This window comes from Ischnura elegans, chromosome 13 (assembly GCF_921293095.1).
Source record: "Ischnura elegans chromosome 13, ioIscEleg1.1, whole genome shotgun sequence".
Taxonomy (NCBI): domain Eukaryota; kingdom Metazoa; phylum Arthropoda; class Insecta; order Odonata; family Coenagrionidae; genus Ischnura; species Ischnura elegans.
The window spans coordinates 15,565,943-15,710,121 of record NC_060258.1 but is presented as its reverse complement, the minus strand read 5'-3'; the positions used below and the strand labels follow the sequence as shown (position 1 = coordinate 15,710,121).

Genomic DNA, 144,179 nt, shown 5'->3' with positions numbered 1-144,179 from the left:
CGCCCATGCGATTCCACTCCACGTGACGTCACAGGGACCTAGTTTCTATACGAGAGGATAGGAGTTATACATCGTCTGAGGTTACCAATGCATGCATGAAGCACAGAGCTCAGGGAAACATGTCTTAATAATCACCTATTAAAACTGGCTAAGGTCGGAAAGTTTTCTTCGTTTGATAAGGTATTAATAAACCTTTTTTAAGCCAAGCGCTACCAGCCAGCAAGGTACTCAGCTACCCGCTAGCGTCCTGCGTCGTATCAGCGCTCAGAGCCTCGACCCAAGGTCACCTCACAATGCGGCATCGGGAACCAGAATGATGTCAAACGGGCTTTTCCCATCATTCATACACAGCCGTCGCGTTTTCGCGCGCTTGAATATTTTCACTTTACATTTAATCGCGAAAAAAATAGATATCGTCATTAAAAAATCTAAAAGCGTGAAATACGTTATACAGGAGTAATAATAACTCGATTTAGGCAAAAAAATAAATAATAGAAAACCACCCTATTATATGCTAAGATATATTGTCTCGTATTACGGACTTCAGAAATCAGATCGAAGTGGAGGATACTGACCGAAGATGTGTGGTATCTTATTTAAAGATCTATTTATTTGACTTCTGTTTATTGTACTCCAAGGCCGTAGCCAGAAAATATTTTCGGGGGGGTTTACGGAATAGTAGACAAACATAAAATAATTTTTATAATATAAATAAAATAGCGTATACGGTTAAATATGCATATTTATTATAAACCCTTAAAAGGAAAATTATAAAAACATTATAATAAAATTGAATTTAGCCTTCTAGCTTTTTTTTTGCAGAGACAAAATGAATAAACTCCTCAGTGTCGATGTCAATTCTGCGGTCCCTCAGGAGGCTCATAAGTCACTCATCTCTCTACTAATTCACAGCACTATTATTTCACACACTGCACTACAACTACACACACTGCACCTACAAATTCGCTTAGATAACTATTGACTTAAGTCGCATTGGACTACTAGATGTCCATGCACCACTATATAATATCGTCGTGTGAGCACCAAGCGATCATAAAGTATCCATTTAATTTTTTTCATTTCGGGGGGAAGGGGGGATCAATCCCCCTTAGTCCCCCCTCCCCTGGCTACGGCCTTGTTGTACTCCTTCATCGTGTGGAGTTTCGCAGACATTCTAAATGGAAAAAAATATTCTCCTCGTGATTAGATATCGCATCGAACGTAAAACTATGTCATTCGGGGCACGCAGTTAAAGGCAGTTGAATCTGTGAAATATCTAGGGGTTAGACTCAATAATGATCTATCGTGGAATAAACATATTCGAGAAATAACCGGTCAAGCTAATCGTAAAATGGGGTTTGTTAAAAGAATATTAGGAAAGTGCGACGACAAAGTGAGAGAAATTAGCTACTTTTCCCTCGTTAGACCACATTTGGAATACGCTGCCAGTGTTTGGGACCCTCATGAAAAAGGCTTAATAACAGAGTTAGAACGCGTGCAAAGAAGAGCTGCCAGGTATGTGAAAGGTCGTTACGATAGTCTTGTTAGTGTTACTGACCTCTTAGATAAACTCGGATGGGAATCTCTGTCGGACCGTAGATTGAAAAATAGACTAAACCTTTTAGATAAATTCAAGAGCAGTGTCTTTTCTGACGAAGTTAACCATATCTTGCGGACGCCAACGTACTACGGAAGATCAGATCATATAAATAAAATAAGAGAGATAGATTGCAGAACAGACAGATTCCGAATGTCATTTTTTCCACGATCAATAAGAGATTATAACGGCAGCAATAGAACGCGTAAATAGATTGCATGACTTGTAGTGTAGCCTACTAACCTATGTAAAACTTACTGCATGTTTCTGAATTTCTATTCTATATTCTATTTCTAACAGCATATAGTAGTATAGTTTGTTATTATACGGGACGTTTCTTGGACGGTGTGGTGTGCATGTGGGAGTCCAAATGCATGCTGCATGCTGGTGATTGATCACCCCTGCCAAACACCCTAGAGGTGGCTCGCAGGGTAATTTGTAGATGTAGATGTAGATGTAAAACGCTGTTTGAACGCTATTAATCCATATGCCCCTCGTACGTATCAAATATCCGCCTCAACATAACTGCAAATGATGCCACTGTGTGTTAAAAGTCAGTTTTCTTCATAAATAAGAGAGAACTGGTTCCTTTCCTTGCATGACTTAGGAAAGCTCGTAATGAGACACTATATGAATCAGTGCGTATGTTGGCTTGGTGTTAAGTTGAGACAATTAAGTTAAGTTGGTGACAATTAATTAAGCGGGTAATTAGGGGGGTGGGAACTTATTTCTGTCACGTTTGTTCTAGTATTGGGTCCATAAGTTGCTAAAAAAGCAAAAAAAAACACTCAAAATGTCATTGAAATGGGCCGAATGGGCGTACAACTCGCTCATTCGCCCTCAACAATACTTAAGGTCGTCTTAGTAACCACGACGACTTAAACATTAGGAGAACGTTTTCAACTGAATATTTACGTAATGGAAAGAAATTAAAAGTTAACTGCAAATGATGCCACTGTGTATTACAAGTCAGTTTTCTCCATAAACAAGAGAGAACTGGTTCGTTCCCTTGCATGACTTAGGAAAGCTCGTAATGAGACACTATATGAATCAGTGAGTATGTTGGCTTGGCGGTTAAGTAGAGGATATAGCAATATGAAGTCGGATGATTTGAACCTCTCCGATGAATTTGTTTCTGAGACATAAGATGGCAGGAACATATTTTTCTTACCCTCTTTAACGAATATTGACCACTGCTGCCCACGGCCGCTTCATCAATTAGGCACAGTAGACACTGAGCCTAGGGCCTACGGACTTTTCAAGGTCCTACGAAAGCCAGAACATGAAGTGAAAATAAGTTCAGCATGCCTGTAAAATTTAATAATGTTTGTATTAAAGTAACTGTATATAACCGTGTGAGATGAGCACCTGAGCAAGTCAAGCTGCAGTGCTGTAGATCTGTAAATTACAGTATGTTAACTTTTCGGCTCTTTGTCTTAGCAAAGTCACATATGGCGTCCTCCGAGGTCATTTCCCTCATCAAATCCTTTTCAATTGAAGGTAATGCCAGGGAGGATAGTCGTGTTTGTCCCTTCGTTGACCGAAGATATGTTTTTATCAATTTGAGTTTAGAAAAGGAAACTTACTTTAAATTTTTTAAGAAGAAAGAAGCACACGTTTGATAATAAACAACGTATGCGAAGCGCATGATGTAACACCGGAATCACTACGTCATCACTGCATAGAGTCTGCATAGAATAATTAACAATGCGGAAACTTCATTTAGATTTCAAATCGCAAAGAAGCGTGGGTGTATTTTTGAAAAATATTAAAAATGAATTGGGGGAGGAAAAATATTAAAAAATATTAAAAATGAAAACAAAAAACTTTGAAAGTGCCTGAGATGACCTTAGAACGGCCCTGCTGCTCTCGTTATCAAATTTTTCATGACGAATATTCATTTTGTATCCCACGGATATCGTCATTCGAAACAAAATCTCATTTCAAGAAGAATTTGGGAAATATTCGAGACATTTATTCTTGTCCATCATGTTCTTTACCGTATAACCCGAGTGCTATATTGTTTTCAGTAATATGTAGACACCCACGAGACCCACTTAACTGATGGGGCCGGGTTGGTTAAAAAATTGGAAGGCTGGCTCATGAAGCAACCTGCATCCTTAGCCTTCACGGCACTTAGAGACTTGATAAAGTTCGTAATGAATCACTATTGAAATCAGTGAGTGAGTTGGCTTAGTGGCAATGCAGATTATTTTTCACGGCAGCAATTTGAAGTTGGAGATTCAAGTTTCTCCGAAAAAAAATTTTTCCGAAGCATATGATGGCACTATCGTTTTCAAACGTATGTAGGCACCCACCAATCCACTTAACTGATGTGGTAGGGTCGGTAAAAACTTGGAAGGTTGGCACATGAGGTAGCCTGCATCTCTCACCAGTACGCCGACAAGAGCCGACGAGGACGGACGCGGGGGCGTTTGGGATAGCGAGACAGGAGTCAAACTACAGGCGCGATAGCCCAAGCGGATGGAATACACTGAGGAAACTCACGTCCACGCACACGTTTTGGCCGTATGGACAGTTTCATTTGGGCTCCGTGGCGAGGTTGTTCCCCCTCTTTAGATTCAAATTTGGACTCACCGTGAACACGGAATGTGTATGCGGCTCCGTAGCTGAGTAGGATTACTTCACGCGCATTTGATGCCCTGAACTTATAGGGGGGAATCGAATTTGAGCTAATTGTATTTTTTTTTATTTTGTGAAAGGTCAAGTGATAACATCAACATAATAGATATAGTAATAAAAAAAATTAACACAGAATTTTTAGCGACTAATTTTTTAAAATTAATGACTCAATCTGGGTCAACACATTTATTTCCAAGCAAGTTTATTCAAAGAGTGGAAATAAGCAGGGGAAGAGGCACAGGTTGTAATTTGTCCTTGCTACTGTCAAATTTCTGTTGATAAAAATCTCTACTCATATTATGGACAATACTCAATAAATAGCCAGATACACTCGATGTTGATAATATAATGATAGCCCTAGATCATGATGTTTGCAACTCAATCGATAATAAATGATGGGAAAAGCCCGTGTGACGTCGTTCTGGTTACCGATGCCGCATTGTGAGGTGACCATGGGTCGAGGCTCTGAGCGCTGATACGACGCAGAATGCTAGCAGGTAGCAGAGTACCATGCTAGCTGGCAGCGCTTGGCTTAAATAAGGTTTATAAATACCTTATCAAACGGAGGAAACTTTCCGACCATAGGCAGTTTTAATAGGTGATTATTGAGAGATATGTTCCCCTGAGCTCTGTGCCTCATGCATGCATTGGTAATCTCAGACGATGTAAAACTCCTATCCTCTCGTATAGAAACTAGGTCCCTGTGACGTCAAGTGGAGTGGCATCGCATGGGTGCCAATCTGGCCTTTTTCAAATGAGGTTAAAATTGACCATTGCCATTCGTCTAAACTGGAATTTCTAAAACCAAATAACTTGTATATTATGAATACACTAATGGTGGCTGTCGAATCGCAATCAATGCCTTTCGTTTTCTTTGATGAAGGAAACTACCCTATGATTCCGTTGAGCTGAAGAAATTGTACTTTTCGAATGAGTTGCTATGAGACGGTCACTTCCCGAGATGAAAACTCGGTTCATTCTTTAAAATTAAGAGAGAAATTATCATTGATCGTTTAAGAAAGAGGAAGTGGATCAAGGTGGTTTGGTTCAAGGATGAATGGTGTGAAATGGACACGCAGAATTCGCTATGGCGTTTTGGAGCACTTCATCTCACAATTCACATTTTCCTTTCCCTTATATCGGTGCCACTATAACTATTATTATTTTCACGTGCGATGCATCACGGTTTAATCCTCCTCATCCATTTCAACGGCAAATTCCTCGAATTCAGGCGAAAATTAAAAGATAGAGCCTCGTAAACCCTCAGTTTTCGATTTTGAAATTTTGGGCGTCCGTACAATATTTGTATTTCATCCGAAAAATTGAGAAAGATATGAAATCTGAAAAAATGTACATTGAACTTTAATTGATTACTAACATTACGCACATTAAATTAATTTTTAAATATTTTATCAACACGAAGAAAGTTTCGTAATTTCGAAGCCTAAGAAGTATTTAAACCTAAGGCGTTTTCTGTTGTATATCTAAACCAGATTTTACAGATTGGAATGATTTGTTCAACTGAACGGGGATAGCGTGTCAATAATACGGATATAAAATTATGATGTTGGTTTGTTTACCAATGTATCACATCTACATACAGTAAAACCTCCTTACATCGTAATGGAGGGGACCACAATTTGGGCAATTTGATGTTTGGAGGTTCACTATAGAGAGGTTTCAGTGATAGGCACCATTTTTTTCATATCCCTCGGAAATGAAAGGCACTACTGGCTTCTTAACAATTATATTTATGTGTTTAAACAAACATGCATGTATTAGTGAACATATATTTATCATCTAAAAATTACAAAAAGCGAGCGCTATCACGTGATTTTTACCATGATTCGGGAGAAAACGATGTGATCTCTTTTAATTCAAATTCAATGTAAAAAGGTTCACTACATAGAGGTTTTACTGTATACTACATATGATTTTTCTCATTTAAAGTTAAATGACTTAGTTACTAGCCGAAATCTTGCAACTAAAAAATGAGTTATGGATTACAAATGCGAGGGTCGTTCGATAATTCCTTAGAATTTCCGAGAGATGGCACTCCTAATATCAGAAATTATTTTTTCCCCTGTAAGCATCGTTCTTGACTAGTCAGCTGTTACAGTTTCAGTATAATCCATGTCACAGTTCCATTGTTGTTGCGAAGTTATGAAAAATTAAAAAAGGTTCAGGGAATTTCTTCTCAAGGCCTGTTCACACAATAAATTTACATGCTCGAGTTAATGTTTGCATGCATGAATGTGTGAATTAACACGAAAATGCACCGTTTAACTTGTGCGAACGCATGTACTGAAAATAGTACCTGTTCTAATTTGGTTCGTGCATTAGTATTTATGTTCCGTTCCGGTCCACGAAAGTCATTCACGCAAACAGACATTTATGAACTCGTACCTGTTAATGTATGGTGTGAACAGACCTTTTGTCTGGACACCAACGCTGATTTTCACTTGGAGATTTCTCTTAAAATGGATAGGATTTTTTTGTTTACGCTATGCTTTATTAGATGTCAGAGTAACGTATTTTATTATTCTCCAGTGTAATAACAGAGTGGCAGAACGTCTTCCTATTTCATTCCGCCATTTAATAGATTCGTTAACTGCGTGCTATGAACCCAAGTTGACCTTGCTGGGCTGCCGGTTGTTTATTTGTTGGTTGCCATGGCACAATCGCGAGAATCAGTGGCGTAACTATGTATAGGAATTAGCTTTGGGAGGGGAGGAGTGGGGTTATTGGGGGATACACCCCCCCAGGAAATGGGTATTTCAGGAAAAGTTTTGAAAATTAACAGCTTGAAAATGCATTTTAAACCATTGTGGCACTTAAAATTTAACTTTAAGCAGATGCAGTTATTATGTATCGAATCCAGATAAGATTGTCATATAATTTTTTGATTTCTCAGAGGGTTTGGGGGGGGGGGGGGTATTACATCCCCTCATCTCCCCCTATAGTCCACTGATGAGAATCACCTGCCAATTACAAGAAATGGTATAACAGGAGGTCTTGGGCGACATGGAATTAATTGTGGTATGCTTGTGCCTGCCTCTCAATTGCTATAATTTTGTGTAGAAGGAACCACTGCATTGGAGAGAGAACTGGAATTAATTGTGGCTTGCCGCTGTATTGTCTCACTTTTTGTGGGAAGGCTGTTATCATGTTTTTTATGCCCGCAACTTTAGGAAAAGTCGAGTTACAGAGTAATGACCATATCTAAACTGTTATTCTTCATTCCGAGATTCTGCGTCGAACGGAAACTACGATATATATTTTAGGGAAGCATTTATTTATTTATTTCATCACCAAAAACGGCACAAAGGCCTCTACATTGGCTGTTCATTAAATAAATAATAACTAAAAGATAACAAAAAATAGCACAAAAAGTAAAAATTAACAGAAAACAAAATTTTTAAACATAAGAAGTGGCACTATTGATTAGACAATGGTGAATTACGCAGATGGCATTTTAAGGAGGATTTGTAACAAGTGGCAGAGGAAAATAGGTCCAGGGAAGGGATTTTTGAAGCTATGGAGTTAAAACAAGGAGGGGATTAGGTAGAACGGAGAGCGTTGAGAGATGGAAAGACGGAATCGCGGAATGTGAAGCAGAGAGTTGTTTCGTAAGGGGCGAGGAGGAACATGAAAACGGAAAAGAGGGAGAATTTCGTTTGTCCGCAGAGAACCGCTAAAGATTCTACGCAGAAACATGAGTTCAGATAAGACACGGCGGCTTTTTATGCTAGATATCCTGAGGGAGGAAAGGATAGCGTCACGGGCGTAATATCTGAGTGTGGGGATTCGATGGCGGGCAACAGCAAGAAAGAAGTTTACAGGGCGGTTGAGCATGCTTATAGTAGTGGGGCAGGCGGTAGACCAAACTGGTGAGCAGTATTCTAGTATGGGGAGAATACATCCGAAAAAAAACTGTTCTTAAAACGGTAGGGTCGTGAAGGTCTGTTAGTCGATATAGCATACCATAACAATGGCCATTGCCCTTTTCACGATCATCGAAATGTGATCCTTATATTTTAATTTGTCATCAAAGATCACACCTAGATCGCAGTGGGAGGTTACAAGAGGGATAGACTTACTTAAAAGGCTGTAAGTTAAGTAAGCTATTCATCGTGTCATGCTAATGCATCACAAATATCCTTTTTCTCAGAAAAATAAGCTTTAATAAAAAGAAATGTAAATAATTATATTCATCATTAGTCTCCTAAACTAATATTTTTATTTTTAGGTATATCAAACACAACTATTTTCACATTAATGAAACACCGTATATCTACAGGAATTTCCCTTCCTCCTAAAAATCTTAAAATAATATCATTTAAATACAAGTACTATTTGTAGGAAATTAACCTACATAGATGAATTCTAAATCCATAGCACTTTTCTGCCAAAATAGTAATAAAATTCAAAACATAAAAAATATTTTTCAATTACGGTCCTTTCGTATTAATAACTGATATTAAATTGGGGATAGAAACCGACCTGGCTTAAAACCGGTCAGAACTCAGATCATGTAAGAATTTAAAGGTCGAACAGACCTATTAATTAAGCTACTGCACCTAATTATTATCTTAATCCAACATCGAGGTCGCAACCCTTCCCGTAAATATGAACTCTGAGGGAAGATTACGCAGTTATCTGTAAGGCAACTTAGTCTAATGAATCGTCCCACGAATCGCATCTGAACGTGATGATAACTTCTTGTTTGCTTTCAATTCCACTTCTTCGACTCCAACCACGAATTCCTTTCTCCCAGCGGCGCGGCGCGCCGCTGTGATTTGGTGATAGTCCTTCGCCGTTAGGCCGCTATCCACAGTCTCGCTGCGAACGCCCCGAGGCGAACACTCGTCTTTGCCTCGGACTGTGGGTACCGGGGTCGCTCGCTACGAGGCGTTCGCGTCGCACAATTCGACGCGAGTCTAGCCGTGTGCTTGTCGGTTAAAAAGCAGTGCTAAAAAGGTGCCTCGCCCCGTGCTGTGCGTAAAGTGGACGGATACCCAGTGGCGGCTTGCCTGTATAAGGACTCACGGACGCCGCCCCTCCCAAAGATTTGAAAAAGGAAAAAAAATATATATACCCATTCAAGTATAATTATACATCTAATTAACCTAAGTGTTTTTTTCAATCGCATACATCGAAAAAGTAGGAAAAACACGAAAAAATATCGCGAGAAGTTTTAATTTGTTGCCGTGGGGCGCTGACCGGAACGTCCCAATCCATATTAACATGCAGTTATATATTATATAGTGGTAGTGGTGGGGGATGCTGATGCTATGACGAGTCTAAGCATGTGCCTTGTGGCCGTCTTAGAACGCCGTCGGAGCATGCGCAGAGCGACGTATCTAGTGAGATGACATCGCCGCGCCGGCCAGCGGCCGTATAATCTTGGTGTGTTGCAGAATACCTTGTTTTGGTGACCAGTTGATTTATTACCTATGTGTAAATTGTTTTTATGTGAATAGGCCTAGTTGTAGTTGATTTAATAGAGTTAGTGATTCATAGTGTTTTGGTGTTAGCGATTGTTGTGTGTATTAGTAGACTCTAGATTACCTGAAAAACTCGCTAAAATACACAAAATATTCAAAAATTTTAACCCCCCCGTCAGTGTGTGCCCCTCCCAGCATTTGTCTCAGGAGCGGTCACCGTGGATACCTGTGACGTCTGCCTCGCACCATGACAAAATACAATTCTGCACTGCAAACCAACGAACCTCCACAAAGAAACTGTCATCATGGATAATCATGACTTGATCAGACAATAGAGTAGTTTCCTTCATCAAAAGAAAACGATATAAAGGCATTGATTGCTATTCCTTACCCACCATTAGTGTATTCATAACATGGGTACCAATTATTTGGTTTTACAAATTCCAGGTTAGACGAATGGCAATGGTCAATTTTAACCGCATTTGAAAAAGGCCAGATTGGCGCCCGTGCGATGCCACTCCACGTGACGTCACAAGGACCTAGTTTCCATACGAGTAGATAGGAGTTTTACATCGTCTGAGATTACCAATGCATGCATGAGGCACAGAGCTCAGGGAAACATCTCTTAATAATCACCTATTAAAATTGCCTGAGGTCAGAAAGTTTCCTTCGTTTGATAGGGTATTAATAATCCTTATTTAACGCAAGCACTAACTGCTAGCATGGTTCTCTGCTACCTGCTAGCAGCCTGCGTCGTATCAGCGCTCAAAGCTTCACCCCAAGGTCACCTCACGCGGCGACAGCTGGAACCAGAAATACGTCACACGGACTTTTCTTATCATTCATACTTTGCCGTCGCGTTTTTGCGCGCTTGAAAATTTAACACTTTTCGTTTAATCGCGAAAAATATATATCGTCATTCGAAATTCTAAGAGCGTGAAATGCGTACTCCAGGAGTAATAATCTTTCGTTTTAGGCAATTAAAAAATAATAGGAAACCACCCTATTCACTTATCAGTCGTCTGTCCTTCTAGTCTACTTTCTTCATCTTCATAATTTCCTTCAGTTTCTTCAAAAATTACCCTATCGAAAGCCATTTCTAAGTCTATAAAACACAGGCTTATTCCTTTTCCTCTTTCCTTCTATCCAACCACCAACCATCAGTAGTCCTATGGCAAACCCCCTCCCGTTACCTGTCCGCCCGCTTTGCCTAACATTGCAGAACCACAATTGTAACATTTTTATATCATAGGATGTGTTTGTCTTGTATATGTGTACAATCAGTTAAAATAAAATAAATTCATGTGGCTTGATTACTGCTCAATACGATAAAAGTTAAGGAAGCTCAAAATTTCTTTTGCGCCCATTGACTTTCTTCTGTGTTCGCTACTCAAGTCGATAAGAGTGTAGAATTGCGATTGACTTCCGATTGTTGATAGGATTATAATATTTATTCTGCAATTTTCTTCCCAAACAACTCTTTACACGCCGTTTATTTACTGCCTTACTGTTTTGCAGACTATTTCATTTTTATTCAGTTCGTTTATTTACTGCAGAACCTTCCAATCGGCTTCCTTCATGCATCAGCCACCTTAATATAGATCAGTTAATCCTCTAGTGATGCTTATCAATTATATATTCTTTCGAGTGTCATATCCGTAAGCGACTGCTACAATCAGATCTCAGCGAGGGCCTTATATCCTATCGACTATTGAGGAAAAAAGTATCTAAAAAATCCGTGCCACCGCTATCGCCATGGTGGGAAATTGGTTTCCTTTCTGACGCTATTTCTTTCTAATAAAACGAGATGAAGGATGTTCAAATGCCACGTAAAGTCGAGACGGAATATGCCCTGTCTATGCCCCACTCCAAGCCTAATTCGTGGTATAGTCGGTAAAAAAAGAGGTGCTGTCGATGTACTTATTAGTATAATAGGCGTTCTATTCGACTTCCATTTCATCGCTTTCTCGCCCTGCTCATATATCTTTCGATGCGTCGCACTTTCACTTTTCTTTCGTGCCAATTCACTCCAAGTCCAAACCAACTCCTTCGATCTAACGACTCTGAAAGTTCTCGAAGACGAAAAGCAGTCTCTAGACAGATGATAGCGATATTGATGAGATCTTTTCAGCATAGAATAGAATATAGAATATATTATTTATGCTCCGGCCATCACCCTTGAAGTAAAGCTCAATTTACAATGATAGCCTCACCAAAAAGATCATTAGGTACATATACGAACAATCAAACACAAGTGTGGCGTGATAATTATATTTTTACATGGTTTTCTTTCATTATTTTATCGTTTTTATTTCATATTGGTCATTTTCCTTTGTTGCCATGCAAGTTATTACGTTTAAAATAAACAGACATTCGTTATTTAGCGACATAAGAGTGCACATCGCATTGAACTAAGTAGGCATTGTTATTTAAATATTTTATTTTAATTAAGCTCTGAGAACTCTCGTAAGAACCCATAGAAGTAATAACGATATAACAGTACGATAAATAAATTAAAATAAGATAACAAAGAAGCAAAGATTGTAGTTTAGCCGCACGTATGAGATCTGTAGGTTGTGTTTTGTTAAGCAGAGGTTAATGTTTTACCTCTGTATTGCTTAGAGGCTGGAGTAATTTATATTTCAATGCATGACTGAAGCCTTTCTGTTTTAAGCCCTCAGGGATAGAATCCCAAAATTTAGACGCCGTAACGAGAAATGATTTTTATTGGTATTTGAACGTAGAATTGGATAACGAAAGAATAGTCCTAATGAAAGATGTTATCAGAGTGATTTCTGATTCATTCTTCAACATTTCCCTTAGAGAATACAGAAGGATGAAGAATTATTCTGAATTCCTCAATAATTATCATGATATTATCATCATCAATGATCATTCATATGCTAGGTATCGTTGTGAACAAGATCCAAAGATTATTTTGCCTCTAATCTCCTCTGCGCTTACTTCACTAATAACAATTCAATTCACATTCAAGTATTTATTCTCTTTTTCTTTCTCTTAATTACTTGCCTTATGTAACTCATTCGGGGACTTCATTTTCACGTCGCGATAAGTTAAGAGAGATGTTTTGCCGAACGGATAGATATGCGAATTCGTTTTTCCCCCGAACCGTAAAGGACCTTAATAAATGCTAGTCGTAATTTCGCTAAAGCATTTCTTTTTTATGCGTAAATGGCTTGTGTCCTAACACCCCCTGCCACACGCCTTTCAGTTGACTTGCGGGGTAGTACGTATATGCAGATGTAGATGGTGTGGCAGATGAAATTATCCCGTCTTCTTCGTAAGGTTTTTAAAAGACTTCTTTTGTTTCCAACTTCTCTCAACACTTCCTCATTATCACTTCCTATGGCGACCTTATACGCTGCGTACTATTGTGGAAAACGAAGTATCTCTGCAAAATTTGTATCTCCGCTATCGCTCTGTGGAAAAATAGGTAGATATCCCATTTTGACGGTATTTCTTTCTAAGGAACGAGATGAAGGACATTCAAAGAAAGTTGTCTTTTGTCTACTCTAAGGTTTTGACGGAATATCCACGCGATCCAAGCCTAATTAGTATGTGTTTTTTATTATTGGACCAATCGCTGATATCCAGCATTCAAGACATCTCCACATGCACACCACACAGTCATAAAAATATTACGTAGGTATCAACACAAAATGAAACACCAATCACGCAGAGCGAAAACCTAATCGACGGCTATTTATTCACGTAGCATATCCATTCAAGGGTAAAAAAATGGATTAACATTTAATGAGCCGTCCTAACGATTTTCGCCATTCATTTTATTGATATCTCCTCGAACCATTAAAGTTAAAAAAAAATGGTATTCGTAATGTTGTTTGAGGATTTGCTTTTTATACGTAAACGGCTGTTGTCGTAACATCCCATGCCACGCATTTTATATGAGGATTTCGGGGTAGTACGTAGATGTAGATGAAATCGACAAATATGGCGGTTAGAGCGTTCTCCAAGTCTAATTTAAAAGTTTCTTTGATAGTCTTCGTATACATTTTACTCCGCAAGATGCATCAGGCTTATGGCAGGGGATGACAAGGCTTTTAATAGACATTAACCTAGAGGAGAGATTTAAGTGTGTGTTGTGGGTGTTACGACGCTTGTCTAGTTTATCTATCAACTAATTAATGGGGTGTTTGCATAAAAATGTTTTGCGCTTAAATATTTCTTCATCGTATAGAGGAAAGGAAGTAGATGAAGAAAACATAGGTTTCAATGCAGTAAAATGGAGAAATATATTATTAAATGAATAATAAAATCGCTAAAATGCCAAGGAAATCAGCGGGAGAAGATACGGTTGGTGACGTCACTTGCCCGTAGTTACCGGTATGAGGCCTCATTGCGACTGGGAAAATTGTCGAAAACATGGTATTAGAGGTAAATTTTGATAAAGGAAATACAAATAATCTACCAAAAGTAGATGTATTTATGGTGGCGGAGTATTTGAAGGGTAATGACTGCTTCAGCATTCCGGAAGTTAGAGGAACGAAGGCACTTCGGTAAGTTACCTGATGATTTCATCTCCATAGTACAATGAAAGGTATGGGAAGCTGTCTTTTTATAGTCACCCTATAAGGCAATAGATCAGTTCCTTCAATGTGTGTGCCAGGATTGGCACAGTTCTGTTAAAAATTTTACATGCATGGCCACATGATATGCAAAATTGATCCGCGAGCCTTTCAAAAGAATCATTTACCTTGATTTTCATGAGAGTAAATATAATGTCTCTCTGGCCAAGTTTAGTGTATTTCATTATCAAAGACATTGCATGAGGAAACCACTCATCTGGCACGCCAATATACATTTTGGATTTCCTATTTACACAAGAGAGAATTGCATCAGGGTCCTGAAATTCATGAGCAGACTCATCACTCTCAGATGAGCATGGCTCATCACAAGGATACCTCGTCATACAAAACGAACGAAATGATAATGGGACCGTATTAAAAATCTAGCACATTTTTAAGGGCCTGGGGGGGCACGTGCCCCCGTGCCCCCTACCCTCCCCCCTGGATCCGCCTATGATGTGGCAGCATATCATATATTAGTCAGTCTATGCCTGTAGAACACATTTATGTCTCTGTAACTGTTTCTATTTAGTGATTATCATTTATTTCATTAATTAATTAAAATATTAATTTATTTAAAGGGCAAATATAAACAATGCAGTGTACACTTAAAGTAGGTACCTATAAAGAGTTCCCATAGTAAGACTGTAATATTCATCAATTCACATTGAGGCTACAAATATCTTTAGAACCAGCCTAGGGAGGGCTGCATACGCATAACTTACACTCAGTGCGTCTTCTATTAATCTCTGCTGAGTCCTCTTCATGGGTAATTTTCGGGTGGTTGACGCAAATGCTCTCTGCCGATCTTCCTGGCAGCCAAATACGTGGGGAAAAGCACATTTTTTCAATAGCTTATGCCCTCCTACCATTTTGCACCTCATGAAATTTCTCATGTCGTCCTCCATCTAAGAACAAAAGCATTAGGTATATATTTTTAACTGTACATACCAAAATCATAGCTCAGACTGTTTACTTCTGATCTACTAGATGCTTCTTCCAAGGTTTTCTTCGTCAACAATTTACATCCTTTGAATTGCAGTTTTCTGGAAGCATCTATTTTCCATTACATTACGTTAGCTATTTTGTACGATTAATGGATTCATTCAGCAGATGTTAAAGGCTCTTCATCATGAATAATTTACGTGTCATATACATACATCAGCATCTATTCAATAAGCGTCAGTAATAAATATTAAAATACCTTAAAACGGTCCTCTCAGCAATAAAGGGTTGATTTCAGAGAGACATTGAAGTCCCTTCTTGCAGCTCTAAACCATTTCTTCCTCTGTTTCTCTTCCTTCGGAACCGCGAAAAACACTTTGCTAGGGTTCCTGCTGCTTATATTTGTACACTCTGGTACAAAACACCATTTATATGCTGACATTGCGCACAGTTTATCTCTGACTTTCGTTCAAGAGAGCGCATAACCATTAACTACAGCATACCCGTACGGCGAGTACTCGTAGTTACGGGCACGTGACGTCACAGGCAGCCATGTTCATTTTTCTTGTTTTCGCGGACGTTCAAACCGGGCAATTTTTAACGCTGCCAGAAATGGCCAAAATTACCCTAAATTTAAGTTTAAATAGCATTTCCGTATCTAAGATGAAGTGAAGTTTCCGCATATATCGCTAAAAAAATCCATGCAAACACCCCATTGTGCGCAGGAAATCAAATTGCTATACGTATCTCTTGGGCGACCTATCTCTCGCATTGTCTCGTTTCTGACCGATCTGAAATTATATTTCGGTTCTTGCATGATGCATTCTTTTCCATGCATTTTAAGTGTCTTTCCTCCATTTTTCAAGCTGTCAAGAAGTGATTTCCATTTTTTGATTATTCTATTTGCCCATGTATCACTTAATATTTAAGGTGTGTGCTAGTATTTAGTTTGTGGGTATTTCTTTTATTATTGATGTACTTATCATAGCTTGTGTATTGTGTTGACAGCGGAACCGATTCGCGATCTCACAAACCAATGAAATGGCGAAACTCTGTCACATTGTCATGGAATAAATTTCTTTTAACAATGAGGGCATGTCTTGTGTTTCATTAACTATATATTGCTTCTTCGTTAACACTTTCGCGGCTGATCGTCATGTTGAATAAAAACTTTTGGGCCTTTGTCGCCGCGTCAATTCTTTGGGTGGCCCAAACGTTTCCCGACCGACGCTGGTCGCTTTTTCAAGGGATTATGAAGAGATGAGAATTTAAAATCTTTTATATAGGTATCTGTGTCAGTTGGTGGGGGGAGGGGAGCGGGAGGTTGGGGGAGTGGGTTGTTTTTTTCTCACTACGGGTTGCCAAGTACGGCTAATTTTAATCCCTGTTAAAATTGTTCTTTTCTTCCTTAGATGTTTCAATGGCTTCTCTGACGAGTCTCCGTTTAAAACCTTTAACTTTGGCGAGGATTTTGACTTCCTTGAGGTCGATGGTGTGGCCAAGCGCTGCGTGTTCGGCTACCGCGGACTTTGTTGATTGCCCCGGTCGACTCGCACTCTCGGGTGCTCTTCTAGGCGTGTTTTGACCGACCTGCCTGTTTCGCCGATGTAATTCTTCCCGCACGACTGGCAAGGAATTTGGTAGACCCCTTCCACTTGTAGTGGAGTTCTATCCTTGACGGTGTTTAGGAGACGTTTTATCTGTGTGTGAGGCGAGAATATTGTCCTTATCTGGAATTTTCGTAGGATATTTCCTATGACGTCAGTCGTCCCCTTAATCTATGGCAGGAAGGCTTTCTTCTGGTCGCTGAGGTCGTTTATGGATGTGTTCGCGGCTTCTGCGTTGTTGTTTTTGATTTCGTTCTTTTTGACGACTTTATTAAAAGTGCGAGAGATAACTCTGTCGTCGAATCCATATCCCAGTAGAATGGCCTCTAGCTTCCGTCTCTCTTCGGCAAAGTTGTCCTGTTCACTTATCGTGTAGGAGCGTAGTGAATCAAAGTGTTTACCACTCCATTTATTTGAGCTGGGTGTTGGTGAGATAAAGCGTGCAGGTACCGATTTATTGCTGTTGGTTTTCGATACAATGTATGCCCAAATGTTCCATCCGTCTTCTTTTCCACGATAACGTCCAACAATGGAAGTTTTCCGTCTTCCTTCACCTCCATTGTAAACTCTATGTTGTCGTTAATCTCATTCAAATAGGTATAGAATTCTTGAAGCTTTTCCTTGCCGTGCGTCCAAATTATAAAAGTGTCGTCGATATATCTGACCCAAATCTTGGGCTTGTGGGCGGCGCTCTTAATTGCTGTTCCATGAATATGTTTGCAATTGCAGGGGAAAAAGGGGAACCCATCGCTGCTCCAGACGCCTGTTGATAAAAATTATTCCTCCAACGGAAGAAAGTGCTCTTAAGGCAAACCTCTGCCGGCTTGGCGATGTTTTCTCCGAATCTGTCTTTGATGACATTTACCGCCTCGTCACAAGGAATATATTTGTGAAGAGCGATGTCACGTCAAAGCTGAGTAAGAATGTCTTCTTTTTTGACCTTGATGCCACTAATAATCAAAAGAAAATGTTGAGAGTTTTTCACGTATGATTTCGCCTCTAATGCGACCCGTAAACTCCGTGCCAGGTATTTCGCTAATTCGTATGTTGGTGAGTCAATGGCGCTGACAGTGGGCCTAAGGGTAGGGTGTCCCAAAAAACCAAAAGTTTGAAAGTTGAGGGGGCATTTCCATTTTCCTATGCGAATGCATGAAAAAACGTCCCGTAAAAATTTTCAGCTCAATCGGACAATACTTGACCCTGCCGAAACGCATTCAAAGTTTGAATTTTTGAGTTTTCCAAATTTCATGCAATGTTGCCTACCCTGCAGGAGGCTCGAGTGTTAAAAAACAACCAATTTTAAGTTCAAGCCATCTCCCATAGCTCGTCGTTGACAGCAACACTTGAGTCAAAATGAGCATCATAGTCACAACTCGGTGTGTTTACAAGTCCCGCTCGCCGTTGCGGCCGCCAGGCGCCAGTCGAGTGCATATTGCTGATATGGCCCCGCCGTGTTGCGTTGAGATTCGAGTTATCGAGTTGTGTTAACTATAGTTCAACACCTTAAGGTTGTTAATGATACTGCAGAGAGAGGAGTTCAATTAATAAAATATTTTCTAGTCAAGAAAAAATTGACAAATGATGAGGCTCAGTGGCAACATCTGTTACTAGTTGTTAAACGGCATAGGAAAATGTATGAAAAAAGTGGCAAAAACTCTAGTTTTTCATATTGCTTGTTGTTCACAGTGCATTTGTATCCACATTGCGACAGAATAATAATAAGAGAGCATTTTCTTTCAGAGTTTTCTAATTTTAAATCCCCCAAGACCCTTAGAGCTAGGCAACATTGCATGAAATTTGGAAAAATCAAAAATTCAACCTTTGAATGCGTTTCGGCAGGGTCAAATATTGTCCGATTGAGCTGAAAATTTTTATGGGACGTTTTTTCATGCATTCGCATAGGAAAATGGAAATGCCATTGGTTATGGAGTTTTTTTTTATAATAAAAGAATCCGTTTCCCTCTTTTAGGCACACGAATCAAGTCCATTATCCGTATTAGTGTATGGAATGCACTCAAAGAAAGAAAACCTTTCAGTGCACCTCTTTCATTGCCCAGCGATTGCATAATAAGGTTTTGCGTCGATTTTGAGGTTTTGGCAGGCTTTTTTCGATTCTAGCCCACTGTGCGTCTGGGGTCCATTTAACATTTACATCACGCGGCGTATGTCTATCTTTAATCACCGTGAGCTAAGAAAGCTTTAATCAAGAAATTACCGGAGGTAATTTATAATAGTCGACGTGTAATTCATCTTCCCATTGCAAAAGAATTATGAATCCTTATTATCATTCCATTTTCAAAGCTTTGACGACACGTTATAATTGAAACATAAATAGTATACTGTCTTGTATGCTATATACTAATAAAGAATACAATTTTTTTCACTGTGGTTGTGGAAGATTTCTCAGGGAAAATCAAGGCTATTTCTATGGTTTGTGAAACAATAACATTACTGTGATTAATTTATTAAATTCTAGAAGATTTGTTGTAGAAGATTTTTCCGAAAAAGGTTTATTTGTGGAGTCAAGAGTGGGGACTCGAACTTAATCTGAGCAAATTCATGACGGTACATTTCTTGCAAAATTCGTCCAACGATAACCAAGTTTATGCTGTGGATGGTATTAACATGAAGGCAACAGACGAAGTGAAGTACCTGGGAGTTAAGATAACCTGGAACCTCTCGTGGGGAAGACATATCAGGAGCATTAGCGACATAGCCCTGAAGAGATTAGGATTCGTGAAGTGTATTGTGGGAAGATTTTCGGATGGGAAAGTAAAAGAAATGTGCTATTTCGCTCTCGTCCGACCGCACCTTGAATATGCAGCGAGCGTATGGGATTTCGGTGCAGAAAGACTTAATCCGCGAACTGAATAAAATACAAAGGAAGGCTGCACGTTTCGTCAATAAACTGCTACGGGCGTACAGACAGTGCTACCCAGATGTTAAGTAAATTAATTAATTTAAACGATGAACGATTATAAAATCTTCAAAAACCCTTCAAATGGTACGTGAAGGAGTGGTAATTAATATGGATAACAGCTTTTTTCAATAACACTATTAACGAAACCACTGCATGAGGATAAATTTAGCTATTTTTAAACTAAATTTACACTCACTTCAAAACAATCGATTTTGAGGTTTTGACCAGCTTTTTAAACGATTCTAGCGATTCACTGTGCGTCTAGGACATTTACCATTACAGCACGCGGCATACTAACTCTCTTTAAATACTTACGGTAATATCTTTTTTTTTACAAATCTTAGATTAACCCTTTATTGTATCCTAAGAAACCTTTCACGACAATTGTAAAAATTTCTGCTATTAATCTTTCAATACCGCATTTCATCAAAAGTTTTGTCGAAAATTTAATTTTAATCAGAAACAAATGAAATATTTATTCAAGGGGGCGTTGAAAACATCCTTCATTGTCCTAACTTTTTCCGTCGTTTGATGGATTACAGCAATCTATTAAGTTGATTAAAATTACGAGAACACATAAAAAAATATTGAAAACAAATTGATATGTGCATAACCAGCATGAAATGGCAATAAACATTTGGCATATAACTCAAATGTATTGATTAATATTGATATTCACCGATATGTTAAAAAATAAACTTCAAAATTACAATATCATTTTTATTTATTTCAGGATGAACCAAGACAGCCGTTTACCAGGAGTAAAAAGATCGGGCAGTTATCTGAAGCAATAAGAAAGCTGACACAATCAATATGATACCGGATGTTTCTATGACAACGGAAGGCGTGTTTGCGGCTGATGGATCTCCTATCAAGTAGAGGTTTTCAGTGATGAGCGGAAGATTGCTCATTGCTGAGTTTTTTTATTATAATTCAGTGATTTCTGATTCATGCTGTTGATATGTTGCTTCTTTCCCAACAGAATTCATCGGAAGAAAAGCTAATCAGCAATGTTATATATATCGCGGTATGATGGTAAAATGAGGTGTCTCTTTGATATTTGTAATAAGAGGGACGAACTAGTGTGATAGAGTATGAGTTGAATTCAGCTCATGGTAAAATCAGATCCGATGAGGTTATTATATGGTTATGGACTCATACAGTAAATGGGTCTTGCTATGAGAATTCTCGCGAACAGAAAGTTCGCAAAAATACATGGTGAAAAAATTCACATTTACAAAAGGCGTCAAAAATACCAAAAGGTAGCAAAGTGTAAAAAAACAAGGCCTAAATTATAAATATAATAGCATGGTATAATAAAAAATAGTTGGTATAAACCGCGGTATGATGGTAACATGAGGACTCTCTTTGATATTTGTTATAAGAGGGGCCAGCTGGTATTATGAAGTATGAGTTGAATTCAGCTCTTGGTTAAAATCGGATCCGATGAGGTTATTATATGGTTATGGACTCATAAAATAAATGGGTCTTGCTATGAGAATTCTCGTGGACGGAAAGTTCACAAAACCACATGGTGGAAAAATTGACATTTGCAAAAGGCGCCAAAAATACCAAAAGGTACCAAAGTGTAAAACAAACAAGGCCTAAAATACAAAACATATGTTGGCACGGATAAAGGTACCGTGTTGAGTAATTTTTAATGTGTGAATATGTTTTTTTTTTGATTTGGGATGCATGTTTGGGTGACATGTATACTTGTATTTCATTTCATGCGCACTAATCAGCTCTGTTACAGGATGGAAGAGAGAATACAACGATGAGATCTCGAAGAAAAAAGTGATACGACATGCGTGCGTACATTGCGTTTTATCCGAATGCGTTGCGCGATCGAGCGAAAATTGCGTTTTGATCGTACGAACGGCGAAAGTGTGTGATTCGTGTGACCTCCAAATTTAGGAGGAGAAGAAAGAAGACAACAAAAGAAGAGGACATCGCGAAGAGGAAAACGAAGGAATTAGATTGGATTTTGGGCCTTTAGGGCCGTGATCATTGCGTCGAGTAAGGCTAGGATTTTTAGCTTGCATTAATTTTAGTTTTTTTGTGTCGAACCAAGGTTTTGTATGTGCCGTAAACCATTGCATTACACGGGGAGGAAACTGTATCACTTGGATGGAAAAGTGGTAATTTCCTCCTTGCGTCTCGGTGACTTCCCGTGCATTGTAGTGGGGCGTATGCGATTCCTTGGGGGAAGGGTCATTTATTTTCCTTGTATGTATTCTCTCCCTCTCTCCCCAGGGTCTAGGTCATCAGAACTTCACGTGAAGAGGACCCCAGCTTCAAAACTAGGTTAGCTTTTGGGCCATTATGGCTATGAATCATTGCGTCGAGTAAGGCTAGGTTCATTAGCTTGCGTTAATTTTAGTTTTTTTGTGTCGAACCAAGGTTTTGTATGTGCCGTAAACCATTGCATTACACGGGGAGGAAACTGTCGCTTGGATGGAAAAGTGGTAATTTCCTCCTTGTGTCACGGTGACTTCCCGTGCATTGTAGTGGGGCGTATGCGATTCCTTGGGGGAAGGGTCATTTATTTTCCTTGTATGTACTTTCTCCCTCTCTCCATAGGGTCTAGGTCATCAGAACTTCACGTGAAGAGGACCCCAGCTTCAAAACTAGGTTAGCTTTTGGGCCATTATGGCTACGAATCATTGCGTCGAGTAAGGCTAGGATTTTTAGCTTGCGTTAATTTTAGTTTTTTTGTGTCGAACCAAGGTTTTGCATGCGCTGTAAACATTGCAGTGTACGGGGATGAAACTGTGTCATTTGATTGGAAAGTGGTAATTTCCTCCTTGTGTCACGGTGACTTCCCGTGCATTGTAGTGGGGCGTATGTGATTCCTTGGGGGAAGGGTCATTTATTTTCCTTGTATGTACTTTCTCCCTCTCTCCATAGGGTCTAGGTCATCAGAACTTCACGTGAAGAGGACCCCAGCTTCAAAACTAGGTTAGCTTTTGGGCCCTTAGGGCCGTGATCATTGCGTCGAGTAAGGCTAGGTTTTTTAGCTTGCGTTAATTTTGGTTTTTTTTGTGTCGAACCAAGGTTTTGCATGCGCTGTAAACCATTGCAGTGTACGGGGATGAAACTGTGTCGCTTGGATGGAAAAGTGGTAATTTCCTCCTTGTGTCACGGTGACTTCCCGTGCATTGTAGTGGGGCGTATGCGATTCCTTGGGGGAAGGCTTTTTTTATTTTCCTTGTATGTACTAACCCGCTCTCTTCATAGGCTGAAGATATTCCCCTGGCCGAATATATGAAGACTTCTGAAGGTTGAGACCATCAGTTAACTGAAAAATGATCTGAAGATAAATCAACCAGGAATTTCTTCTCCTGGAAATCGGTAAGGATAAATTTTAAATATATTTACCTATTTCTCTGTTAGATGGTGTTTTGGTTTTTATATTTTATCACATCGTCAGGTTAATGGTATAATGTTTTGTAGACGAGTAGTATTTATAATTTCTCCCATGAACTATTAAGATCCTCAATTTGTTAAGCAATTCACATGCGATCTATCTCTATTTTTTCAATTGTGTGCCAATTAAACATGATTGTCCCAAAAATCGACGCTAAAATTACAAAACGTTATGCAGGTCTATTCAATATGAGTTCTTGACAACCTATTTCAATTTATTTTTATGCTTTTTTTTAATGTAACCAATTGAGTTTATCTTTTGTTTAAATTCCTAATGCATATTATACCTTTTTGAATATCCTTTGCATCCCTAGATATATCTAAGTCTATGGCATGTGACATCTTATATTTTCTGAACTTAATAATTTATTTAAATGAATTCCTTATGTTAAACGATCTTTTTCCTTGGGTCACACGTATACGTTATGATCAGTTTTTTAAAATTTTCGAGGCCTTTTTTGAATGTTCAACCTCTGCATTAATCTCTGCAATCATTTATCCATATTCGTGATTTATTTCCATTTTTTATTTATGAAATCGACTCTTTCCTAAAAAAATCCCAAATGTTTATATGTTTCGGAATATAACTTTTTTATTTATGTACATATATATTTATATACCTTTGTATGCGTAGATAGCACTTATCGTTGGCTACTCAAACTAACTATTCATTGGAAATGACTTTAAATCACTTTTACGCATACCTTTTCAAATTTTACTCGGAGATTAATTCGATTCCCGTCTCCCTCTCTCTCATCAGCTACAAGTCATCGCGGATGTTTATGGAGTAAGCTGGTGGAAAAATGGCGCTAATCCGGAATGTGATACTGTGCTGACATCACGCCAAAAGGTAAAAAAAATCATTCGATTACGCCTTTTTCTGTGTGTCCGTTAAATATTTCAAAAGCGTGCTGGGTGAACATCTTTTAAAAAAGTGAAACAAGATAATTTTATTCTCGTTAAATGCTCTAATATTATTTTTCTTAGACTTGATCGTGGTGGTATATTACAATTGATCTGCTGCCTTTGGAACGAGACTTTAAGTGCTGCAGGCAATAACGGATTTTAATTCGGAGACCTAACCATTTCCTCAATTTTCGTCGTTTCTTTTAGAGTGTAGGGAAAGGAGAATTAATTAAGAAGTATTAATATTTAAAAAAACATTAAATCATTATTCCGATCTCTCCAACTCTTCTATAGTATCCCTTACGGTTACCGTTAATTTCAGTAGTTTTAATTCAGTCAGATCTGACATCAAATTTAACATAAGTTTGGTATTAATTCTGTCAGCGGAATCAATTCCCGCTGAAATTTAGCATTGAACGATGAAAAGTACGCAGTTTCATTAAAATTCTCTATTTTTTCTCAGGATTTTCCCATACTTTTTAAAAATAAGATCGGCAGCCTTTAAAAATAGCTCATCAAGTTCGCTGCATGCTCTTCTGTTTTCTTTAAATTTTCCCTTCGATGTTTCATAAATTAAAAGAAAAGAATAATTTTCACAAAACCACTGTCGCATGTGATTTTATAGCCGTTCCTCTTCCGTTTTCGGCAGAAAGTTATCAATTGTTGTCCAGTAGTACGAGTATTATTTCCAGCTTTGTGAAATTAGAATGACAAAAAATGTATACGTGGTTGTCATTTGATCTGGAGAATTGAATTCTTTGGAGAGCCTGACCGAAAAGTCTAGTTGTTATCGGAATAGATAATTTAAGGTGCTCATAGATAGAATTTTTGTTGTGGTTGAGAAGAAATTTCGTTGTAGCTTCAATTGGCCTAAAAACTCTTTAATGGTGCCATAAATGGACATAATTTAATGGATAAAAATGGGATGTCTCTATAAATTTTTGAAATCACACGACGGGAGCAGATACGATGTATCTCAAAATAACTTATACAATTTAATATTATTTTGTAAAATATTGGACAGGAAAATATTTAAAAACGCCTGTCACACCATCTAATTTTTGGCAAAATCTAAATGTTTACGTGCATTGACAATGGCATCCAGAGATTTTTAATTAAAAAAAATAATAATTACACTGAAGTTGGACGATAAAAATTAATATTTATTTCCATAAAAGCCGTATCTTTCATATCCGTTTCATCCAAGATGATGATTCATGCCTTGTGTTCTTAGGAAGAAATTATTTTTCGTGCACAAAATCTTATTTGCTTCAATTGACAATTGCGCAATCTACGTGACTAAAGGTGAATTTGGAAGTATCACGATGTTCTCATTCTTTTGTTTTGTACGTCTTTTAGTGTAATTTGATTTTTTTGTAATATTATCATAAGAATGTATTGATTATCATATTTTACCACTGTGTATCAGTGAATCTTTATTTTTCCAATTCGTACGCTACTTTTTTTGTGGTTTAGTACTTTGAATATTGCAAATTATTTATTTATTAAACATTTAAAAATGTCACTTAATCCTTGCATGCGTCAATTTTATTTTCTACTTCACTATATGGCGCATTCTTGAATATTATAGCTGCAATTTACCCTATCATGGTACAATACATTTCTATTTCATCCTGAGAATATTTTTTTACGCTTTCTAAAAGATATCCTGGAAGCCCCATAACATGAAAATTAGTTTTCTTCAAATGGTTTTCGTTAATTGTTTTACCCTTGACTCCGTCTTGCTTGTTTTTCCAAGAATGATAAAATTAATATTTTTAGATAAAATAAACTTTAAGCAGGAACCTAATATTCAGAACTACCCGGTATAAGTTTTTTTCAATTTTGACATCCAATTCCGTTATTTATAGAACTTAATCATGTGAGAAAAATTCTTCTTTTTTTCAATTATGTTCTTATTCTTTACCATTTGTTTATTTCAAGAATAATAACCTTTGCACCGTACAAGGTTACCTTTATTTCTCATGGATGAGTACATAAGATAATTTGTTTTATCAGCAGGGGGAGAAAGAGGCAGCTTGCAATGTTGGACATTGAAGAAGCAGCTTTATGGATGAAATAAACGTGGAATGCCTCTACATTGACCAATTGAAGTGACTCAGGAACTCAGCAATTATGAAGAAGGAAACGAATTGTGTAGATTGATAACTGAAGAACTGAAGAGTCAAGAGATGAAGACACCATGGGAACAGATGATCCAGTTGAAGATTCAAGAGATGAAGAATGGCGGCGATCCGAAGTCTGAAGATTTAGATTATATTTAATTTCGCATATTTGTGTCTATTTCGATTGCATATGTGCCATTTTGTATTTTTTGATGAATTTGATTTAAATTTGTGTTTTAATAATGAGTGAATGGGATTTAGTGTGTGTGTGTGAGAATGATATTTAGTACATATGTATGTGCATATGAGAGTAATTGAGTCAGTGGGCGATAGAGAACGTGCTTAATGGTGAATGAGTGTGTGTTATCAATTGTGTAATGGCGTTGTTACTTTGTGTGAAGCGCATTATTTCGTATGAATGAGGTATGCTATTTCTAGTGAATGAGGACTGTTATTTCGTGTGAATATGGAATATAATATGATGTGTATAAGGTATGTTATTTCGCGTGAATGAGGTATGTTTTTTTCGTGTGAATGAGCTATGTTTTTTGTGCGAATGCAGTATGTTTTTCGCGTGAATGTGGAATGTTATATGATGTGTGTTAGGTATACTATTTCGTGTGAATGACGTATGCTATTTCTTGTGAATGAGGTATGTTTTTTTCGTGTGAATGAGCTATGGCTTTTTGCGTGAATGAAGTATGTTTTTCGCGTGAATGTGGAATGTTATATGATGTGAATGAGGTATGCTATTTCGTGTGAATGAGGTATATTTTTTTCGAGTGTATAAGGGTATAAAATGTAGTCTGAGTGAGGTATTTTATTCGTGTGAATGAGATATTAATGTGAGTGTGATTTTAGTTCGTAACTTTATAGTGTGAGTGAGGTTGTGTTATTTCGCGTGAATGAGGTATGTTATTTCGTGTGATTGAAGTATGTTTTACGCGTGAATGTGGAATGCTATATGATGTGTATTAGGTATCCTATTTCGTGTGAATGACGGATCTTATTATGTGTGAATGAGGTATGTTTTTCGCGTGAATGTGAAATGTGATATGATGTGAATGGTGTATGCTATATCGTGTGAATGAGGGTATATTATTTAGTGTGATAGGTGTATGTTATTTAGTGTGAATGACGTATGCTATTTCGTGTGAATTCGAGGTATATTTTTTTTTCGAATGAATAAGGGTATATTATGTAGTCTGAATGAGGTATTTTATTCGTGTGAATGAGATATTAACGTGAGTGAGATTTTAGTTCGTAACTTTATAGCGTGAGTGAGGTTGTATTATTGAGTGTGAATGAGAAGTAATTGTTTATTATAATTAAGCGTTTATTATCGATATATGTGTGTGAATGATGGTACAATGTTTATATTGCGAATGACCTTGTGTTAAGTAATGTGTGAATGAAGGTTAAATATATTTGTTGTGAATGAAAGTGCCATTTAGTTTTCATTGGAGGAAGCCATTTAATGGGATGGCTGAAGTTGGTAGTGCTTGTTTTTTTATCGTAGAACTTGGGTAGCGTAGATAGTAGATGGTAGTGTAGTGCATGTCCCCCTCAAATCCAACTGCGTCCTCAACGTGGAGAGGGGGTGTAACAGCGGACAGTCATGTTTCAACGAGGCTGCCTTGGTGATTCAAAACTAACTTTCGAATTTTCCACGGCAGTTTTTCCTGCTCATTTTTCTTTCGCAGAACTTGCCGAATTCTTTTATTTCTTGCAAACTACATTCATTGATGGTTTCAAAATGTAAAACCGGTGAACTAGTTTCTATACGCATGACTTTCCGCTGGCTAATGCAGTTGGTGACTTTTGTATCGGAGTGTGTACGCATTCATTTCTATTGTTCGCAATTGTAATTGTTTCAGTTTTTTTAAATGTCAATTTAATTTCATTCGGTTAATAATTTATCTTTCCTCTTGTTAAAATTGGCCCGTCACTTAATGTACTTCAATTCAATGTCCAACCATTTTTTTAATGTAAACCTTGAAAATTCCAATAAAATTGTATGATTTACTATAATATTTCACTTTGAGAGTTTCTTTACTTAATTAGCCTCGGCGTAAAAAAATTTAAAAATACCCATTTATACTATGTAAGGCTTACAGAAGCATTGCATGTATATTTTTCTGTTTGATTTTACATCATATTATCTTCAATTAAACCTAATTAAACAGCCATTATTTATTGTAGTATTCATCCACTTTAATCATGGGTTTAATTGAGTAATAAATAATTAAAAATTGTCTCCTTTTAACTGATTATGATCGCCGACAAAATCCAATGTGCTTGGTATCATTCAATAGTCAATAGTCAGTGTTTTCCTTGTTTTTTTCAATATAACTGAATGATGCGCCAATATCTAGTTTCAAAATTTGTATTTATGCATGTACAACAAGGGAGATAATAATTTTAAAAAAATCCATTTTATAAATCTGCTCTGCGGAAAAATTGTATTTTTTATTTTCCTGTTAATGTTTAGGTCTTGCTTTTTCCCATAAAATATATGTATATAAAGTGTACTTCTATGCATAACTTTCAAAATCTGCCTATTTTATTTGTTTGAGTGAGAAATAAGAATTCTAAAGTAATTATTATTTATATTTTATAATTTACGGAAATGTTTTTTCATTGTTTAATTTGTAGACATGGTAAATTTCATTGTATTTTACTTGTTCTATCGAATAAAATCTTTTTGAGTTTCTCTTTGAAATAAATTTCAAAAGTTAGTGTTTTTATTTTCTTCGTTAGCCTCAACCAATGTAGATTTTTCTTAAAGGTTTGTTATGAATGTAAATAATGTAGTGTGAATGTGAATGTACGAAAGTTTGCAACAAGACATTGTAGTTGTTATTACGAATCAGAGCATGTAATTCATGGTGATGATAGTGTTGCTATGTATGAATTAGAATGTATGGTTAATTGTGAATCACTGCATTTAAATGATTGACGTGATATTTTATATTTTAGTGTATGTAATTTACGGCGATGTGTGTTATTAATTAGTGTGAATGAGATTAAATAAAGTGTGAATGAGTATACGTAGGTTAGTGAGATCACAGTATAAATATATATACTTTTAGCGTGAATGCAATTTGGAAGATGATATTATATATTTATTGGTTTGAATGAGTGTACTTAATTTAGTGTGATGTGAGCATGTTGTAAAGTATGGTTGAGGATATGTGGTATTTAAGTGATAGGAGTTATTTTTTTTTTGTCTGATAGTTTATAATTAAGTCTGAACGAGAGTATTTAATTTAGTGTCATGAGTGCTTTTTAGTACGAACGAAACGCCATAATTAAGTGTGAATGAGTTTGGATAAGATAGTGACTATTTTTGTGTGAATTATATGGCATGTGTAATTTAGTGTCAACGAGGGAGTTGTCCTTGCTATCAATAAATGTAAGTACTATGGTTTGGAGTGCCTCAACATGGAATGGACATAGTAATGGTCAGAATTATGGAGGTAAGGGAAAGAAACTAAGGTTATCACTCAAAATCTTGGAAATCGTCCTATGATGGCTGTGATCTGAAATTAGTCTACCATCATGAAATTTGCAAAACATTAATAGTCTTTACTCGACTTATGGTTTATTTTACCTGGTTCAGGTGAGGCAACAATCCGGACCCCTCTACCCCTGCTACACGGATATTTTACTGAGCATTAGTCTCTTGAATCAGCTATTAGCAGACATCAGCTTCAGTATTTAGCACGCAGTTTTCAATTTCAGTTCACTTTGTAGATGTCATAGTCGAGGCATGAGGACGGCCAATTGAATTACTCAATCCTCCGTCCAACAATAGGGTAGTTTCCTTCATAGAAAAAACGAAATAAAGGCATAGATTGCGATTCGTTTCCCATCACAAGTGCATTCATTATGTACTAATCATTTGGTTTTAAAAATCCCAGTTTAGACGAATGTTAATGGTCAATTTTAAACCTCATTTGAAAAAGGCCAGAATGGCGCCCATGCGATGCCACTCCACGTGACGTCACAGGGACCTGGTTTCTATACGAGTAGATGGGAGTTTTACATCGTCTGAGATTACTAATTCATGCATGAGGCACAGAGCTCAGGGAAACGTCTCTTGATAATCACCTATTAAAATTGCCCATGGTCTGAAAATTTCCTTCGTTTGATAAGGTATTAATAATTCTTATTTAAGCCATGCGCTACATTATAGCTGGGTACTCTGCTACCTGCAAGCATTCTGCATCGCATCAGCGCTCAAAGCCTCGCCCCAAGGTCACCTCAAACGCCGACAGCGGGAACCAGAATGACGTCTCACTGGCTTTTGCCAGCATTCGTACTTTGCCGTCGCGTTTTCGCGCGCTTGAAAATCTTCACTTTTCATTTAATCGCGAAAAATAGATATCGTCGTTTAAAAATCTAAAAACGTGAAATGCGTGTTCCAGGAGTGATAATCTTTCGATTTGGGCAGTAAAAAAATAATGGGAAACCACCCTATTGCATCAGTATCATGAGGCAACCACGATTGTTGTATATGTAATAGATTTTTGTATATCCAAAATATTATTATTAATGGAGTAAATAAAAACGCGTAAAATATGGCTCTAGTTGAAAATGGTTAATAGCAGCCGTATACAATGGCACTAAAACAAATGGGTAATAAAAAAATACTGGAGATATCAACATTTGCTAAGCGATTTTAGTGCAGTTTTTGAGGGGAAAAACTCAGATCACAGAAATTTTTAAGTTTAATCAATTTCACTTAATTTCATGAATATTATTTATTCAACTTTTAATGAAAGTCACAAAGAGGAATAATTATTTACCGAATAAAAAAACGATATAATTTGTAAACATAACCGAATTCTTCTCGACTATTAGGCTTCTGCGGCTCATGGGTGATTATACGAGAGAGACACTCGCCGCCGTTGAATGCCGCGTTATGTAACGGAAATAGGGTGGTTTCCTATCATATTTTTTATTGCCTGAATCGACAGATTATTACTCCTGGAGTACGTATTTCACGCTTTTAGATTTTTAAATGACGATATCTATTTTTCGCGATTAAATGAAAAGTGAAAATTTTCAAGCGTACGAAAACGCGATGGCTAAGTAGGAATGCAGGGAAATCTCCGTATGACGTCGTTCTGGTTCCCGCTGCCGCAAGTGAGGTGACCTTGAGTGCGAGGATATGATCGCCGCTACGATGTACTCTGCTAGCAGGTAGCATAGTACCCTGATAGCAGGTAGCGCTTGGTTTAAATGAGGATTATTATTCCCCTATCAAACGAAGAAAACTTTCCGACCATAAGCAGTTTTAATAGTTGATTACTATAGAGATGCTTCCCACCGTGGTTGGGATTTTTTCCGACCATGGTTGGCGGTAGTTCATGCGTGTGTGAACGCAAGTTGGTAAAAAGCTGGTTAGAAAAAGAAGAAGGCGAAGCAGCAACGCAGTGGGATAGGAGGAAAGAAAACAGAAAGTAAAGAATTCGAAGAGGAGACGGCCGTTATTGTTGAATTATATTCGTCAGAAATAATTCTAAGGAAAGTGTTATTGATTCGTTCCGTAATTTGTTGTGTATTATGAGATTTTATACCTGATTTAAGTTATGCGATATACTATATAGTTCGTAGTGAATTAGCTATTAGCTCGTATTTTATTGTTACGGACAGATTGAATAATCTATATAAATATTTTGCTTGAATTAAGTAAAATGTGCGAAACTACCATAGTAAAAATCCGAAGGTCACAATGATTTAAATGTTTTGGTAAGAGTCCTTTGTCCCAGTTTGAAAAAGATCACTTATGTTCATCCTTGAACAAAAGTTCTTCCCATATCAATATAAAATGTCAGGCTAACGGCTAGTCAGATATAACTATCGAAAATAAAATTTAGAAGCGTCGGGTGATACTACATATCGCAAAAAATACCACGTTTTCTCTCTTATACATTCAGGAATTTAGATTTTCATCAACAGAATAGAAAATATTACCTGAAGGGTACTGCTTCCATTTGGTTCTAAACTTGCTTGGTACTTTCTCATCTTTCAGAGCAGTTGGTAGTTTATTGTAAATCCTGCAACTCATAGTGACAGGGCCAGTATTAAATAATATTGATAGATTGTGATGCATCACCGTATCAAATTATCTCGGCTTCTCGTACCGTAATCATGAATGTCGAGATTTTTAATAAATGTCACCTTAGATTTGTTATCTCTTCTTGACATTGCGGCACAAAAGATATATATGCGATATATACGTTTCCTATTATTTTTTTATTGCCTAAATCGAAAGATTATTACTCTTGGAGTACGTATTTCACGCTTTAAATATTTTTATGTGACGATATCTATTTTTCGCGATTAAATGAAAAGTGAAAATTTTCAAGCGCGCGAAAACGCGACGGCAAAGTATGAATGCTGAGAAAAGCCCGTGAGAGGTCATTCTGGTTCCCGCTGCTGCAAGTGAGGTGACCTTGGGGCGAGGCTTTGAGCGCTGATACGATGCAGGATGCTAGCAGGTAGCAGAGTACCCAGATACCATGTAGCGCTTGGCTTAAAAAAGGTTTATTAATACCTTATCAAACGAAGGAAACTTTCCGACCTTAGCCAGTTTTAATAGGTGATTATTAAGACATGTTTCCCTGAGCTCTGTGCCTCATGCATGCATTGGTAACCTCAGACGATGTATAACTCGTATCTACTCCTATAGAAACTAGGTCCCTGTGACGTCGCGTGGAGTGGAATCGTATGGGCGCCAATCTGGCCTTTTTCAAATGAGGATAAAATTTGACCCTTGCCATTCGTCTAAACCGGTATTTCAAAATCCAAATAATTTGTGTATTATGAATACACTAATGGTGGGTAAGGAATCGCAATCAATGCCTATCGTTTTCTTTGATGAAGGAGACTACCCTATTGCTAATGTTTCATTTGTCCGCGCGCCCTCCCCTGTGTTAATGAGCCTTAACTCCAATTAGCATCAAATTTGGTGGGGTGTCATGACTGGGGCCCGGGGAGTAAGTAATACCCTGCGGGCGAGAGGGACGTTTTTGCAATGAAGAGTGCTAAGCTTTACAATAAATAAAACTCAAACTTCTCACACATATGGGACTTGCAGCCATGCGTTTTTTTGGATATTCAGTGGGTTCAAAAAGTATACGGACATCTCTTGTTTCCAGTTTAAAATTTCATCTTCTTTATGTTGCACTGGATTAACTGTGTGGGGGATGAGGGGGATAGATATCTGAGGCTTTGGGCCCCCCCCCCCCAAAGCCTCAGATAAACAAAAAAAAAGTATTTTAAGATATTGTCTAGTTTTGACTTATAATAATTACATCTACTTTAAGTTAAATTTTCGGATCACGTGACACTCCATTCTTTCCCTCGTCCGCTCTTTCCCAAAGTCTCCAGTTCCGCTGCAAAAACCGATTTCCCCGCATGTGTTTCTGGGCTGTCGATATCCCAATTAATTCATTAAGAGAAAAAAATATCAGATTACGATGTCTGAGCATACTTACAATCTCATTCGTCTGATTTTCCAATTAAACGTTGGCATAAGTGCCTTGAAGTAGTTCTCTCAGGACTGGAAGTAAGGGATTGAAGCGTTATTGGAGGGGGAAATTTGCGCGCGCACAGCACAAATATTCTTTCTTTTTTCCTCTCAAAGATCGCGAAATCCTTAGTAGTTCACATTGAATGTTGGTTTGGTAAGTGAGAGGGTTTTATGCTCTTTGAAGTGTTAATATGAAACGCGTTAACGAAAGCGGTGCGCAGAAAAGAAACGAGAATAAGAAGAAAAAACTCTTTTATGTTAATAATATATCGAAAAAATTTAGTGCTAGACTGAACAAGATGCAGTGGCGGATACATTTGGGGGGGGGGGGGAGGGTGCGTGCGCCCCTCCTTGCGGGGCCACCTGCATTGCCTAACATTGCACAACCACAATTGTTACTTCTTTAGATCATAAGATAGCATTATCTTGTATACGCGTAAAATAAGCTTAAATGAAACTTTCTCAAACTTTGCTTGCCACTTATTTTTCATTCCGATAAAAGTAAAGGTAGCTCAAGAAATATTTTGCGCCCCCCTCCCCTCTCGAGTTTTTTTTTGTGCCCGCTTACTGACAAGAAGTGGTTCCTGTATCGATTTACTACAGAACGAGAGTTAGATACGGATTAAGGTACGTTGGAATATTCGTATTTTCATTTTAATAGTTTAAATAAACCGTCTTGTGACGCGCTTCGAACCAACTTTCCGTGCGGTTCTTCCTTCTCTCCATAATTTCGTTTATTATTTATTTAGTTCTGTACATATATTTTAATTTTTTGTGTTCTTAGTTTCTATTTTCAATCAGGGTTGATAAAAATCATGATTTTTTTCAAAAAGATAATTTTTGTTGATTTTTTTTATTTAAATCAGATTTTATTGATTAAAATGAGATTTTTATGATTCTCCATTCATCAGAAATTCATTCATTTGCAAAACTAACTATTTGGGCAGCATATTGGAGAATGATCGTTTGCAGAAACAACAAGAGGCAACATACTCTAAACTCGATGCAACATTTAGTCAATCAGGGGAGAGAACTGTGGAAATGCCAGTGGTATCAAATTAAAAATTACACCAGCATAATATAAAATTGCCATTGGAAGTATCAAATGTACTATATTCTGCAGTTCTAAAGCATAATAAGTTTAGAAAAATTCTGTAACTGCAACTTTGTATGGTGCCTACGCTTAAAAGTTAAATCAGAAAACAATTTTATTTTCAACGGATACACTAGTATTCTAACCAAAGCCATTTTTTTTATTTTCATGTTACATGCATTCCTACAGTATCAGATAACTGTCGATTCATTGTATTAATTAAGAAATAAAAATCACAATGATACACTTACAGCTTCCTTTTCTTGACTCTTTAAAAATCAAACATATAGATAACATTATGATTTAAATCACCTGATTTTTTAAAATAAAAATCAAGTGATTTAAATTGTGATTTAAATCAAAGTGATTTAAATCAATCATCCCTGTTTTCGATATATTCCGCCAAACAAGGGCGTACCCAGGATCAAAACAAGAGGGGGGGGGGTAAGCCGCGGTTGTTCAAGTTGTTGCACAGAAATACTTAGGGAACCAAAATTTAAAGAATATTATAAAAGCGCCTTATTAATTTATAAAAAAATTATTTGCTCGAAAATAAAATATTTTAATTTCAATTACATGTTTTACGCTCATATCACTATTCTTTTATTTAAAGAAAATTTGTTCAAAACTTTCGTTTTGTACTGAATTTAATTCTGTACCCTTCTGCCCCCCGCTGAGCACGCCCGTGCCGCCAAACTCAAACAAAGAAAAGAAACGATTTTCTATTGCAAAACCTGCCGTGATACGCCTGAGGTGGATCTAAGTTTGGACCAAACGGGGTAACCGGGGGGTCTGGAGAATTCCCCCCTGCCGAAGGGAGATTCGGCGATAAAAGATATTTGTGATTTTCAAGACTCAAAAACGGCGGTTTTTGCTAATTCTTTGACAAAGAAATACACTACTGTGCACAATGCACATGTAGTAGGCCGTTTAGTTGGTAAACATTTTACGGAGGTCATCTTCATCTACATACTACCCCGAAAACTGCCTCAATAGGCGTGTAGCGGGGGATTCAGGACACCCGCCGTATTCATATATAAAGGAAATGTTGTAACGAAATTGCGTCTTGCATTTCTTAAAGTCCTTTGTCGTGCGGGGGAGATAACAAATTCCTGCGCCTATCCGTTCGCCTAAATATCTCTCCTATTTTATCGTTTTTGTCGTACCTGGAAATTTATTGGGTTTCTAGTATGATCTATCTCCGTGTCGTAATGCCCACTCGTAATGCGCAATGGCTATGAAGAAGTGCTGTTAATGAGAAGGGCTGTTCAATCGTCATTCTCATGCTCAATTTGATTGTATTGGCATTGCGTTGCAAATGCCTAGTACGTCTTCCTTTATTAAGAATAAGGTTTTAAGCTTTTGCAATTATGGCACATTTGATATCGATATCCTAGACCTAAGTTTATTAATTGGTGTGAGAAAGGTGTCAATGAGCTAAAGTTACCATTTAGATGTAAACATTACCTTTTCACTTCATATATGCTTTTAGTTATGCTAGTTGTTTTTATTAAAGGCTATTACATTTTTATTACGCATTAATTCCTTTACTCGATTGCTTCCAGTAGATAGGGAAAATTACTTAACAACTTTTTTTAAAAGGACTCGTGACTAACAATTTTGCTAATCTCGTTCGAATTTTTCGGGAACACGTAGTGGTCCGTAATGATATTCTTAAGTGTAATGACCAAAGGCAATTTGGTCATTAGGAAAGCATTGTCCGAATATTTTTGTGTCTGGCATTTCCTTCGTACCTACACTGCCCATAAGTATGAATGAAAGGATATTTGTGGCTACCTCATTCCATTAAAATTGGTCCAAGTGGATCGTTGGTTCAATGGCCTAGCAGGGTCGTATATAATATAAGTATTACCTCTGTATTCCCAAGATCGTTGAGGAACTCTTTGCCCCTATCTAGAATCTGAAACAGTATTTTTATCGTTGTAAACGACCCTCTATTTCATAGAAATCATGGTGAAAAATAATGAAAAACTCGTTCAATACTGCGGAAAGATTAATTAACATTCATGAATCGAACTAACGGAATATTAGTGCATTTCATTGAGGAGGTTGGTGGTGTGAAAGACGTCATATTATTCGAAGTCATAATTCTAAGTGTCAGTTGTGGCAAAAAAAAACATTTTTATGAATCACAATATCACCTACCATAACGACAAATACCACTCCATCCTCATCGAAGAGTAATTCATTGTGCTTGTCGACATTGGCAATGCTGTCATTTTAACAACACTACATGGATCCACTCACGATACTGTTTCATTCACGAGAAAAGAATATATACCTACGGTACGATTTTAAAATTTGCTATTGGATTGGCATCAGTCCTCCGTGGGAGTTATAGTAAATGTATAGTCGACGACGCGAACAAATCGTTTTAGAAAATTGTTTATTGATAGGTTACTATGCTAAAACTAAGGTATTTTTCACTTGAATAAGCACTTTTGCTACGTTTAACGAGAAACTTCCATTTCATTTGACCATATATTATAAGTTCGCTTTTGTTTACTATTTAAACACTTGAAAAAAATTATTATTAGTAATATTTCACCCAGTGAGATGTATTTCAAACATCAGATGTTTTATTTCCGAAGAAGTAACGTCAAAATGAAATACCTTCCAATTTTCTATCATGGCCATTTGTTTTCCGCCGGTTTTCGTCTGCTATTACCCATGATTCCTGAAGTTGCACCTTTCCCTCCACCTCCGAAGCTGGTGCAGATAAAAGTTGCACCTTTTGAACCTGCAACCGCGACGCGAACAGCGTTCGTCACTTGCAACTTCCGCGACGCGAACGCAAAAGTGGCAGATAGGCGCAGGAAAGTGCGGAAGTGGCAGCGACGCGAACAGAGCTATAATTTTTTGTGGGTTTAAAGAAAATTTGTTGAATAATTTCGTTTGAATGAAATACTGATTTGGCTTAGAGACTTTTGCGATTTTTGCCTCCCCCCTGCCCCTCGCTGGGTACGCCCATGACATGTATATTATCTCACCATGACGAAAAGAACTTTCCCTTTCGTGACTCCTCAACTCATAACTCTCATGACAAGATGCTGGGAGAAGCAAAGAACAACTATCTGAGACTTCCCCTCTAGTTGAACACGTCATGGTCTATCGCATTTCGCTAGAGCAACTAGAGCAGGGGTTCCCAAACTGGGGGGCGCGCCCCCCTGGGGGGGGGGGGGGCGTGGTGAACGTGCAGGGGGGGCGTGACACCCAAATGAAATAAATAAAAAAATTGTGTTTCAGAGAAATCTGTTCGGATGTACTTGCCTTTTTCAACAACATACATGTGCGAAAAAGCGTTTTCAACTCTTGTGGCGATCAAAACCAAGTACCGCAACAAACTTGATGTCGAAAGTGACCTACGCTGTGCTTTGTCTGAAACTCAACACAAGATCTGTCAACTTATCCAGAACATGCAAGCGCACCCATCTCACTAAATTACATTGTAATTTTTGTTTTTGTAAGTAGGTAGGCCTATTGTTTCACCGTCCTTAAATTGAAATTGTATCTGTGTTACAATGTTAAATTTTGTATCTGTAATTATATTCGTTTTCCATGTAATTATTATTATTAACAATTATTCAATTACCCCATTCAACAGTGAACAAAAAAATCTACCACTAAAATTTTTTTTAAATGAAAGGTAGAAAAATTTTATGAAAAAAATTGCTACCTCCAAGAATTGAACCGTAGACCCCCAAGTACGAGTCGGATACGGTAACCACTTATCTACCGCTTTCAGATAGGGACATGGCAATTCTTAGGCATTATACCAGCTGCGACCCTCGCTGGCGGCGGTGGGACTCAGGAAATCTACGGCAGCACGTCCATCCTCTTCACTGCCATGAATTGCTCTGTGTAAAGCCGTAGCTGTTTCTAGTGTACTACCGTGATAACATTTAAAATGCTCCCACACAGCACTCAACCGCTACTTCCACTCCCGCAATACTTCATCGACGCTCCGTTTCACGTGGGTTGTTTGTGAATGCAACTTCAACTGTTATTTACCCTTTCCGTCACACTTTATTAATTACAAATTAGCAATCCTTTAAGGGAGCCCTATGACCAAAATAGCGAAGCCGAAGTGTCGAGAGAAGTGTGTTCAGGAAGCGTCCGGGAAGTGTTTCAACCACGAAGTGGCGAGGAAGCGTTCGGCAAGCGAAGGGTCGACCGTCAGGTAGTGTTGAGGAAGTGTTCGGGAAGCGTCCACATACCATTAAACGCTTCCTGAACACTCCCGCAACACTTCCCGGACACTTCCCCGAACGCTTCCGTTTCGACTGGGGGGGGGGGGGGGCGTGGTACAAAAAAGTTTGGGAACCCCTGAACTAGAGGAAGTCGGACGCTGTTGAGTCTCAGTATTCGCCTCTCCTCTTTGATCGTCTGTTCCCGGGTCCCATTAGACTCTGATGTCTGAGAGTACCTTCCAACGTTATCTCCCCCTTCCGCTGTTGCACGCAGGTTGGGGACTGGCGGTGTGGTCGACGGGGTTGGAGATAAGAGTTGCCTCGTCTTGCCAGAGTGCGACGGAGGGTGCCTTCACAGCTATGCGTTGCGTCGACGCCAATGCCTCGTTCACATTACGATCGTCCGAGCCGTCGTCGGAACTATCGTGCATTCACATTACGATGGTTGAAACCTGTGCTGCTCTCTAGTGCTGACATCTAAAGTGAACGGGAAATTGATGATTAGCAAAGCTGTTGAGGTCTGCATTGACAAGATGTTACTGTTTTCAACGTGTATTTACCGAATAATTTTTCTTCCGCTCATATTCTTCCTTCCTAGGACAAATCCATGAAAATAATAGAGCTTAACGAGCTTTTCGTCCTTCTCTTGTCGCTTCCGTTTCCGGTCTCCCAGCGCCTAACTATCGTAAAGTGGCAACGTTCGGAACTACGTCAACTATAGTCAGAACTTGCATTCACACGGCTAGTTCGGTCAACTATCGTTAGGACGACGGCTCGGACGATCGTAATGTGAACGGGGCACAAGAGAGCTCCCGCCCCACCATCAAATTTTGCCCTTCACTTTGCTCTGCGTAGCGAAAACAAATGAAAGGCAGTAAGCGTCGGATGCTAAAGATAGGCCGCGAAGCATACCATCCGATATGATTTCGAGTCAAACGCACAATAAATATGTTCTTTCGTGCACTTTTACGCAATTTAAATTCTTAAAATATTCTTCTTAACTTAAAATAGCATTCGAAATTAATGTGGCGACCATAAAGTTGATGACCATGTATGTAGCGATGGCCCTTGCCAATGCCAGTGGCGGATACAGATGGGGGGCGCGCGCCCCTCCCTTGCGGGTCCGGCCGTATTGCCAAACATTGCAGAACCACAATTGTGACTTTTTTATATCATAAGATGGCATTGTTTTAAATATGTGTACAATAACTTTAATTAAAATTTTATTTTACTCTACCTGTGACATGATTATTTTTTATCATGATAAAAGTAAAGGCAACCCAATATATCTTTTGCGCCCCCCCCCTTCAGTGTTTTCTGTATCCGCCACTGGCCTATGCATTATGACCCTTAAATTGTATTTCCTTACTCGGAATTTACGAAAAATAACAAATGACATTCACAGACAGTAGCGGATGCAGAAAAAACTGGAGGTGGGGGCGCAAAAGATACATTTTATTATTGCCTTTACTTTTATCCTGATAAAAAATAGTACCCATCTAATACTAGTAAAAAATAGTAATAAAAGTCACATGCAGAGTTTAAGAAATTTTTAATTAAATTTATTACACGCACATGCAAGACAATGCCATCTTATGATATAAAAAAGTTATAAATATGGTTCTCCAATGTTTAATAGCAATTAATAATTTGCGGAATTTTTGGATAATTGGTTTAAAATGGTGATTTTTACGGCTTTATGAGGGATATTTTTTTATTAATGCTTACACAATTTTATTGGTAATATCAATCCAATTAAATAAAATGGATTCAAATTAAAAATTTCTCTGAGGTCTGTGGGGGGTTTAATCCCCCCAAACCACCCCCTTCACTTGCTGCGCCACCGCATTGGAGAGTCATAGAGGGGTCAGGGAGGCAGCAGGTGAGGGAGAGAAGAGATGACGTTAAGCGAACATTGCCGATGTTTTCGGAACACCTCCGATCGTCATCTCGGCGGTGCTCTTGCAGACGAGGCAACTCGAATCCTTCCCCCCTCCTCCCCTAACAAAGCCCATCCCATAGACCGCCCTTCGAGACGACCACGACCAGCGTGCGTCTGTGGAAGTGGAAGTTACAAAGGTGCTCTCAGACGTACCAGAGTCGAATGTTTGAATTCGACGCTCGAAAGAGCGAGGCGAATACTGCGACTCAACCGCGTCCGATTTCCTTAATACTTAGCGTGCCATGGACGTAATATTACGTCCTGATAATCCTTCTGAGGATTGCCATGGACGTAATATTACGTCTTTCCATTTAATTGGCTTTGTATGCGTGAAGCCGTAATATTTCGCCCGAGGTTATTTTCCAGTTTACTGCTTAGTGGTTATGTTTTTTTCAAAAATCAACTGCTCGATGGAAAAAGAGTTCATTTAATGTTTACTTGAGGACGAAAAGTCCTCTGTAGCTACCGGCATCCTTATCTTAGGCCACTTAGTGTGAAAATTCTTTGGAGGAAAAAGCCGTTCGTTGAGGGTGCAGTGACCCTTTTTGTCATCCAGGATTTATAAAACTTTGCTTGGAACAATGCTTTTTTATGATTTCCATGCTTTAAATAGTTCCAATTGAGCGTATTAAAAAATCGTTATGCATGTTATGGCGGTACATCATATGTTGCAACTTTTTTATTTTTCAAAAACAGTATGTTTTCATTGTTGAAATATGTATTTAAAAATTAGCAATAAATGTTGTTCAACTCATTCATAAAGAAGACCAATGTCCATTTTTATTGAAATGCACATCGATATAAATATATTTTCGATGCTAATGTTTTAAAATAATTTAGGAATATAGTAAAAATGGCTGGATTTTTCTGTAGGGCTTTAAATTTAACAGGCGGCACTCAAAGTGGTAAGCTGCTCTGATGGAATACATGGATGATCATGTCGTATAACACTAGACGGAAAGTCCCAGACACTAGTTCTTCTTTGCTTCTCCCAAGTTCGTGTCATGAGAGGTATGAGTGAGAGGGCTCAAGTAAATGCGAAAGGTAAGGTTATTTTCGGCGCGCTGAGCTCGGGTATTTGTGCATGCACCTTGATTGGGGTCTCTCGCTCGGACCCGTGCTAGTAATCATAAGCAAAGAGATTGGAAAGATGATCGGCAAAGATATGTGACGGCGAAGGAAGACCTCTCTTCATTCAGACATTCAGTGGCGTAGCTTAGGAATTTCGTTCACGGGTGGGGGGGGGGGCGTCCAAAACCAAATTTCTTAAACTTTTCCGAGGGAGGACCCCCGAATCAGTAGCTTAGTCAAGGGGGGGGGGAGTTTCCGGGTTACATCCCCCCCTAGAACCGCTAAAAGAGGCGCCAAAAAACGAGTAAGATGGCCTTAATAAATTTAAAAAATACTTTATCTTAACAAATACTCGTGCAAAATTACTGTTTTTGAGACCTAAAAATCACGTTGTTAGCATTAAATATCCCCAGACCCCTCCGTTGTCATGGGGTGTTTTCCACACACCCCGAAAAGGCCCCGTAATCTTCCAGAAACCCCCCTCCCCCTCCAAGGCCGGATCCAGAAACTCTCTGGGGGGACAAGGGCCTGGCAGGCAAAGGGTATTCTTATACTTGAGATTTAAAACAGCATACAACAATTACTTTACGAGATATTCTCTCTATCAATATGGACGTTGTTAACATGAAATTGAATGATTAAGGCTCCGTAATATGCATGACAAAACGAATGCCATGACAACCGTATTAAAAATCTTGACCATTTTTAAGCGTCTGGGGGGGGGGGGGGGACACGTGCCGCCGGACGCCCCCTAAATCCGCCTCTGCCCCCTCCCCCTTCCATTTCAAAATTCCGCCTTCGCTATTGCTCCGAACCTTAGACCATTTAAGTAAGTAGACCTGCCGTTCGGGCAGAACGCTGTGGCCAACATCGCACGGCGGGGAAGTGAGTGGGATGAGGGATCGTGACGTCACGGTTGGGACTGCGGACGATATTCCGTATGCGCGCTTGAGATATTTTAACGCTCGTCCGCTGCAAAGTCGCTGAAAAGTGACGATATTGGGCACGCAAAATGATGATACACTTAATAAATATATTTTTACGATGAACTAAGGCATTTTATAGCCTTGACTGTGCGCAAAAAGCTAAATAAATCAAGATAAAGCGAGAAGCGATCGTATTAAATAAATTGATTAAGAATGTCATATGTAAACATGGGCGTACCCAGCGAAGGGCAGGAGGAGCAGTTGTCCCCCTAGAAGCAAAAATCGCAAAAGTCTTTGAGCAAAATCAGTACTGAATTGAAACGAAAGTATTCAACAAATTTTCTTCAAACCAACGAAAAATGATATGTATTAGTCTAAGTTAAGTAACTGAAATAAAACTATTTTTTCAATGAAATAATCTCATAAACTAATAAAGCGCTGGTATAATGTTCTTATAATGTTGGTTTCATTCATCCATTCCATGCTAAAATGTCACAACTTGGCTTGCCCCCCCCTCCTAGATCATGGCTTCCCCCCCTAGACCATGGCTTTCCTCCCCCTAGACCATGGCTTCACCCCCTCTTGGTAAAAAGAAGGGGTTCTGGCAAGTTTCACGTATTTTTTTCCGCAAAAACCAGTATATTGCGATCTCGGTAATCTTCAATAAAAATAATTAAACAAATCGTTTTATTTATAAACCCAACACAATGAAGTCTAGATTAACGTATTTACACTGAAAATACGCATTTTGTAAAATCCTATGTGAGATTAGAAAGAAGGCGTGGAGCAAAATCCCACGATATGTCACAAAGGATGAAGGGAGGGGTCCATAAAAAGGCAAAATTATTTTAGAAATATTACTTATTATTAGTAGATTAACCTAACCGTGACATTCCTAGAAAATGAATATTAAGACTGTCCCAACGGTCGTGTGTCATTTTTAACCCGTAATTTTAGTAACTTTGCATCGAGCAATATTCATGAAAAATGGCACACTTATGGGGAAAGTTTTGTTGAGTTTAAGCAAAATTTTACAATTTTGACCTTTTGACCTCACAATGTGGGTCCAAACCAAAAATTTTAATTTGCCTTATGGGGTTTCAATGTTAAAAAAATCGAGATTGAAAAATATCTGAATTTCATTGACCAAAATGTCAATTCTTGGGTTTTCGGACACAAGAAACCCGAAAAAAAGACTTTCATTTACGAAAATTCAACCGTTGACCCAGTAAGGTCACCGTCAAGGTCATAAGGGTGGCAAAAAGAATAGCATACCAACAAAGATATCGATCCATGGATTTTATAGGGCACCCAAGTCATTGGTATTGTCCAAATACCCGTATTATTCACTAATTGACCTCCAAGGTTAATATGGAGGTCAAAGGCCATAGAGGTAAACGTCCGGCCATCGTGACACCCAGGTTTCGAACCATATGTTTTGAAGGGTGCCAAAGTCGATTTTCAGTTAATAGGTCCGTATTGTTGATTTTTTTACCACCGAGGTCTCAATGGGGGTCAAAGGCCATAGAGTTAAATGTCTGGCCATCATGACAATCAACGTGTCAAACCATAGGTTTTGAAGGGTCCCAAAGTCGGTTACACAGTTCATTCATCCGTACAACAATTTATTTTGACCTCCGAAAGTCATAATGGGGGTAAAAGGTCATAGAGATTTTAATCGACCGCTTTGACTTTCTGACCGCTTTTGATGCAGATATTTTAAACTTCATTCGCTTCTCCGATTACCAAAATTTTATCACCCTCAATAATTTCAATAGCATTTTAAAAAAAGGTGATTGATTGTTTTTAAACTCTAGCTAAATTTGAGGATTCTTTTTCAAAACTCTCTTCTACAATTCTAGGACATTAAGCCTGATATAGAAAGTAGGAATTCATGGTGTGATATAATTTAAAAATTCTATCTACAGCTGACGAAAGAGGTAACTAGCGCGTTTCACAGTAACCAAGTATTTTCTTATACATGCGACTTCCGCAGTTTCACAAAATTCTTTCAGCATTTGAAGACGCACAGTGTAATGTAGAAATAGATATATGTTTTAATGACAATATTTTCCACATCTACGGGCAACAAAACAGCAGCTGTTTGAACGGCGTTATGTATCATGTGCGCTGCAAAACCGATTTGATAACTTAATGTGATGTACAGGCCTTAGATCTGAAGGAATGACTATGAAAAATGGCATGGAAAGACATCCTTCTGCTGATGCTAGTTTCTTTTCTTCGTTTTTATCATGAATTTCTGTATTTTGGAGGAAGATGCAGAAGTATTTAAATATCTTTTATGCTCCTGCGTCTCCAAGTGCTTCGAAATATCATTCCTTCTGCCGTGAAAAATAGAAAATTACCCGTTACATTTCACACATTAGACAAAGTAATCGCTCCTGGATTTTTTTAATAAATGAGATTCACTTCTTAGATGATCTTTGAATTTGCATCCTCTTTTGTTACGCATTATGACAAAAATCAAAAAAATAAAATCATGTCATAAATAGTTTTAAAAAATTTCATTGAAAACTCGGTAAGTGCATACGTACAAAATTACAAGAATATATTTATTAAGTTATTCAATGAATTAAATATAATTGATTGTTTTAAAGCAAATTTATCTTTAAAATTATTTTAATCCAATCCTCTCTTTCTTTCTAATTATACATATGTTAATAGGTATTATTTATTCCCAGAATTTTCCGTAGCGTACGTAAATCTTAGGTGACACTTGCAAAGCCGGCGCTAACCTTTTCCCACCATCGCAAAATATAAATAACACGAGAGCTGTGTGCTAAGTAAAAAATTATGCATTTATGAAATAACTAAATAATATGAATGCTGATTTGTTGACATCCCTTTTTAGTAGCGCTAGCGCGCAGTTCAATTTGCATCGCATAATTGACCGTTTAAAAATTACTATATGCAAAGGCGTTGCCGCAAATTACTTCGTGGACGACCGGCAAATTCTTTACACCATGACCCTTTTCCTCTCTAAAATTCCCCCCGTTTACAACTTTTGTGCAAGATTTCATGTTTTTATAACGATGCTCCGAATGATGCTAGATCGCTAACGAGATAAGAAAAAAATCTGCGGAAGTTAAAAAAGGGCTTTGTCTTCATTTTACTGCCACAATATTTTTTCGTCGCTGCCAATGCCAAAAAAGGCCACTGTTCATTAATTGTAAGTTCACCAATCCAACCATGGCTGAGAGAATACTTCTCGTACATAACGCAATAAATATTAGCACTTTTAATTGAAAAATCGCGAAGAAAATGGTCAGAATACCGCAGTGATACAGTGAATCCCCATTCGTAGCCATGCGCTACGACGATGAGCGTCCCAACCGTGACGTCACGCCGCTTAAAAAGTGGGCGGGGAAGGAAGGGAGCGGAGGGGAGATGTTGGCCACACGGCGAGACATGGGTAGGGGTGGGGAATGGCGGGTCTAGTTCTTATATGGTCTAATTCACGATAAACACGTTTGACAATAATAATAATACTGATTTGAAATAAAAGCTACATAGTAAAGAATTAGGAATTAGCGAATTAATATTTCTTTTGGAAGTCTGTATAGCTTTTGAAGCGTTTAAATTGTACAGGGTAATCCCATAGTATCTTTGTAAGCGGGTTACGTACGTGAAAGGGAGTCCTGACGTCTCACAGGTTGTGACTTAATGAACTCGTGTATTTTGGGTATTTTATGAGCGCGTCCATGGCCAACTCTAATACAGGCCGGAACATGCAATTTGGCGACAGCGCTTTACGTGACGTCAGGGGTCCTACTGCCTGGGGTCCGGTGGATCGGCCTCTCAGCTGTTGACGATGTGTGATGTAAATACGGATGGACATCCGTTCACCCTCCCTAAAGTTAAGATAAAAACTACGGTAGGGTTGAGTTATTCGAGTGGTTGTATTTCGTATTATAACAGCTGTTTATTGAAAGTAATCGTGAGAACTAATAACAAGGCAAGGGATACGAGATTATGCACGGAAATATATTTAAGTACCGCGATCGACGACCCAGAAATTCAGACCAAGAAGGAAATACCGCTTAGATTACCACTTAACCCATTGGTTGTTTATATAGAATAGCACCCTATAAAATTTATTGACTTAGAAATAAAGAGCGGCTTTAAAATAAACATCATTTCACCTCCCTGAATAACCTAATAAATTAACATGTTAAAAAGTAATGCGTTATTTTATAGCACCTTTCGCCACGGTATTTCAGGAGAGAAAAAAATGTATGACGTTTAACAACATTTATTTAAAATAAAAATCAGATATATACATTTTCCGGTAAACATTTCATATTGAAGAGGTCAAACAACATATCAAACAACCTCACAATGTCACAAGGCATGGCCATCAAAGCATAAATATTACTCCAGAAAGTGGAATAAATAAAAGCTGCCACAGGTTCTTAATTTCAATTTCAGCCGGAAACAACCTCCATCCCATACAGCACAGGGAGAAATTTACTCGTGTATATTGAGTCGAAATTTGGTGTAAGGAATAAGTCGAGAATTCGCCCATTTTTACACGTGTAAATGCTGTGTAAATTTGGTCCAACTCCCTTGACCCTTATATACAAAAAATATGAAGCAAAGTACGTGTGTGAGCAGATGCTAAGATGAGCAGCAATCCGAACATGATTAAAGTTTCAGGACAGATGATTGAATAAAGTCGTCCACCTTAGTACCAGCAAAATTTTCCCAACGAAATCTAGTTAAATAATTTTACGAATCATCTTGCGGCATATATTTTATGGGTGTATATTTTATTACGATTACATATATGCTCCTGTCGAAATACAAACGAGTTAACCATTAATTGCAACTAGAATGATGCTGCTTGTCAATTTAAAATTCTCAGTAATTTCGAATTACTTCCGTCAATGCCTCGCACCACGCGAATTGAACGCTGGGAAAACAATCACGTAACGATATAACTTAAGTGACTCGAACTGGAAGCACGAGACGACAACGACGACATCAACAATTCGCTAATTCTCTTTATCCTGGTGTGCTTGTGCTCAGTGAAACTACTTGCGGTTTTACCAAGGTTTTGTGGAATTTTAAACTATTTGTCAGTACTTTTAAGATCCATCCATCATATCGTATTCGCTGTATCCATTATGTCATTCACATTATTTTTCACATCATCACCACCAGTGTTTTATCCTGTACGTATTTCCTGATGAATTATTTTATACAAAGGAACCTTTTATTGACACAATAAAAGAAATTTTTGAACGAATATGTTGACTATGTCTTATTACCTGTTTAGAATTAGTAATGTGCCACCGTTTGCGTGGTCACTGCCATTTTCCGGTCATCAACAAGAAACCCTAATCCTGGTGGAGAAAGGAATAACTACAACGGTCCCGTTATTGGGTTCCCTGAGCATACACGTGTATTATCCGGTTTGTGGCGGACATAAGACCATATATACACCAGATTTATTCCACTTTTACTCGGGTAATAACGGTTTTTACACGAGATAAAACACGTGAAATACACGACCTATATGCCAGATTGAGACCGTTTGTGCTGTATGGGATAGATCGTGCCATTTGAAGTTCACCGATGAACCGTCACCAGCAACAGCTATCAGTTTCACAGGCACCACATTATCTGATGGAAACATTTGATGAAAAAAACATGATTAGTACAAATGTAAGGGCTAATTAGAAAACTTTATGTGATATAACAAAAAAACTAGTCTTAACATTCTATGTATTAGACAAAAATGTGTAAAAAATATGAAGCCATAAGGAAGATAAATATATTGTCAATCTAATATTTCTAAACACCAAGACCAGTATAATGAAATAATAATGACTTCCGAATTGGAGAAATGTCTCAACAAATAACATTATACTACCGTATAACTCAATACTGATTAAAATCAAATCAAATTTTACAAACGAAAGGAAATTATTGAATTAATCTCGATAATGGTAGCCACACCAGGTTCTTAATAATTGATTATAAGACCAAATTTTCAAAGTTCACTCTAAAGGAAGTTTTAGCTGCAGAGAAAATTATTATGTTGTTCTAAATACCACATATATACATAATTTCACTCAGCACTCATGGATTTTCTAATATACCTACTGTATTGGAAGGCGGCTAGACGTCAATTTACTAAGTCTTTTCAATATGAGAACTTGTATCGTCATTTCCTCAGTAGTTCTTTCATGTTCTCACTAATTCATACAATATTCGTTCATTTCATCTCCAAGAAATAATTCATATTTAATTATTTCCACAGATTTTCATGCTTCACTGATCACAATAAGAAGTTTTAAGAAGAGGAGAGGGCCTGAAACACTGTGGGAGTAGCACCAGGGGACAACTTTAGGCGATCTAACTCGTAACTTTTCACTCCACCGTTCTTATTCATGTAAGTTACTCGGTGTAGGATATCCCGCTCAGCAAAATGCTTGACGCTAACTGTTGCGCTTGAAGAAAGATTCCAATCCTTCCGAGGGATATTCTTCAGCCACTTCTGTCTACTGCGTTCATCTTTGGTGAACTGGAACACAGTCACATACCCCTTGTTTTTGGTGGATAGGTAGTTGCTTCTGCAATATGCACACAACAACGCTTGGGCCCCTTTAATGAAAACAATGGAAAGTTGCATTAATAAAGATAGTTTCGTTGATCACAGAAAAAAAGCTGTGCATTCATGATAAGTTTGGAAAATATGAATAACATCAGTACCTGGAGACACATATTAACAGAGTAAACGAGAAGCCATTCGTCGTTCAATAATATACGACGTTATTATAAACACAACTACACATAGTTATTCATAAGGCACACCAAATATAGCAATCACTGTTAACCCGAGAATAATAAAATTGTAAAAACAACGCAGCATTTAGATCCCGACAAATACGCCTCGTTTCATTTGTGTACTCTCAAGGTTACTTCGTGGCCGGCCGCCAACAGACGCTATGCTTTGGATGAAATACAGTTGAATATCCACTCACAACTCACTGAGAATATCTTTAAACTATTTTACTTACCGTAAGGCAAAACAAAGTACAGAAAAATAATTCTTGTTCCCCCTTTTAAACCAGTATTGTTGCACTCTCAATTCCCCACCATTTATGGCCGGCCGGCATGTGACCGCGACACTTTTGAAGTAATAAACGTGATTTTCCTCCTTCAGCTCCCAAAAATTATCTTAAAACTATTGTACGTACCTTTAGTCAATATGATATCCACAAAAGAAGTCCAGTTCTGCCTTTTTAACAAGAGATTTAATGCTTCCTCGGTTACACGGATACTCTTCACGCATAAGTCGCCATGCTCTCAAACTAACACGATAGGACCCCGGCACAGCGTTGCCAAAATTCCATGTTCCGGCCTGTTTAAAGTTGGCCATGGCGCGTCTCATTTCTGCAATGGGAAAGAGTTTGCGTTGGTTTTGAAGCAACACGCAGATTTATATACTCCCGGGCACGGGTCATTGTATGCAGCGCTAACTTCCGGACTGCACGATATGCACAAAAACATGACAAACGTAAAGTCGGTGGAGGTTTAAAAATAATATTTCGCATGTGTTGCTGGTTGTTGCAAGCATTTAACGTTGTTCTCGAATCAGTGGAAGCTCAATCACCACCAATATATAATATTTAAGCGAATATATGTCGTGTTCGCAACCATGATAGTTGTTAGATGTTATTATTTTGCCATATAATTCGCTCACACATGGATCTGCCTGGCAACCTGTTGATGTACAGTTCACCCTGAATAAAACTCGAGAACGGAAAGCTGGCAGCCACGGTGAGTATAATGAACATTATGGTGATATAATATTTTCTTCGACTGTTGACTGGATTATTCTAAAAATTGTTCTTGTCTTGAGGAGAATAGTAACGTTTCATGACCCAATTCATTTCGGTGTACGCAATTGTCCAGTTGACAGCTCTACCAAGACATTGGCTTCGTATCTTTTTTAGCCGTTGTATAAATGTACATTTTGTTTCACTCGCGTCCGTAATGAGTTGCTGATATTTTTTCCGTTTTTTTTTATTTAGCCGTGTCGAGCAAACCGGAATTACCCCCGAAGATCGCAGCAAGATGCTTAAAGATGATCTGGCTCGTCTCTGCAGACTATGCCTCAATCCAGGCGATTGGACCATCGACGTATTCAATCCTCGAGGAACTAATGGATTTCTCGTTTGGAGTATCATGGGTGAACTCGTCGAAATTCAGGTAAGAAGTGCGCCATTGAATATGAAAGCATACCTGTAACTCTAATTTGTGAGGTGTGGATGTTCTAGTATTTGAACTGGTCGGTTTTCTTAAATGTGGGGAAGTACCTAGGGTAATGTAAAATGTGAGGAAAGTGCTATGGAAGTGTAGTAAAACAGGCGAAGAAAGCATCGCGAAAGCTTGGATGAGGATGGATTCTCGATGTGCTTACCTAGGCAACGGTGTGGCAACTGCAAACACATTACGATGACATGTCGCTGTTTACAATAGTTTGTAAGGTATTTTACTCACTCAACACCAGGGGCGCAGCTAGGAATTAAGGCTACAGGGGAGTTTTAAAGTGCAACTACCCACATAGCAGAGGTATCCCTGGTGAAAATGAACTGTTCGCTTAACTGTTCATAAGCTGTGCACGTACTGTGCAAACGGTTTACAAATTTCCTGGGCCGTTCATGAAGTGTTTGGGAACTGTTCACACAGCTCCAATGTAGTACTCGCGAACGGCCTATGAACGGAACGCCTTGTGGACGGTTTCTGCACGGTTGGTCATGAACGCTTCCTGAACAGATCATTAAATTCAGCACACCACCTCCACATTTAGTAAATGTAATATTTTATTCATGCCATCCATTATTCACTATTTTAAGTAAATGATGATCATTAAAATATCATCGTGAATTAAGGAATTTTGTTAATTATTTTCAAAGCAAAATTTGGATCAGATATTCTCTTACAATTTGAAAAATTTCCTGGGCCGTTCATGAAGTGTTTGGGAACTGTTTACACAGCTCAAATATAGTAACTACCCACGAACGGCCTATGAACGGAACGCCTTGTGCACGGTTGGCCATGAATGCTTCCTGGACCAGTGGCACAGCTAGGGGGGGGTTTTGGGGGATAAAATCCCCTCAAGAGCTCAGAGAAATTTATAAGTTAAATCCATTTTACTTAATTGGATTGATATTACTAACAGAATAGTGTAAGGATTAATAAAAATATCACTAAGAAAGCCGTAAAATTCACCATTTGGGACCATTTATCTTACAATTCTGCGATTTATTACTCTCACACCTACCGCTTATCCTGGTGGGTATTCCATACCCCCACACACCCCGGTATTAGTTGCCCCCCAGCCTTAATTCCTAGCTGTGCCCCTGTCCTGGACAGATCATTAAATTCAGCACACCACCTCCACATTTACTAAATGTAATATTTTATTCATGCCATCCATTATTCACTATTTTAAGTAAATGATGATCATTAAATTATCATCGTGAATTAAGGAAAACAACCATCATTTTGCTAATAAATTTCTAAGCAAAATTTGGATCAGATATTCTCTTACAATTTACTACAGATGATTATGCAAATAAAACATCTCAATAATTGTAAAGTCAATTTATTTTCACAACATATATGACAATTTATTAGTCAAGTTGTTTTCAGTTGACATGCCTTAGGCTAAAACATTTATTTCACAGATACATCCTCCGAGTTTAACATCCTCAGACAGTGTCCCCTTTAGGGAACATGAAACTGTAATTTTTACTGCAAACAAAGTAAGAATTTCTAGCTTAATATGAGCATTTTCTGTTTGTGCACACCATTTAGGTAACTTTTTGAGTTCCAACATGCATTGTAAACCATGTTTGGGTAATAATTCACATCATTTTACATTATTTTAACCTGCACCTGACCTAATTACCAATCCTTAAAAAAGTACACCTTGACATGCTGTTTGACATTCAAAGCAGACATTTCAATCACCATAACATCCAAACGGCATTTTACATATAAATTCATTTTCATTAACTTTCATATACATGCATTGGCACTTAATATCTTTAGGCACAATTACTTGTAATCTTCCATACCCAACTATTCTTTTAACATGCATTATCTCTATATGCTCAGCTCTCAATAAAGGTGCAGTGTCAATAATTACCTCTCTAACAAATACAACTACCCTTTCACCACTTTCATCTTCTGAAGAAATAGTTTTCAGAATGTTAAGATATTTTGATTGGGCATAAAGATGAAAGAATCATTTGTTTTTAAACCTTTGGCATACTCAGCAGTGGAGAATCTAATCCCATTGTAAATGAATTTATGATAGATCTTACAATTTTGTAAATAGAGGCTATTACTTGCAAGGCACTCTAGATCTTCTGTTGATAATGCATGAGGGGTACCTCTGCCAACAAGTACAGTTTCACCTACATTGATGAGAAACTTAAGTCTTTTATCAATCATTTCCTCAGAAAATTCTAACACACTTTCTGATGGCGAATATTTTTCACAGAGTTTTGGGAAGGCGTTAAAGGTAATAAATTTTCTTACTATCTCACAGGCAACTTGGTTAGGGCTACGTTGCAATTGAAGCAGAAACCTATTTTGACCCTCAAATGGGAAGGTATTGACTGTCCACAATGGACCCCAATTTAAAACTCCTTTAGCAAGGTGTGTTAATAGATGTGTATTGTATACCATTTGTTCTTTCCCAAAAAACTCTTGAAATAAAAAAATATATTTCATGATGAGGTCATTAGCTATGACAACATCCTCTGGTCTGACAGACTTTTGAAGTAATAAATACAGGGCTGTTGAGAGCATTCCTAAATGAGCTATGTATTTATTCTTGAGAACTCCATCAAGACAAACTATACAATAAAAAACTATGAACGATCTCCACTCTGAAGCCTTCCATAGGGACATATCCTTCAGACCTCTGGGGGTTCTTGTGATAGAATGGGGAGGATGAATAGACTGCAGGCAGTTGTCAATGACAGCGATTTTGTCTTCCCCACCAATATAATATTTCCTTCCAACCGATGAAACCAGTAGATCTACATGCTTCCTCACAACACCCAAGAGCACTGAATGAATATAGTCAGGTGGGAAACTTACGCAAAGATCTATATGCTTCAGCAGCATCAAAGGTGTTGGGTCACAAACCTTTTCCTGTAATTTTTTTCATTCCTCTTGCCAAATGCAACAACCATACCCTGCACTATGTCTTCATGGGTTCTGTCAGGATACCTTGTTGATGACAAGGGGTACCTCATTCCCTTCCTCGTGAATTCTCCCTTGTGGTAGCATAGTGTACATCCATAATAGCCATTGAACTGAGACATGTTCAGGATCCTTGACCGGGCAACTGAATCAACGCTCACACATAAGGGTATCACTTTACTATGGACTGCCTCACCTTTCAGTGTCCAGTTGACACCTTCGGTAGCTAGAACATTAGCTTCCTCTACAAATGGCTTCAAAAATATGGACATATTAGGGTCCTTGTTCCCAACCCAAATACCAGCCAGGAGCATATGTTTAGATCGCTCCTTCGGTGGAAGCTCATTTATTTGGACATAAATTGGCCAAATGCTCTCTTTGAAGATTTCCCCATTGGAATGCCATCGGTGTTGAAAGTGTAAGAGAAGTTGTGAGGAAAGGATAGAATCTCACCAGGAGCACTGTACTTTCTGTATCCTGCACCATCATAAATATCTTCTAGAGCATTGTCACTCTCCTTCTGTCTTTCAAATCTATAATTTAGCATCCTAATAAATTTATCATTTGTTAACTGATCTTCCAACTGAGTCTTTAGGCCAACGGACAAAAAATATGATGGTGTCTTTGAGGTATTAATGACTTTCCCACAAATGCAATTAATGTTTCTCTCTGCTGTTTTACTGCTCTTTTTACCCAAATAAGCCTCACATGAAGGAAAGTAAAAATGAAAATAAGTTTCCACTTTCCCCATTTCAAAATATTTCAATAAAAAATACTTGGTAGCAGGAACCAATGGCTTCCCAAAAAGGACATTTACCATTTTTTAAATGTCCACTAGAGCTACCCAAGTTAAATTATGCCTTAAACCTAACGCGAGGCACATCAACAGGGCATCTCCTGATGTTGAAGAGGTGCATTCACACAAGACAGTGTCAAATATCGATGATCTATTACTGTCACTTTCCACCTCGGGTTGGACTTGACATTGGCTGGGGGTGGAGTTAATAGTGTCAAATTGAGAAGGTGAATGTTCCTCGACTAAGCAGAACTCATCGCTTGATAAATTTTCATAGCCGTCATTTAAACCGGAATAGTCAACATCCGACTGCGTCGATGTTGAGGCCTCCTATTGAGAAATTCAATATAACACATGTTAGGGCATTATGTAACACTTCGAGGACGGGTGTTCCGCACTACCTAGTATGCCGGAGCGTGACAAAATCCCCAAAATCCCCGGGCCTTGTGTTGTAATCAATAGCATGCGAGGCCGTGACAATAATTGCACAAATGCGATACGAAAAAATACATTAAAAGATCAGTCTCACCATGGAATATCTTGATCAATTATATTGATAGCTCATATCATTATTGCAGGCAATACCTTGACCCAAAGACCGGTAAACTCTTTGCCCTAAATCCATCCTCAGGGCAGTATGAGGAGTGTGAGATGAGAGATTTGTAATGCCGTGTATAAAAATGTGTGCCATGTATAAATATGTCTAAAATAAATATTTATTCATTAGAAACAGTTGTTTGGAAAACTTGTGTAGTTATTTTCATGAATTCCTCCCTTAACTTGTAAAAGTATACTGAGTGATAGAAATTTGAGATGCATTTTAAGGTAATACATTTAAAATAAGTGCATATATGTTTGGAAATTTCTGGAATTCAAAAGTTTTCATTCCCTTTTTATGACTGTTCGTGATGATTACCTTGTGAATTTTGCATAAATTGCAAAAAAAAATGTAATCAGGGTAATATACTCACTGACTTTTTTATATTAAAGCTTGAGAATGCTTTCCCAATTCTATGAGGGTGCTTTCTGAGCAGTGCTATTTGATTGGCATGAAACGCTTCAGTTGACACAAACTACATTTTGTTAACAGACCATAAACAGCTTCCTGAAAAGTTATAACTGTAGATTACCTAAGCAGCTAAATTTAAACGGTTCGCAACACTTCATTTGGGCCAAAATACAATCCGTGCACGGTTCCTTAGTAGTTCACAAATACTTCAACAACAGATTCTGAACACCTTATTAAACTTTACCTTAACATGTACAAAATGCTCCATGAACAGCTGGGAAACACCTGCTGAACAGCGTATTGGAACGGTTCATCACGGCTCAATGGGCCAAAATACAGTCCGTGAACGGTACAATAATAGTTCATGAACACTTCGGGAACAGGTTCTAAACACTTCGTGCAACGCTTCCTGCACGGTTACAGAACGCTCCATGAACAGCTTAACACCTCATGAACAGCTGGGAAACGCCTGCTGAACAGCTTATTGGAACGGTTCGTCACGGTTCAATGGGCCAAAATACAGTCCGTGAACGGTTCCGGAACAGTTCATGAACACTTAGTGAACAGGTTCTGAACGCTTCGTTTAATGCTTTTTGAACAGTTCGTGAACAGTTCATTTTCACCAGGGATGTCTCGGATATGTGTATGAGGTGTCTCGAATATCACATGTTATGTCTCAGAGACATTCTTGAGAGCTACAGAGACGTATCTGAGACTTCTCTGAGATGTCACTATGTGCAAAAAAAAAATGGTCTATGTGACATCTCATGAGAAATCTCAGATAAGTCTCTGAGATGTATCATGAGATATTCGAGATGTAGCCGTGACATCTCAGATAAGCCTCTGAGGCATGTCATGAGACTTCCATTTCTCCTTCCATCGTTTCAATGGACAACTTGCTCGGGAAAAAACCAAATATTATATGTCATGAGACGTTCGAGATGTAGCCGAGACATCTTAGGATTTTCTGAAAGGTCTTATTCATGTCCTGATTTAATTAATTTTGCCTTTCAAAATTGTATATTAAAACATTAGAATATGTTTTACAAGATATATGGAAAGTATATTGCAGAGCTTCTGGCATTGCGCCTTATATTTTAATTGGATCATGATGACTAGTTGTCCAAAAGAATGCTGCCAAAATCAAAATAATTAGATGAAAAGTCAAATGCTAACGTTTTCAATTAGCCTTTACCTGCATGGGCGTGCTTAGCTTAAGAATTTTTCTATGAGAAAATTTCTTATCAGAAATTGGGCATTTTTCTTATAAGAAAACTTCTTGTAAGAAAATTTCTTATAGCTATCAATTACAAAATGTTATTACATAATAAGAAATTTTCTGATGGAAATATTCATTATAAATATCATATCATCATACTTAAAACACATGCGCAAACAATTCTATAAAAAGCTACATAAGATTTACATCCCTATACTGATAGTACAAAATTAGCATTATACCTAATTCAATCCAAATGTATATACGCCTCTATCTGGTATACAGCAATCCTAATGATTTCCCATGAACCAAATGTAGATGTCTATGATTAGTGCAAATCAAGCAAGGACATTCAAGCCCTGTAAAGTTCACCTGACTGGCCTGACGAGGCGAGATACCATAGAGGTCCTTCAGGGCATGGGTTCTGTATAGGGTTAACGTCCTCACATGCTAAAAGAAACTAAATCAATGAAACCAAGGATAGCCTAGAATGATGGACTGATAATAGAATATGACTTTGGCAATCACTACGCAATGAAAGATACAGGAATTCCAACATGGAATATGATTTAACCTGGAAAATTGAATAAGCGAATGAAATAAAATTCAAGTTTGACTGGGGATTGGTACTTCAAGAAATAATATGGGAAGGAAAAATAAAAATTGATACATGAAATGCATATGAGCAATGTTTATTTAAGATGCCAGAAAGAATGAGACCTCTACATGCAGATTTGGATAGATAATGAAAGAAATAACTAGTAAACTGGAATTTGATGCCATTTGGAGAAAAGGATATGCAGAATATGGTAAAATTTTACAAGAGGTAGGTACAATCCAGATTTTGCCATCAAACCTTCACTTTCCTATTGTATTGTTGCCTCCTGATTAACGTGGTGACATTCATTCCTGGTGCAAATTAGGTAATACTTTTCGAGATATTTTAACTTTTATGAATAGCGTTTTTAGGGTTCTGCGCATAAGCGGCCATATTGGATTTGCGGTAAATGAGTTTCACGGCACGTTTGGAATTGTAAACAAAAAAAAATATCCCTCGAGCTGGTCCAATACATAACAAAGTGGGAGGTAGAAGTGGGTAAATCACTTTCCGGGCACATGTACGGGCTGGTCAACTAGAAAAAAATATCCCTCAAGCTGTACTTTTCTCGATCATTTTTAGCCACAAATTTTGTGATGGATCACCTTTTGAAAATAAGAAATCCGTATTAAATGTCGTGATTATAATAATCAAAACCGCAGATTTGCACCGAAAAATATATATGGAAGGCATTGATGGCGTTTACATATGTTTTTTTTTTATTCCTGAGCGTCTCACGATTACATCTCCGAGACATCTGTGAGACATACGTGATATTCGAGACCATAGTGAGGCGTCTCTGAGAGGTTCATTGCTATGTGGGCAAAGCAGCTTACAATAGGGTGGTTTCCTATTATTTTTTTATTGCCTAAATCGAAAGATTATTACTCCTGGAATATGTATTTCACGCTTTTAGATTTTTAAATGACGATATCTATTTTTTGCGACTAAATGAAAAGTGAAAATTTTCAAGCGCGCGAAAATGCGACACGTAAGTATGAATGTCGGGAAATCTCTCCATGCGACGTATTTCTGGTCCCCGATGCTGCACTGTGAGGTGACATTGAGGCGAGGCTTAGCGCTGATACGACTCAGGCTGCTAGCGGGTAGCTGAGTGCCCTGCTGGCTGGTAGCCCTTGGCTTAAATAAGGATTATTCATACCTTATCAAACGAAGAAAACTTTCAGACCTTAGCCAGTTTTAATAAGTGATTATTAAGACATGTTTCCCTGAGCTCTGCGCCACATGCATGCATTGGTAACCTCAGACGATGTGTAACTCCTATCTTCTCCTATAGAAACTAGGCCCCTGTGACGTCACGTGGAGGGGCATCGCATGGGCACCAATCTGTCCCTTTTCAAATGAGGATAAAATTCGACCCTTGCCATTCGTCTAAACTGGTATTTCTAAAATCAAATAGTTTTGTATATTATGAAAACACTAATGGTGGGTAACGGATCGCAATCAATGCCTTTCGTTTTCTTTGATGAAGGAAACTACCCTATTTCCTTTAGATTTCTCAAAGGAGTCTGCAACATTATCAATGAATTTTGATTCAGTGTCTTGCAATATAGGCCTTGAAGAATTTTTCCTGCAAGTTTTTGCCAATGTATTTAAACGTCATATCAGGACTATGAATGAATGATATTTACATGAATGAGTACATAATCCAGATAGCACAAAGTAAGAGAGTTAACCGCTTCTTATGGTTTTCTTACGGAAAAAATTGATAAGCAGCTTATCGTAAGCTAAGGGGCTTACATATGGCAGTGGTTAAATTTTATGGAAGAATAGGTAAGGAATGCTGTCAAATATCCTCAGGCAACGTGAGTCGCTTATGTTGGAGTGCCAAAGGTGGCTGAATAGCGTTCTACACATGCTACCCGGCTCATCACGACATGAATTTAAAGGCTAATGGTGAAATTAAGCGATACTTTATAAGGGCTTAACAACTGACAACAGATTTTCCCATAAATAGAAAAAAAATAATAGCTGCAAGGGACTGGCTAGTGAAGATATAAAGCATAATACAAGTACTTAATCCTTGCGGCGGAAAGATAAAAAAAAGAAACATCATGGAGAATCGAACGTACAACCTTTGTACAATGAAAGAGCTGGTGTAGTTACCAGTTTAAAAGCCAATTATGTAGAAAACCTTGTTTGGCATGTGCATGAAAAAGTGAAATTATTCAAGGTCAACACAATTTAACATCTATGAATTTTAATTTATGGCTTGATAACCCGATGACTAAAATATGTATAATTGAGATTCCTTCGGGCATTTTTATATTATTCTACGTCATTATTCTTGTGAAATTATGTGTTTTTCTTACGACCGTCGTTTTGCCATCAGTTCATAAATGTGAATGATTTTCAAATTATGGCAGTATGATGTTATTTCTACTCATATTATAGAAGTGCCAAGAATGGAAAAGTTATTCTTATACATAAATCCCTTAACTAATGCTCTAAATCAATGGAATAGAAACAGCATCTACGGAAGTACTGAAAGTTTGGCATCCATTTTGTCATTACTCTGAATGTTTGTCGGCCTGGCCGTGAGAAACCCATAACAAGCTTACCTTCTTCATAAGTGCCTTCTGTGTTTCAATTCCTTTCACCTAATCTCAATGTTGAATAATGTGCCTGCTGGGAACTGTAATACGTAAAAGGTTATGGCAATATTTGTTACCTTAGTAAAAAAATAATGGTAAATAAATTATAAAAAGCAGAGATTAGAATTTTTACATAACTTTCATTCCATTGAATTGGATTTGTTTATTGATGGTAACTAAGCTGAGACAGTTCATAGTTACCTATCAATTTTGATTTCACCGGACATATACAAAAAGATTCTCCGCTCTTAAAGACATATGCTAGACATCTAGAATATTTTTATAACATATGTAACACTGAAGGCATTTTCTAGACTTCTAGTTGATGTTTAAAATATCCAAGACATTGAAGGTATTTTGTAGATACAGTAAAACCTCTTTACATCGTAATGGAGGGGACCAAAATTTGGGCAATTTGATGTATGGAGGTTCACTATAGAGAGGTTTCAGTGATAGGCACCATTTTTTCATATCCATCAGAAATGAAAGGTACAACTGTCTTTTAAACCATTATATTTATGTGTTTAAACAAACATGAATGCATTAGTGAATATGTATTTATCATCTAATGATTACAGAAAGCGGATGCTATCACGTGATTTTTACCATGATTCGAGAGAAAACAATGTGATCTCTCTAAATTCAACAGTCACTTAAAATGATTAGGATAGTTGGATACCTTTTTTCTTATTTACTGTTAGGTATGCTCTCATTTGGAACAAAATGGCCACAACTAATGATTAACATGAAATTTACAGCATATTTAGAGGTGTATAAAAAAAAATAAGGGTGAAAAATTTATTGCTGAAAATGTCACTCCATGTACGTAATCGCAGCTGCATTAATGGTCTCTAGTTGTCTAGGTAATTAGGCTATCTTGGGGGTGTCTCCTAGGTATGATAAGTGGAGGTTTTACGAGATATAGAGGTTCACTACAAAGCAGTTTTACTGTATCTAGAAGATATTTTGTACTATTTGGGGTGGTATACCCACCAGATAAGCGGGAGATGTGGGTGCCCTCCCCCAGAAATTTTTAATGATAAATGGTTCAAAATGGTGAGTTTTATGGCTTTCTGAGTGATATTTTATTAATCCTTACACTTTTCTACAAGTACATTGATCAGATGAAGTGAAGTGGTTTAAGCTTGAAAGTTTCTATGACCTTCGTGGGGAGGGGGGGGTTAATCCCCCAAATCCCCCCCCCCTCGCTGCACCACTGCTCAACAGTATAGATGAGACACAATCTCTTAAGAAGGTATAAAAAGGAATGAAAATCAAGCTGCAGTTCGCTTAAATATTACAACAATTCCAATAATTACAATATATCAACAATTTTCCCCTAGATTTAATGAGAGAGTTCTTGAAAACAATCAATGTTTCAATACTGTTAATCGTGGCAGGTAAATTAGTGCACATTTTTGTGTGCATGGAATGTGGACCTTTTGATATAAGGACTTAGTTTCTTGGTTCCATGTTATAAATGTCCCTATTTCTCCTGATTCTGTAAGAGTGAAAAGTGCCGTTCTGTGCAAAGTAACCTTCACATTTTTTTTCATAGGCAATGCAGTCAAATATGTGTACACAGTACAGTTTACATTTATGAACTCCTGAATCCAGTGGCCTACAATGGGTATGATATTTTGTGTTACATTTTGTTCGTAATACCTTTTTTTCAAATTATAAATACACTACACTCGCGATTATCCGAGTGGGCTGAAGATGAGGAGAGACGGCACAAATAATCAGAAAATACTGATAAACCAAAATTTCACTTAAATGTCTTGCAATGTTCATTATTTACATAAAACAAACAATATACTATAATTTATGCTGTTATTATTCTGATATTTTTAGGGTGCTTCCCGGACTCATTGAGAGCTTTCTTCTCCAGTCTGTGATTTTTTTAGAAGAGCGCTGTCTCGCACTGAGACGCTTGGAAAACAGGAACACGGTGCTCCCGTCAATGTGGCTAGTGCGCGATCACTTCCGTTTTACAAAGGGGACTCTAACGGAAGTAATAAGCCCGGTTTATCCTTGCATTAATGCAGTAATTTTTTTTCCTTATACTCCTTTAATATGCTGTAATTTTCATTGGTTGTGGTCGTTTTGTTCCATATGGTAGCATACCCAACAGTAAATAAGAAAAAAGATATTCAACAACGGTCCAAATCATTTTATGTGACAGTTGAATTAAGAGAGATCACATCGTTTTCTCTTAGATCATGGTAAAAATAATGCGATAGCGTTCGCTTCCTGTTATTATTAAATAGTAAATATATGTTCACTGATGTATGCATGTTTATTTAAACACATAAAAATAATGGTTTAAAAGGCAGTAGTGCCTTTCATTTCCAAATGATATGAAAAAATGGTGCCTATCACTGAAACCTATCTATAGCGAACCTCCATGCATCAAATTGCCCAAATTTTGGTCAAAGATTTATTACGGAGAACGCAGCTCCGGCCTGCATTCGAAAGGCTTTTTCTCAGAAACGGTAAATCTTAGAGAAAAAAGTGAAATTACAATTTTGTAGATAATTTTCTGGTCTACAATTTTGGTCTGAGCTATTTTTATCATAAAACTAACCGTTTGGCCAAAAATGCAAAAAAACCCATTAAGTGACCTTTGACCTTGATTGAAATTTTTTGCACACACGGGATCGATGGGGACTTTTCAGGATTTCATAAGAGTGGTATCTTTAAGGTTCATGCAAATTTTCAGCTGGTTGGCAATTTATGCAAGGGTCAATGTCTATTTTGACCGGGCTATGAGGGCAGTAGGCATCTTGGATTGCTAAGGGGCTTAACTCCACCAGACCATCCCTCGTTCAAAGGGGTGCCTCCTACACAGGGGGTCTCTTCTGCACTTTAAGTGGCTGCCAGCTTAAATCATGAAATCCCATAGCCCAAGGGTTAATAAGGATGTTCTTCCCTGGATAAAAACAACGTACATAAATCTTCAGTAAAAGAGTCCACTGTACAGAATAGGGTGGTTTCCTATTATATTTTTACTGCCTATATCGAAAAATTATTACTCCTGGAGTGTGTATTTCACGCTTTTGGATTTTCAAATGACGATATCTATTTTTCGCGGTTAAATGAAAAGTGAAAATTTTCAAGCGCGCAAAAACGCGATGGCTAAGTATGAATGCTGGGAAAAAGTCCGTGTGACGTATTTCTGGTTCCCGCTGCCGCAAGTGAGGTGACCTTGGGGCAAGGCTTTGAGCGCTGATATGACGCAGGATGCTAGCAGGTAGCAGAGTACCCTGCTAGCAGATAGTGCTTGGCTTAAATAAGGATTATTAATACATTATCAAACGGAAGAAACTTTCCGACCATGGGCAGTTTTAATGGGTGATTATTGAGAGATGTTTCCCTGAGATCTGTGCCTCATGCATGCATTGGTAATCTCAGTCGATGTCAAACTTCCATCCACTCGTATAGAAACTAGGTCCCTGTGACGTCACGTGGAGTGGCATCGCATGGGCGCCAATCTGGCCTTTTTCAAATGAGGTTAAAATTGACCATTCCATTGACCATAGACCAATTGACCATTGGTCTAAACTGGGATTTCTAAAACAAAATAATTTGTGTATTATGAATACATTAATGGTGGGTAAGGAATCGCATGCAAGTGCCTTTCGTTTTCTTTGGTGAAGGAAACTACCAAAGGAATCGTATAGGATTCTTGAGCATATACAGCAAAACCTCTTTGTATCGTAATGGAGGGGACCAAAATTTGGGCAATTTGATGTATGGAGGTTCACTACAGAGAGGTTTCAGTGATGGGCACCATTTTTTCATATCCTTCGGAAATGAAATGCACTATTGTCTTTTAAACCATTATATTTTTGCGTTACAAAAAAACTCATGCATGCATTAGAGAACATATATTTATTACTGTATATGTCTGAAAAAAGTCCCCCCGTTTTTTCCAAAAATTCCTGTGATAAAAGAGTTAAGGGGGGGACTATATTCAAAGCCATTTTTTTTTATTCTTCTTGAAACTCAAGCCTCAAAATTATGGGGGGTGGGGAGACTATATTCAGAGGGGGACTACATTCGGAGGAATACGGTATTTAATGATAACACAGAGGGAGCGCCATCGCGTGAATTTTACCATGATTTGAGAGAAAATGATTGTATTGTTCGGCTGTTTAACCCTTTCGAGACGGCGGAGTTTTCGTCTTAGCATGACTGCTGTACTGAGCCCCAAGAGACTCTTCTTTCTCGTGGTATGGAGCATTTTTGGAGGGCATATGTTAAGAAGGGTATCGCTGAACCTTTTTCGGCCCCTCCACGCAGGGGCTTCGCATTATCTCGGACTCCAAGAGTAGTTGTGCTCCCTCCTTTCCGGGTTTACGACTAGGGACATGCAAAAGGTGGGGTTATTTTATAGCCAAAAGTGGTGTTATTTTTCTACAAAAGCGATGTTATTTTGCCCTGAAATCGGTGTTATTTTAACGGCAAAGTAATTTATGTTGATTGAGAGCCATCCTTCCAGTGGCCCACCCATTGCCCTAAATTTAGGATATTATTGATCGGGAATAATTAAAGCAATAATGTACATGGAGTATTGACTGAATTAATCTATTTTACATATTTATCCTTCGCGTATACATATATCTAGCTTACATAGAGAAAAATTACTTTTAAATGTCTGTAATTTCAAATGAAATATTGCTATTGTGATCAAGTTGTCATCTTTTACATTTGTTCTCTTATCTGTTAACACAGTGCTATAGCAGGAAAGAAATCTTTCTCAGTCCATGTTTGCAGAAGGGATCCAAATTGCTTAAAGGCACTTAGATGCAAACGATGTCTCAGACATTTGAGCTCCTGGATTGCTTTAATTACATCCACTGAACCGCAGGAATTTTGCTTTTGTAGTAGTTTCTGTAATTCTCCCAACCCCAACATCAACTTCTCTGTCTCCATTGATTCCAGGCCAAGAATTTTTTGTTTTTAAGTCAGGGTTCATGTCTGTAGACGGAACTTCTTGGGGATCAAAAACTGAGATCTTTTCAAATACCTATTTTTCTGCTTAGGTCTTCCTCCATAAGAGAACTAAGTTTGGTTGACGCTTTTTCAGTCATCTGCATAGGTATTGACTTTACAGCAGCTGCTTTAGAGGTTTTCATGTTTTGCAGATGTAATAAGTGGTTTTATCTATAAAAAAGTACTCTTTATGAATTTTCTCGAGGCTCATTTTTAACTTCCTTAACTCTTTCTAAATGGTGGAGTACTCTCCTTAACATGAATGCGGGACTGCGCTCCATGAGACTCTTCGGTCCCCTCTGTATGGAGCATTTGTGTTGGACATCTGTTAAGAAAGGTCTTGCAGATAATCAAGCACTCTCAACACCAACCTTTTCTGATCCTTCCTAGTGGGCATTTTGCATTATCTTGGACTCTGAGGGTAGTTGGTCTCCCTCCTTTCGTGGTTTACAACCCTACCAGCAGCATTGGTTCGCTGTCAACTCATGCTTTGTTTATGTGGATAGCTATATGGATGATTGTTGCTTGCACGTAAATTGCAGACTTTCAATTGAATTCCTCGATTTATTCTGAGAATTTTAAAATTTTGAATGAAGCTCTACCGTCAGCATTAACGAATTTAATGCCTTAACAATTTCCATGTTGATTTTATACTGAAATCGAGATATAAGTTAATATTTATGGTAGAATTTCGTTTAAAAATTTGTAAACGCTGCCAAAAGACAAAGAATTCAATTCTTCGTTTATATTTTTTGAGAAAGAACCATATATTTATTTCGCAAACTAACTGAATGAACAATTGTATGACTGCGGTCCCTTGCCACAAAGAGGGGTAATAAGAGACGAGGGTCTAGGTTCATGCTTCCGGATTTCGGAAGTTACAGATTTTGCCAGTCCATGGTGTTGGCCTGTGTTGGGTCCCGAAACTAAGACTTTGCGAACCCACGAATGTCATACAAGGAGGAGAGCAAGGAAACGTATTTTCGGCATTAGGCCTGCGTAGGAAAATCTCAGACGAAAATTTTCGCCTTTCGTCTCCCGGGTCAAGAAACGTCCTGCCGCATATTTTCGTCATCAGTAGCGAAAGGGTTAACTCTTTATAGAATGTGAGTATTTGGATAGTTTGAACCCTCCAGTAATTTTATTAAGTCAACCATCAGATTCCCATGGCATTTTTGCTACTTTGTAGACATCGTGAATTCGGTTTAGACATCCTCCGGACAAACAAGTCGCCTTATTTCCTCGAGGGTGTTTCTTTGTGGAAACCATGAATTTTCTCCAATTCATGGGCGATTTTCAACAACTCAGACGCGAATTTCATTGTTTTTTTCCTTCTGCTCTGCATGAAATTGTTTTTCGATGCGTAAATTTAAGCCGTAATTTTTTCACGGCATTGGCCGCTCACAGACGCGACTAATTTCCGCGGGCCGCCGTTCCCGCCACAGCGCCGTGAAATCCAGAGAGTCGTCTTGTCGGAAAGTGGCCTGAATTTTACGGCGCTGTGCAGGGAACGGCGGCCGGCGATAAGTCGTTTTGGCACAAAGCAGCCACAATGTAGCTCCGTGTGTATTTCACGGAATAGACGGCGCACAGCCACTTTTTGCCGCTTTCAGACTTTTGCTTTGCTCCGGCCGTCGTCAACGGCACGGCACTGTGCTTTCAAATAATCATTGGTCTCAATGCATGTCTTCAAGCGAGTCGAATCGCGCAGTTGACGGCACGGCGTTGTTGACGGTCAGCAAGGCAAGGCTCAATCCGGCCCGGCGGTGCGCCGTTTATGCCGTGAAATACACATCGTGCTACCTTGAGGCTACTTTCAAACGCGACGACTTTTCGCCGGCCGCCGTTCACGGCACGGTTCCGTGAAATTCAGGCCACTTTCAAACGAGACATCTCACGGCGCTGTGCCGTGAACGGCGGCCCATGGAAATTCGTCGCGTCGGAAAGCGGCCAATGCAGTGAAAAAATTACGGCTTAAATGTACGTCTCGAAAAATAATTTCGTGGTAAGAGCATGAGCAGAAGAAAAAAATGGTGAAAATCGCGTCTGAGTTAGTGAAAATCGCCCATGAATTGGAGAAATTCGCAATTAACACGAAATTCGCGTATTCGCGGGAAAACCCCGGAAATCGCGTATTTCGCGGGAAAATCCCGGAATTCGCGTTAAAATTCGCGTTATCGCATTTGCGACTTTTGCATGTCCCTATTTACGACCATACCTGCGGCATTGGTTCGCGGTCAACTTATGTATTGCTTATATGTATTTAGCAAATGGATAATTGTTGCTTGCACGTAAATTATAGACTTTGTATTGAATTTTTCATTTTTATCTGAGCATTGTCAAGTTTTAAACAAAGTTCTAAGGCCATTATTAACGCATTTAACTTAGCAACAATTTCCATGTTGATGTTTATACATAACTCGAGATTTAAGTTAATATTTGTCGTAGAATTTCGTTTAAAAATTGTAAACGCTGCTCAAAAGACAAATAATTCAATTCTTAGTGTATATTTCTTGAGAAATGAACAAATATTTATTTCAAAAATTGACTGTATAAAAAATTGAATGACCGTACCGCATAGAGGGGTTCTAAAAGACGAAGGGTCCGGGTACCTGCTCCCGGATTCCGAGGGTTAATCCTAAACCCCGAAGAGTTCGGTCCCGAGACAAAGACGTCGTAAACCCACGACCGTCCTAAAAGGGGGGGGAGCTAGAAAACGTATATATACGGTTTTCGATCTCCTGGCCGGGAAAATCTCACACATATATATACGCCCATCGTCTCCCGGGTCAGGAAACGTCCACACGTATATATACGTATATAGTAGGGAAAAGGTTAATACAGTGTACGGTTAGGCTCATTGTTGTTGCTTCATCCATTTAGTCACACACATAATGGAAGGGAAGCGTCACCATAGTTCGCACACCTTTATAGCCACTCCAGAGGCCTTTTCATGGAGCGTAGGCTCCTTTCCTGCGTTCTCGGATCTAAAAACATTTCATCTCTTCTCTAAAAGTTGGTAACATCGATTTGTTTAACCCTGACGAGGCGCCTAATAAGGGACAAGTCGTCTCACTACGCTTCCTTCATCACCTTCTACCATCTTCTGATTTATATTATCAAAGATGAACGCCCTCCTAGCAGCATGTACGGGATGAATTTTGCTGCATTCGAGGCATCGGAGGGGTAGAAGCGAGCAGGGAGGGGAAGGGATCGGCCTGCGACTCTTGTATCTGCGATGCTGCGTGGGCGTTGGAATATTTTCTTCGCGGACGCGGACTGAAATGTAGTTTGTGGCTAAACGGTGGCAGATACGTCAAAATGCACGAAAGTTTTGTTCTGAAGGACAGTAACTCGGCGAAATCTATAGGGAATGACCATAAAATACTTTATTTTTCGAATTTCGACCCTCCCCCCCTAAATTGCATTTGAGCGAGAGTCAGGGTTTCACGTAGAGGTCTCAAATTTTTCAGGCCTTATTTTTGATCGGTCCCACAACTTTTTTTCATTGGGCCCGATGGATTTGAAAAAAATTGATTTTTCCGATCCGCCCTAGTATACAGTATAATACAGTGTACGGTTGGGCTTATTGTTGTTTTTTTCAATTGCCTTTTCAGTGCAGTCCCCACGACGGATTACCCTCTCGGATATGTGGAGCGTGCATGGAGAAACTGGCCGACTTCAAGGCGTTCAAGAAAACGTGCATCATCTCACGCATTAAGCTGCTGCAGTTGCAGATGAACGTTGGGCTGATTGTGAGTGCATGTCGCCTGTTTCAATGCTTCAGCTGCGGAAATTGTTTATCGGGAAGCCCATCAGGAGTTAGGGCTAAGAATGCTACTCGTGTACACTTGAGGACCTCAAATCTGAATCCTGAAACCCAGAAAACCAGAAATCCAGAATGGCTCACGGCTTACTTGGCTACACAATAGGGTGGTTTCCTATTATTTTTTTATTGCTTAAATCGAAAGATTATTACTCCTGGAGTACGTATTTCACGCTTTTAGATTTTTAAAATACTATATCTATTTTTCGCGATTAAATGAAAAGTGAAAAATTTCAAGCGCGCGAAAACACGACGCATAAGTAGGAATGATGGGAAAAAGTCCGTGCGACGCATTTCTGGTTCCCGCTCCCGCTTTGTGATGTGACCTTGATCCAGGCACTGAGCACTGAGAGGACGCAGGATGCTAGCGGGTAGCTGAGTACCTTGCTGGCTGGTAGCGCTTGGCTTAAAAAAGGTTTATTAATACCTTATCAAATGAAGAAAACTTTCCGACCTTAGCCAGTTTTAATAGGTGATTATTAAGACATGTTTCCCTGAGCTACGCACCTCATGCATGCATTGGTAACCTCAAAGGATGTATAACTCCCATCTTCTCGTATAGAAACTAGGTCCCTGTGACGTAACGTGGAGTGGCATCGCGTGGGCGCCAATCTGGCCTTTTTCAAATGAGGATAAAATTTGACCCTTGCCATTCGTCTAAACCGGTATTTCAAAAACCAAATAATTTGTGTATTATGAATACACTAATGGTGGGTAACGAATCGCAATCAATGCCTTTTGTTTTCTTTGATGAAGGAAACTACCCTATTGCATCTACATATATGTCATATACATCTACATACATCATGACTTCATGAGCGATTTTGTCCAGGAAATTCTCCACCTTGAGGAAAAGGGAAGAAGGATGAACTGCTTGGAGGAGTTGGAGATAAGGAAGCATATAAAAAATGGAATTTTAGCAAATTAAAATGTTTTTGTCAACCATTACCCCCTCTTGGAAATCCCCCTGAAGTTGAGTAACGCTCCAATCCCAACGCAACCCTCCCCTACCAACGCGTAATAGCAACCAGATAAACAACAACAAGATAACTGTTATCATAACAATTTCTGTACCTGATGATGTCGCTTCTGCGACGAAACCGGTTGTATTGAATAAATCGTGTGAAAAGTACCATAACTCTTTATTGCTCAGAATGGATTTTCACAAAGTAAAGCCAGAAACAATCGAGTTTTCATGTTATCGCTGCTAAAAAGATCGCCAGTGATTTTGTGTCTTGATTTTAGTTTGGAATAAATAATAATGGCGGATGAAAGGAAATATATTGAGTGAGAGTGAAAATCATGCAGGGATTATCCGCAACACGGATTTAATTTGCGGAAGTAATTTATTATATTTCATGATGAAGCAGTTCCACAAAGTAATGCCTGAGACTGCGTCTTATACTGTACACGGAGCATTAGTAATACGAGCATAACCATGTTATTGCCGCTAAAAAGATCGTGAACTGGCAAAGAAACCCTAAAGTGAAAAAACTGTTCGATTTTAATAGTTACTGTTGGATTTTAATAGTTAATGTTCGATTTTAATAGTTACTGTTGGATTTTAACAGTTACTGTTGGATTTTAACAGTTACTGTTGTATTTTAATAGTTACTGTTGGATTCTAATAGTTACTGTTGGATTCTAATAGTTACTGTTGGATTTTAACTGTTACTGTTGGATTTTAATAGTTGCTGTTGGATTTTATACAATTACTGTAGTGTTTTAATAGTTACTGTTGGATTTTAACTGTTACTGTTGGATTTTAACTGTTACTGTTGGATTTTAATAGTTGCTGTTGGATTTTAATAGTTGCTGTTGGATTTTCTACAATTACTGTAGTGTTTTAACAGTTACTGTTGGATTTTAAGAGTTACTGTTCGATTTCAACAATTACTGTTGGATTTTCTACGGTTACTGTTGGATTTTCCACAGTTACTGTTGGATTTTAAGAATTACTCTTGGATTTCAACAATTACTGTTGGGTTTCAACAGTTACTGTTGGATTTTAAGAGTTACTGTTCGATTTCAACAATTACTGTTGGATTTTCTACGGTTACTGTTGGATTTTCCACAGTTACTGTTGGATTTTAAGAATTACTGTTGGATTTCAACAATTACTGTTGGGTTTCAACAGTTACTGTTGGATTTTAATAGTTACTGTTGGATTTTAACAGTTAGTGTTGGAATTTAACAGTTACTGTTGAGTTCAAACAGTTACTGTTGGATTCAACAGAGGTCCTAATTTAACTGTTGAAAGTTTCAACAGTTTTTTTAACAGTTTTTTCACTTAGGGTGAAGCTCTCAATGAGTCCGGGAAGCACTCAAAAATAACAGAATAACTGCATAAATAATAATATATTGTTTGTTTTCCGTAAATCATGGTCCATGATGTGATCTTGTTTGTCCATTTTCCATGCCTCGCCTTGCACGACCATGCTCTGTGATCACGGATACACGTCCCGCAGCAGTTGCAGCCCAGGCAACTTGTGCGAGATGCAACTACATGGCGTGGTGCCTGACGGTGTAGTTTCTGACGTCAAGCAGTTGTTTTTAAGCATTCGTGCTGACTACTTTTCTATATCTGTGATCACACAGTCGCGGTTGCGTGGTTTTCGAAACCAGGCCTTACTTGGAGCATTAATAACACGAGTAAAACCGTGTAATCGCCGCCAAAAAGTTCGCGAACTGGCGAAGAAAGCTCTCATTGAGTCTGGGAATCAATCTATAATAACAGAATAACTGCGTAAATAATATAATATTTTTTCTTTAACATAAATTATGACCATTACAAGACATGTAAGTGTATGTTTGGGTTATCCGTGTTTTCCAAATATTCGTGCCATTTCTCCTCATCACTAGCCCACTAGGATAATCGGGTGTGTACTGTACTTTAGTTATAGGGAATCATTTTTATAAGCTTTCAAGGTATGTAGTATGTATATTATTATTATTTGTGCATACTTTCAGATCAAGGAACCATTTGATGATGATGTGATGCTGTTTGATGAAGTCACTGATGGGCGGAAATTGAGTGAAAGCGTTCCGAGTGAGGTAAGTGGTGCTTTTTGTTGCGTTCATCCCTATTCATCGGGAAATAGATTCACTTAGGGTGTCCGGCAACTGGGGAAATCGGGAATTGTGGGTGAATTTTTCATCCCTGCGGTATGAGGCATGAGTTATCCTATTTACCCGTAGAAGCCACACGCCTTTTTCCTGGAAATGGCAGTGAGAAAAATGCAGCTCACAAGAATCCTACAAATTTTAATGTGATCCTCGTTCTATTTTCCCTCAAATTCTTATCGTTTATTTCTCCAGAGTTTAGCGTTGGAACCAGGAAACCTTCAGAGGTATTAAATTTCTAACATTACCCTTAGTGAAAAAACTGTTTAAAAAAAACTTGAAATTTTCAACAGTTATTTGGGACCACTGTTGAGTCCAACAGTAACTGTTGAAACTGAACAGTAACTGTTGAAACTCAACAGTAACCATAGAAAATCCAACAGTGACTAATGAAACCCAACAGTGACTGCTGAAGTCTAACAGTAATTGTTGAAATCCAACAAAAACTGTGGAAAATCCAACACTTACTGTTAAAATCCAACAGTAACTGTAGAAAATCCAACAGTAACTGTAGAAAATCCAACAGTAACAGTGGAAAATCCAACAGTAACTCTAAAAATCCAACAGTAACTCTAAAAATCCAACAGTAACTCTAAAAATCCAACAGTAACTCTAAAAATCCAACAGTAACTGTTAACATCCAAAAGTAACTCTAATAATCCAACAGTAACTCTAATAATCCAACAGTAACTGTTAAAATTCAACAGTAACTGTAGAAAATCCAACAGTAACTGTTAAAATCCAACAGTAACAGTTAAAATCCAATGGTAACTGTTAAAATCCAACAGTAACAGTGGAAAATACAACAGTAATAGTAGAAAATCCAACAGTAACTGTTAAAATCGAACAGCAACAGTAGAAAATCCAACAGTAACTGTTAAAATCCAACGGTAACTGTAGAAAATCCAACAGTAAATGTTAAAATCCAATGGTAACTGTTGAAATGCAACGGTAACTGTTAAAATCCAACAGTAATTGTTAGAATCCAACAGTTTTTTCGCTAAGGGGCAAAGCAGTTTCTTGGTTTGCAATGAATGAATTTAAATTTTAAATACGCTGTGTGCTAACTAACCTATTCCTTGTGCTTGTAAATGCATTTAAATATAACATTATTGAAAAGCATTGAAGTAAATATGGGCATTTTAAAATTCTTGTTCATTGCAGTAATATTGTAAGATGTATATACAGTTTTTTGTGTTAACAAACCTATATCTTGTCCTTGTAGATTCATAAATATGAATATTTTAAAAAAGTATTGAAGTAAATATGGGTGTTTTAAAATTCTTAAACGCATGATACTTACAGTAAATACATAATATTTGTATACAATATGCGTTAACTAACCAATCCATTGTCGTGGTAAATACATAAGTATAATATTATTTTTTAAATATTGAAGTAATTTTCGATGTTTTAATATTCTTATTCATTGCATTAAACACACAATATTCATAGACAATATGTGTTAACTAACAAATCCCTTGTCCTGGTAAATACATGAGTAAAATATCATTTTAAAATTTTGAAGTAACATTTGGGTGTTTTAAAATTTTTTATCTAATGCCATAATCACGCAAGATTAACCTGGAATTTTGTGAAATTTCCCACGAAAATGCGGAATCATGTGTGGATTTATCTGCTTTGTTTGGTTGCACACCTGAATTGGTCTGTGTGCTTGATAGCTTGCATTGCAGTAAACTCAATTATTTTAGCTCCCCGCTAATGTGCGATGGATGGAATCTTTTTCAGTTTTGCGTGAAGACAGAGAAGGGTGACGTGGGATTGTTGCCTAATGCAGACGTGGGGATCAAAGAGGAGGAACCGTCGTCTGGAGAAGAATCCACGCCTGACGATTTGGAATGCAGCGAGGCTGTGGAGAGTGAACCAGAGGTAAATGTGTATCAGGGCAAGGGATGAGTCGATTCCGCTTTTTTTCCATTCCGATTCCAAGTCCAATTCCTTCAAATCAATTCCCGATTCTCGATTCAGATTCCATCGATTCTTATTCCTTCTAACAGGTGGGATATTGATTTATCTGAGGCATTGCCATCATTAAAATTTAAGAATAGGGTAGTTTCCTTCATCAAAGGAAACAAAAGGCATTGATTGCGATTCGTTACCCACCATTAGTGCATTCATAACACCTTGAGTGCGGCATGACGTGATATCACGTCATGGTGCGCTATCCCCTGGTGCTGATGACGTGATATCACGTCATGCGTACCCCGAGGGTTCCGGCCCTCTGTAAGAGCTCGGTTCAGTTGTATTATGACATTTTTCGACTCTAAGTTGCTCAGCAGGGATCTAGCAGCGTATTTGTGAACGCCGTTTCAAGCAACCTTTCCTGGGAGGATCGGGAGAAATTTTTTCTTTTATCTTAAGGTAAGCCAATTTCCATTCATATTCCCCCCTGTATTTTATGCTATCATTTTTATTTCTTTCTATTAGAGCGAGAGTATGACAAATTTTATTTAAGTTATATTTTACAAATAATATGTATTAACCATCTGGAACTTAATTATGTGTGATTATTAATTGTTTATTACGTTTTTATAATATTTAGCGAGAATATAGATATTTTTCCATCCTTCCTTTTTTTAGCTCTCTGCCTTCTCTAGGCGAATGTACACGAAGAAGGAATAGCGGGAGCTCCTGGAAGAGATGGGGATCAGGCATTCTCTGAAAACTCCGAGATAGAAATTTAGAGAGGAGAAGGGTGAGGAGGAGATTGAACCCTCACAGTCAGGCACTCCGTTGCCCTCTCCTACTCCCGATCCCTTTATGTCAATCCCTGGCCCATCCTCTTTGTCCTATTCTTTCCCTGAACCCTCTAACAATACCGTCAGTCCTTCTCCATCCCAACGTCCTTTGCGGTGGACCCGTAGTTCAGTGACCCCTCAAAATATCACTTTCATAGAAAACTCAGCTCTCACCATTCCACCCCCTTCTAACGACCCAAGTGTTTTTGAGTCTCCTTTTCCCAGACACCCTCTTTCGTATACAGACATACTTTCTTGTAATCTCCAGAAAAATAGGTTAGGATTTGGAAACAATGACCTATGACGAGTTTTACCTTCATAGGCCTAATATTTCAGAAAGTAGGTATTCCAATAACCAATATATCCGACTAATGGAGCATTGCTATCTTGTTTGACCTGGTTTGCTTTCATGAGTCGTGATTGATTCTTTAGCATTCTTCAAGCACTTCATTTTTCACCGAACACCGGCCAAAACGATTCAGAGCCCGAGTATTTCCTCTAAAAAAATCCGTCCATTTAGATTCATTTCACTCCTCCATTGATTCCCTAATAATTCCTTCCCGAAACTATGCACGCTTTTTCATGTATCGTGAACCCGCCGGAAAGATTTCCCTTTATAAATTCCGCCTTTCTGTCATTAGATCCTTTATTCTTTCATCCTACATTCCTTATCCCAAGCCACTTTTGCCATCATTATCTCAATCCCACTTCCCTGAACTCATCCAAGAGAAAGGTGGCAGAAAGAAGTATCGATGGTGCAAGTATTGCACTATTGCGGTGCAAGCACTCTCGGGCGTAGGAAAGAGACCGCAGATATCTACACTGACTACAAGGATTCTCCTCTACTCTGTCACGAGTTTTTTTCTTTCTTTCATAAGAAGGCATAAATAGTATTATATATTTTTGTATCATATATTGCAAATAGCATTACAGGTTAAATATATTGCTATAAAATTTGTGAGAGAGGTATTTCCTACATTGGTAAAACATACATGACTGTACGTAGCTGTATACAATATATAATTTGAAAATGGTCATCATTTCGATTGTATTGAATTTGTTTTGGGTAAATATAATATTTTTTTCATGTCATGTGATTCCTTTTTTCAATATACTAGGGCTGCTACATAAATAAGAAGTAACTAGAGATTTCTAAGCACGATGGAATTAGTTTTTCCCTCGTATAACTAGAAAGAAAACGTTGCTTTCGGTAATCGGGTAAATAATAATGGGCATGGATGCTGAAAATATATTCCTAGCAATACGTATTATTGAATGGTTTACTCGAATTGATATTATTATGCACCAAATGAAAAAATATTATAGCTGTAAAAATTTACATCATTTTCAGATTTTCGGAGAATATTCGTAGTTAGAACCGCGATACGTGGCCTAAATGAAGATTACTTGTAAGATATTTGCTTGCAAATACTATTAGTTCCAGTTTTTATGTATTAACTTTTAACTCGGTCACATCATATTGCATAAATATGTTATTTGCTTGAGTTCAGAAAATAGTAATGAGGAAGTTATGGGTTGATTATTTCTGTTTCCACATCCATTATTATTTCGGCACCAGAATCTCCACCCCAACGACCCAAAAAGGACACGTGTCAGCAAAATCTTTCCTCATACCTTCCTCATTTTTTTGATGTGCCGATGGCACTCCCAAAAAAGCTATTCCTAGTTCTTACAAGCGGACCGCCTACATTTTACTATACCCCTCGCTTCATCTCCGTACCCCCTCCAACCTTAGAACAGCCGGCAGGAGTGGTGCACGTCAAGAGACACCCTAATACACCGACGGAAAATAATCTCGAAAGCGGAGTCCCAACCATCTCAAGCACCTGCAGTGAAGGGACTACATAATGGTATGTGAAAACCATTTTTGTTAAATATCTGATGCTTACCGGTAGTCGTATGTGAAGAAAGGAATTGGAGCTGAAAAGAAGAAACGAGTAAAGGAATTTGTGACGAGAATAGTGGCTTCAGAAGAAAATGTAAAAATTATTCAATATTATAGAACCCTACTCCGATACTTAGGATTACTAGCACAAGAAATACGCCGAAATATCTTACCCAGAATTACCATCACAATCAAACAGCTGTTCACGGCGACTCCTTGTACTTATAACTTGCAATACATTCATCTAAGCCAAAAATTTCCCTAAGGCAGTGGCAAAATACCAATGGCGATACCAGTAGAACATTACACATTCATTTTCCTCGTATTTTTTTGGATACATAGCGCAGAAAAAAAATTGAAAGAAAACGGTGGCGCGGGGAAGAAGCCGACAGTATGCAACCCGCGTCACGTTAATATCCCGCTGTGCGGGTGACGTGATATCACGTCATAAATAAAAAAATTCATAGCTAACAAATTAGGGCCAAGAAAATTTTTTCATTATTTTTACCAGCTCTTTTGGCACCCATGCATGCGTTTTGCATTAAAAAACGACAGCCGCACCGGGGGTCGATTTTGAGTTTTACATGGTCAGCATTGAAAGTGTTAAAGTTAATTATTCAGCATAGCTCAAAATAGGTCTTTGTATTTTTATAAAGAATTATAATTAAAAACACACACTATGTACAGTAAAAGATTTATCTAACAATTTTGACCATTCGGGAATGCTAAAAAATTCTTAAGATAATAATTATAATTACTGAAGTCATCAGATTCAAAAGTTGTATTGATACTCACGGTTTTTTCTCAAGCATTGCAGTAAATACTGGTGCTCAGTACTTGCATAGTGAAGCATATGCAGTCAGCTTGGCTTCTGAAGATGCCTGTCCTTTCACCTTGTACATTTTCTTGGGCTGGGCTGCACAAACGAGCGGAAGATGGTCTTGCGACGCTTGGGGACCTCGGCAAATGACTGAAACTTTACGCGAATTACTCGAATACGAGTCTTGAGAAGTCTAAGAAACAGTAAACTGAGCAATAAAAATGACTTTGCAACGTTGTACGAATTTTTGTTTCATTGCTGTCTCCCTGACCGCACGTCACTGATAAGTGTATCAAATATTTCACGTCAATGGTTAAGGGCTAAATAATCCATTGAGCCGGCGCTTAATAGGAATAAAACGTGTTTAACCCTTTTGCCACTAACGATGAGAATATTCGGCAGGACGTTCTTTACCCGGGAGACTAAAGCCGAACACAGCACACTCCCGAATATCCGGCTGCGCTTTATCCGTGTTGCAGATTATCCGTGCATTTGTTTCACTCTCGCTTAATATTTTCCACAATCTCTATCATCATCATCATCACTGGTCAACAATCCTAGGATTGGTTTGACGCAGCTCTCCACTCTATTCTCCTATCAGCTAATCTTTTCACACCTACGTATTTCTTCTCTTTCACATCTCTCTTTACTTGTTCCATATATTTTGTTCGAGGTCTTCCTTTTCCGTTCTTGCCTTCCACTTGTCCCTCGACGATTGTCTTCATCAGGCCCTAATGTCTCAAGATGTGGCCTATAAGGTTGTTCCGTCTTCTCGTTAAGGTTTTCATGAGGCTTCTCTTCTCTCCCACTCTTCTTTGGACTTCCTCGTTACTAATCTCTATAAAAAAAATAAAATGAAGACACAAAATCATTGGCATTACTTCATTAATACTTGGGTACACCTGGCTTATTATTTCTGTTAGAATCCCCTTCGTAAAACGGAAGCAATTGCACCCTAGCTGCACTCACGGGAGCACCGTGTTCCTGTTTTCCAAGCCTCAGTGCACGACTGCGCTCCGTGATCACGGATACCCATCCCTTGGCAGTTGCAACCCGGGCAAATTGTGCGAGACGGGACTGCGTGGCGTGGTGACTGACAGTGTAGTTTCCGACCTCGAGCAGTGGTTTTGACTTATTTGTGCAAACCACTTTTCTCTATTTGTGATCACACAGCCACGGATGTGTGGTTTTCGAAACAAAGGCCTTACATGGAGCATTAATAATACGATTACAACCATGTTATCGCTGAACAATAAAAGTTATGGTACTTTTTCACAGGATTTATTCAATACGACCGGTTTCGTCGCAGAGGCGACATCATCAGGTACAGAAATCGTTATGATAACAGTTATTTTGTTGTTGTTTATCTGGTTGCTATTACGCTTTGGTAGGGGAGGGTTGCGTTGGGGTTGGAGCGTTACTCACTTCAGGGGGATTTCCAAGAGGGGGTAATGGTTGACAAAAACATTTTAATTTGCTAAAATTCCATTTTTTATATGCTCCCTTATCTCCAACTCCTCCAAGCAGTCCATCCTTCTTCCCTTTTCCTCAAGGTGGAGAATTTCCTGGACAAAATCGCTCCTGTGGTCACTCTCCCATAGATGTTTCGCAAAATGCGATTTGTCTATCTCCCCGTTTCTCAAATGCCTTCCGTGTTCTTCTGTTCTTAATCGGAACGAACCTCCTGTCTGGCCTGCGTAACAGGTCTCACAGTCACTGCACTTGAGTCTGTAAATGCCACTTCTATCATTTAAGTCAATTTTAACTTTTGGTAAAGTTGACTTAAATAAAACAACAACAAAATAACTGTTATTATAATGATTTCTGCACCTGATGATGTCGCCTCTGCGACGAAACCGGTCGTATTGAATAAATCCTGTGAAAAAGTACCATAACTTTTTATTGCTCAGAATGGATTTTCACAAAGTAAAGCCAGAAACAATCGAGTTTTCATGTTATCGCTGCTAAAAAGATCGCCAGTGATTTTGTGTCTTGATTTTAGTTTTGAATAAATAATAATGGCAGATGAAAGGAAATATTAAGTGGGAGTGAAAATCATGCAGGGATATTCCGCAACACGGATTTTTTAATTTGCGGAAGTAATTTATTTTATTTCATGATGAAGCAGTTCCACAAAGTAATGCCTGAGACCGTGTCTTATACTGTACATGGAGTATTAGTAATACGAGTATAACCATGTTATTGCCGCTAAAAATATCGAGAACTGGCAAAGAAACCCTAAAGTGAAAAAACTGTTGGATTTTAACAGTTACTGTTGGATTTTAATAGTTAATGTTCGATTTTAATAGTTACTGTTGGATTTCAACAATTACTGTTGGGTTTCAACAGTTACTGTTGGATTTTAATAGTTACTGTTGGATTTTAACAGTTACTGTTGGAATTTAATAGTTACTCTTGGATTTTAAGAGTTACTGTTGGATTTTCTACAGTTACTGTTGAGTTCAAACAGTTACTGTTGGATTTTCTACAGTTACTGTTGGATTTTATACAGTTATTGTTGGATTTTAACAGTTACTATTGGATTTTAATACTTACAGGGCTATTCTGTATCTTGGGGGCGCTTTATTGCGCCGCCGCTATTTCCCTCTTTCAAATGGCATCGATTTTGATTCTGCAAATTGCATCGCGTTATATTACGCCGATTTTGGGGGGCGTAATATATCGCCCCCGTGAAATCTGTAGTCGGTATGAAAATTAGTGTAGGGCAAGTAATACAAGTCGAGTAACTCATTAAGTTATTTATAAATATCTAATTATTAGACATAATAATGATTAAAATATCTTTTTTTAAATTATTCCATCGTTATCTAGCGGTCAGCGAAAGCCAATTTTAGGTTTTATGATATTACCTGCAAATCCAAGATCTCCGAGAGCAAGATACAAATGAAGGTCGAAAACAGTTCCGCGCATTGCAGACGACGAAAATTTCTTACAGTATTTATGATCAAGCTCATCAGCAGAGAATGGGATTTAACATGAAAATATCTCTCCTACCTTAATCAATGCCCTTGCGAGCATTCTATCACACAGCACAGGCAGCACTGCTGCAATTGACAATGCATACTAATATTTACTAATAAGTACGTACCGTGATTTCCAACGGAAGAAAGGGGCAAATAAACAGAATGATTGCTCGAAACAAGGAAACATTTAATGAATTATTCATCATAAAACTGCATATATTTCATTTCAACATCATTCCTCTTGCGGCATATCACAAATTTACACTGTACTAGTATATTTAGTCCGAGTCATATCAATGCCAATAGTTGTTTGAAGTAACATGGAAATGGTATCAAAATGCAAACATGATAACACTTCCATAATCATTGCTCGAGGAATTGGTATTAGAAACCGTAAAGTATGTCACACGAGTTCACAATCACAACACTCGTCGCGATGGTTCCTTCCATGACATCCGCGTAATCTAGAATACAGCAGTTTTCCTCAACGGATGCATTTTAAATGGCCTAAAATGTGATTTCAAGTGACAAAAATGTTTTATAATTAAATAATTACCCGTGTGGACAACTGTGCATTAACTGTGGACATCGTCCCACACAGCACAAAGTGAATAATATGCACATAATATTCAAATATTATGCGAATATTATGCCACCACAATGGTATAAAACGCGCATATTATGTACATAATATGCGCATATAAATGGTATAATGTCCTCATAAATTGCGGTATTATGCGCATAATATGCGGAATATATGCAGTGATGGAATGGCATAATATTCACATAATATTCAAATATTATGCGAATATTATGCCACCACAATGGTATAAAACGCGCATATTATGTACATAATATGTGCATATAAATGGTATAATGTCCTCATAAATTGCGGTATTATGTGCATAATATGCGGAATATATGCAGTGATGGAATGGCATAATATTTGCATATATACGGAATATATGCACCTTTTATGTACATAAAAGGTGCATATAAATGGTATAATGTCCTCATATATTCCGTATATATGCAAACATTATGCCATTCCATCAGTGCATATATTCCGCATATTATGCACATAATATCGCAATTTATGAGGACATTATGCCATTTATATGCACATATTATGTACATAATATGCACAAGTTATACCATTGATGTGGCTATATATATGCACATATTATACCCATATATGCCATTTATATGCACCTTTTATGTACATATTATGCACAATTTATACCATGGATGTGGCCTAAAATATATGCGCATATTATGCCCATATATACCATTTATATGCTCCTTTTATGTACATATTATGCACGATTTATACCATTGATGTGGCTATATATATGCACCTTTTATGTACATATTATGCACAATTTATACCATGGATGTGGCCTAAAAAATATATGCGCATATTATACCATTTATATGCTCCCTTTAGGCACGATTTATACCATTGATGTGGCTAAATATACGCACATATTATACCCATATATACCATTAGTATGCACCTTTAGGTACATGTTATGCACATTTTATACCATATCTACGAACCTTTTATGCATATTTTATACCGTTGATGCGTGATAACATGCAGTTGCATAATATTCGAAAATTACATGAATAAAAATTGATTTCTGGAAACGAGGAGAAATTTAATGAATCATTCATGTAGACACAGCATAGGTACATTGCACTAAAACAAGGCACAATCCTTCATCGTTGTATCACAAATATACAAATATTCAGTTAGGAGTCCTATATCATCGCAAATTTGGTTTAAATATCATGTGAATGACATCTAATGACAAACATTCGCCCTTCCATAATCGTTAATCATGAAATTGCGATTAGAAAGTACAAAGTATGTCACACGAATTCACAATCACAACACTCGCGATGATTCCTTCCATGACATCCGCATGGTTGAACATCTACGGTCTTTTCTTAGCGAATGTATTAAAAATGGTCCAAAATGTGATTCCAAGCCACAAAGAGGTCTTCTAATCGTATAATTATCTCTGTGTTAGTCATAGAGTTGTGGCGAGCAATCACGCAAACGATGTAAGCAAGCCGTTCTTGAAAATGCACTCCGAAACAATAAAGATAATATTGTCATTAATAATCACAAACTAAAATAATTATACGCATATATGATCAAGTATGTGATATCTTCAGGGCGAAAATGCAGCTCACAACCTGGTTCAGTACTTAAGTGCCAAAACTTCGTCTTTCCTTGGAATAGCCTCCCTTCACTTTTCAAGCTGGGACTCTGACTGAAAAAGTACCGTCATAAGATATACATTTAGGTAATTAAAAAAATTAATTAAAGTACTGGGAATAACACTCAAAATTAGGAGCTGATAATTTCAGATTTGCTTTCTACCCTATGACAAACGACAACGACTCACGTACGTGTACTTACTTTGATTTTAAATAAAGTCCTGTTCTTCATACCATGAAGCTTATTATTCCTTATCGTATATGCGTTACCAGAATAGTACTGTGACATAAATTAGTTCCGTAAACCCATCTTTTCCTCTTTAATATTAGATTTTTCAATAGACGTTCAATTCTCCCAACTACGGCAATATGGCAACGGCAACAACTAACAACAATGAACAACAACACAACGGCCATGGACAACGGCAATATGGCTACCAAGCTGCGTACCTCGCCAGACCGGAATATGCCGGTGTGTAAAATAAAAAAATAATAATAATTGTGGAGTATTCTGCGAACGATACGAAATTGTTAGTGATATATTAAAACATAAGTTTTCACATTTTTTGATACAGAGGATGTATGATCATCGATTTTTACGGATACAATCACAGTTTACGGCGGCATAATATTTAAATATAATGTGCATATTATTCGCATATTATGTGCATAATCGACGGAATATTATTTGCATATTATGCCTATCCATTTATGCAACTTTTATACTGAATAGGATTTTTGAGTTTGCTGGGTGGCCGTTAATTAATGATTCTTATAAGAATCATAATTAATGATAAAATGTTACTAACAACGAAATAATATACATACAATGTCAATATTATTAATAGTTTACGGCGGCATAATATTTAAATATAATGTGCATATTATTCGCATATTATGTGCATAATCGACGGAATATTATTTGCATATTATGCCTATCCATTTATGCAACTTTTATACTGAATAGGATTTTTGAGTTTGCTGGGTGGCCGTTGATTTATGATTCTTATATGAATCATAATTAATGATAAAATGTTACTAACAACGAAATAATATACATACAATGTCAATATTATTAATAGTTTACGGCGGCATAATATTTAAATATAATGTGCATATTATTCGCATATTATGTGCATAATCGACGGAATATTATTTGCATATTATGCCTATCCATTTATGCAACTTTTATCCTGAATAGGATTTTTGAGTTTGCTGGGTGGCTGTTGATTTATGATTCTTATATGAATCATAATTAACGATGGGATGTTACTAACAATGTAATAATATACATATTATGTCAATATTATAGTAATAGTTTACGGCGGCATAATATTTAAATATTATGTGCATATTATTCGCATAATATGTGCATAATCGACGGAATATTATTTGCATATTATACCTATCCATTTATGCAACTTTTATACGGTATAAATTTTGAGTGTGCTGTGTGGGGTAGAATCACGGTGAGCAATGAGACAAACGATGTAAACAAGCCGTGGCTGAAGATGAACGTACTAGTAAAAATAATTTCGTCACCACTAGGGATGGGTCGAATAGTAGATTTCTCGAATTCGAATATCGAATTCGAATATCAAATCATTGCTCGAATATTCGAATACCTCGAATTTCGAATACCTCGAATACTAAACTATTAATGTGAGAATGTTTGACTAGGTCGCCTATGCAGCAGGAAACCCAAGATTTTGGTGAGTAATTGTGATTGCCTTTAAAGGATTCAAACAGGAATTTAGCTGATTAATGGAATATTTTACTTTTATGTAAACAATAGGGTAGTTTCCTTCATCATAGAAAATGAAAGGCATAGATTGTGATTCGTTACCTACCATTGGTGTATTCATTATATACAAATTATTTGGTTCTAGAAATACCGGTCTAGACCAATGGCAATGGTCAATTTTATCCTCATTTGAAAAAGGCCAGATTGGCACCCATGTGATGCCACTCCACGTGACATCACAGGTACCTAGTTTCTACACGAAAGGATAGGAGTTTTACATCGTCTGACGTTACTAATGCATGCATGAGGCACACAGCTCAGGGAAACATGTCTTAGTAATCACTTATTAAAACTGGCTAAGGTCGGAAAGTTTTCTTCGTTTGATAAGGTAAGGTTTGGTAAGGTATCAGCGCTAAGAGCCTCGCCCAAGGTCACCTCACAAGTTGGGAGGGGGAACCAGAAATGCGTCACACGGACCTTTCCCCATCATTCCCACTAACGCGTCGCGTTTTCGCACGATGGAAAATTTTCACTTTTAATTTAATCGCGAAAAATAGATATCGTCCTATAAAAATCTAAAAGCGTTAAATACGTACTTCAGGAGTATTAATATTTCGATTTAGGCAATAAAAAAATAAAAGGAAAGCACCCTATTTGAGCATTACGCCAAAATGCTAAGCCCCCGTCGTATTTCTTCGTCTTTCCGGCATTTATTTTCCTGCGTAAAATGCTTAAATAAAGTCATAAATATGTCGTGTTTGGTCTTATTCTTTCTTAAATTACGCGCATATTACTAATATTTCAATCCAATAAAAGTGTAATATCAATTGCCGAAAGTCATTGATAGACACCTTTCGGGCTAGTAGATGACTCATGCAGCAGTTGACTCCCAGTAAGGGGGAAATTCGAAGCAGGTAGGTAGAAAAAGGTCAGCGGGTGAGAAAAGGGGGTGGGTGCGAGACACGTTATTATTTTTCTCGCGTAACTTGATATTTTTTTCGAAGCTAAGGTCTTCGTAATACGATCCCTGCGCGAGGTCTGATCTTTTGTTTGATATCGGAGAAGAGGAAATCGTCATGAGTGGGTGAGGCTGGGTGTGTGCTGAAGGGAGGGGGATAGTGGAGATCGTGGGAAATGCGCCAATGTCACCATCCCACGGCACTGATTTCCTCCTTGTGGTAGTTTCATCTCCTGGGGAAGATTCAAAATAATTGCCTGTCGTTATTAGCCGCAAAGGAGACATGGTAAACACCTCGTCTTATTTTTATCAAAAGACGAATGCGGGAAAATGGTCAGTGGGGGAGAAAGAGTGAAGGGTGAAACGCGATTCTATTATTTTCCGGTAACTTGATATTTTTTTCGAAGCTGAGATCTTCGTAATACGATCCCTGCTCGAGTCGGGACCTTTTGTTTGATTTCGGAGAAGAGGAGGGGGTGGGGCTAACGCTGAATGGACGGGGATAGCGGATCGTGGGAAATGCGCCAATGTCACTGTCCCACGGCACTGAGGTTCTCGTGATGGGGGACACCTGGGATTTTCGGATTTTTTTCACCAGATCAATTTCGGTTCCCCACGTCGAACTCTTTTCACAGCTCTAACGGCTCTAACCCGCGAATTTGATATAGTTCGTAAGGTTGCCTAAAACGGCGCTGCATGCACTAAACTACTAAAGTTCTCCTTTTCCGAGCCAACTACCAACGACGAGCGAGCGACAGTGTATGACGCGAAATTCAAAGTATTCGAGGTATTCGAGACGGCACCTTTGGCATAACTATTCGAGATCTCGAATATCGAATACTTTCTGGTATTCGAGGTATTCGAGTATTCGCGGATACTATTCGCACATCTCTAGTCACCACTAATCATAAGAGTATAATCATTATAGGCGTAGGTGAACGAATAGTGCGTAGCGGACGAAGTCCTCTTCAAGACAATTATACTTGTAAATTCCGATTTATTAAGCTCAAAAATTTGCGATATTCTTCCGTCGTCGACTGTTGAACCCTTGAATATAGACGCTTATTTACTTAGGCTAGAAAATATCCGATAAAAATCTCCAAACACAAGCCACATCGTATTTTTAACTTCTTCCCGGGCTGCCGAGTATCCTGCTGCGTTTTCGGAGTGCCTCATTTGTTTATTGCAAAGAATCGAGAAATATGATTGGACGTGTACAAAACTCCGCCCCTGGTAGGGGCCGCTATCGGAATAACGCGAGCCAAATGCTGGCGTTATTGTCGATGCTATAAAGCGACCCCAAATTCCGCTTAGGGGCCGCTATTTTGAGATAGTGAATCGGGGGGGCGTAATATTGCGCCAGAAATAGCATCTTCGTCGTGATAGCGGAGCCGCTATCTGTTACAGAATAGCCCTGTTACTGTTGGATTTTAACAGTTACTGTTGGATTTCAACAATTACTGTTGGATTTTATACAGTTACTGTTGGATTTTCTACGGTTACTGTTGAGTTCAAACAGTTACTGTTGGATTTTAATAGTTACTGTTGGATTCAACAGTGGTCCTAATTTAACTGTTGAAAGTTTCAACAGTTTTTTCACTTAGGGTGAAGCTCTCAATGAGTCCGGGAAGCTCTCTAAATTAACAGAAAAACTGCATAAATAATAATATATTGTTTGTTTTCCGTAAATCATGGTCCATGATGTGATCTTGTTTGTCTATTTTCCATGCCTCGCAGTGCACGACCATGCTCCGTGATCACGTTTACACGTCCCGCAGCAGTTGCAACCCGGGCAACTTGTGTGAGATGCAACTACATGTCGTGGTGCCTGACGGTGTAGTTTCTGACGTCAAGCAGTTGTTTTTAAGCATTGGTGCTGACTACTTTTCTATATCCGTGATCACACAGTCACGGTTGCGTGGTTTTCGAAACCAGGCCTTACATGGAGCATTAATAATACGAGTAAAACCTTGTTGTCGCTGCTAAAAATATCGCGAACTGGCGAAGAAAGCTCTCATTGAGTCTGGGAAGCACTCTAAAATAACGGAATGACTGCATAAATAATAATGTATTGTATGTTTTAAGTAAATCATGAACATAACTAGACATTAAAGTGAAAGTTAGGGTTATCCGTGTTTTCCGAATATTCGTGCCGTTTCTCCCCATCACTAGCCCACTACGATAATCGAGTGTGTACTGTACTTTAGTTATAGGGAATCATTTTTATAAGCTTTCAAGGTATGTAGTATGTATATTATTATTATTTGTGCATACTTTCAGATCAAGGAACCATTTGATGATGATGTGATGCTGTTTGATGAAGTCACTGATGGGCGGAAATTGAGTGAAAGCGTTCCGTGTGAGGTAAGTGGTGCTTTTTGTTGCGTTCATCCCTATTCATCGGGAAATAGATTCACTTAGGGTGTCCGGCAACTGGGGAAATCGGGAATTGTGGATGAATTTTTCATCCCTGCGGTATGAGGCATGAGTTATCCTATTTACCCATTTGAGCCACACGCCTTTTACCTGGAAATGCCAGTGAGAAAAATGCAGCTCACAAGAATCCTACAAATTTTAATGTGATCCTCGTTCTATTTTCCCTCAAATTCTTATCGTTTATTTCTCCAGAGTTTAGCGTTGGAACCAGGAAACCTTCGCAGGTATTAAATTTCTAACATTACCCTTAGTGAAAAAACTGTTGAAATTTTCAACAGTTAATTGGGACCACTGTTGAAATTCAACAGTAGTTGTTGAAATCCAACAATAATTGTTGAAATCCAACAATAATTGTTGAAATCCAACAGTAATTGTTGAAACTCAACAGTAACCATAGAAAATCCAACAGTGACTAATGAAACCCAACAGTGACTGTTGAAGTCCAACAGTAATTGTTGAAATCCAACAAAAAACTGTAGAAAATCCAACAGTAACTGTTAAAATCCAACAGTAACTGTGGAAAATCCAACAGTAACTGTAGAAAATCCAACAGTAACAGTGGAAAATCCAACAGTAACAGTGGAAAATCCAACAGTAACTCTAAAAATCCAACAGTAACTGTTAAAATCCAAAAGTAACTCTAATAATCCAACAGTAACTGTTAAAATTCAACAGTAACTGTAGAAAATCCAACAGTAACTGTTAAAATCCAACAGTAACGGTTAAAATCCAACAGCAACAGTTAAAATCCAAGAGTAACAGTTAAAATCCAACGGTAACTGTTAAAATCCAACAGTAACAGTGGAAAATCCAATAGTAATTGTAGAAAATCCAACAGTAACTGTTAAAATCCAACAGTAACTGTAGAAAATCCAACAGTAACTGTTAAAATCCAACGGTAACTGTTGAAATGCAACGGTAACTGTTAAAATCCAACAGTAATTGTTAAAATCCAACAGTTTTTTTGCTAAGGGGCAAAGCAGTTTCTTGGTTTGCAATGAATGAATTTAAATTTTAAATACGCTGTGTGCTAATTTCTTGTGCTTGTAAATGCATAAATATAACATTATTGAAAAGCATTGAAGTAAATATGGGTATTTTAAAATTCTTGTTCATTGCAGTATTTGAAGATGTATGTACAGTTTGTGTGTTAACAAACCTATATCTTGTCCTTGTAGATACATAAATATGATTTTTTTAAAAAAGTATTGAAGTAAATATGGGTGTTTTAAAATTCTTAAACGCATGATACCTACAGTAAATACATAATATTTGTATACAATATGTGTTAACTAACCAATCCATTGTCCTGGTAAATACATAAGTACAATATAATTTTTTTAATATTGAAGTAATTTTCGATGTTTTAAAATTCTTATTCATTGCAGTAAACACATAATATTCATAGACAATATGTGTTAACTAACAAATCCCTTGTCCTGGTAAATGCATGAGTAAAATATAATTTTAAAATTTTGAAGTAACATTTGGGTGTTTTAAAATTTTTATCTACCTATATAATCACGTAAGATTAACCTGGAATTTTGTGAAATTTCCCACGAAAATGCGGAATCATTCATGAATTTATCTGCTTTGTTTGGTTACACACCTGAATTGGTCAGTGTGCTTGATAGCTTGCATTGCAGTAAACTCAATTATTTTAGCTCCCCGCTAATGTGCGATGGATGGAATCTTTTTCAGTTTTGTGTGAAGACAGAAAAGGGTGACGTGGGATTGTTGCCTAATGCAGCAGACGTGGGGATCAAAGAGGAGGAACCGTCGTCTGGAGAAGAATCCACGCCTGATGATTTGGAATGCAGTGAGGCTGTGGAGAGTGAACCAGAGGTAAATGTGTATCACGGCTATAAAGGATGAGTCGATTGCACTTTTTTTCCATTCCGATTTCAATAGGGTGGTTTCCTATTATTTTTTTATTGCCTAAATCGAAAGATTATTATTCCTGGAGTACATATTTCATGCTTTTAGATTTTTAAATGACGATACCTATTTTTCTATATGAATAAGGATTATTAATACCTTATCAAACGAGGAAAACTATCCGACCATTGGCAGTTTTAATAGGTGATTATTAATACATTTTTCTCTGAGCTCTGTGCCTCATGCTTGCATTGGTAACCTCAAACAATGTAAAATCTACTCATATAGAAACTATGTCCCTGTGACGTCACGTGGAGTGGCATCGCATGGGCGCCAATCTGGCCTTTTTCAAATGAGGTTAAAATTGACCATTGCCATTCGTCTAAACCGGTATTTCTAAAACCAAATAATTTTTATGTTACAAATACACTAATGGTGGCTAACGAAACGCAATCAATGCCTTTCGTTTTCTTTGATGAAGGAAACTACCCTATTCCGATTCCTTAAAATCGATTCCCGATTCTCGATTCCGATTCAATCGATTCTTATTCTTTCTAACTGGTGGGATATTGATTCATCTGAGGCATTGCTGTCATTAAAATTTAATAATTGAACGGAATGAAATAAAAATAGCCACGGTGGTTACATTGGGGGCTATCCTCTCATACCCAAGTCGACTTGCGCCGTGGTTTTTGTATTCCATTCTGTGTGTGCCGCGGACTGTTGTGACACAAGTCAACAACCAATTACGTGCAGGCATTGGAGAGTATTAAACAGTTTCGGTGAGTCGACACTAGTCGACGCGTGAGTCACATGAGTGGAAAGCACCCATTGTCGTTTGGCAGTGGGGGCTAAACAATAACGTAGTGTTAATTGCGTCCTTACATACCAGAGCAGCCAGGCAGGTGCACGGTGGCGGCCGAACGCAACTTGTCGAGTCTGCCTGGATGCAGTGGCGGCTTATGCCAAGCAAGTTTCAACCTTCTCAAGGCTTTCGTTGATGAAACTGGGCTATACAAATGCGAATGTGTCTAAATTTTTATTATTGACGCAGACGTGTGTTAGTCTATGAAAAAAGTTACATTAAAAAAAAACCGCTCTCTGCACGTATTTACTTTTTTTCACAGGAAAACTCGCTCTCTGCACATTTTTGTTATCATCAGACTTCAAATATCATTCGAAAATGAAAAATATAAATTTCAAATATTATATGCTAAAACTGGTGGTCCAGATGAATTCTCCGATGGTGATTTGTAATGGCAATAATTTGATTTGCCATGACCAGCGGTTAATGAAAGAATGAAAAATGCATGCATTGCTTCCCGATCTCATGGTTTCCAATTTTTTTCTCTGAGAGTTGCTCATGAACACGCACCATTTCAGGGTTTGTCGGTTTGTCGCTCTTGCCGACATTTTCATGTTTCCGAGGCCTCTTTAGGTATTGTGGCGATCGCCGCCATGTTGTTGCTTGTCTGCTATAAATTAAGTTCATGGCAATATTTATTTATTTTAAAGGATAACATGAGTTTCTTTTTCCCCTATGTTTGTCTCAACTGTTGATTTATTAGGGTGGTTTCCTATTATTTTTTTATTGCCTAAATCAAAAGATTATAACTCCTGGAGTACGTATTTCACGCTTTTAGATTTTTAAATGACGATATCTATTTTTCGCGATTAAATGAAAAGTTAAAAATTTCAAGTGCGCGAAAATGCGACACGTAAGTATGAATGCCGGGAAATCTCTCCGTCTGGCTCCCGCTGCCGCCCTGTGAGATGACCTTGAAGTGAGGCTTAGCGCTGATACGACGCAGGCTGCTAGCGGGTAGCTGAGTACCCTGCTGGCTGGTAGTGCTTGGCTTAAATAACGATTATTAATACCTTTTCAAACGAGGAAAACTTTCCGACCTTAGCCAGTTTTAATCGGTGATTATTAATACATATTTTCCTGACCTTTGCGCCTCATGCATGCATTGGTAATCTCAGACGATGTATAACTTCTATCTGCTCGTATAGAAACTAGGTCCCTGTGACGTCACGTGGAGTGGCATGGCATGGGCACCAATCTGGCCCTTTTCAAATGAGGATAAAAATGGACCATTGCCATTCGTCTATACCGGTATTTCTAAAACGAAATAATTAGTATATTATGAATGTACTAATGGTGGGTAACGAATCGCAATCAATGCCTTTCTTTTTCTTTCATGAAGGAAACCTACCCTTTTGTATTTTGTAATTTTTGAGTAGTGCGAAGTGAATGTAGATGTATAGGAGTGTGTGCTGTTTTTTTTAAGAAGTGATTTGAAAATTCAGACACGTCTCAACTTCTGGGGCAACCTGGTCCCTCTAATGTTCCCACTCACTACACAACCTTTAGCAGGAGAGGAATTTTGCAAACAATATGCGACATCAGGAGAGATAGCACTTTCATTGCTGCAATTGCATTCACAGCATCTGTCACGTTTCATAAAATTTTGGTAAACGTTTGCAGCCAGTGGTTGTTTAAGTGATCAATATCCTGCCAAAAATGGCTTAATTGACACCCCATGAATTTAACGACATTTAGACTGTGAAAACCTGGAAAGAAACGTGAATCTTATGATTTAGATACAGTGGGAAGCCTGCTTCACTTTTATACAATCAACCCTCGCTGAGTGCAAGGGTCTAGTTCCTAGGGGTCTTTGCAATAATTAATTTTCACTATTTGAGACCATTTTAACGTTGGGAAGATGTGCTCCTGGTAGCATAGGTGTTAGGTATTGAATTTACAATAAACCTTATACTTTCCTGTTGTTAGCCTTAGAAAACCTTATTTATATAAACATTTATACAGTGGAACTTGGTTATACGTTCCTCCTTAGTATGTTTTCCTCTTTAGTACGGCGATTTCTCTCGGTCCCGGTACCATCGGAACAAAATATAGGCAAAAGTATTTGGTCGGTACGTTTGAAAAAATTGCACTTTCCTGGTTAGTACGCTCAATTGCTTGCTGTGACGCAACCCGCAATTCGTTCTCTAATATCTTCTTACGGGTCGTAAACCTCCGAATTCATGATTTAATTTATTATTATTAGCCATTAACACATCTCTTTCATTGACAGTCATTTATCCAAATGCAATTCTTGTGACATGATGAATAATAAAATGCGGTCATTTTTCGGGAATGTCTGACTATGAAAAACTACAGCCAATGAGAAGCCCCAATTTTCCCCACCCCTAGCTCCTCACCTTCTGTTGCCTTTGGAGTGCCCGCTGCTGCGCACAAATTTTGCGAGTGCTCAATTGTTGCCATTGCACGAGTTATCATGATGAAGAAATGAGTCATATCCAATTCCCACTTTATCTAAAGCAGTACTGCACGTACTCCGTTAACTGGACGTCGAGTACGTGCGTATTTTCTTGACTACTGTTTTGGGAGCAGACGATGATCTGGATCTTCACGCGAAGCTTAGCTTAAAAATACTTAATCCCGGAGCGGAAGCAGACGACATTTGACAAATTTTGAAGTAAAGACAAAGTAAATTTCAACTGTATTATATAAAGTCTTCTTGTAATTACGTCGTAATCTAATAATCCTGCGTGTTATCAATCGATATATCGATCGAACAACAATCGATATGGTATCATTCCAGGAGCGAATGTGTACGGCTATTGCCGTAATTTTAAGGTCATATAATTTTGTCCAATTTTTATGATGTATAAAAACAACCTGTTGACATACTCAGGGTTGTTGTTATATTCTCTGAGAACGCTGTGAGAAAGAAGAAATGACTTAGCATCACTTTTCCTCTTTCTATAAGTACATATATAGGATAAATCACGGGAGATAGAAGCCTTTTTCAAGTAATTGTCTTCAGGAAATCTATGAAACATTGTGATTTTTATTCTGATGGTATTGTTTTTCAATGTAGCGCTCATTTTCTTCACTTTAAATGTGAAAAGAGTACAGGAAGGGGATCTTGAATGCGTTTCCCATGAAAACTACCGGTTAGTAATTAATGTAATTATGACGACTTTTCCACAGATTGCAATTACCCCAACTGCTATTATTTACTTTCCTTGTTAGTACGTTTTCCTGGTTAGTACGTTCACTTTTTGTGGTCCCTTCAGAAACATACTAAACAAGTTCTACTGTAGTTTAAAATATCTCTAAAGATAGTAGGCATGCATTTAAAGATGTTTTTTCCCGTTGAAAACAGTCAAGTTCTCTGAAATGATGTACATGATGGCAGAGCACCAGTTTTCCATTCTGGTTGCGTAGTGAGACCTAACTTTGAGACTAAGAAAAGACGTCCAATAATTTTTGGGTGCATTGTTAGGGCAACGGTTCAAGGTAAACAAACAATCGGTGCTGTCTGCCATGTCGTGTCGGAACATAAATTATCACTGCAAATACTCTCATATCAAGTCAAAAGTAGACTCATCTTGTCATGAAACTATGTTTTCTATGCATAGCAAGGTTTTCGGGTTGACCTCCGCGTCGATTCATCTTCAAGACGACAGTTACGCCAGCTGCAAAGCCGGCTTTGCAGCTGGCGTCTTCAGGTACAAAGTAATTGATGCAGGTTTTTGCCTGTCTTATATAGACCTGGGTTTGGGCTAGGAGCGTTCTGATTGGTCCGTTTGGGTAAGTATCTCTTCCAAGTGTTTGAGAGCGAGTAGCTGTCCTCCCTGTTGAAAGTGGGAAGGACCAGCACAGAATGTGGACTTTGAAAGTGCAAAAATTATCGACAGAGAAAAGCATTACTTTCCCGGACTCATAAGAGAAGATATCGAAATAGCGATAACATCCACTGTCGTCATGAAGATGAAACGATGCGGAGGTTAACCCGAAAACCTTGCTACGCATGCTTAACCACCCCGGGAAAGTCTACATCAACATATGTTTTTTATGGTTGTATGTAAACGATATTGGTTTCTCAAAAGCGTACCAAGTGCGAAAGGTGAAAAATATTAATGTATGTATCCACAGAAACAAGGTGATTTATACCAATATATTTAACTTATTATACTTTAGCCAATTTCATTATTTATTTCACTGGATGGGTATAATGTGGTAGTACCTTTCAATTGTGTAACTGTACAATTTAAAATGGTTTGTGTGATCTCGTCTCCCGTAATATCCATTGTAACGTGGATTCTTCAATCGAAGTGATCTGCAGACGAACTTTGGCCGGCATGTTTTTGTAGGGTGTAGGGCTGGTTCGGGTACCCTACATCAAGTAGGGCCTGTTTAGTTCCAAAAACAGCCTTGAGCAGTAGGGCTTGATGTGACTTATGTAGGACGAGATCGGTTTATGTAAGGGGCTGATGACGTATCCAGGGTTGGTTCGCCCTACAGGGTCGACCAAGAATACGGGCCTAAAGGTTCTTTCTCTTAGTTGTTTGTTTTGTTTTCAGTCAGCGGATGAAAGTTCTTCGCAACGGGATGCCTCCGATGAAGAGACTCAGCCCGCAGACTCAACTGGAGGGGAAAACAGTGTCGCTTCAGCCACCGGTGTGTACAACCAAAGAATGATGGTCTCTGAACTCAGAACCCTGGAATGTCACTAATGAACTCCTTTTTTTATTTGGGTATAGTGAAATGTATTTATAACGAACTCCAGTATAACGAAGTATTCAGTATAATGAGGCATTCATTATATCGAAATTATTTTCCGTCCCGTATAACGAAATTTCCCATATAATGTATTTCATGGTTTCCACTCAACCGTAAATGAGCCGTGAAAGAATTTCAATGAATGATGGCAGTGGACTCATGAACTGCGTAGTATAGTAAGTAGTATCCGATGAATAGATGCACTATTGAATATTATTGAATAGCTAAATATTTCTTTTCTTTTACGTATCATTTATAATAACCTGTCCTAAATAACTCATTCGGGGCCATCCCTTGCCCTTCTAAGATTGTTTTAATCAGGCCATCATGCCATAAAATGCCGCCAACTAAGGTCTTCAGCTCAAGGTTTTTAGGAGGCTTCTCTTTTCTCCCAATCTTCTTAGCACTTTCTCATTACTTACACTGTCAATCCATTTTATATTCACCATTCTTCGGTAGCACCGCATTTCAAATGCTTCCACTCTGGACTTCTCTGCTGTTGTCAACGTCCAAGCCTCGCTTTCACAGAGAAACATGCTCCATGTGTCAGTGGCGCAGCAAGGGGGGATTTTGGGGGATAAAACCTCCCATCTCCCCCAGAGCTCAGAGAAATTTTAAAGTTGAATCCATTTTACTTAATGGGATTGATATTACTAATTGAATAGTGTAAGGATTAAAGGGATATAAAATATCCCTCAGAAAGCCGTAAAACTCACCGTGTTTTGAACAGTTTATCTTTAAATTTCCTCAATTCATTAATCTCGCACCTACTGCTTATCCTGGTGGGTATTTCATACCCCCACACATCACGGTATTAGTTGCACCTTAACCACTTCCCCCAGCCTTAATTCCTAGCTGCGCCCCTGCCATATGTAGCATCTGATGAATTGTTTCCTTACTTCTATGCTTGTATTCCAAGCTGTAAGTATGAATAAATTTTTGTTGTACTTAATTATGAAATTGTTGTTATTTTTCAAGTGCCCCACTTTCTCTCCCTTTATATCCATATTGCCTTCAATCTTCATTATCACCATATTACGAATGCTTCCACTCTTGACTCCTCTGCTGCTGTCAACGTCCACCCAAGCGTATATGCATATTAACCTGTCCGCATTTTATTTTTCATTGGTATTTATAATAATAATAAATTCGTTTATTTCGTGGGCCTCGTGGCCCATGAGAAAATTATTGTACAACTTTTACAAGTTCAGCATGACATTACATTCATAAAAGAAAACAAAAAATCAAAAGAAATAAAAAAGATTCACTCGTTGCAGACTGCCGTTAACTTACAGACCATTCGGCGAAACAATATTAAAGAAAGGAAAAATATCATACTGCGATATAACTGACTAATTATTACAAGAAATTAAGGCGGCAATTTATTATGACAATAGTGTCACACAAAAAATATTTTCTAAAAAGATAAATGACAGATTGGTATAACACTCTAATTTAACACAATTTGAAACTCAATATTCTGCAACAATATGTTTGAGCCATGAATGTGTTTGAGAAGATTACTGTACAACTTATACAAGTTCAGCGTGACATTACATTCATAAAAGAAAAGAAAAAAAGAAATACAAAAGAGTCACTCGTTGCAAACCGCCGTTAACATACAGACAATTTGCAACTATGTTTATGTACAAATGGTGAAAGTCACAAAGTTTTTTCATTGCTGAAATGGGTTGTAATTTTAAGTTGGTCGAGTAAATGCGACAGGTTGAAATACTTGTGATTGAGTGTGTGATTGAAATTGTTGAGCGCGATGTCCGTTTTCTTTTCGTTCGCAGACGCTTGCGCGGCCACTCCCTCTCCCAGCATAGCGTTGCGATCTCGTCCTAAATGCGATGCGGGTGCAGGCGGCAAAGCAGTGCTGCCATCTAAGGAAGAGGCACAGCGTGGAGAGAAGAGGACACGAGAGAAGTCTCCGTTGGGAGGGGAGGGGAGGATTGATGAGGGGGCTGGTGGGAGAAAAACTGGAGTGGCGAGGCCATCCAACCAGAAGTCAAAAGGTATCTTTTGAGTCTACTGCACTCTGAACTCTGAAGGCTGGAATGACACTCATGAACTCCTTTTTTTTTTTTTTTTTTTTGGGTACAGGCATCCCCCGAGTTACGTAAGAGATGCGTTCCGGCAGACTCTGCGTAAGTCGAAATTTACGTAAGTCGAACCTTTGCGTTAGTGCTTTAGAGATTTCGATCGGCGCGGTGAAATTCTCAGCAGAGAAATGCGCGGTAAATTCTCGGTGCAGTTTCATTCAATTCACTGCGATAATAATGAACTCTACCGCGTATTCTTACGTTATTAGATACAAAATCGATAAACATTAATATAGTCTGGGAGTTGCATCTCGAGCTTTGCCAATCAAAATGCGTAATATTATTTCCATAGTTGACTGATTGCGTGGATTCGGGAAAGTACGGTATCTCAATGCTATAATACTAAACTGAATACTTAAATTGATTCATTATGTTATACTTTGACCTAAGGGCCCAAAGAATGCATTGTCTACCTACATTTAATCATTATATCTTCTGCCTTTTATATATTACGTTTACCGATGAATCTGGTGGTTTCACTGTCACAGTTAATACACGTAGGAGGAGAGTCTAGGATTACGAACAAATAACACACAAAAAATACCAGTAAATTACTATATTCTTAGATACATTCACACGCACATACCCTCAATCTTTCACGCACGGAAATATACTTTTATTATCTCATATCTCAATAAAATAACGTGAAAATATCATCATTTGAATATTTACTGCGCTGGAAACATCGAACATCGAAGAGTATTTCCAAAGCACGAAGCTAATTAAAAGTGAGCTTTTATTCAGCCAACTCCGTCATTAACGTGCAACATAGTTAGTGGGGAAAAGATTTCAATGACGCAATATTCATTTACAGTTGCACACAATATGAGAGAACTAGAAAATGCAGCTTAATAAAACTTTCCGCCAGAAACATGTAAACAATTACGCAATTAATATCGTGTGTCAACTTTTCCTTAACTTTTCCGCGGCGTTCATTGCCAACACTCAAAATTTCAATGCCGTTACGTGGGTACTAAACAATTCTTTTCCGCAATAAAAATTTCTGCTTGAACTTCATTTTCTTTTAATTCCATAGATGTAAACTTAAGGATACAATTTTTAAATAGTTTAAATTCGGAGTTAGGGTGTGCATGCCGTATAACAAGTTGTAACGTACAGAAATGAGCGCAACCACATCCATCGCTAGAACTGCAAATTTTCACGTTGATTATTGACTTGGGATTTATAAGCGATTTTTCTACAGAAATTAATGAAAATTCCTTCGAGGAATGACAAAAATGGGTCACTTTGTTATTTTTAGCACGTAAAAAACTCGATAACTATTCAATTTTTTTTCTACCATAGGTCGAACGAGCGAATATCTACTTCTTCGCGCTCGCATTCGAAAATTAACGTAATCATTTGAAATACGGTTATCACTTACGTAAGTACGGATTTATGTAAGTCGAGACATACGAAACTCGGGGGATGCCTGTACAGTGAAATGTCTTTATAACGAACGCCAGTATAACGAAATATTCAGTATAATGAAGTATTCATTATAATAGTATAAATTATAGCTGCCCTTGCACTGCAATGACGAGATAGACTCGTCATGAACTTCTGATGCCAAATCACACAATGACGAGTTTAGGTCATCATCAGACTTAAGAAATTTAGGACTATTTAGGGCAACAAATAGATGCGTGGATAATATAGATATATTATCTAAAGATGGGGATAGACGGCGCAAATAATTTGAAAACAGATAACCCAATCTTTCACTTAAATGTCTTGTAATGTTCTTAATTTATGTAAAACAAACAATATATTATTATTTATGCACTTATTCTGTTATTTTAGAGTGCTTCCCAGACTCAATGAGAGCTTTATTAGCCAGTAAGTTAATGTTTATTAGTAAGAACTCCTCATGAACTCCTTTTTTTGGGTACAGTGAAATGTCTTTGTGTGGTCCCAGTACCATCCGAACAAAATACAGTAACACCTCCACTTATCATACCGAGGAGATACCTCCGAGACGGCCTAACTACCTCCACAAATCATGCCGAGACAACAAATAAATGCAGCCGTGATTACGTGCATGGAATGATATTTTCAGCGATAAATGTTTCACTCTTTTTTTATTATATACAGTGGAAGCCCCTTATAACGACAGCTGTTGGGAACAGAGAAATCTGTCGCTATAGTGAGTTGTCGTTGTTACCGAATGCAATCACATCGTCACAAAAAAATCACTCATCAGGCGTCACCACGGCTGTTTCTGCTGAGAGGCGAAAATTGCAGCATGATAGCCGTTTTAAATCATTATTTTGAACATTTAATTCACTAATGATCATATTCACATGCAATCTATGATCAAATCATATGTAATTATGCAGGATGCTATAAGCCGAGGCATTAAGAAGTCGATTTTAAAAGTCCTAGCTTCAGACTCACTCGTACTGAACTGTGCATTATGAGCTGTTATTATCCTTATTTCTTGGATGCTCCAAATATACATGTCATAACTACCAGTTATGGCTATGCATCAGACTATAGGGAAGTACACTAGTGTTTCAAATGCACCAAACACATTTTTTAAATTAGAGTTCAGAATAACATAATGTCGTAAAACCACAGTTTAAATCCTAATAGTGAATACTTGATTCGAGATAACCGTCCGAAATATGGAAAAATTCAAAGGCCGCTAAAACGGGTGTCCATGTTGAATATTGGCCGTGACGTCACAAGGCAGTAGCAGAAGGCAGCTTCTACGCCGTTTAGTTCTACCACTATTATTGCATAGAAAAATTACTGAATTTGAGGGTATCCGTTTTTTGCTGTCATAAAATATCTTCAGAATATATATGTGGCTGCTTCTCTTTTGAGTACATGACTTCATCATTGCGTAATATATTAATATTCATTTACGTGTCAACTTCAAGTTTGGAAAGAGTAGGTAGTGCGAATAGCAAATTGAATCTTTAATAAAAAGATGATGGTATTTATTTTTAGCTGGGTATATTTTGGCACAATGCCGTTTATCATGCCAAAACTTTTTTTTGTAAGAACTGAGTCAAACGAATAAACCTATTTCAGACGTTTGCTGCGAGACTTATTCGTTGCGTATGTACTCACGCCGGCCGGAACGTTCGCCCTTCGCAACTAGAATCGTGGGATGTTAGCCTTATTTCCGTGCTTGCTGGTTGTTGCAACGGTTCGCTGTTCAGGATGGGTTCAAGAAAAGTTAATCTTGGTTGGGAGAAGGAAAATTCCAACGATTTATAAATGGTATACCAAACTTTGATGTATTTATGTGAACTTTTGAAAAAGGAGGACAGGTTCAACGCTCCATAGAAATGCGAGGCGTTAAGGCTAACAAGGGGAGACCACGTACTTTGCTCCGTCTTTTTCAATTAGGGCCTTAGTTAGGCTGTAATTAATTAATTTTCATGCGGTACTTTTCACAAGTCCTATATTAATCCAAAATATCTTCAAATCTGTAGTGGGTTAGTTGGGGTAGTGGTAACGTGTACGAATCCCACCATTAGGACCAGGGTTCAAGTCTTCGTCTTGGCAGTATATTTTGTTGTTTTCATTGTGATCGTACGGCGTCAAGTTTATCATTAATTTTAATTGCAGCAATAATAGACATGAGACAATATTTTTATCATCATAATGGCGTTTAGGTATTTTAGCAGTGTTATAAAAAGGCAGAGATACGGCGACTACAAGAGTTGATGTGCGCTAAAATGTTAATTTTTTCTTTGCTTATACTGACTAAATTCCACATTAAAAATGAAAACCACTCTTACAAGAGCACATATCTCTAGAGGCTCGCGGCAAGCAACAATATGCGTACAGACATAATTAATAAGAACACAAGACGAATATAAAATGTCATATATCTCGAACACTTGTAATTCACATTACTCCAAAGGGAGTTTACTTACTCAGTACCTACCTCAGTACCTATTACTCAGTACCTACCAGTTTATCTCAGTAGCAGTGCTAAAAGAACCATTCCGAAATATAATTTCAATTAACAAATAGGATGAAATAAAAGTTGATAACCCTGGACTGGGCGCGCTGGCGTATAAAATACGTCAATCTTTGAAAACCAAGGATCTCAACATCGTACGTACATTCTGGGCTAGAATGGTCTCGTGTATTCCTACAATGTACTTTGACTGCCTATATTGCGAGTTTTCAATGTTCGAGGTATTGTAACTAATTTTTTAGATCAGCAAGATGAACCCGTCACCATAGTGGAGTATAAATTACGCCGCGCGACCTGCCGTGTACCTTTATATCTGTATCACCTATAATTGTACTAATTTCAACTAATAAAGATTAACTTTAACAAAAATCGTTTGTTATCATATATGCACATATCATGGGCAAAGTACACATTTTGCCTGGTCGTGTAAAATAACAGTCGCGCCATAATTCTTTAACCAAACTACTTTCAGTTTATACATTACATAGGTCTACGCCACAGTGTATACTCTGTGCCTACGTGGAAGATGCTATATTTTGACTCAACACACTTTCTGATATGACTGAGGTACCTATTAAGTAAAGTATAATAATATAAATATCAATTTGATCTTACAATACCTTCAAATGATCTTCAAAACAGAATATCATCGATAGGTAAGAGTCAGGAGCAGCCTTGAACCATTTATTCCGTATGGCTTGTGCTTAAGGCACGGGAATGAATATCTTCTCCAGGCTTTTGTTTCGACGTCGAGATGAAATTTGGAACGAAAACTCATTTATAATTCTTTTTTGAATTCATGTTTTCCGTACTAGCCGACAGTTTTAGGAAGCAAACTCCACCGATTCCCGGAAACTCTCGCCGCGCTAAAGAAGGCGACGGAATACAGCGATCTCCACTGGTACTACTGCCTTGTGACGTCACATTTCAATCAAGATGGAGGCACTGTGTTTCATCGCAACATGAAATTTTCCGACTTTCAAACCATTTTAAAGTGCATACCCCAGATGCATGAAATAAAAGTGACTATACTAATGTTTCTTTTTTAGGCTAAACTTTCAAATTCAGCAATAAAAAAAAATTAGTGCACTTCCCTATTAAATGCTAAAACTTCGGAATCTGTTCAAAAATTCATACCTTCTATCTTTCCGAGTAGTAATGAAAAAGATGGGTGACTGCTGCAATTGGGTGACGAAAGGAGCGTGATAAAATTTTAGGGTTCCACATGAGCATTGCAATTCTATCTTTTTCAGGTTAACGGCGGAATGAAGGTGGAAGTAATCTTCTTATGCTTCAAGTCTGCCTGTATGAATGGTTTACTATCGTGTTTCAAATCAGCCGACTCAAATGCTATCGGAATCATGAAACCGAACAGCATTACGGCATCTAAAAGCATATTAGTCATATCAATTATCTTCGGTGGAAAGGGTGAAAAACTGTTTCAAATAAATAGAAGGACAAATGATAAATGAAGCCCACTCTTTGTTTGTCTATTAGCAATATTTATGTTTCGTAGAGATTCACGCAATCAGACGCAATATCAGCGGACGTAGAGACCTCAAGCGGGAGTAGCGCACACTTGATGATAGGAATGCTGACTGGAACTGAAAAACGCTCGTAGTGTTAGGCGGCAATAACACAATTTTAACGTTTCTTAGTTCTATTGGTGGGTGGGCTGGGCAATTGTCAATGAATAATAGTACTTTTTTATTCCTTTCACCAATCCTGGCATCAAACGCTCATAACCACTGCGTGAAGATAGCAGCCGTCATCCAAGCATTTTTATTTGCTTCGTAAGTGCAAGGGAGAGTTTTAACTCCCTTAAAACATAGGGGATGGGCGGATTTCCCCACCACGAACGGTTTTAACTTATCCGAACCATCCATATTGGCGCATAAAAGAACAGTTACGCGGTCTTTACTTTTCTTCCCTCCTTTGCAGGGGTCCGTTCGAGTGGCGAGAGTTTTGTCCGGGAGAAGGTTAAAAATATATGCCCGTCTCATCCGCGTTGTAAATATCACAGGGGCTGTAATTGTCCAAATAGTCTTTAAGGACCGGAGCCCAGCCTTCCACAGCATTAACATCAACACTTGATGATTCACCGGATAGTTTGTGAAGGGATATCCCCTTCCTATTTTTAAATTGTGCAAACCATCGATCTGAGCACTTAAAATTGTCTTCACCAAGCCTCTCACACAAATACTCAGCTTTAGCCTTCATCATTGGGCTGATGATAGGAATCCCTGCGGCTATTTGCTGGCAAAACCACGAGAAAAGAGCAGTTTCTTGCTGCGGATGCTCTCCGGGCCGCAGGTGTTTTTGGGTGCTTGGACGCCCTTCTTTAAGCACTGCCGAACGAATTTGTTCTTTTTTCTTTAAAATAGTGAACAATGTCGATGTATTAATTCCAAATCGCCTCGCTATTTCACTCTTTGAACACTCTCAACTTTCACAATCTGCAATAATTCTCATTTTGGTCTTTAAATCCAAGGACTTGCGTTTACCAGCCATGGTGCAAGCAGACGGGCGGAATAATTTTTAATCTCACTGCGGAGGCGCGGGAGGGAAATGACAAAAGAGCAATGAAATGTGTACTCGAGAAATTTATTATTGAAAGAAGAATAGGAGAATACGGAACATGTGGACGTCGACGTTGGCGGAAAAAATGCCGTTTTAAAAGCATTGAATTCCTGAGATGTGGCACGTGGTCAAAAAGTCAACCTGTCGTAATTACGAATGGCGCAAGAGAGGAATCGAGCCATTATCGCTAATACGAATTTATTTTACATTTAAATCATAGGGTTTAAAATGGTTCCTCGGGTAGCTGTCGCTAATTCGAGCTTGTCGCTATATCCCGTACTCGTTATAAGGGGCTTCCACTGTACCTTATTATGCTGTAATATTCAGATTAATCATTAGTTGTGGCCATTTTGTACCATATGAGAGCGTACCTAACTGTAAATAAGAAAAAACATATCCAACTGTCCAAATCATTTTAATTGACTGTTGAATTGAGAGAGATCACATGGTTTTCTCTCGAATCATGGTTAAAATCATGCGATAGCATTCGCTTTCTTTAATTATTCAAATATATATATGTATGTATGCCTTCACTGATGCATGCATGTGTGTTTAATCACATGAATATAATGGTTTAAAAGACAGTAGTGCCTTTCATATATTCGCATTCAAAGGATATGAAAAAATGGTGCATATCACTAAAACCTCTCTATAGTGAACCTCCATACATCAAGTTGCCCAAATTTTGGTCCCTTCCATTACGATGTAAAGAGGTTTCAGTGTACAGATAAAACTACAGTAAACTCCCGGTTATCCTAATGGCTAATGATGGGGAGAGACGGCACGGATAATCGGAAAATCACGGATAATCCAAACTTTCACTTAAATGTCTTGCAGTGTTCATAATTTACCTAAAACAAACAATATGTTATTATCATCATCATCATTAGTCAACAATCCTAAGGTTGGTTTGACGCAGCTCTCCATTTCTCTCTCCTATCCACTAATCTCTTCATAGCTACATATTTATTCTCTTTTACATCCTTTATAACCTGCCCTATATAACTCACTCGGGGCCGTCCCTTGCCCTTCTTCCCTTCCACTTGTCCTTCAACGATTGTTTTCATCTGGCCATCGTGCCTCCAAATGTGGCCAACTAAGTTGTCCCGTCTTCTGCTTAATGTTTTTAGGAGGCTTCTCTTTTCTCCCAATCTTCTTAGCACTTTCTCGTTACTTACACGGTCAATCCATTTTATCTTCATCATTCTTCGTTAGCACCACATTTCGAATGCTTCCACTATTGACTTCTCTGCTGCTGTCAACGTCCAAGCCTCACTTTCACAGAGAAACATGCTCCATGTGTCAGTGGCGCAGCAAGGGGGGATTTTGGGGGATAAAACCTCCCATCTCCCCCAGAGCTCAGAGAAATTTTAAAGTTGAATCCATTTTACTTAATGGGATTGATATTACTAATTGAATAGTGTAAGGATTAAAGGGATATAAAATATCCCTCAGAAAGCCGTAAAACTCACCATGTTTTGAACAGTTTATCTTTAAATTTTCTCAATTCATTAATCTCGCACCTACCGCTTATCCTGGTGGGTATTTCATACCCCCACACATCACGGTATTAGTTGCACCCGAACCCCCCCAGCCTTAATTCCTATCTGCGCCCCTGCCATATGTAGCATCTGATGAATTGTTTCCTTTCTTCTATGCTTGTATTCCAAGCTGTAAGTATGAATAAATTTTTATTGTATTTTAATTATGAAATTGTTGTTATTTTTCAAGTGCCCCACTTTCTCTCCCTTTTTAAGCATTTTGCCTTCATTCTTCATTATCACCATATTCCGGTTGCTGCAACTCTTGACTTCTCTGCTGCTGTCAACGTCCACCCAAGCGTATATGGATAATAAAATGTCCGCATTTTATTTTTCATTGTTGTTTATGTACAGTGACTCCTCGTTCTACGTCACCCCATTTTACGTCATTTCGCGATAACATCACAAAAATTTTGAGACCGTCATTTGTTTATCGCATCTTCGCCTCGCGATAACGTCAAGTCTTTTAAATTTCGCGCGAAAAAAAAAGGCGAAGTGGCGGGTGTTGCAGGTTGTTCGTTTTGCGGGCCATAATACAGTCAGTCTAAACGAAGTGTAAAACGGTGAGTTTATTCCTAATTGCGATAACGGTTTTAGCAAATTTTCTGCTAAATGAATTCTTGCGCAGGTGCGCAAGGTTTTACTTGACATAATGGCTTACAGGAACCTAAAAAGTGATTTCAAGGAATTTTTCCGAGTAGAACTATGAGTTTTTGTCGTCACTTTTTTTGCCATGCTCACAATAATTGTGGTTCCTGTAACTGTGACGATGTTTCAGCGATGATGATGCCCAGGTGACCGACGCTCGCCTTGGCGACCACGAAAGGCCGGGTGAAGCTGAAAAGCAAATGCGGGAAGATACAAAAATGGGGAAGGATTTACGTCATTGCTGCTATTGTCGTCTATGAAGACAGGAACTCGTATTTATGCCGTAGTCTGGCATTCCCATCGTAAAAAATGCCCCAGATATGATATGCTATAATTTTTTTACGTATGATTTGTGAGGTCTAGCAGCCGATATTCACTTTTAACGTTGTTTCTTATGGGATATTATGTTTCGATTAACGTCATTTCGTTTATCGCCACAATTTTTCAGGAACGGTAAGTGACGTTAAACGAGGGCTCACTGTACTTGATAATGGCTTGATAGCTGGAGTAATTTTTTTAAGCAAATGGTGAAAGTCGCAAAGTGTTTTTCATTGCTGAAATGGGTTGTAATTCTAAGTTGGTCGAGTAAATGCGACAGGTTGAAACACTTGTGATTGAGTGTGTGAATGAAATTGTTGAGTGCTATGTCCGTTTTCTTTTCGTTTGCAGACGCTTACGCGGCCACTCCCTCTCCCAGCATAGCGTTGCGATCTCGTCCTAAATGCGATGCGGGTGCAGGCGGCAAAGCAGTGCTGCCATCTAAGGAAGAGGCACAGCGTGGAGCGAAGAGGAAACGCCATAAGTCTCCGTTGGGAGGGGAGGGGAGGATTGATGAGGGGGCTGGCGGGAGAAAAACTGGAGTGGCGAGGCCATCCAACCAGAAATCAAAAGGTATCTTTGAGTCTACTGCACTCTGAACTCAGAACGATGGAATGTCACTCATGAACTCCTTTTTTTTTTTTTTTGGGTACAGTGAAATGTCTTTATAACGAACGCCAGTATAACGAAATATTCGGAATAATGAAGTATTCATTATAACAAAATTATAGCTGCCCTTGCGCTGCAATGACGAGTCTATCTTGTCATGAACTTCTGATGCCAAATCACACAATGACGAGTTTAGGTCGTCATCAGACTTAAGGAATTTAGGACTATTTAGGGCAACAAATAGATGCATGGATAATATAGATATATTATCTAAAGATGGGGAGAGACAGCGCAAATAATTTGAAAACATAGATAACCCCATCTTTCACTTAAATGTCTTGTAATGTTCTTAATTTATGTAAAACAAACAATATATTATTATTTATGCAGTTATTCTGTTATTTTAGAGTGCTTCCCAGACTCAATGAGAGCTTTATTAGCCAGTAAGGGATCTTTTTAGCGGCGATAACATGGTTTTACTCATATTATTAATACTCCATGTAAGGTCTGGTTTCAAAAAAACCACACGTATGTATCTAACTTTTGAGTCTACTGCACTCTGAACGCTGGAATGTCACTTATGAACTTATTTTTGTTTTTGGGTACAGTGAAACGTCTTTGTGTGGTCCCAGTACAATACCAAAAAAATACTGTTGAATTTAATGCCTCATATATAAAATCAACTTCTTGAATACTGCGCCAATTGCAGGGAATCTTAAGGAACGCTTGAAACAACAACTGCACACGTCAGATTTTACACCACAAACTGAACTGCACTTAATGCACTGATGCCACCGCATGGAGGCGCCACAAACACCGCTTACAGATACATCCACAAGGGGGCAGCACATATAGATACAAAAATAGCAGCCAAATACAAAAAAATACATATTGAATCTTGTACAATCTTAACAAATACAGTAACACCTCCACTTATCATACCGAGGAGATACCTCCGAGACGGCCTAACTACCTCCACAAATCATGCCAAGACAACAAATTAATGCAGCCGTGATTACGTGCATGGAATGATATTTTCAGCAATAAATGTTTCACTCTTTTTTTCTTATTGTAGACCTTCATTATGCTGTAATTTTAAGGTTAATCATTAGTTTGGCCATTTTGTTCAATATGAGACCATATCTAACAGTAAATAAGAAAAAACGTATCCAACTATCCTAATCATTTTAATTGACTGTTGAATTGAGAGAGATCACATCGTTTTCTCTCGAATCATGGTAAAAATCAAGCGATAGCACTCGCTTTCTTTAATTATTCAAATATATATATGTATGTATACCTTCACTGATGCATGCATGTGTGTTTAATCACATAAATATAATGGTTTAAAAGACAGTAGTGCCTTTCATATATTCACATTCAAAGGATATGAAAAAATGGTGCATATCACTAAAACCTCTCTATAGTGAACCTCCATACATCAAATTGCCCAAATTTTGGTCCCTTCCATTACGATGTAAAGAGGTTTCAGAGTACAGATAAAACTACAGTAAACTCTGGATTATCCGGGCTAATGGTGGGGAGAGACGGATAATCGGAAAATCACGGATAATCCAAACTTTCACTAATATGTCTTGCAGTGTTCATAATTTACCTACAACAAACAATATGTTATTATCATCATCATCATTAGTCAACAATCCTTAGATTGGCTTGACGCAGCTCTCCATTTCTCTCTCCTATCCACTAATCTCTTCATAGCTACATACAGTAAGTCCTCGTTCTATGTCACCCCGTTTAACGTTACTTCGCGATAACGTCACGAAAATTTTGATACCGTCATTCGTGTATCGCACCTTCGCTTCGCGATAACGTCAAGTCTTTTAAATTTCGCGCGAAAAAAAAGGCGAAGTGGCGGGCATTGCAGGTTGTTCGTTTAGTGGGCGGTAATACAGTCAGTCTAAATAAAGTGTAAAACGGTGTGCTTATTCTTAATTGCGATTACGGTTTTAGCAAAAATTTCTGCAGAATAAATTCTTAGGTAGGTACGCAAGATTTTACTTGACATAATGGTTTTTAGGAACCTAAAAAGTGATTCCAAGGAATTTTTCCGAGTAGAACTCTGAGTTTTTGTCGTCACTTTTTTCGCCGAGCTCAAAATAATTTTGGTTCCTTTAACTGCGATGATGTTTCAGCGATGATGATGCCCAGGCGACGCTCGCCCGGGCGACCACCATAGCGAAGCCAAAAAGCAAATGCGGGAAGATACAAAAATGGAGAAGGATTTACGTCACCGCTGCTATTGCCGTCGATGAAGACAGGGACTCGTATTTATGCAATAGTTCGGCATTCCCACCGTAAAAAATGCCCCAGATATGATATGCTACCATTTTTTTCGCGTAGGAATTGTGAGGTCTAGGAGCCGATATTCACTTTTTACATTGTTTCTTATGGGATATTATGCTTCGATTAACATCATTTCGCTTATCGTCACATTTTTCAGGAACGGTAAGTGACAAATAGACGAGGACTCACTAAATGTATAAAATTTTATTCTAGGTATTTGAAAATGGTGTAATAGCTGAAACCGGTACTAAAATGGAATCTCTGTGAATTTTGTGGAAGTAACAAAGTGTTTTTCATTATTAATATGGAGCCCTTCTGCCACGTAAAAGCTTCTAGTTTCAATTCAACTTACTTTTCAATACGCCCTTGTACATTCATGCTCTCGGTGAATTTTTAAGAATTCCGTGGATATGGAGTCAAAGACTTGATTCAAATCCCTCAAAGATTTGATTTTGGATTGTATTCGTAAAAATTGCAGATTCAACGCATCCCTAATTACCCTTAACGAAAAAACTGTTTAAAAACTGTTGAAACTTTTTCAACAGTTAAGTGGGACCGCAGTTGAATCCATCAGTAACTGTAGAAAATCCAAAAGTGACTGATGAAACCCAGCAGTAATTACTGAAGTCCAACAGAATTTGTTGAAATCCAACAGGAACTGTTGAAAATCCAACACTAACTGGAGAAAATCCAACAGTAACTGGAGAAAATCCAACAGTAACTGTAGAAAATCCAGCATTAACTGTTAAAATTCAACAGGAGCTGTAGAAAATCCAACAGTAACTGTAGACATTCCAACAGTAATTGTTGAAATTAAACAGTAATTGTTAAAATTCAACAGGAACTGTAGAAAATCCAACAGTAACTTTTAAAATCCAACAGTAACTGGAGAAAATCCAACAGTAACTGTAGAAAATCCAACATTAACTGTTAAAATCCAACAGGAACTGTAGAAAATCCAACAGTAACTGTAGACAATCCAACAGTAACTATTAAAATTCATCAGTAATTGTTAAAATTCAACAGAAACTGTTAATATCCAACAGTAATTGTTAAAATCCAACGGTAACTGTTAAAATCTAACAGTAACTATTGAAATCCAACAGTAACTATTAAAATTCAACAGTAACTGTAGGAAGTCCCATGGCAATTGTTAAAATCCAACAGTAACTGTTAAAATCCAACTGGAACTGTTGAAAATCCAACAGTTACTTTTAAAATCCAACAGTAACTGTTAAAATCTAACAGTAACTATTAAAATCCAACAGTAACTATTAAAATTCAACAGTAACTGTAGAAAGTCCTATGGCAATTGTTAAAATCCAACAGTAACTGTTAAAATCCAACAGTAACTGTTAAAATCCAACAGTAATTGTAAAATTCATCAGTAATTGTTAAAATTCAACAGTAACTGTAGACAATCCAACAGTAATTGTTAAAATCCAACAGTAACAGTGGAAAATCCAACAGTAACTCTAAAAATCCAACAGTAACTGTAGAAAGTCCTATGGCAACTGTTAAAATCCAACAGTTTTTTTGTTACTAACAAATGACAATCTATTCATTCAGCAGGTGGCCCAGGAGGTGTTGGCAGCTTCCCTTGCGCAGATTGTGACTGCGTGTTCTCTAGCCGCAAGGATTTGACCAAGCACGTATACAAGACGCACCTGACGTTCATTTGCGATCACTGCAAGAGGGTCTTCAAGCAGAAAGCTAGCCTCAAATCGCACATCATGCGGGTACACCTCAACCTGCGCAACTTTGCGTGCTCCGAGTGTGGACGCAAGTTCAGCACGGCATGCGAGGTGAGGCTCCACGCGAAGCATGTGCACGCCAAAGGCCCAAAGGAGACTCCCTTCGAATGTGAAGAGTGCGGAAAACGGTAAGAGATTCCATTTTATTACCGGTTTCAGCTATTACACCATTTTCAAATACCTATAATAAAATTTTATACATACAGTGAGTCCTCGTTTATTTGTCACTTACCATTCCTGAAAAATGTGACGATAAGTCCAAGTCACTTTCCTTTCTTTTTATTTATTTATTTATTAACACTAGAACCACGGACGGGACTTTTTTGTCCCATCGCCCTTTGCAAATGTTTGCCATTCATGCACTACTGGTTTAATCCATTTGAAAGTACAGTGGAAGCCCCTTATAACGACAGCTGTTGGGAACAGAGAAATCTGTCGCTATAGTGAGTTGTCGTTGTTACCGAATGCAATTACATCGTCACAAAAAAATCACTCATCAGGCGTCACCACGGCTGTATCAGCCGAGAGGCGAAAATTGCGGCATGATAGCCATTTTAAATCATTATTTTGAACATTTAATTCACTAATGATCATATTCACTTGCAATCTATGATCAAATCATATGTAATTATGCAGGATGCTATATGCCGAGGCATTAAGAAGTCGATTTTAAAAGTCCCAGCTTCAGACTCACTCGTACTGAACTGTGTATTATGAGCTGTTATTATCCTTATTTCTTGGATGCTCCAAATATACATGTCATAACTACCAGTTATGGCTATGCATCAGACTATTAAATGCTAAAACTTCGGAATCTGTTCAAAAATTCATACCTTCTATCTTTCCGAGTAGTAATGAAAATGATGGGTGGCTGCTGCAATTGGGTGACGAAAGGAGCGTGATAAAATTTTAGGGTTCCACATGAGCATTGCAATTCTATCTTTTTCAGGTTAACGGCGGAATGAAGGTGGAAGTAATCTTCTTGTGCTTCAAGTCTGCCTTATGAATGGTTTAATATCGTGTTTCAAAACAGCCGACTCAAATGCTATCGAAATCATGAAACCGAACAGCATTACGGCATCTAAAAGCATATTAGTCATATCAATTATCTTCGGTGGAAAGGGTGAAAAACTGTTTCAAATAAATAGAAGGACAAATGATAAATGAAGTCCACTCTTTGTCTGTCTGATAGCAATATTTATGTTTCATAGAGATTCACGCAATCAGACGCAATATCAGCGGACGTAGAGACCTCTAGCGGCAGTAGCGCACACTTTTTGATAGGAATGCTGACTGGAACTGAAGAATGCTCATAGTGTTAGGCGGCAATAACACAATTTTAACGTATTTTAGTTCTATTGGTGGGAGGGCTGGGCAATTGTCAATGAATAATAGTACTTTTTTATTCCTTCCACCAATCCTGGCATCAAATGCTCGTAACCACTGCGTGAAGATAGCAGCCGTCATCCAAGCATTTTTATTTTCTTCGTAAGTGCAAGGGAGAGTTTTAACTCCCTTAAAACATCGGGGATTGGCGGATTTCCCCACCACGAATGGTTTTAACTTATCTTAACTTATTGGCGCATAAAAGAACAGTTACGCGGTCTTTACTTTTCTTCCCTCCTTTGCAGGGGTCCGTTCGAGTGGCGAGAGTTTTGTCCGGGAGAAGGTTAAAATATATGCCCGTCTCATCCGCATTGTAAATATCGCAGGGGCTGTAATTGCCCAAATAGTCTTTAAGGACCGGAGCCCAGCCTTCCACAGCATTAACGTCAACACTTGATGATTCACCGGATAGTTTGTGAAGGGATATCCCCTTCCTATTTTTAAATCGTGCAAACCATCCATCCGAGCTCTTAAAATTGTCTTCACAAAGCCTCTCACACAAATACTCAGCTTTAGCCTTCATCATTGGGCCGGTGATAGGAATCCCTGCGGCTCTTTGCTGGCAAAACCACGAGAAAAGAGCACTTTCTAGCTGCGGATGCTCTCCGGGTCGCAGGTGTTTTTGAGTGCTTGGACGCCCTTCTTTAAGCACTGCCGAACGAATTTGTTCTTTTTTCTTTAAAATAGTGAACAATGTCGATGTATTAATTCCAAATGGCCTCGCTATTTCACTCTTTGAACACTCTCCACTTTCACAATCTGCAATAATTCTCATTTTGGTTTTTAAATCCAAGGACTTGCGCTTACCAGCCATGGTGCTAGCAGACGGGTGGAATAATTTTTAACCTCACTGTGGAGGCGCGGGAGGGAGATGACAAAAGAGCAATGAAATGTGTACTCGAAATATTTAAGGAAAGAAGAATAGGAGAATACGGAACATGTAGACGTCGACGTTGGCGGAAAATATGCCGTTTTAAAAGCATTGTATTCAAGAGATGTGGCACGTGGTCAAAAAGTCAACCTGTCGTAATTACGAAAGGCGCAAGAGAGGAATCGAGCCATTATCGCTAATACGAATTTATTTTACATTTAAATCATAGGGTTTAAAATGGTTCCTTGGGTAGCTGTCGCTAATTCGAGCTTGTCGCTAATTCGAGCTTGTCGCTATATCCCGTACTCGTTATAAGGGGCTTCCACTGTAACTGGATTTTACTCTTTTTTTATGCTCTTTCGAACTGTATCGAAAATATTGTATGATGTTTGGTTTGCGAGAAAAACGACGATTTACCTTGAACCGCAGGATGGGACTTTTTTGTTCCATGTGGGGAAAACATACAATTTCAGTTTTTTTCTGTAGACTTATTTTCTATTTAGCATGATAACAGTTTATTACGAAGGGGATCGATGCACAGATATCGTTATTCTGCCAGTTAGAAGCGCAGAAGGGAATAATCTGTGCACTGCGCCGGCCGCCTTCTCACGCAGCGCCGGTCGCGTCACCTCTGCCCTCTGCGTCTGCGGGTCTGAGCTTGCAACCAACACGCTTCAAAATAAGTTTACTGTATTCCTAGTTATACTTAATAAAACGTTTTAAACATTACCTAAACACATGTTTTGTTCACACAAGCCACAAAAAGCCGTCAATTATACTTAAACATGAGAGGATCAACGTATTTTGTCAATGGGATAAAAACGTCCCATGCCACAGTTTTGGTGGGGTTGGAAAGTTCGGCGGTTCTAGTGTTTAAGTTTATTACAAGCAGATTTTTATATTCTACAGCTGGAATTCTCTTCAAAAAAATAGTTTAATGTACAGGCGGTCCCCGACTTTCGTACACAATGCGTTCCCGAAAACTTGTACGAAAGTCGAATGTATGAAAGTCGAACCATTGACTTCCATACTAATTAGGGGTTACGTTCCAAAAGAGCGGAATATACGTACTAAAACTTTTTTTTTCACAGAATTCATTTCAATTGACTTAATTTCAATAATATGTCAATAAAACTCCTCAAACCATCTAATTTATTTCGAAAATATGCAGAAAATGTAAATAAAAGTTAAAAAAATGAACTCCGTTGGCTATCGAGTGAAACTTCCTCTTGGCGTTTAAGTTGACATTCCACTTATTACGTCCACTATAAATAAAAGGACATATCAAGTAGCATAACAAAATGTATTCGTTGAGCCCGCACTCTGGATACCTTTTAATTTTTATACCAAAATTCGATATTTGGCAGGTGACATTCGTGATCGCGTATATTCCGCATGTTATTCAAAAAAGACAAAAGACAAACGGAATTCGGGTGATATTTCGTGCAATATCGTTGCTGAAGGTTTACATGAATTAAACAGCACTCGAACGAAAAAACAATTAGAAAGAAGGTCTTACTAGTTTTATTGAAAGCTATTCGATGATGTCTAGTCAACTTCTTTTGAAAAATATCTTCAATGAAGGCCTTCTTCTTCTCCTGATGGAGGAGCCTATAGCAGGCAGTCTCTCTCCCAAATAAATCACCTAGATTAAAGTCAATTACCATCAATTCCCTTCATTATATACGTTCGTATTGTTCGCATATTCTGCCGATACTTCCATTTGAAACAATTGAATGTTGGGATGCGCAATAAACATCGTGGGAATTTAAAAAAAATTACCGACCAACTTCTGAAAGTCCGAATTTAGGGTACGAAAGTCGAGTAAAAGGTGTCAATTTTGAACGTACAAAAGTGCGAATTGTACGAAAGTCGAGTGTACGAAAGTCGAGGACCGCCTGTAGTCTGCTTTCTATTACTTGTTCCGAGATCCGAGTATTTTTGCCTCAAGCATCGCGTAGAGATATCCAAAGCATCGTCACCCGCCGTCAGTTCAGAAAAAGGGTATAACAATCATTGTGTGAGACATTCGCGAAGATGTTGGGAGTTGAAGACGTTCTCGAGGTGAACAGATGCGATCATCCATGCACTCCGAAGGGGATCCCATTCAGGTGCCTTATTCTCAACGACGATTAACACTTCCTGATAACATCCTCCGCCACCTACATGGATAAAATGCATATGTGCAAGTCCTACCTAAGTTCTCTAATGTAATTGTTTATTTAGATAATACAGTAGATTCCGGTTAATTGGGACATATCGGGACTTGTGCACTTTGCCCCAATGAAGCGGCTGCCCCAATTAGGCGAACTCTCTTGGCATAAAAAAATTTGTAATGGTAGAAAGAAGACTAAAGAATATTTACAATGCAACACCAGTTTATTGAAATATTAATTTGATTAATAAATCAGTGAGTTTAGTTAATTTATTATCATTTTTAAGAGTTATAACAATTTAGTTTAAAATATTTTTCACAGCCTCCGGCGACGCTGAATGAATGTCTTTTTTTGTCGAATGTCAAAGTTAAATGTGTTAAACCATCTACAGTCAAACCTTGATAATTCATAGTTCAAGGGACCGTCACTTTTTTCTTGCTCTAAGAGGTATCTCACTTACAAAGGTTCCAGAATGACCTCTCTAACATTAGGGTGGTTTCCTATTATTTTTTTATTGCCTAAATACAAAGATTATTACTCATGGAGTACGTATTTCACACTTTCAGATTTTCAAATGACCATATCTGTTTTTCGCGATTGAATGAAAAGTGAAAATTTTGAAGCGCGCAAAAACGCAACGGGTAAGCATGAATGCCGGCAAATCTCCATGTGACGTCGTTCTGGTTCCCGCTGCTGCAAGTTAGGTGACCTTGGGGCGAGGCAATGAGCGCTGATACTTTCTTTATATGAAATTTAAGAATTTTATCCTCATCACAGAGGTCACAAATATTACAGCCGAAGCTATTATTGATCCAGGTGTGCATGCGATAGGTACAGCCCTTTTTCTGACTTATTTATTTAGTTACGAGAATATAAATTTTAATAATTTGGTAAGAAAGAAAAGCTCAATGCACACGTGTAAATAATTTTGATGGGTAACGATTCCTAATGAAAATACATATATCGATATGAATTTATATCGATGGGACTCATTTTCTCCTTTGCTATTGACCATGACAAACTGCTAACATCAAATATGTTATCCATCGGAACCAAACTGAGAATTTATAAGACCATAACAAGACCTATCCTTATTTATGGAGCAGAATCATGGGTTATCGAGAAAAGAACGGAAAAGAAGTTAATAGGGCAGTTTCCTTCATCAAAGAAAACGAAAGGCATTGATTGCGCTTCGTTACCCACCATTAGTGCATTCATAATATACAAATTATTTGGTTGTAGAAATACCGGTTTAGACGAATGCTAAATGGTCAATTTTAACCTCATTTGAAAAAGGCCAGATTGGCGCCCATGCGATGCCACTCCACATGACGTCACAGGAACCTAGTTTCTACACGAGAGGATAGGAGTTATACATCATCTGAGATTACCATTGCATGAATGAGGCACAGAGCTCAGGGAAACGTCTCTTAATAATCTCCTATTAAAACTGGCTAAGTTCGGAAAGTTTTCTTCGTTTGATAAGGTATTAATAAACCTTTTTAAGCCTAGCGCAACCAGCCAGCAAGGTACTCTGCTACCTGCTAGCATCCTGCGTCGTATCAGCACTTAAAGCCTCACCCCAAGGTCACCTCACTAGCGGCATTGGGAATCAGAACGACGTCACGCGGAGTTTTCCCAGCATTCATACTTAGTCTTTGTGTTTTCGCGCACTTGAAAATTTTCACTTTTCATTTAGTCGCGAGAAATAGATATCGCCATTTAAAAATCCAAGATAGTGTAATGCGTACTGCAGGGGTAATTATCTTTCGATCTAGGCAATAAAAAAATTCATTATAGGAAACCACTCTATTGTAAATCTCATTTACCAATGCCCTATCTAATTTGATGATTCATTTGCTTCAAAGGTTTTCCTACAAGCGTTCGATGCGGATGCACGTTGATGCTATCCACAAGGGATTGAGGCCCTATGCGTGCACCCGTTGTCCGGCGCGGTTCTCGCAGAAGGACAACTTGCGCACCCACGTGCTGTCCGTTCACTCGGAGGAGAGGAGTTTCAGCTGCGATGTTTGCGCGCAGAAGTTCAAGCGGGCGGACCACCTCAAGTGTCACCGCGCAACGCACGAAGACCTGCGCGACTTCAAGTGCGCAGACTGCGGGAAGGAGTACAACACGATGAATGCCTTGCGTATCCACATGAAGCAACACAGTGGAATCACGTACAAGTGTCCCCAGTGCCCAAAGGTAAGCGCAATGCTTGTTCACTAACCCTAATACGAACGAAAGGAGTCACACATTTTATTTTATTAGTTGACAACTATTCAGTTTTGATTAGTGATAGTTCAAACTATTTGCTAAATTATTAATTCATTCAGTACGTATTTGCCTCTGGCTACTCTGTTTTGTTGTAAGATTAGCAAAGTTGTCCGTGTTTATTAATTACTATTTGTGCTTCTATTAATAAATCTGGCGGTGCTGGGATTCAAATGTGCTTATTTCTGCTTATTGTGAGTAATACGATATCGTATTATTCCTGGAGTACGTATTCGAGATGATCATGAATTACTAAGGTACTATTTGACACATCGCCAGCCCACATAGCACAAAATATCTTCTGGATAACTAGAAAATATCTTCAATGTCTTGGATATCTTAACCCTAATGCGGGCAAGGTGAGTCTCTTGGACTCATCGCATCATCTTTTTGAGAATTTTATCATGTTATTGAAATGTCAGCATATTGTAAATTTTTTACTTCTTCTAATGGTTTATTTCCTATAAATTAGAGTAATTCAAACTTCTCAACATCAACATCTAGTGTTATCAACGGGTCGTGCGATTAAAAATAGTGTGTGGAATGAAACGCAGTTATTTTATTTCATTCAACATGAAGCAATATTCACAATTTTAGAAACGCAGCGGTCTCTCAGATTGCACATCACCGGTTTAAGGGTTAAAATCTTGAATAAGCCATGAATTTTATCTACTGTGAAAAAAAAACCTGGAAATAGGAGTGAAATTCTTCGTAAAGCCTTAAAGAAATCTCTCAACCTTGAATTTAGAACTATGGTTAATGGATGAAAAGAAAAATTATATACAGTGGAACCTTGATAAAACGACACCCCACGGTGCACCAATAAACACTCGCTATAGCGAATTGTCGCTTTACCGGAGGTGGAGCAAATAATAGCCAATATACCTCATATTACTCCTTTATTTTTATTTTCTCGCTTAGACGTGTTTTGTGTTTTTTTGGCCATGGTGTGTTCTATCAAATGCTTTCTATTCATGCAACTCATGGACGTGCGGGTATGCTGACGACTGCTTTCTGCCACCCGAGGAACAAAAGAAGATCAAGCATTCGTGAATACTAATGCCACAATATTTTCACCAAAATCAACTACTTATTTATCAAATGACAGTTTACCACATAAGTTGGAGACTGAGCACTCCATTAACTTCATTTCTAACAGATCGCTAGCAATTACAGAGATTAAGGAGTCTTGGTGTAAGTTTTTCGGGCGGTGAAACCCTCGCTATGGCGAGAGCCAACACCAAAAGGGCCTCGTAAAAACGATTTTTTTTAACACGGTTATTATAGAGTCAATTGACGTTGCATCGGCTATCTCTCGTAATAGCGGGGGTCTCGCTATAGCCCGTACTCGCTTTAACGAGGTTCCACTGTATACCATTTGTGATGAATAAAAAGAACTTAACTTGTGAGAGCTTTTGCTCTGTTAATTTCAACCTAATTTGAAAAATTAATTTATATACAATTGCTCACCACCAGCTCGACAACGCTGTCACCATATCGTAGTTTCACACCGATTGAGCACCTTTGTTTGTTTACGCTACCTCGTTTAGTTACTTTGCATTGTAACAATATTAGTCGTTTTATTATCCACTTTACTTAGCCTTAAGTTATTAAATATACAGTAGAACTTGTTTAGTACGTTTCTGAAGGGACCACAAAATATGAACGTACTAACCAGGAAAACGTGCTAACGAGGAATGTAAATAATAGCAGTCAGGGTAATTGCAATCTGTGGAAAAGTCGTCATAATTACATTAATTACTACCGGTAGTTCTCATAGGAAACGCATTCAAGATCGCCTTCCTGTACTCTTTTCGCATTTAAAATCAAGAAAATGGGCGCTACATTGAAAAACAATACCATGTGAATAAAAATCACAACGTTTCATAGATTTCCTGAAGACAATTACTTGAAAAAGGCGTCTATCTCCCGTGATTTATCCTATATATGTACTTATAGAAAGAGGAAAAGTGATGCTAAGTCATTTCTTCTTTCTCACAGCGTTCTCAGAGAATATAACAACAACCCTGAGTATGTCAACAGATTGTTTTTATACATCATAAAAATTGGACAAAATTATAAGACCTTAAAATTATGGCAATAGCCGTACACATTCGCTTCTGGAATGATACCATATCGATTGTTGTTCGATCGATATATCGATTGATAACACGCAGCATTATTAAATTATGATGTAATTACAAGAAGATTTTTTATTATACAGTTGAAATTTACTTTCAAAATTTGTCTAATGTCGTCTGCTTTCGTGCCGAGATCAAGTATTTTTAAGCTAAGCTTCGCGTGGAGATCTAGAGCATCGTCTGCTCCCGTAGCAGTAGTCAAATACGCACGTACTCCGTAGCATTGACGTCGTGCAATACTGCTTTAGATAAAGTGGGATTTGGATAAGACTCATTTCTTCATCATGATAACTCGTGCAATAGCAACAATTGCCCACTCGTGAAATTTGTGCGCAGTGGGCACTCCAGAGGCAACAGAAGGTGCTCAGGAGCTCGGGGTGGGGAAAATTGTGGCTTCTCATTGGCTGCAGTTTGGCATAGTCAGACATTCCTGATAAATGGCCGCATTTTATTATTCATCACGTCATTAGAATTGAGAAATGCATTTGGATAAATCACGGTCGAAGAAAGATATGTGGAATGAATGCAAGAATGTTAATGGCTAGTAATAATAAATTAAATCATGAATTCGGAGCTTTATGACCCTTAACCTTTTCGCGCCGAGCTCCTTCGTGGGAAGTTGCTTTTGGCTCCACGAAGGGTTTGAGATTTTCTTTTTCGCCCCGTACGGAGTTTTTTTTCGGCTTGGGACTGACCAGGTAGTTGCTTCCTCCCCTTAATGGCCTTTCGTAGCGGGGTCCCGGACCCTTTCCTAGGCAACTGGGCAAATATAATCCTCGACCCTTTTCCCCGAAGGCAGCCCATCCCGGCGTACTTTTGCGGTCAGTTTATTGTTGCCAGTGCAATTTTAATTTTTTTAATTGTTACTGTTGCATTAAATGTCAGTTCATCAATGTATTCCTTTCATTTTGCAATGCCTGTAGAACTTTTAAACGAAGTTCTACGGTTATTTTTAGGGTTTTCAGCAAAACGGCACTATATCATAGCCAAATGAGCTTTTCAGAGAAGGGTGAGGTTATCATCTTCCACGTACATATTTCAGTAGGAGAATACTTACACCAATGAGAGTACTTACAATGTGAGAGTAATTACCTGCGTAGAGCAGTTCTTATTCTTGCAATGGTATGGAATGATTCTCACAGCATGTGTCTACGTAAAACATTCCCTAATGGTACATTAAATTTACGAATTTTTAGGATATGCATTAATCAGTATTTATAGCAAAATTCGTTTATAATACCTTTGTATTCAAAGGTTGGTAAGAGGTTATTAAAAATAGCCGCTGTAATTTTGGCTCACGACAAAGAACTGAGAGAATCAAATTTTATTACATTACGAGGGCTTTTTTTCATAGAAGTTAAATTGGATATTCTATCGAATTTCACCGCAAATGTACACTTAGAATGTAGCTAACAGAGTAACGTATATTTTTAGATGTAAATCATTACAATATCGCTCCTATAAACTTGCTAGTAAGTTATAAAAATAACAATTAAACATCTAACCTTAGCGTCTCCAAAACTTGTTCTAGGTGATGATCAACTCCGTTAATATGAACGCTAGAATTCCGTTTAAAATTTGGAACCAATCAGCAGAACATACAGAATGTAATAACTCGCATTGATTTTCAAAAAATGCAACATTTACGTTTTTAGTTATTCCACCTTATAAACAAATAAGTGACCATGAGCACCTTCCCTGAGTGGGACACTGAGAGCCGGAATGGGCCGAGGTAATCCCCACACGGACAATAGGAAAGGGTCGAGAAGGCATATAATTTCAAGATTCAGAAATTATATGCCATGCCAACAATTACTGGGACCGTGATGATGCAATGATGAAATGATGCAATCGAGGGTTGATAACATCCCGAATGCAATAATTCTTCGAGATACGAACTAGATGCGTTCCCAGACATTGTTCGTAAGTTGATAAACCTATGTAGGGACCAACGATTTCCTTCATAACACACCATATCTTCTATCCCTTGTCAATTTGAACACCCTTGTACGACAGACGATCCTCCACAACAATGCCCTATTCCTCTACCAAGTGATCAATTCCTTATTATGCTGTAGAGGAAGAGTTCTCGAGTTTCCAGCCGGGCCCAAGGGTTTTACTGCACCGATGTTACGAAGGCTAAGTCTGCCATCGTCTTCAGGGTGAATGGATTAGCCAAGATGTGTCCTTCTTATGTACCTTCGCATTGGGTTCAGGTGGGCTCTGATTGGTCGACGGTCGGGCCAATGCGTGTCCTCTCCCCCTTCAGTTTTTTCAGGGCTGGTTCCCACGCATTGCTCAGTTGGAAGCCGGCGTCTCTGTTCATTTTTCTCTTCTCAAGTCTGATTTCCACTGCCTCCTTTACGACACGGTCCCACTAATTGTTGGCATGGCATATTATTTCTGTATCTTGAAATGTTTTTTTTTCTTTCCTTTCGTCATTAGAAGCGACTTCGTAATAACGAGGATTTTGTAATAACGAGGCATTCGTTATAGCATTTATTTTAGTAACGAGAGTCTACTGCAGAGCTGTAGTATGCAGCTCTGCGTAACAGTCTCACCATTTTGGTGTCGCCCCAATTTACGGAGTGTCGTGTAATCAAGTATTCTGGTGGATATTTTTTTTGACAGGAGTTCACGCAGGAGACGCTGAGGGACCGTCACGTGCTGATCCACACGGGGGAGAGGGTGTTCCAGTGTGCCTCGTGTCCCAAGGCGTTCAAGACGAAGAGTGACCTCCGACTCCACACCCGATCCCACACCGGGGTCAAACCACACGAATGCCGGGTGTGCGGCAAGTGTTTCTCGGTCTCGTCCAACCTGATCCATCACATGAGGGGGGTCCACGCCGGAGAACGGCCCTTCAGCTGCGACACGTGCGCAAAGACCTTCAAGTCCAAGGCCTCCCTCCAACAGCACATGGAAACGCACACGAGCGGCAAGGGGATTTCGTGCGCTCAGTGCGACAAGCGGTACAAGACGAAGGCGTGCCTCACGATCCACGTGCGCAACGACCACAGATCCGGGGCGGAGGAGAGACCGTTTAAGTGCCACCTGTGTTCAAAGGCGTTTCGCCTGAATTCGATCCTGAAGGCGCACGAGATAACGCACACGGATCTGAAGCCTTTTGCGTGTGAGGTTTGCAGGAAGGCCTTCAACAAAGCAAGCAATCTAAGCACTCACCGCAAGCTGCACTCGGGCAATCGCGAGACGTTCAGCTGCAAGCAGTGCAACTTGAAGACGGTGAAAAAGGATTACTACCTGGACCACATGAAGAAGAAGCACGGAGGAGGGGATGGGGGAGTTGGGGACCGATCATCTGACACTTCAGACGACAGCGAATAGTACGCAGACTGTCAGAGTTCTTCTTTTTAATTTTAATAATGAATCGCTTTCACCAAGTTGGGCCTTAAACAATAAATTTAGTAAATTCGTTATTTTGACCTTCGGAGGTCAAGAAATCAACAATGTGGTTCCATTAACTGACACGGTTACGGTTTTCGGACCTGAGGAAACCGGAAATAACACTTTTATATACGAAAATTAAGACCATTGACTCAGTAAGGTCACAGTCAATAAGAATAGGAAATAGGTTACCAACAAAGGTGTCAATCTATGGGTTTTAAAGGTTGCCCAAGTCATTTTTGACCACTAATTTTAGTAAATTCTTAACCTTATCCCTACTATAAATGTATATATACATGTGGACGTTTCCTGACCCGGGAGATGACGGCCGTGTATTTATGTGTGAGATTTTCCTGGCCATGAGAACGAAAGCCGTATATGTACGTTTTCTAGCTCTCCCCCTTTTAGGACGGTCACAGGTTTACGTCGTCTTTGTCTCGGCATCCAACCCTGCGGCGTTTAGGATTTACCCTCGGAATCCGGGAGCAGGTACCCGAACCCTTCGTCTTTTAAAACCCCTCTCAGCGGTACGGGACAGTGGTCAAACAATGGTGTATCCAGTCAGTTTTCGAAATAAATATTTGTTCATTTCTCATAAAAAATAAACTAAGAATTGAATTATTTGTCTTTTGAGCAGCTTTTACAATTTTTAAACGAAATTCTACGATAAGTATTAACTTATATCTGGAGTTATGTATAAAAATCAACATGGAAATTGTTGCTGCATTAAATGCGTTAATATTGGCCTTAGAACTTTGTTTAAAATTTGATAATGCTTAGTAAAAAAGAGGAATTCATTTCAAAGTCTGCAATTTACGTGCAAGCAACAATTATCCATGTGCTAAATACACATAAGCAATGCATAAGTTGACAGCGAACCAATGCAGCAGGTATGGTCGTAAACTCGGTAAGGAGGGAGCACAACTACTCTCGGAGTCCGAGATAATGCGGAGTCCCTGCGTGGAGGGGTCGTAAAAGGTTCAGCGAGACCCTTCTTAACGAATGCCCTCCAAAAATGCTCCGTACCACGAGAAAGAAGAGTCTCTTGGGGCTCAGTACAGCAGTCATGCTAAGACGAAAACTCCGCCGTCTCGAAAGTGTTAAAAATTAAATAGAAGAACTTTTTGCTTTCACATTAATATTCAAAAAAGGTCAAAAAATCAACAATACTGTTAAATGAAGTGCAAAACTGATGTGGGTAGCCTTTAAAACCCATGGATCGACACCTTTGTTGGTAACCCATTTCCTATTCTTCTTGACTGTGACCTTACTGGGTCAACGGTCAAATTTTCTTAAATAAAAGTGTTATTTCCGGTTTCCTCATGACCGAAAACCGTAACCATGTCAATTAATGGATTTGTATTGTTGATTTTTTGACCTCCGATGGTCAAAATAACAAATTTACTAAATTGATTGAGGCATAACTTGGTGAAAGCGATTCATTATTAAAATTAACACATTCCGTGCTGACCGTTTGTTGAAGAAAATTATGGCTGAATTTTAGGCAAAAATTTATATTTTTTTATTATTATTATAACGACGTGATCTTATGATTTGTGATGCCTGGTACATTTTTTCGCACTTTTTTTTCAAAAATAACCCTTCATTTGTTTAAAAAATTTGAAATTAAAATTTTTAAGTATCCTGTCAAACTTGTGATACCTTCCCGCAACACACCTACATGTTTCCCATATTTCTTTGCTCTTTGTCAGTACTGTAGCGAAAACCCGTTCAGACTTTATCACTTTCTGAAAAAAAAACTAATGGAAATAGTAATGTTAACATTATTTTGTTAATCTGGAAATGATACATTTAACACTTTCGCTGCGGCGGACGCACCGGTGCGTCCTGCGCAAACTATTATTAGTCCAGGAAATGAAGCATTTGGGCTTGCAATTTTTTCAAACTGAATCGATTTTCTTGAAATTTTCACAATAAGTAGGGAATATACCAAGAATCAAAATCTATATCATGCCGACGGGCGCTTTTACCCTGGGGGTGGTTTCCACCCCATCTCGGGGGTGGAAAATATTAATTATATTTTGACAACAGGAATGGATAGAAAAATGAATTCTAAGAATAAAATGTTCTTTCCATTTTTTGCGTAAAATTAATATTTTTCGAGTTATTAGCGATTGAAAGTAACAGTTTTTTGACGAAAAAATCAACGATTTTAATCGATTACAGGCAAATAACTTGAAAAGTATTAATTTTATTAGAAAATTGTGAATTAAAAAACTGTAGCTTGTAAAAAATTAAATAATAATCTTATTTTATGTTACCTTTATGACCAATTCGGACCGAGCTACAACTTGTTGATGGTTATCTATTGTTTGTCATACGCTAAATTTGAAAGATTCAATACCAAATAGCGGGAAAAATATAATTTTCGAGGAAAAATTATGTAATCTGTTTAAAAGTGTTTTTAAAAAACTTTCTTATAATGAGAACAAATATTTTTTATCATGAAATTTGAGCGAGTTATGATTAAAAATAAGATCAGTCCCTACTTTTTTGTACGAAAAAATCAGTGAAAACAACTCCTTATTACCACACTAGACAAAATTGATCAATGCCTCTCAGTATTTCTCTTTATTTAAGTATTGTTAATTGATCCTAGAAGTTTTTTTAATTTACAACTCTAAATTTTGAAAAAATTGGAGGAAAAAGTGAAAAGTCATTTTCTACAATTTCGTTAAAAATGCTCTTTTTTTCAAAATAACTCCAAAAAAACTGGAGATATGAAAAAAATGCAAGAGTAATAAATTGTAGCTTCTTTATTTTCAAATATATAAGTGTGTTTTAATTTTCTATACAATAAATATTTGGTGAGATATTGATAATTAAAACCTCTATTTCCAAGGGAGCTCCACCTTATTTAAACCCTTAAATCCCTCCCCTTTCAAAATTAATGACTCGAAAAAAATTTTTATTCATATGACCTTCTAGTCAATAAAATCCCTACAAAATACAATTTAAATGAAATTTCTATAATAAAAAATAAAGGAGCTACGTTTGAAATACCAATCAAATTTATTTTCTAAAAATTCGAAATCCACAATTCAGAGCATAATATTCCTCATAATCAGCATATACTCTTTGTACTTTACGTTAGAAGCTAACGACACACTCAAATTTGCTACAAAATAAACACACATACCCATAAGATGTATATATACATACACATGTGTGAGTATGTGAGCTCTCGCTTACCTGTGAGCATGCATGTGGTGGGAAGACTGGAAGCCATTCAGTCTCCGTTTGATTGTGTTTCATGTAATGTCTACATAAATGTACATTTATTTGTTTATGTTACCATGACGAAGTTTGTTCTGTTTATCCTATTGTTATATCTTTTCTGTGCAGTGATTAAAATCATGAGAGAAAAAAGTGAATACATAATAAAAGGAGTAAGAAAGTGAATAAGAAGATACAATGTGATAAATATTTTTTTTTACATTAACCCCCAATAAGGGTTGATTATTATGGGTTGAAACGCCTTAAAATTATTTTCCAAACAAAAAAAAATTATTATACAAATAATTTAAACAAAATTTTACCCGTATTTAGCTTTAAAATATAATTTTTTAAGTTTTAGCTTTTAGGGGTAGTTTTCACCCCTAAAAAATAAAAGGCGCCCTTCGGCATAATATAGACTTTGAAGAAAGGGGTATGATTAGTCTAATCCCAAATATTTATGCAAAACGATTCGGTTTGAAAAAAATTTTTAAAGGAGGGATGATTAGTATAGTCACAAATTTTTATGCAAATCGATTCAGTTTGAAAATTCTTTTTTACATTAACCCCCAATAAGGATTGATTATTATGGGTTGAAACGCCTTAAAATTATTTTCCAAACAAAAAAAATAATTATACAAATAATTTAAACTAAATTTTACTCGTATTTAGCTTTAAAAAATAATTTTTTAAGTTCCAGCTTTTAGGGGTAGTTTTCACCCCTAAAAAATAAAAAGCGCCCTTCGGCATGATATAGATTTTGAAGTAGGGGGTATAATTAGTCTATTCCCAAATTTTGGTGCAAATCGATTCAGTTTGAAAAAATTGCAAGGTTTTTCACTTTTATGAGCTTCATTTCCTGGACTATATGCTGAGCGGAGGACGCACCCGTGTGTCCTGCTTCGACCCGTTTTCAAATGCCCAAAGAATCAGCCGAGAACGTCTTGGGCGCTACAAATTACCACTCGCTGCTCTATTACATTCCGTACTATTCAGTATTGGCCGTCGTTTCTAGGAATCACCTTTCATTATTTAGGTAAATACCTTTTCATCTTTTTTCTATTTTTTCGTAATTTTTTTCATATTTTAATTTTTCTGACCTAAATTGTCTCGGAACCGGAGATAAATGGGTGTCGTATGCATTATAAACTCTTCTAAATATTATTTATGTCAAATAAAGTTTTATATTCAGTTTATCCGAATATGTGGAAATGTGTCGATATATCCGAAGTTTGCAAAAATATGTGAACACATCGATTTGGACAATTGTCATGGCTGCTTCTTTTGTACATAAAAGATATTACGTTTAGCTATAATAAATCCTTTGAAAAAGTAATATGCGTGATTGAGCCAGGTTCGATGCCAGAATTTTCTATACATGTCCCTTTATCGTGCATAACGTGGAAAAAGTTAGCTCTAAGAAATTATCAGCATAAGGCATATCGAGGGACATTATGTAATACCATTCGATAATAATGAATTTAATCCATTGCACTCTTCTTTTATTCTTCCATATAGCCTATTGATTATGTAAACATGCCGTAATGTTGCCGAATTTTGCTGAAATATAATGAAAAATGTTGTTGAACATTCAATCACTTGTTCCACAAAACCCCGAAACACAATATTATAAACAAGTGTCTCGTTATATTACGGTTCAATCGCAAAGGCTATGTACTTTGTTAAACTGACAGATAGGTATATAATTACCACTTTGCGTATACATTACACACGGAACTGAAATCGACCACCATTTCAAGATAAAATATTTTACACAGGATCCATTAGCATTGACCTTGAGAATGAAATTCAATGCCGGTATGACGGAAATGTAACACCGGGAATTCCAAGACGATCACGATAATGTGTGAAATGAAAGGGTAATATTTCGTCTCATTTCATGCGGATATCGTTTCGTATGGCCTATAAAAACAAAGTCGTCGAGGCATTCCTTTCACTCTCATCCCTCCACGCCCTCTGGCCGAAATATCATTGCAAGTACGACGCTGCCACAGGAAAGTACTAGGTGTTCGGGGCCTTCGGAATAGATTGATATGCTCGATTTTCGGAGATATCTTTCCTCTGAAGTATCATCGGAGGTGTCACCGGTTACCTGAATATCTTGATTTTTTCCCATTACATTAGATGGCTGAGGAGCCAGTGGCATCAACGTCTGGTTCAGCGGGAACGCGATGAAAAAAGAGATGAATATCCTTAGAGAATTTTGAAGAAAAAGACTAATTAAGAGTTTATGGATATCCTTATGCAGTTTGATGAGGAGATGGACAGCAAGGAAGATAATGCATCCCAGGAAGGAATTCCAGAGGAGTCGTCCAAAGAGAGTCAGGAAGAAAACGCCCATGCTTCTTCATCAAAACTGTTCCGAAAGCACTCAAATAACTTCGATTTATGGTACAAAGATGAACTCCAAGTAACAGATATCCCTTTTACTGGCACCTCAGGACAAAAATTAAATGTTCCCAGCGGGAATCCTTACGACTTACGACTCATAGCCAATGATGTTTTTTGAGTTTCAACAGAAACGAATATCAATGCTGAATATGTGGTTCGAAATAATACTTCTCCAAATTCGAATATCGTCTTGGAATAAGTCTTGAGTCGAAAATAATTGGAAACTTTTTTGACCTTCTATTTCCGATGGGTTTTATTTCTCTTAGTAGATTATAATATTATTGGAAAAAATCTGAAATACATTATCTCCCTGTTTTTTCCATATACATGTCTCGAGATAGCTTTTGAAAATATTGCGCGCTATGCACTAAGATAGAAATGTGGTTGAATGCGAACACGTACCCAGTGATCCATTTTACAATATACGACCCTTGCATGATACATTCTATGCAAGTATGAGTGGATTGTACTACGTGGAAAGGGCTGTGAGTCTAGACGAATCCATGGTTCTATGGAGTTGACGTTATCCACAGTTACTAATAAAACAAGTCATTCCTTACAAACGTCACAAATATGAAATAAAATTGTATATGATCACTGAACCACGCAGTTTGGATTTGGATTGCTTGATATATTGTGGCACCGAGGGTAAAAAAGTGGGGGGAGCATGGAACGCAGAGAAAGTCACTCATAAATTGTTGGCAAATTTAAAAAATAAGGGGCACGCTGTGTACAGGGATAACTTTTACGACAGCGTGAACCTTTTCCATTGTCTGCAAAAACATGCTGTACAGAGAAAACATACTGTACAGTCATTCTGATAATGAAGAGATGTGAAGATGATTTCCTCCGAGTATGGACACGATTTTGCGGGCAGGCGGGGAAGGGTTTCAACTAAGCCTAGTATGGTGGACGATTACAATAAAGATTTTGGAGGCAAAGACAAGACCGATCAATTGTTGTCATATTATCTTTACGAAACAAAAACTCGCCGTTGGTACCTAAAGCTGAGAATATACTTAATTCAGATAATAATGATTCATTCTTTCATTCTATACCAAAGATTTAGTGGGAAACGTGTAAATTTGTTAGAATACCGCGATGAATTAATAAACTATACTATAAACATTGCTAAATGTCCAACCTGAGGTAATGCCTTCAATGAGTTCCCCTAAACATGGTCACTCACCACATAATTTGGAAATGAAAAGAAAAGGAAGAAAGAAGTGCCGTGTTTGAGCCAAAAATAGAGTGAGGAAATATGTTAGCACTTACGATCCAGGTTGCCCGTAAAAACACAGTTTTATGCTTTAGGATATTTTCTAACATCTTATATTTATTGCTGACTTAAATAGCACTCTTCATTCTAGTGTTTTTTTCAGGATGATTCTTGAAAGTTATCCCAAAACCATGAGTAAATTATGAGTTTGTAATTATTTTATGAGAAAATTATATTTTCATTAAAAAAAATTATCATTTTCGAATACTCAAAATTTTTAAAACATCTATTTATTTGCAAAATCAGTCGAATAATAAGAACGTTAGATGAGAATTAAGGGAGATAAAAATATTTGTGTAGCGGGTTGCATAACGCATGTGACACGGGTTGCATAGCTTTGGCAATGCTGTGAGCGGCAGACGCACCGGTGCGTCCTTCGTTTTATTTGTTTAAAACAATCAAAGGATTTTTATTATTATTTTTTACGGTATCCATAGAGACATATCTACTTGGTTATGCAGAAAAACCACTGCCGCTCACAGCGATATTTTTCATCAAAATGGCCTGCAGCGAAAGTGTTAAATACGATTTTAAATGTTTTATTGCTTCAAAGAAAATATTGTGGGTATTACCAACATTTCCAGCAAAAGTGTTGCTCCCTATGATGGAGAAATTATACTGAACGATATGTTATCCTCTGGATAAGATTTTATAATGATATACAGTGAGTCCTCGTTCTACATCACCCCGTTTAACGTCACGAAAATTTTGAGACCGTCATTCGTTTATCGCACCTTCGCTTCGCGATAACGTCAAGCCTTTTAAATTTTGCGTGAGAAAAAAACGCGAAGCAGCGGGCGTTGCAGGTTGTTCGTTTTGTGGGCGGTAATACAGTCAGTCTAAACGAAGTGTAAAACGGTGTGTTTATTCTTAATTGCGATTACGGTTTTAGCAAATTTTCTGCTAAATGAATTCTCAGGTAGGTGCGCAAAGTTTTACTTGACATAATGGTTTTCGGGAACCTAAAAAGTGATTTCAAGGAATTTTCCGTGTAGAACTCGGAGTTTTTGTCGTCACTTTTTTCACCGTGTTCACAATAATTTTGGTTCCTGTAACTGCGACGATGTTTCAGCGATGATGATACCCAGGCGACCACCATAGCGAAGCCGAAAAGTAAATGCGGGAAGATACAAAAATGAAGAAGGATTTACGTCAGTGCTGTTATTGTCGTCGATGAAGAGGAACTCTTATTTATGCCATAGCTTGGCATTCCCATCGTAAAAAATGCCCCAGATATGATACGCTAAAATTTTTTTGCTTAGGAATTGTGAGGTCTAGGAGCTGATATTCACTTTTTACATTGTTTCTTATGGGATATTATGTTTCGATTAACGTCATTTCGTTTATCGTCACATTTTTCAGGAACGGTAAGTGACGTTAAACGAGGACTCACTGTACATTGGTTTATAAATGAAAAGGAAAATTTGTATTAATGAAGAATTCTTGCAATGAAACATATTGTCTTACAAATCAGACATTGACCAGCATAATTAGAACAATTTTTATAAATGTAAATGCATAAAATAATATCATTTTTTTAAATAAACATTGAAATAGAAAATATAAAAGGTATGCATTAAAAAAATAATTTTTTCCCGCTGGTTAAATGATTCTCTGCATCACAAATTATTGTGATAATTCTGGAAACAGTCACGACACAATCGAGGGTGAGCTAGGTAGGTGGGGCCATAATATGATGTGTCCTGGCGGACATTCTTCCTGAAGCACTGCCTACATCTCTTCTGTTTTCGTCTTTTCTGACTTTCGTGTTTTTCATATAAACGGGGAAATGACCTAATGGCCAAAAAGTGGGGAAATTCTTCTATGGTTAAATATTTCCATGTAGTTTATTTCCTTCAGGACACGCATTGCCCATTTTATATCCTCGGGCCAAATCAGTTTCTCCGAGTTAGGCGGCATGTGACTGGGTCAGTGGAAATTTTTCTCTTAGGCATTTTTTTGTTGGGGAGGATGCCAAATAGAATGCTTGTAAGTATTTCGAATATTATGGAAAAAATCAAGTAATGAGTCTCTAATTCAAATGCGAGTGAACATAAGGATGGGGAAGTCTAGATGTTGTGCATGAAATGTAAATAGTAAAAAAAAATTGCAATGTGGAACCAGGACTCCACTGAAGTTATTGTAAAATTTATGCAAATATGGTTATTATTTCAAGCGTAGCAGCAAATAAACATAGGGATAATAACAAATTTTGCCATGATGATATCATAGCAAATAAAATTCACTCGGAAACTTTAAAGGTATAAGAACGGAAGCATTTATTATTTATCGTAAGGATTAAAATACACATACCTGGAGTATGTCCGACATTAGGCAACCAGCTAAGCAATTTACCACAATAGCATTAATTGACGCTAAAAATTAAAAATAAGAACAAGGGAAAAATATTTGTATTCCTTCTTGTAAAAACCAATTAAATAAACACTATTTAATCATTGCGTGAAAAGTCATAAAGAAAGATAATACCTTGTAATAAAGTAATTACCTATCCTCGTCAAATGTAAAAGTATCTTTTTTTTTATTTCGCTTTGAATACTCGTAAAAGTTTTTTTTTTGGTATAAGAACAATTCTGAGAATATATTACTGTTTTCTGCATTATAAAATGAAAGTAATAATGAAATAGATTGTAAAAACCCACCCCCAAAGACGTCCTTGCAGAGCAAAACCGGGTAAAATAGAAAAACAGAAAAAATCGAAAAAAAAAATTTTCAGAGCTTTCCGCACGGCAAACAGGCGAAGAGTGGTGACTGACCCTCTCCCATACCCTAACACCGGTGGCTGACGCTCAGGGCGGAATATAGCGCAAAAGGGAATCATGACGTAGCGTCTACGTCATCAGCCACTCGGTAGTGGCTGCCATGAAACCCGCAGAGTTGGATCCTGCGACAAAGACGACGTAAACCCGCGACCGTCCTAAAAGGGGGAGAGCTAGAAAACGTATATATACGGCTTTCGTTCTCCTGGCCAGGAAAATCTCACACATATATATACGGCAGTCGTCTCCCGGGTCAGGAAACGTCCACAAGTATATATACGTGTATAGTAGGGAAAAGGTTAAGAATTTACTAAAATTAGTGGTCAAAAATGACTTGGGCAACCTTCAAAACACCATGGATCGACACCTATGTTGGTAACTCATTTCCTATTCTTCTTGACTGTGAACTTACTGGGTCAACGGTCTTAATTTTCGTAAATAAAAGTGTCATTTCCAGTTTCCTCGTGTCCGAAAACTGTAACAGCGTCAGTTAATGGATCCGTATTGTTGATTTTTTGACCTCTGATGGTCAAAATAACAAATTTACTAAATTGATTGTTTAAGGCGTAACTTGTTGAAAGCGATTCATTATTAAAATTAAAAAGAAGAACTTTGTGTGTTTCACATGAAATATTTATTCACAAATTTACGACCATGGTTTCAACGTTAGACGCCATCATCAGGTGAATGATGTGACATTTGTTCAATAACAGTCATCAAAGTGATTTTGTTTTTGTACCCTCCCTAAGGGAGCCTCCTCCCCCTAACTTTTTTCTACCATATGACCAAGTTCTTTCCCCCTCCCTCATCTCCGTTGACCAATCCGGTCAATGCAGTTACCTTCCTCCCTCCCCCTCCTAGCCTCGTGTAAAAGGATGCGATATGGACCTCTGTAGAGTTCACCTGATGATGACGTCTAACGTTGAAACCACGGTCGTAAATTTGTGAATAAATATTTCATGTGAAACACACAAAGTTCTTCTTTCTAATTTTAATAATGAATCGCTTTCACCAAGTCACGCCTCAACCAAACAATTCAGTAAATTCGTTATTTTGCATTCGTTACACATCACCTTAAACAATCAATTTAGTAAATTCGTTATTTTGACCTTCGGAGGTCAAGAAATCAGCAATACAGATCCATTAACTGACACGGTTACGGTTATCGGACACGAGGAAACCGGAGTATTTGGACAATACCATTGACTTGGGCACCCTTTAAAACCCATGGACCTTTGTCGGTATGCTATTCTTTTTGCCTCCCTTATGACCCTGACTGTGACCTTACTGGGTCAAGGGTTGGATTTTCGTGAACAAAAGTGTAATTTTTGGGTTTTTTCGTCCCCCAAAACATAGAAATTAACATCTCTGTCATTGAAATTTAGACTTCATTCTATCTCGTTTTTTCTTTTTTTATTGAAACCCCATTTGACAAATTCAAATTTTTGGTTTAGACCCACATTGTGAGGTCAATAGGTCAAAATTGTAAAATTTTGCTTACACTCTACAAAACTTAGCACATTTCCCCATGAGTGTGCTAAATTTCATGAATATTGTTCGATGCAAAGTTACTAAAATATGTATGGAGGACAAAGATGACACACGACCAGTGGGAAAGTCTGTATATGAATTACTATAGCTGACCCAGCAAACGTCGTACTTCCTAAATTATCAATGAACAGATTAGTTACACCATTTACAAATCAAGAGAGATTATACAGATTTTAATAATTGTTGACTTGTTATAATATTTTAAGAAAAAAATTCAATGAAGCTACAAAAATAAGCATTACAATGGCTTCATAGAAACATATTTTCTTTATTGAAGCTACATAGGTTAGAGTGGAGCAAGCAGGCACCAATTTTCTATTTTTATGTCTTTTATTGGGAAATTTTAAACAGTGGTTTTATAAAACAGTAAATAAAGTCAAAATTTTATGCATCCAGTTGTTGGTCTATTTTTATTTTTAACTTAAGGTCTTGGAAATCCCAGTTTAGATGAATGGCAATGGTCAATTTTATCCTCAATTGAAAAAGGCCACATTGGTGCCCATGCGATGCCACTCCACGTGACGTCACATGGACCTAGTTTCTATACGAGTAGATGGGAGTTCTACATCGTCTGAGATTAACAATGCATGCATGAGGCACAGAGCTCAGGGAAACATGTCTTAATAATCACCTATTAAAATAGTGTATGGCCGGAAAGATTTCTTCATTTGATAGGGTATTAATGATCCTTATTTCAGCCAAGCGCTACCTGCTAGCAGCCTGCATTGTAGCAGACCTGCATGGCCTCGCACCAAGGTGGCCTTTCGCAGTGGCAGCCTGAACATGAATGACGTCACATGGGCTTTTCCCAGCATTCATACTTAGCCGTCACGTTTTTGTGCACTTGAAATTTTTCACTTTTCATTTAATTGCAAAAAATAAATATCCTCATTTAAAAATCTAAAAGCTTGAAATGCGTACTCCAGGAGTATTAATAATCTTTCGATTTAGGCAATTAAAAAACTAATGGGAAACCACCCTATTGTGTAAACAAAACGAAAAAGAATTAAAACCGTAGGGCTAAACGCACGGTCGAAACAAAATCGTAGTCTAAACTACAGTGCAACCTCGATTTAACGACACCCCACGGTGCACTAATAAACACTCGCTATAGCGAATTGTCGCTTTACCTGAGGTGGAGCAAATAATAGCCAATATACCTGTTGCGAACAGATATACAGGAACAGGAGTGGTGCGGCGACAGATAAACATCTATCCGATAAACGTAAGCATAAATCCAGACGAAAGGCGATGTTTTTTTGCATCACTAAATTCCCTTGTACTCAAATAACGACTAACTATTCAAACAATTTATGAGCGCCGCACTGAATAAAAATCATGCAAAGCATTGTTTCGTCAATCATTATTTATCGAACGAGAGTTTACCACATAAATTTGAGACTGAGCACTACATTAACTTCATTTCTAACAGATCGCTAGCAGTTACAGAGGTTAAGGAGTCTTGATGAAAGTCTTCCAGCGGTGAAACCCTCGCTATGGCGAGAGCCAACGCCGAAAGGGTCTCGTAAAAACGAATTTTTCAACACGCTTATTATAGGGTCAATTGACGGTGCATCGGCTATCTCTCGTAATAACGGGGGTGTCGCTATAGCCCATACTCGCTTTAACGAGGTTCCACTGTATTTCTGTTCTAAACTAAGACTCTTGGACAAAACGAAAGGTAGGTAATGTTTCCCACCAGCGGGACCACGTGCTTGAAACAGTTAAGTTTCGACTCACTCACCGAGTACGAATTATGGTTGAATGAAGAAGAGGTTCGGCCTACAACCCATTAGATGCATGGGGCACTCGTATTTTTAGCAAAAACAGGAGAACGGTGAACTCAAACTGGCCTTTCGATTCTTAAGCTGGATGTTTTAACCTCTCTACGCGTAGTGTGTCAAACGTAATGGATCAAAACTATTCCCTCTTTTAGCACTCCCCTCCACTCAACTTCTCGGATTGAAATTTAAACATGAGCGGCGGAGTTTCGACAAATATAGTTTCGTTTTCTGGAGTAAAGTTTCGTCCTAGGTCGAAACTAAACTCATTGGTGATTTTAATTTTGTGCGGGAACAAAACTAAATCTAAGCATCGTATATTCGTTTCCCTCCGGGTCGACCCTCAGAGAAAAAACTGTTAAAAAAACTGTTGTAATTTTCAACAATTAATTGGGACCACTGTTGAATCCAACATTAGCTGTAGAAAATTCAACAGTAACTGAAGACAATCCCACAGTAACCGTAGAAAATTCGACAGTAACTGTTAAAATCCAACAGTATCTGATGAAGTCCAGACAGTAATTGTTGAAATCCAGTAGTAACTGTGGAAAATCCAACAGTAACTGTGGAAAATCTAACAGTAACTGTGGAAAATCCAACAATAACTGTTAAAATCCAACATTAGCTATTAAATTCCAACAGTAATAGTTGAAATCCAACAGTAACTGTTAAAATCCAACGGTAACTGTTAAAATCCAACAGTAACTGCTGAAGTCCAACAGTAATTGTTGAAATCCAACAGTAATTGTTGACATCCAACAGTAACTGTTTAAATCCAATAGTAATTGTTGAAATCCAACAGTAATTGTTAAAATCCAACAGTAATTGTTGAATTCCAACAGTAATTATTAAAATCCAACAGTTTTTTCGCTAAGGGGTAACAAAACATTTTCGCTTTGTTTCACTTGACATCCCTGATTGGCTGGCCCTTACCCCTTGCAGTTGCGTAAACAGTTTCTCCTTAGCAAGACTTTTATCGGCACAGCACCCATTTGAAAATGGTGTCAAGGTAGCAGCTACAGCCCAGTGTCATTAAGTTCTGTCATTAAGTTTTCATCTTTAGAGGATGGTTACAGGAATGGAGCATAAAATTTACTGCTTAATCTAACCATTTTAAAATACAGTTGATTCCGTTTAATGGTTCCACCGCTTAATTGGGGCAGATCTTGAAGAACAGAACCCAAGTGAGAAGAACAGAAACCAGTGCTATTCTTGCCCTATTTTGAAAGGTCTTGTTGTTATACTCTCCGCAAGAGGATAGGACTTTTCTTTAATAGGACTTATTAAAAGACATTCATTCGGCGTTGCCCGAGGATGTGGAAAATATTTTTAACAAAAATGTTATAATTCTTTAAAATGATAATGAATTAATAAAAAACACTGATTTATCAATCAAATAAATAGTTTATTAAACTTATGTTGCATTGTAAACATTATTTAGTCTTCTTTCTATCACTTCAACGTTTGTTTATGCCTATATACAGGATAGTTCGCCTAATTGGGGCAGCCGCTTAATTGGGGCAAAGTGCACAAGTCCCTACATGTCCCAATTAACCGGAATATACTGCATTATTTATTACCGTATTTGACGGCTTTTAAGATGCAATTTTTTCCTGAATTTGGTCTCAAAAAATTTACCTGCGTCTTAAACGTGAAGGATACAAGTTAAATTTCAATACTGACAGCTATTTTTAGCGCGGATAAAGTTTTGACACACGTAACATTTTCTGCATCTGCCATCATTATTTTCTCAGGTTTAACTAAATTTTTCCAACAAAAATACAGCTCAAAAGAGAGAAATGGGATATTTCCATGCGACACTACACTGTTGCCGTCAAAAAGTAAACGAAACGAGTAGCGGTCGCTCATCCCTCTTTTGTTTCTGTTTTCCTTTGCACGCCTATGTTACTTAAACGGCGAATACAAAATGTGAGAATTAAAAGAATATGTGTTTTTTTGTTATTTCTGCTTTATTTTGCATTATGTTCGATTGCTTGGCATTCATTTTTTTAAATAAACCTGATTGTTTCTGGCTTTACTTTGTGAAAATCAATTCTTAATAATAAAACGTTATTGTACTTTTCCACACGATTTAATTAATACGACCGGTTTCGTCGCAGAGGCAACATCATCAGGTACAGAAACCTTTATAATAACGGTTATTTTGGTCTTGTTTATCTGGTTGCTATTACGTTTGTAGGGGAGGGTTGCGTTGGGGTTGGAGCGTCACTCAGCTTCAGCGGAATCTCCAAGAGCAGGGAATAGTTTACAAAATTTTATATATATATATATTTATTTATTTATTTTTTTATAGTTCATTTTTTTAATTATTAAATTTATATGTGCAATGTTCAAAATATCTTGCCGATTGTTGATGTTCCTTAATGAAAATATAATAATAATAATATCGTTTATTTTCGTAGGCAGTGGGGCCCATGAGAAAATGTAGGTACAGCTTTCTACAATTCACATTGATATAGATCAATAGGAGACAAAAAGTAAATAAACAAATATATATACTGTCAAATGTGAACAGTGCGTATCGCCTAGTGCATGAAGAAAAAAAGACAATACAATGTTTTCGACAAGAAAATAAATAAATAATCGCACTTGGATACAACACACTAATTACAAAATTTAAGGTGACAAACAAAAGAAATATGAAAAAGAAATATGGACATAAGAAAGTGAATATATAAAAGGAATATGAACATAAGAAAGTGAATATAAACAAGAAATATGAACATAAGAAAGTGAATATAAACAAGGAATATGAACGTAAGAAAGTGAATATAAACAAGAAATATGAGCATAAGAAAGTGAATATAAACAAGAAATATGAACATAAGAAAGTGAATATTAACAAGAAATATGAGCATAAGAAAGTGAATATAAACAAGAAATATGGACATAAGAAAGTGAATGTAAAAAAAAGAAGTTTAACTTACGCGTAAAAAATATGTTTGTTAATTGCATTCAATAACCATGTTGATTGATACTAATGTTTCCCTTGGAAAAGATGTTTGAGTTATAACATCGCGAAGCCTACCAATGAAGTAAGGAAAAAAGGTTTACATTGTGCGTTAAATAGTTTATTTTAATGTATTGATGAGTTATGACCAAAAATTACACCATATACATAGTAAGTATTGACGCATATGGGATTGGAAATGTTTTCGCCAAAGTGGGCGTGGCTATAATCCTACAGTATAGCACTCCCATTTCCAGCCACATTTTGCTCCACGCACGTAACCAGTGGTTCCCCCTCCTGTACATATACAGTGGAACTTGGTTAGTACGTTTCTGAAGGGACCACGAAAAATGAACTTACTAACCAGGAAAACGTACTAACGAGGAATTAAGTAAATAATAGCAGTCGGGGTTATTGCAATCAGTGAAAAAGTCATCATAATTACAATTACTATCGGTAGTTCTCATAGGATCGCCTTCCTGAACTCTTTTCACATTTAAAATCAAGAAAATGAGCGCTACCATGAAAAACAATACCATGTGAATAAAAATCGCAATTTTTCATGGACATCCCGGAGACGATTTCATGATTACGGCGTCTATCTCCCGTGATTTATCCTATATACATTTACAGAACGAGGACGAGTGAAGCTCAGACAAGCGAAGACAAGTCATTTTTCTTTCTCACAGCGTACTCGGAGAATATAACAACAACCCGGAGTAAGTCAACTGGTTTTTTAAACATCATAAAAATTGGGCAAAATTATATTGACTTTCAAATTACGGCAACAGCCGTAGACATTCGCTTCTGGAATGATACCATTTCGATTGTAAAATCGATCGATATATCGACTGATGACACGCAAGATTATAAGATTACGACGTAATTTCAAGAAAATTTTATATTAGACAGTTGAAATTTACTTTCAAAATTTGTCTAATGTCGTCTGCTTTCGTTCCGAGATCAAGTATTTTTAAGCTAAGCTTCGCGTGGAGATCCAGAGCATCGTCTGCTCCCGCAACAGTAGTCAAGTAAATACGCACGACGTCGAGTTTATGGAGCAGTACTGCTTTAGATAATGTGGGAATTGTCTAATACCGTTAAGACTCATTTCTTCATCATGATAACTCGTGCAATAGCAACAATTGCCCACTCACGAACTTTGTGCGCAGCAGTGGGCACTCCCAAGCGCTCCAAAGGCAACAGAAGGTGAGGAGCTCGGGGTGGGGAAAATTGGGGCTTCTTATTGGCTGTAGTTTTTCGTAGTCAGACATTCCTGAAAAATGGGCGCATTTTATTTTTCATCACGTCACAAGAATTCAGAAATGCATTTGGATAAATTACGGTAGAAGAAAGAGATGTGGAATGAATGGAAGAATGTTAATGGCTAATAATAATAAATTAAATCATGAATTCAGACGTTTGCGACCCTTAAGAAGACACTAGAGAACGAATTGCGGGTTGCGTCACGGCAAGCAATTGAGCGTACTAACCAGGAAAGCGCAATTTTTTCAAACGTACTAACCAAATTCTTTTACCTGTATTTTGTTCGGATGGTACCGGGACCGAGGGAAATCGCCGTACTAAGGAGGAAAACGTACTAAGGAGGAACGTACTAACCAAGTTCCACTGTATTCACAACCTCCATCCTCTCTACTTTCGTATCCCATCTCAAGAGAAGGGGCGGATGCAACCACCAAGGACACGAAAACATTTCCGAATGCATACTCCTTAGGATACACAGCTGAACATATACAGGCATCCCCCGAGTTACGTAAGAGATGCGTTCCGGCAGACTCTGCGTAAGTCGAAATTTACGTAAGTCGAGCATTTGCGCCAGTGCTTCAGATTTCGATCGGTGCGGTGAAATTCTCAGCGGAGAAATGCGCGGTTAATTCTCGGTGAAGTTTCATTCAATTCACTGCGATGCATCTTAATAAAATCTTTGCAAAATACAACACGGTAACCGCCAGAAACATGTAAACAAGTACGCATTAATATCGTGCGTCAACTTTTTCTTCACTTTTTCGCAGCATTCATTGCTAACACTCAAAATTTCAATGCTGTTACGTGGGTACTAACCAATTCTTTTCCGCAATAAAGATTTCTGCTCGAACTTCATTTTCTTTTAATTCCACAGTTGGAAACGGAGTTCGAATGTGCATGCTGTATAAAAGCTTATGGTGTCGTAGCAAGGGGTGAGCGCAACCACTTCCATCGCTAGAACTGCAAATTTTCACGTTGATTGCTGACTTGGGATTTATAAGCGATTTTTCTACGGAAATTGATGTAAATTCCTTCGAAGAATGACAAAAATGGGTCACTTTGTTATGTTTAGCACGTAAAAAACTCGATAACTAGGTATTCGATATTTTTTCTACCATTGGTTATACGAGCAAATATCTACTTCTTCGCACTCGCATTCAAAAATTAACGTAATCACTTGAAATACGGGTATGACTTACATAAGTACGGATTTACGTAAGTCGAGGCATACGTAACTCGGGGGATGCCTGTATAGCAGGGGTTCCCAAACTTTTTTGTACCACGCCCCCCTGCTACACATATCAGCTTTCCATTTTGCAATACCCTATTTCCACGGTGCCGTACATACCAACTCCTACTTGTAAGTACTACAAGTATGTGCCTACCTAATACGGTGAGTAGGTAGATTTTTTTGTTCACTGTTGAATGCGGTAACGGAGAATGGAAAGATTCAATAATTGTACGTATGATGAAAATTAAAACAAGTATTACATGAAAAACGCATATAATTACTGATACAAAATTTAACGTTTTAACACATAGGTACATTTTCAATTTAAGGAAGGTGAAACAATTAGGTCTACCTACTTACAAAAACAAAACATAAAATTTAATTTAGTGTGATGGGTGCGCTTGCATGTTCTGGATAAGTTGACAGATCCTGGGTTGAGCTTCAGACAAAGCGCAGCATAGGTCACTTTTGACATCAAGTTTGTTGCGGTACTTGGTTTTGATCGCCACAAGAGTTGAAAACGCTTTTTCGCACACGTATGTTGTTGAAAAAGGCAAGTACTTCTGAACAGCTTTCTCTGAAACACAATTTTTTTAAAATTTCATTTGGGTGTCACGCCCCCCCTGCACTCTCTACCTGCCCCCCCAGGGGAGCGTGCCCCCCAGTTTGGGAACCCATGATATACAGTAATAGGGTGGTTTCCTATAATTTTTTGTATTGCCTAAATCGAAAGATTATTACTCCTGGAGTAGATATTTCACGCTTTTAGATTTTTAAATGACGATTATCTATTTTTTCGATTACATGAAAAATGAAAATATTCAAGCGCATGAGAACGCAATGGCTAAGTATGAATGCTGGGGAAAGCCCGTGTGACGTCATTCTGGTTCTGGATGCCGTCGTGTGAGGCTACCTTGGTGCGAGGCTATGAGCGCCGCTATGATGCAGGCTGCTAGCAGGTAGCAGAGTACCCAGCTAGCAGGTAGCGTATGGCTTAAATGAGGATTATTATTCCCCTATCAAACCAAGGAAACTTTCCGACCTTAGGTAGTTTTAATGTTTGATTATTAAGAGATGTTTCCCTGAGCTCTGTGCCTCATGCATGCATTGGTAATCTCAGACGATGTATAACTCCTATCTACTCGTATAGAAACTAGGTCCCTGTGACGTCACGTGGAGTGGCATCGCATGGGCGCCAATCTGGCCTTTTTCAAATGAGGATAAAATTGACCATTTCCATTCGTCTAAACTGGTATTTCTAAAACCAAATAATTTGTATATTATGAATACACTAATGGTGGGTAACGAATCACAATCAATGTCTTTCGTTTTCTTTGATGAAGGAAACTACCCTATTGTACCGAGACAACTAGAGACCATTCATGCAGTTGTGATTACATACATAGAATGAAATTATTATCAGCATTAAATGCTTCACCCTTATTTTTTTTCTTATTCCATATTCAATCAGATTACGGTGACATTCGGGTATACAAGGATAGGCAAAAAAAAAATTAAATACATAATTAGTTATCGAGAGGCGCTTAAATACCAACACCTATAATTTATTAAACGATTTTGCGAAAATTGTCTAATTTATGGTAATCAGGGTAAGTTATGACCTACAGGACAAAAGTTTTGTCAGTTTTTGCGTATCTTTCACCATTTATACTTTGCAGCCCCCGCAGCCTGGCGTCAAGAGTGTCGCTAAGCGATGCATCCCCCTTTTCCTCCCCTCCTACGCCAAGGTCGCCCGCCATGTTCACATGCTTCAGTGACTCTCTCTCTCAAATTCAGATTTTGAACTCATTTCGTAGACCAACTCATGTGGTCACGTATGGTGATCAATCTTTACAATACTCTATTTTGGAAAATCGTT

The 144,179-nt window shown here is 38.0% G+C and overlaps 1 protein-coding gene across 7 annotated transcripts; it reads left to right on the top strand.

Annotated features, from left to right (window-relative positions):
• The first annotated feature begins 50,549 nt into the window (after positions 1–50,549).
• Positions 50,550–124,204, top strand: LOC124170448 (oocyte zinc finger protein XlCOF6-like). Of its 7 annotated transcripts, none has more exons than XM_046549170.1 (11): positions 50,550–50,822; positions 51,077–51,254; positions 69,119–69,256; positions 72,298–72,381; positions 89,988–90,131; positions 95,562–95,658; positions 97,557–97,778; positions 107,244–107,465; positions 111,378–111,690; positions 117,844–118,180; positions 123,022–124,204. In XM_046549170.1, the coding sequence occupies exons 2-11, from the start codon at positions 51,120–51,122 to the stop codon at positions 123,733–123,735; spliced, it is 2,406 nt and encodes an 801-aa protein (XP_046405126.1). In that variant the 5' UTR covers positions 50,550–50,822; positions 51,077–51,119; the 3' UTR covers positions 123,736–124,204. The 7 variants fall into 7 exon arrangements, with proteins under 7 accessions (XP_046405126.1, XP_046405127.1, XP_046405129.1 ...); XM_046549171.1 differs by lacking the exon at positions 89,988–90,131 and adding an exon at positions 74,200–74,340; XM_046549173.1 differs by lacking the exon at positions 69,119–69,256.
• The last annotated feature ends 19,975 nt before the right edge of the window (positions 124,205–144,179 follow it).

Coding starts and splice junctions, on each gene's coding strand:
- LOC124170448 (XM_046549170.1), top strand. CDS start 51,120: ATGCTTAAAGATGATCTGGCTCGTCTCTGCAGACTATGCCTCAATCCA. Junction 51,255..69,118: donor GTGAACTCGTCGAAATTCAG/GTAAGAAGTGCG, acceptor TTGCCTTTTCAG/TGCAGTCCCCACGACGGATT. Junction 72,382..89,987: donor GTGAAAGCGTTCCGAGTGAG/GTAAGTGGTGCT, acceptor AATCTTTTTCAG/TTTTGTGTGAAGACAGAAAA.